The sequence below is a fragment of the Barbatula barbatula genome (assembly GCF_947034865.1).
Source record: "Barbatula barbatula genome assembly, chromosome: 3".
In the NCBI taxonomy this organism is placed as follows: domain Eukaryota; kingdom Metazoa; phylum Chordata; class Actinopteri; order Cypriniformes; family Nemacheilidae; genus Barbatula; species Barbatula barbatula.
In genome coordinates this window covers 3476781-3581200 of record NC_136764.1, presented here as the reverse complement: position 1 = coordinate 3581200, position 104420 = coordinate 3476781, and the positions used below count along the sequence as shown (strand labels likewise).

At 40.8% G+C, this 104420-nt stretch overlaps 2 protein-coding genes across 3 annotated transcripts; both read left to right on the top strand.

Moving 5' to 3' along the window:
- Positions 1 to 36254: 36254 nt before the first annotated feature.
- LOC306891687 (NLR family CARD domain-containing protein 3-like) lies at positions 36255 to 63277 on the top strand. Of its 2 annotated transcripts, XM_079452155.1 has the most exons (14): positions 36255 to 36340; positions 36615 to 36682; positions 37004 to 37114; positions 37293 to 37344; positions 38143 to 38347; positions 38438 to 40208; positions 40525 to 40698; positions 41098 to 41271; positions 41680 to 41853; positions 42265 to 42438; positions 60426 to 60599; positions 61019 to 61192; positions 62072 to 62245; positions 62370 to 63277. In XM_079452155.1, exons 2-14 carry the CDS (start codon positions 36657 to 36659, stop codon positions 62380 to 62382), a joined length of 3396 nt encoding a protein of 1131 aa, XP_079308281.1. In that variant the 5' UTR covers positions 36255 to 36340; positions 36615 to 36656; the 3' UTR covers positions 62383 to 63277. The 2 variants fall into 2 exon arrangements, with proteins under 2 accessions (XP_079308281.1, XP_079308282.1); XM_079452156.1 differs by lacking the exons at positions 37293 to 37344; positions 61019 to 61192 and having other exon boundaries at positions 36281 to 36340; positions 38107 to 38347; positions 62370 to 63271.
- A 9538-nt stretch (positions 63278 to 72815) lies between these two features.
- On the top strand, positions 72816 to 104049 carry LOC306891701 (NLR family CARD domain-containing protein 3-like). Its single transcript, XM_079452175.1, has 13 exons — positions 72816 to 72911; positions 73185 to 73252; positions 73599 to 73709; positions 73888 to 73939; positions 74286 to 74490; positions 74866 to 76633; positions 76949 to 77122; positions 77546 to 77719; positions 90836 to 91009; positions 91419 to 91592; positions 100118 to 100291; positions 100663 to 100836; positions 103037 to 104049. The coding sequence occupies exons 2-13, from the start codon at positions 73227 to 73229 to the stop codon at positions 103047 to 103049; spliced, it is 3219 nt and encodes a 1072-aa protein (XP_079308301.1). The 5' UTR covers positions 72816 to 72911; positions 73185 to 73226; the 3' UTR covers positions 103050 to 104049.
- Positions 104050 to 104420: the final 371 nt, after the last annotated feature.

The window sequence follows — 104420 nt, the reverse complement described above, 5'->3', positions numbered from 1 at the left end:
ACGTCGGAACCGGATGGAGCAAATTTTACTAAAATGGTTATAACTCGTGAACCGTTTGAGCTATCTGCACGGGGCTTGGACCATATGTTTATACTCTCAGTTCGAGGTCACAGTATAAAAAAGTCGGCGTTTGGCATCTAGGTGGCGCTATAATATACATTTTCTCGAAAAGGGCAATAACTACCCAACAGTTTGCCCGATCGACTAATTTCTTGGTATGGTGTGTCTTTGTGTCATGTACCATGATTCTAGAAAAGGACATTGGCGTATCTAAAAAAACATGGCCGCCATCGGCCAATGAAGTTTGAGCACTCCTTAGACCGACTTAACGGAGGCCGATCAAAACGACACTCGCTGGGCTTGTTCGACTCATGGTCAAGAAGGTCTGTAAGAAATATGAACTCATTCGGCCACTGGGGGCGAAATAACGTTTTTGGAGTCCTTTAACAATTGTGTATCACGTGACATTTGACATATACTCAAACTATTTACATTATTTGATAGGACTCCTCATTCTGAACAACTTTGCCTCTGGAACCAGTTCTGTCGATCAAACGGTTCGTGAGTTATCGCCGATGATGTCAAAAACCTACTTTCGCGAACTAGTCCTAGGTTTTTCGATTAATCGGAACCAAACCGATTCAGATGACTTCTGTGGAGTGTGAATGTCAATAATTATCGAAAGAAAGTTGAAATTTCCTTTCAAGGTTGCTTAGGGGCATCAGAATAAAAAAATGGGCGGGGCCTATGACATTTAAATGGCCATAACTCAATAACTATTAGAGATATGATCATGGGGCTTGAAACATATGTGAAAACCATCACTCAGAGGTCACATACGTAAGGGCGCGGCGTTTGGACACTAGGTGGCGCTATAACAGTAAAAATGGCTAAATTGACGTGTTTTTGGTTGCAAAAACAATTGTGTATCACGTGACCTTTGACATATAATCAAACTATTTACATCATATGATAGCTCTCCTCATTCTGAACAACTTTGCCTCTGGAACCGCTTCTGTCAAACAAGCGGTTTGTGAGTTATCGCCGATGATGTCAAAAACCTACTTTCGCGAACTAGTCCTAGGTTTTTCGATTAATCGGAACCAAACCGATTCAGATGACTTCTGTGGAGTGTGAATGTCAATAACTATCGAAAGAATGTTGAAATTTCCTTTCAAGGTCGATAAGGGACGCACGCCAAAAGTTCTAATCATGCGGAGCCTTTTACAATAAAATGGCCATAACTCAAGAACTAGCTCTGAGGTCACCTACTAAAGGCAGCGCCTTTTGGCCGCTAGTTCTCTTCATTCTGAACAATCTTGACGCTTTAGACTGCTCGAACCCGGGAATCGCTGCTTGCAGCTATATTTCTTCTTCTTCTTCTTCTTATTATTATTTTTCCGCGCTAAAACGCATCGCCCAGCCCAAACCGTAAGTCGTAGAAACTCGACACTTTGTCAATTGGTTGTATCTGTGCAGGTTACTCAGATACAGTGACCCAGCCAAATCGGCCCATAGGTGGCGCTATAGCGATGGCCAATGCGTTTGGGCTCAATGCTCGTAAACCGGATGTCGCACTACAAAGTGTTTGGTGTCATTGGAATCCTTGGCTCCAAACTTAAAAAATGGCTATCTCCGATTTCATTTCCGGTATGCAAATTTTTCCGCTAATTTGCATTTTATGAAAAAAAAAAAAAATGAACTAGTCCCTGGATATTTGCCCGATCGGAACCAAACCAACGCTGATGAATTCTGTGGAGTGTGAATATGAATAATCATAAAAGGAAGTTGAAATTTCGATTCAGGGTCGCTAGGGGGCATCAAAACGTCTGAACCGGAAGTAGCCTATTTTACTCAAATGACCATAACTCGTGAACCGTTTGAGCTATCTTCACGGGGCTTAGACCCTATGTGTAGACCCTTAGTCCGGGGTCATAATAAAAAAGACTCGGTGTTTGGCCACTAGGTGGCGCTATAATAGCAAAGAACTCGAAAAAGGCTATAACTACGCAACCGTTTGCCCGATCGACTTATTATTTGGTATGGCGTGTCTTTGTGTCATGCACCGTGACTGTATAAAAGGACTTTGGCGTTTCTCAAAAAACATGGCCGCCATCGGCCAATGAATTTTGAGCACTCATTAGACAGGGTTAACGGAGGCCGATCAAAACGACACTCGCTGGGCTTGTTCGACTCGTGGTCCTGAAGGTCTGTAAGAAATATGAACTCATTCGGCCACCGGGGGGCGAAAAAACGTTTTTGCAGTGCATAAACAATTGTGTATCACGTGACATTTGACATATACTCAAACTATTTACATCATATGATAGCTCTTCTCATTCTGAACAACTTTGCCTATTGAAATGCTTCTGTCGATCAAACGGTTCATGAGTTATCGCTGATGATGTCAAAAACCTACTTTCGCGAACTAGTCCCTGGTTTTTCAACCGATCGGAACCAAACCAATGCAGATGACTTTTGTGGAGTGTGAATGTAAATAATCATTGAAAAAAAGTTGAAATTTGTATTCATACACGGTAGGGGGGGCCAAAAACTGAACTGGGCGGAGCCTATCACATTAAAATGGCCATAAATCCAGAACGGATTAACACATCATCATGGGGCTTGGAACATATGTGTAGACCATCACTCTGAGGTCACCTACAAAAGAAGGTGCCGTTTGGACACTAGGTGGCGATAAAACAGTAAAAATGGCAAAATTGACGCGTATTTCATTACTTAAACAATTGTGTATCACGTGACATTTGACATACACACAAACTATTGATATCATATGATAGCTCTTCTCATTCTGAACAAATTTGCCTCTTGATCTATTGATGTCAATCAAACGGTTCAGGAGTTATTGCTGATGATCTTAAAATCATACTTTTGCAAACTAGTTCTTTGATTTTCAAGCAATTTCAAAATTTCCACCATAGTACAATTCTCTGGACTCTCTAGGTCAACAATGATTAAAAACATGTTGAGTTTTTTTTGTTGTGTGACCATTACAGGGTCCTTTTTTATATTAACGTGAATAATGTACGTTAAAGGTTGCTACTCCTTAATAAATAATCCAACTGACTTGCAATTAAGTAGTATTATACATATTATGACTCAAAACAAGCATGCTCATCAGAAGATGCATGCCTTCATAAAAGTCCAAGAGGTGAAATATTCATTCAAATGGGCTTTTCATACATGTCTTTGTAAGCATGCGTAGTCTGCATAGACCGTTACTGATCACCTAAGTCAAAATTCTGGGTCTAAAGGCCTATCATTCATTGAGGATGTGTGTTAGGGCAATTTCTGAAATGGATTTGACTAATTTATCCTGATAACGTGACTCTCGCTACTGAATTGTCAGAATGACTTGATATGAGAAAATGTAATCTATGTCCTATATGTGCATGTGTGTGAGCATGCCTGGGTCTGTATGAGCCAATGCTGACCCTTTGACTCATTTTTCTGGGTGTGGGGTTGTATTGTCGATTGTGGACATGTTAGTTTGCCCTCCCTGAGACTGGTCGACGTTTACTTACCTAAACTTCTCGAAACCCGATAATTGCTGCTTGCAGCTATATTTAGGGTTTCGAGCACGAAGTGCTGAAAACCTATTGTTTTTGTAAGGATTTTTATTCTTCTTCTTATTATTATTTTTCCACGATAAAACGCGTTGGCCAGCCCAAACCGTAAGTCGTAGAAACTCGAGACTTTGTCAACTGGTTGTATATGTGCAGGTTACTCAGATACAGTGACCCAGCCAAATCGGCCAATAGGGGGCGCTATAGCGATGGCCAATGCGTTTGGGCTCATTGCTCGTAAACCGGATGTCGCACAACAAAGTTTTTGGTGTCATTGGAATCCTTGGCTCCAAACTTAAAAAATGGCTATCTCCGATTTCATTTCCGGTATGCAAATTTTTCCGCTAATTTGCATTTTATAAAAAAAAAAAAAAATGAACTAGTCCCTGGATTTTTGCCCGATCGGAACCAAACCAATGCTGATGAATTCTATGGAGTGTGAATATGAATAATCATAAAAAGAAGTTGAAATTTCGATTCAGGGTCGCTAGGGGGCATCAAAACGTCTGAACCGGAAGTAGCCTGTTTCACTCAAATTACCATAACTCGTGAACCGTTTCAACTATCTTCACGGGGCTTAGACCGTATGTGTAGACCCTTAGTCCGGGGTCACAATAAAAAAGACTCGGTGTTTGGCCACTAGGTGGCGCTATAATAGCAAATATCTCAAAATCGGCAATAACTACCCAACCGTTGGCCCGATTGACTTATTATTTGGTATGGTGTGTCTTTGTGTCATGCACCATGACTGTATAAAAGGACTTTGGGGTTTCTCAAAAAACATGGCCGCCATCGGCCAATGAAATTTGAGCACTCATTACACAGGGTTAACGGAGGCCGATCAAAACGACACTCGCTGGGCTTGTTCGACTCGTGGCCCTGAAGGTCTGTAAGAAATATGAACTCATTCGGCCACTAGGGGGCGAAGTAACGCTTTTGGAGTGCATAAACAATTCTGTATCACGTGACATTTGACATATACTCAAACTATTTACATCATATGATAGCTCTTCTCATTCTGAACAACTTTGCCTCTGGAAATGCTTCTGTCGATCAAACGGTTCGTGAGTTATTGCTGATGATGTCAAAAACCTACTTTCGCGAACTAGTCCTTGGTTTTTCAACCGATCGGAACCAAACCAAAGCAGATGACTTCTGTGGAGTGTGAATGTAAATAATCATTGAAAAAATTTGGAAATTTGTATTCATACACGGTAGGGGGAGCCAAAAACTGAACTGGGCGGAGCCTATCGCATTAAAATGGCCATAAATCCAGAACGGATTAAAACATCATCATGGGGCTTGGAACATATGTGTAGACCATCACTCCGAGGTCACCTACAAAAGAAGGTGGCGTTTGGACACTAGGTGGCGCTAGACCAGTAGAAATTGCTAAATTGACGCGTATTTCATTACTTAAACAATTGTGTATCACGTGACATTTGACAAACACACAAACTATTGATATCATATGATAGCTCTTCTCATTCTGAACAAATTTGCCTCTTGATCCATTGATGTCAATCAAACGGTTCAGGAGTTATTGCTGATGATGTTAAAAACGTACTTTTGCAAACTAGTTCTTTGATTTCCAAGCAATTTCAAAATTTCCACCATAGTACAATTTCTCTGGACTCTCTAGGTCAATAATGATTAAAAACATGTTGAGTTTTTTTTGTTGTGTGACCATTACAGGGTCCTTTATTATATTAACGTGAAAAATGTACGTTAAAGGTTGCTACTCCTTAATAAATAATCCAACTGACTTGCAATTAAGTAGTATTATACATATTATGACTCAAAACAAGCATGCTCATCAGAAGAGGCATGCCTTCATAAAAGTCCAAAAGGTGAAATATTCATTCAAATGGACTTTTCATACATGTCTTTGTAAGCATGTGTAGTCTGCATAGACCGTTACTGATCACCTAAGTCAAAATTCTGGATCTAAAGGCCTATCATTCATTGAGGATGTGTGTTAGGGCCATTTCTGAAATGGATTTGACTAATTTATCCTGATAACGTGAGTCTCGCTACTGAATTGTCCGAATGACTTGATATGAGAAAATGTAATCTATGTCCATGTGTGTTTGAGCATGCCTGGGTGTGTATGAGCCAATGCTGACCGTCTGACACATTATTCTGGGTGTGGGGTTATATTGTCGATTGTTGACATGTTAGTTTGCCATCCCTGAGGCTGGTCGACATTTACTTGCCTAAACTTCTCGAAACCCGATAATTGCTGCTTGCAGCTATATTTCTTCTTATTATTATTCTTCCGCCATAAAACGCGTCGCCCAGCCCAAACCGTAAGTCGTAGAAACTCGAGACTTTGTCGGATGGTAGTAGTCTTGCTCGCTACTCAGATACTTGGAGCCAGCCATGTCGGTCCATAGGTGGCGCTATAGCGATGGCCAATGCGTTTGGGCTCAATGCTCGTAAACCGGATGTCGCACAACAAAGTTTTTGGTGTCATTGGAATCCTTGGCTCCAAACTTAAAAAATGGCTATCTCCGATTTCATTTCCGGTATGCAAATTTTTCCGCTAATTTGCATTTTATAAAAAAAAAAAAAAATGAACTAGTCCCTGGATTTTTGCCCGATCTGAACCAAACCAACGCTGATGAATTCTGTGGAGTGTGAATGTAAATATTCATTGAAAAAAAGTTGAAATTTCGATTCATGGTCGCTAGGGGGCATCAAAACGTCCGAACCGGAAGTAGAAAATGTAACTAAAATGGCCATAACTCGTGAAATGTTTGAGCTATCTTCACGAGGCTTGGACCCTATGTGTAGACTCTCAGTCCAGGGTCACAGTAAGAAGGAGTTGGCGTTTGGCCACTAGGTGGCGCTATAATATACATGAACTCTAAAAGGGCTATAACTACCCAACAGTTTGCCCGATCGACTTATTATTTGGTATGGTGTGTCTTTGTATCATGCACCATCACTGTATAAAAGGACTTTGGGGTTTCTCAAAAAACATGGCCGCCATCGGCCAATGAAGTTTGAGCACTCATTAGACAGGGTTAACAGAGGCCGATCGAAACGACACTCGCTGGGCTTGTTCGACTCATGGTCCTGAAGGTCTGTAAGAAATATGAACTCATTCGGCCACTGGGGGCGAAATAACGTTTTTGGTTGCATAAACAATTGTGTATCACGTGACATTTGACATATACTCAAACTATTTACATCATATGATAGCTCTCCTCATTCTGAACAACTTTGCCTCTGGACACGCTTCTGTCGATCAAACGGATCATGAGTTATCGCTGATGATGTTAAAAAACTACTTTCGCGAACTAGTCCTTGGTTTTTCAACCGATAGGAACCAAACCAATGCAGATGACTTCTGTGGAGTGTGAATGTAAATATTCATTGAAAAAAAGTTGAAATTTCGATTCATACACGGTAGGGGGGGGCCAAAAACTGAACTGGGCGGAGCCTATCACATTAAAATGGCCATAAATATAGAACGGATTAACACATCATCATGGGGCTTGGAACATATGTGTAGACCATCACTCTAACGTCACTTACAAAAGAAAGTGGTGTTTGGACACTAGGTGGCGCTAAACCAGTTAAAATGGCAAAATTTAGACGCATTTCAATTCTTAAACAGTTGTGTATCACGTTACATTTGACTTATACCCAAAATATTTACATCAAATCATAGTTCTCTTCATTCTGAACAACTTTGCCTCTTGAAGCATTGCTGTCAATAAAACCGTCCATTAGATATCGATGATAACGTTAAATACCTACTATTGCTAACTACTTCGCGGTTTTACGCCCTATTGGAACCAAACAAACGCAGAGTGCTTCTGTGGCGTGTGAACATCAAAAGTACTTGAAAAAAAGTTGAAATTTAAATTCATAAACGGTAAGGGGGCCCAAAAACTGAACTGGGCGAAGCCTATAACACTTAAACAAACGTTGTTAGAGAAGGGTTTGAGATAGCTTCACGGGGCTTTAAACATATGTGTAGACCATCGCTCTGAGCTCACGGTAAAAATAACACGGTGATTGGACACTAGGTGGCGCTTTAACGGGAACAATGGCAATAAATACTGTAATTATGCAACTGTTATACATCTACAGGTTCTGATACGCTTTGAAAATAAACCTCTCGGCCCAGGAACTTCAGACTTCTTGAGTTTGAAAGCACCTTCGCTTCAATTTAAATGCCAACAACAATGAAAATCGGATACTCATTAACGAATTGTCCAAATGATTTGACAGTCAGGAAAATAACATTATTGTAGTATATGTGCATGTTTCTGTAAGCATGCATAGTTTCTATGAGTTCATACCTGTCATTTTTCTGTGTCTGTGTGTGTTGGACTTTGAACCTTCATGCGTTTGTTGTGGTGTGACCCCCTAAACTGTTCATGAATGCACGACTGCTTTTGACTGCCTTAAAACTCGAAACCCGATAAATGCTGCTTGCAGCTTTAATTAGGGTTCGAGCCCGTAGGGCTAGAAACCTATTGTATTTGTGGGTTTTATTATTCTTCTTCGTTATTATTCTTCCCTAAAACTACATGGGCAGCCTAAACCGTAAGGCCGACAGAGCTGAGACTTGGTCAGATGGTAGTAGTCCTTGTCGCTACTCAGATACATGGACCCAGCCAAATCGGCCCATAGGTGGCGCTACAGCGATGAAAAGCGCGTTTGCACTCTTTACTCCTAAACCGTTTGTCGCACACCCAAGTGTTTTATATCATTGTAATCATTGGCTCAAAACTTAAAAAACGTATATCTCCGATTTCATTTCCGGTATGCAAATTTTTTCGCTAATTTGCATTTTATGCAAAAAAATTAAAATGAACTAGTCCCTGGATTTTTGCCCGATCGGAACCAAACCAACGCTGATGAATTCTGTGGAGTGTGAATGTGAATAATTATCAAAAAAAGTTGAAATTTCGATTCAGGGTCGCTAGGGGGCGCCAAAACGCATGAACCGGAAGTGCCATGGTTGACTAAAATGGCCATAACTTGTGAACCGTTTGAGCAATCTTCATGGGGCTTGTACCCTATGTGTAGACTCTCAGTCCGGGGTCACAGTAAAAAGGAGTTGGCGCTTGGCCACTAGGTGGCGCTATAATTTACATGAACTCGAAAAGGGCTATAACTACCCAACCGTTTGCCCGATCAACTTATTATTTGGTATGGTGTGTCTTTGTGTCATGCACGGTGATTGTCTAAAAGGACAGTGGTGTATCTAAAGAAACATGGCGGTCATCGGCCAATGAAGTTTGAGCACTCATTAGACCGGGTTAACGGAGGCCGATCGAAACGACACTCGCTGGGCTTATTCGACTCATGGTCCTGAAGGTCTGTAAGAAATATGAACTCATTCGGCCACCGGGGGGCGAAATAACGCTTTTGGAGTGCATAAACAATTGTATATCACGTGACATTTGACATATACTCAAACTATTGTTATCATATGATAGCTCTCCACATTCTGAACAACTTTGCCTCTGAACACGCTTCTGTCGATTGAACGGTTTGCGAATTATCGCTGACGATGTCAAAAACCTACTTTCGCGAACTAGTCCTAGGTTTTTCGACCGATCGGATCCAAACCAATGCAGATAACATCTCTGGAGTGTGAATGTAAATAATTATCAAAAAAAAGTTGAAATTTTATTTCACGGTTGCTTAGGGGCGTAAACATTTTAAATAGGCGGAGCCTATGACATTAAAATGCCCATAACTCGAGCACTATTAGAGATATCATCATGGGGCTTGGAACATATGTGTAGACCATCACTCCGAGATGACTTACAAAATACCGCGGCGTTTGGACACTAGGTGGCGCTATAACAGTAAAAATGGCAAAATGTACGTGTCTTTGGTTGCATAAACAATTGTGTATCACGTGACATTTGACATATACCCAAACTATTTACATCATATGATAGCTCTCCTCATTCTGAACAACTTTGCCTCTGGACACGCTTCTGTCAATCAAACGGTTCGTGAGTTATGGCTGATGATGTTAAAAAGCTACTTTTGCGAACTGGTCCTTGGTTTTTCACTTGATCGGATCCAAACCAATGCAGATGACTTCTGTGGAGTGTGAATGTAAATAATTATCAAAAAAAAGTTGAAATTTCTTTTCACGGTTGCTTTGGGGCGTAAACATTTTAAATAGGCGGAGCCTATTACATTAAAATGCCCATAACTCGAGCACTATTAGAGATATCATCATGGGGCTTGGAACATATGTGAAGACCATCACTCCTAGGTGAATTACAAAATACCACGGTGTCAGAACACTAGGTGGCGCTATAAAGTATAAATGGCAGAATGTACACATCTTAGGTTGCCTTAACAATTGTGTATCACGTGACATTTGACATTTACACAAACTATCGATGTCATATGAAAGCTCTCATAATTCCAAACAAATTTGGCTCTTGAACCATTGATGTCGATCAAACAGTTTGTGAGTTATCTGTGATGTTAAGAACCTACTTTTGCGAACTTGTCCTAGGTTTTTCAAGCGATTTCAAAATTTCCACCACAGTACAATTCTCAGGACTCTCTAGATAAATAACTATCAAAAATATGTTCAACTTTTTTATTTGCGTGACCATTACAGGGTCCTTTATTATATTCAAATGAACGGTGTACCTGAAAGCTCGCTTCTCCTTAATAAATAATCCAATTGACTTGCTATGAAGTACAATCATACATCTTATTACACTAAACAAGCATGTAAAATATGATGGTTATCGGACAAGAGATATGTTTCCTCTCTCACAGGAACAAGGTGTTAGACATATAAAGCACTACACATTAAACGTTGCTCCATATTTACACGTCTATAAATATAGAATATGTCTGGCTGGTTGTAAGATGCTGTTTTGCTAAACATAACACACACCTTTATTATGTACACCAGTTTAATATCATGTAAACCCAAATATATACTCAGCAGTCACATGGCAGCAACTCAATGCATTTAGACAGGGTCATTTCTTCAATGTATGTGACCAAATGAGCCTGAAAAGATGATTCCCCTCAAGTGTACTATATCTGCATATGTGTGTAATCAGGCGTAGTGTCTGTGAACCGTTGCTGACCGTATCTATAATTTTTCAGGCGTTGGGAGTATCGTCCACTTGGGTGTTTTAGTATGAGAGTCCTCGGCCTACTTGATGAAGGCAAAGATGCTTTAGACGCCTTAAAGTGCTCGAACCCGCTAAATGCTGCTTGCAGCTTTAATTCTTCTTCTTATTATTATTTTTCCGCGCTAAAACGCATCGCCCAGCCCAAACCGTAAGTCGTAAAAACTCGAGACTTTGTCAATTGGTTGTATATGTGCAGGTTACTCAGATACAGTGACCCAGCCAAATCGGCCCATAGGGGGCGCTATAGCGATGGCCAATGCGTTTGGGCTCATTGCTCGTAAACCGGATGTCGCACAACAAAGTTTTTGGTGTCATTGGAATCCTTGGCTCCAAACTTAAAAAATGGCTATCTCCGATTTCATTTCCGGTATGCAAATTTTTTCGCTAATTTGCATTTTATGAAAAAAAAAAAAAATGAACTAGTCCCTGGATTTTTGCCCGATCGGAAGCAAACCAAGACTGATGAATTCTGTGGAGTGTGAATATGAATAATCATAAAAAGAAGTTGAAATTTCGATTCAGGGTCGCTAGGGGGCATCAAAACGTCCGAACCGGAAGTAGCCAGTTTCACTCAAATGGCCATAACTCGTGAACCGTTTGAGATATCTTCACGGGCCTTGGACCCTATGTGTAGACTCTCAGTCCAGGGTCACAGTAAAAAGGAGTTGGCGTTTGGCCACTAGGTGGCGCTATAATAGCAAAGAACTCGAAAAGGGCTATAACTACGCAACCGTTTGCCCGATCGACTTATTATTTGGTATGGTGTGTCTTTGTGTCATGCACCGTGACTGTATAAAAGGACTTTGACGTTTCTCAAAAAAACATGGCCGCCATCGCCCAATGAATTTTGAGCCCTCATTAGACAGGGTTAACAGAGGCCGATCGAAACGACACTCGCTGGGCTTGTTCGACTCATGGTCCTGAAGGTCTGTAAGAAATATGAACTCATTCGGCCACCGGGGGGCGAAGTAACGGTTTTAGAGTGCATAAACAATTGTGTATCACGTGACATTTGACACATACTCAAACTATTTACATCATATGATATCTCTTCTCATTCTGAACAACTTTGCCTCTGGACGCGCCTCTGTCGATCAAACGGTTCGTGAGTTATCGCTGACGATGTCAAAAATCTACTTTCGCGAACTAGTCCTTGGTTTTTCAACCGATCGGAACCAAACCAATGCAGATGACTTCTGTGGAGTGTGAATGTAAATAATCATTGAAAAAAATGTTGAAATTTATATTCATACACGGTAGTGGGGGGCAAAAACTGAACTGGGCGGAGCCTATCACATTAAAATGGCCATAAATCCAGAACGGATTAACACATCATCATGGGGCTTGGAACATATGTGTAGACCATCACTCCGAGGTCACCTACAAAAGAAGGTGCCGTTTTGACACTAGGTGGCGCTAAAACAGTAAAAATGGCAAAATTGACGCTTATTTCATTTCTTATTCAATTGTGCATCACGTGACATTTGACATTTACACAAACTAATGATATCATATGATAGTTCTCTACAGTCTGAACAACTTTGCCTCTTGATCCATTGATGTCAATCAAACGGTTCACGAGTTATCGGTGACGATGTTCAAAACTTACTTTTGCAGACTAGTTCTTAGATTTTCAAGCAACTTCGAAATTTCCACCACAGTACAATTCTCTGGACTCTCTAGGTCAATAATGATCAAAAACATGTTGAGTTTTTTTTGTTGTGTGACCATTACAGGGTCCTTTATTATATTAACATGAAGAATGTACGTTTAAGGTCGCTACTCCTTAATAAATAATCCAACTGACTTGCAATTAAGTAGTATAATACATATGAAGAACCCTGAAGGAATGTTTGACACCGCACACTTCTGAGCTTCGCGTGATTCCCGTCTCATCTACCCGAGGATTGCTGCTTAATCCTGTCATTTTTCTGTGCGTGCAGGACTTTGATCTGTCGTGGTTGTGTTGGGGAGTGACCCCTGAGCTTGTTCAATGATGTCACAGTGCCTTGGATGGCTCAGATGACGAGAAACCCGTTATTACTGCTTGCAGTTATATTTAGGGTTTCGAGCCCGAAGGGCTGAAAACCTATTGTTTTTGTAAGGATTTTTATTCTTTAGGGTTTCGAGCCCGAAGGGCTGAAAACCTATTGTATTTGTAAGGATTTTTAGGGTTTCGAGCCCGAAGGGCTGAAAACCTATTGTATTTGTAAGGATTTTTAGGGTTCGAGCCCGTAGGGCTAGAAACCTATTGTATTTGTGGGTTTTATTCTTCTTCTTCTTATTTTTCTTCTTTGTTATTATTCTTCCCTAAAACTACATGGGCAGCCTAAACCGTAAGGCCGACAGAGCTGAGACTTGGTCAGATGGTAGTAGTCCTTGTCGCTACTCAGATACATGGACCCAGCCAAATCGGCCCATAGGTGGCGCTACAGCGATGAAAAGCGCGTTTGCACTCTTTACTCCTAAACCGTTTGTCGCACACCCAAGTGTTTTATATCATTGTAATCATTGGCTCAAAACTTAAAAAACGTATATCTCCGATTTCATTTCCGGTATGCAAATTTTTTCGCTAATTTGCATTTTATGCAAAAAAATTAAAATGAACTAGTCCCTGGATTTTTGCCCGATCGGAACCAAACCAACGCTGATGAATTCTGTGGAGTGTGAATGTGAATAATTATCAAAAAAAAGTTGAAATTTCGATTCACCATTGCTAGGGGGCGCCAAAACGTCTGAACCGGAAGTCCCATGGTTGACTAAAATGGCCATAACTTGTCAACCGTTTGAGCAATCTTCATGGGGCTTGTACCCTATGTGTAGACTCTCAGTCCGGGGTCACAGTAAAAAGGAGTTGGCGCTTGGCCACTAGGTGGCGCTATAATTTACATGAACTCGAAAAGGGCTATAACTACCCAACCGTTTGCCCGATCGACTTATTATTTGGTATGGTGTGTCTTTGTGTCATGTACCATGACTGTATAAAAGGACAGTGGCGTATCTAATGAAACATGGCGGTCATCGGCCAATGAAGTTTGAGCACTCATTAGACAGGGTTAACGGAGGCCGATCGAAACGACACTCGCTGGGCTTGTTCGACTCATGGTCCAGAAGGTCTGTAAGAAATATGAACTCATTCGGCCACCGGGGGGCGAAGTAACGGTTTTAGAGTGCATAAACAATTGTATATCACCTCACATTTCACTTATACTCAAACTATTGTTATCTTATGATAGCTCTTCACATTCTGAACAACTTTGCCTCTAGACACGCTTCTGTCGATTGAACGGTTTGTGAGTTATCGCTGACGATGTCAAAAACCTACTTTCGCGAACTAGTCCTAGGTTTTTCGACCGATTGGATCCAAACCAATGCAGATAACATCTCTGGAGTGTGAATGTAAATAATTATCAAAAAAAAGTTGAAATTTTCTTTCACGGTTGCTTAGGGGCGAAAACATTTTAAATAGGCGGAGCCTATTACATTAAAATGCCCATAACTCGAGCACTATTAGAGATATCATCATGGGGCTTGGAACATATGTGTAGACCATCACTCCGAGATGAATTACAAAATACCGCGGCGTTTGGACACTAGGTGGCGCTATAACAGTAAAAATGGCAAAATTGACGTGTCTTTGGTTGCATAAACAATTGTGTATCACGTGACATTTGACATATACCCAAACTATTTACATCATATGATAGCACTCCTCATTCTGAACAACTTTGCCTCTGGACACGCTTCTGTCAATCAAACGGTTCGTGAGTTATGGCTGATGATGTTAAAAACCTACTTTTGCGAACTGGTCCTTGGTTTTTTACTTGATCGGATCCAAACCAATGCAGATGACTTCTGTGGAGTGTGAATGTAAATAATTATCAAAAAAAAGTTGAAATTTTTTTTCACGGTTGCTTTGGGGCGTAAACATTTTAAATAGGCGGAGCCTATTACATTAAAATGCCCATAACTCGAGCACTATTACAGATATCATCATGGGGCTTGGAACATATGTGAAGACCATCACTCCTAGGTGAATTACAAAATACCGCGGTGTCAGAACACTAGGTGGCGCTATAAAGTATAAATGGCAGAATGTACACATCTTTGGTTGCCTTAACAATTGTGTATCACGTGACATTTGACATTTACACAAACTATCGATGTCATATGAAAGCTCTCATAATTCCAAACAAATTTGGCTCTTGAACCATTGATGTCGATCAAACAGTTTGTGAGTTATCTGTGATGATGTTAAGAACCTACTTTTGCGAACTTGTCCTAGGTTTTTCAAGCGATTTCAAAATTTCCACCACAGTACAATTCTCTGGACTGTCTAGATCAATAACTATCAAAACATCTTCAACTTTTTCATTTGCATGACCACTACAGGGTCCTTTATTATATTCAAGTGGACGGTGTACCTGAAAGCTCGCTTCTCCTTAACAAATAATCCAATTGACTTGCCATTAAGTACAATCATACATCTTATTAGACTAAACAAGCATGCAAAATATGATGGTTACCGGACAAGAGATACGTTTCCTGTCTCACAGGAACAAGGTGTTAGACATATAAAGCACTACACATTAAACGTTGCTCCATATTCACACGTCTATAAATATAGAACATGTCTGGCTGGTTGTAAGATGCTGTTTTGCTTAGCATAACACACACCTTTATTATGTACACCAGTTTAATTGCATGTAAACCTAAATTTCTACTCAGCAGTCACATGGCAGCAACTCAATGCAATTAGGCATTTAGACGGGGTCATTTCTTAAATGGATGTGACCAAATTAACCTGAAAAAATGATTCCCCTCAAGTGTACTCTATGTGCATATGTGTGTAATCAGGCGTAGTGTCTGTGAACCGTTGCTGACCGTATCTATAATTTTTCAGGCGTTGGGAGTATCTTCCACTTGGGTGTTTTAGGATGAGAGTCCTCGGCCTACTTGATGAAGGCAAAGATGCTTTGGATTCCTTAAAAGTGCTCGAACCCGCTAAATGCTGCTTGCAGCTTTAATTATTAGGGTTTCGAGCCCGAAGGGCTGAAAACCTATTGTATTTGTAAGGATTTTTATTCTTCTTCTTCTTCTTCTTATTATTATTTTTCCGCGCTAAAACGCATCGCCCAGCCCAAACCGTAAGTCGTAGAAACTCGACACTTTGTCAATTGGTTGTATCTGTGCAGGTTACTCAGATACAGTGACCCAGCCAAATCGGCCCATAGGTGGCGCTATAGCGATGGCCAATGCGTTTGGGCTCAATGCTCGTAAACCGGATGTCGCACAACAAAGTGTTTGGTGTCATTGGAATCCTTGGCTCCAAACTTAAAAAATGGCTATCTCCGATTTCATTTCCGGTATGCAAATTTTTCCGCTAATTTGCATTTTATGAAAAAAAAAAAAAATGAACTAGTCCCTGGATATTTGCCCGATCGGAACCAAACCAACGCTGATGAATTCTGTGGAGTGTGAATATGAATAATCATAAAAGGAAGTTGAAATTTCGATTCAGGGTCGCTAGGGGGCATCAAAACGTCTGAACCGGAAGTAGCCTATTTTACTCAAATGACCATAACTCGTGAACCGTTTGAGCTATCTTCACGGGGCTTAGACCCTATGTGTAGACCCTTAGTCCGGGGTCATAATAAAAAAGACTCGGTGTTTGGCCACTAGGTGGCGCTATAATAGCAAAGAACTCGAAAAGGGCTATAACTATGCAACCGTTTGCCCGATCGACTTATTATTTGGTATGGCGTGTCTTTGTGTCATGCACCGTGACTGTATAAAAGGACTTTGGCGTTTCTCAAAAAACATGGCCGCCATCGGCCAATGAATTTTGAGCACTCATTAGACAGGGTTAACGGAGGCCGATCAAAACGACACTCGCTGGGCTTGTTCGACTCGTGGTCCTGAAGGTCTGTAAGAAATATGAACTCATTCGGCCACCGGGGGGCGAAAAAACGTTTTTGCAGTGCATAAACAATTGTGTATCACGTGACATTTGACATATACTCAAACTATTTACATCATATGATAGCTCTTCTCATTCTGAACAACTTTGCCTATTGAAATGCTTCTGTCGATCAAACGGTTCATGAGTTATCGCTGATGATGTCAAAAACCTACTTTCGCGAACTAGTCCCTGGTTTTTCAACCGATCGGAACCAAACCAATGCAGATGACTTTTGTGGAGTGTGAATGTAAATAATCATTGAAAAAAAGTTGTAATTTGTATTCATACACGGTAGGGGGGGCCAAAAGCTGAACTGGGCGGAGCCTATCACATTAAAATGGCCATAAATCCAGAACGGATTAACACATCATCATGGGGCTTGGAACATATGTGTAGACCATCACTCTGAGGTCACCTACAAAAGAAGGTGCCGTTTGGACACTAGGTGGCGCTAAAACAGTAAAAATGGCAAAATTGACGCGTATTTCATTACTTAAACAATTGTGTATCACGTGACATTTGACATACACACAAACTATTGATATCATATGATAGCTCTTCTCATTCTGAACAAATTTGCCTCTTGATCTATTGATGTCAATCAAACGGTTCAGGAGTTATTGCTGATGATCTTAAAATCGTACTTTTGCAAACTAGTTCTTTGATTTTCAAGCAATTTCAAAATTTCCACCATAGTACAATTCTCTGGACTCTCTAGGTCAACAATGATTAAAAACATATTGAGTTTTTTTTGTTGTGTGACCATTACAGGGTCCTTTATTATATTAACGTGAAAAATGTACGTTAAAGGTTGCTACTCCTTAATAAATAATCCAACTGACTTGCAATTAAGTAGTATTATACATATTATGACTCAAAACAAGCATGCTCATCAGAAGATGCATGCCTTCATAAAAGTCCAAGAGGTGAAATATTCATTCAAATGGGCTTTTCATACATGTCTTTGTAAGCATGCGTAGTCTGCATAGACCGTTACTGATCACCCAAGTCAAAATTCTGGGTCTAAAGGCCTATCATTCATTGAGGATGTGTGTTAGGGCAATTTCTGAAATGGATTTGACTAATTTATCCTGATAACGTGAGTCTCGCTACTGAATTGTCAGAATGACTTGATATGAGAAAATGTAATCTATGTCCTATATGTGCATGTGTGTGAGCATGCCTGGGTCTGTATGAGCCAATGCTGACCCTTTGACTCATTTTTCTGGGTGTGGGGTTGTATTGTCGATTGTGGACATGTTAGTTTGCCCTCCCTGAGACTGGTCGACGTTTACTTACCTAAACTTCTCGAAACCCGATAATTGCTGCTTGCAGCTATATTTCTTCTTCTTATTATTATTTTTCCGCGCTAAAACGCATCGCCCAGCCCAAACCGTAAGTCGTAAAAACTCGAGACTTTGTCAATTGGTTGTATATGTGCAGGTTACTCAGATACAGTGACCCAGCCAAATCGGCCCATAGGGGGCGCTATAGCGATGGCCAATGCGTTTGGGCTCATTGCTCGTAAACCGGATGTCGCACAACAAAGTTTTTGGTGTCATTGGAATCCTTGGCTCCAAACTTAAAAAATGGCTATCTCCGATTTCATTTCCGGTATGCAAATTTTTTCGCTAATTTGCATTTTATGAAAAAAAAAAAAAATGAACTAGTCCCTGGATTTTTGCCCGATCGGAAGCAAACCAAGACTGATGAATTCTGTGGAGTGTGAATATGAATAATCATAAAAAGAAGTTGAAATTTCGATTCAGGGTCGCTAGGGGGCATCAAAACGTCCGAACCGGAAGTAGCCAGTTTCACTCAAATGGCCATAACTCGTGAACCGTTTGAGATATCTTCACGGGCCTTGGACCCTATGTGTAGACTCTCAGTCCAGGGTCACAGTAAAAAGGAGTTGGCGTTTGGCCACTAGGTGGCGCTATAATAGCAAAGAACTCGAAAAGGGCTATAACTACGCAACCGTTTGCCCGATCGACTTATTATTTGGTATGGTGTGTCTTTGTGTCATGCACCGTGACTGTATAAAAGGACTTTGACGTTTCTCAAAAAAACATGGCCGCCATCGCCCAATGAATTTTGAGCCCTCATTAGACAGGGTTAACAGAGGCCGATCGAAACGACACTCGCTGGGCTTGTTCGACTCATGGTCCTGAAGGTCTGTAAGAAATATGAACTCATTCGGCCACCGGGGGGCGAAGTAACGGTTTTAGAGTGCATAAACAATTGTGTATCACGTGACATTTGACACATACTCAAACTATTTACATCATATGATATCTCTTCTCATTCTGAACAACTTTGCCTCTGGACGCGCCTCTGTCGATCAAACGGTTCGTGAGTTATCGCTGACGATGTCAAAAATCTACTTTCGCGAACTAGTCCTTGGTTTTTCAACCGATCGGAACCAAACCAATGCAGATGACTTCTGTGGAGTGTGAATGTAAATAATCATTGAAAAAAATGTTGAAATTTATATTCATACACGGTAGTGGGGGGCAAAAACTGAACTGGGCGGAGCCTATCACATTAAAATGGCCATAAATCCAGAACGGATTAACACATCATCATGGGGCTTGGAACATATGTGTAGACCATCACTCCGAGGTCACCTACAAAAGAAGGTGCCGTTTTGACACTAGGTGGCGCTAAAACAGTAAAAATGGCAAAATTGACGCGTATTTCATTACTTAAACTATTGTGTATCACGTGACATTTGACATACAAACAAACTATTGATATCATATGATAGTCCTCTACATTCTGAACAACTTTGCATCTTGATCCATTGATGTCAATCAAACGGTTCACGAGTTATCGGTGACGATGTTAAAAACTTACTTTTGCTAACTAGTTCTTAGATTTTCAAGCAATTTCAAAATGTCCACCACAGTACAATTCTCTGGACTCTCTGGGTCAATAATGACCAAAAACATGTTGAGTTTTTTTTATTGTGTGACCATTACAGGGTCCTTTATGATATTAACGTGAAGAATGTACGGTTAAGGTCGCTACTACTTAATAAATAATCCAACTGACTTGCAATTAAGTAGTATAATACATATGAAGAACCCTGAAGGAATGTTTGAGACCGCACACTTATGAGCTTCGCGTGATTCCCGTCTCATCTACCCGAGGATTGCTGCTTAATCCTGTAGTTTTCTGTGTGTCTAGGACTTTGATCTGTTTTGGGTGTGTTGGGGCATGCCCCCTGAGCCTGTTCAATGATGTCACAGTGGCTTGGATGGCTCAGATGACGAGAAACCCGTTATTACTGCTTGCAGTTATATTAATATCATTGTTTTTAATGGCTTCTTTTGCTGCCTCGTCTGCCATTTCATTTCCTTTGATACCAACATGTGCAGGTACCCATAAAACATCACTGTACGTCCCATCATTTGAATTCTGTATAATTTTTGCTGTAGGGAGAGAGAGCTGAGAGACCAGCGGTGAGGAATAGGGTCAAGTGCACATGACAAACACCCGTGTGAAGGATCAGCCGCCTCATCTGTGTGTGTTTGTACCGGTGTTGTAAAGAGAATAAAACTGTGTGTGTGACATCTATCTGAAGTAATAATCCTCCAGACGCCAGAATTCCTTTTAGTGAGTTTACTGCTTTACATGAGGTGTGGTTCTGAAATACAATTTACAATAAGTGACAGATGCATACATTTTTCTACATAGGCATAGCCAACAGTAATGACAAAAGAAGATGAACTGCTATATACAGCGATCTAGTCTCATTAATGCCCAGTGAAGTGTGCTGCATATTTATATCTGTCCAAAAGGTGGCGCCATCAGCGCATTTATCTCGGCCATACAAACACGGGCTTCATTCTTAACGTTCTGAAATGACAGACTACATTATTTTCCCGATGTTGTTTGATATGTTTGTCTGATACTAAATGTAAATGTAAATATGTTTATACCAGCTCTGTAATTCAGCACTATAAGTCACGTCACGTTTATTGTTTTTAAACAATATAGCATATTGCTTTTAAGCCACAATAAAACTGTCAAATAGTCTTTCATAACTTTCTATAAGTCTACTGTATAATTGAGACAGAAGACAGAAAGACATAGGCCTCGGAAACAAGGTCCTATAGTGGGTTCCGCACTTCAATCCACACCCGACGTTCTTGGTTTGCTTCTTATTTATTCAATCGAGGAAATTGTTTGATTAAATATTGATTAAAATTAAGATACAATTTAAACAAAACGAAATTCACTTTAAAGAAAGTCTTTCTAAACAAACCTATGAAGTGGTCATAATCATGTCATATTGCGCCTCTTATAATGCTGTTCAGTGTTCACTTTTCATAACTACAATACACTGTTAACGATTTGCTTGTATTTTTACAGTACGTTACTGGCAGCACGGTTGCCAGTAAGTTACTGTATTTTGATTTACAGTGCTGTACTGTAATAGATTACTACAGTACAAAAAATATTGCTGTATAGATACAACACAGTACTTTACTGTATTTTTACTATATTTTTACTGCAATTTACTGTAATACCTATATTGACAAATTACTATTTAATTCGTATTGGCAATAATTACAAATATTATTATATATTTTAGCTAGTTTGGATATAAATCTGTAGTTATTAATATTATAAAACTGCTATACTTGACATTATGAATCAAAAGGCAATCCAGGCAAATTTTTTATTGAATCATTTCATTGAAACAAAAAGTATTAAAACATTTAAAACAGTATTGAAGAATGATGTATTACATTAACAACATATAATGACTATGTACAGTAGTCAACATTTAAAGTGGATCAAAAAGGCGAGAACAATACCTATTCTTGTAACTTTTTTGACCCACTTCAAATGTTGACTACACTGTTAGATGTCGCTGTAGATTAGCAGCACATTACTGTAAAAATCCACAGTACAATACTGCATCTGTATATTACAGTAAAATACTGCAGCTCATAATGCATTCTGGGTAATTTTCATTGAGCGGGAAACTTTTACAGTAAATTTTGGTCTCGCTGTAACCTCGCTGTAGCTTTGCTGTAACGTGTAACGAAAGTGCGCCACAACGTCATCACGTCAAATCACACAGAGCCCATCCTGGCTGCAGCTGGAGGAGGATAATCGATTTCTGGCAGTTTGGTAAGTTTTTAGTTTGGTTTATTTTATGTGTTTCATACAAAAAAAATTTTTTGTTTTTGTATTTTGCACAACAGTTTGTCACAGTGTTGTTTTAAACGTGGAATGAGAGAGATATGGTCGCCAACAAACGTTGCTTCTACCTCAGAAATTAAACTAAGTCAGCCCACTGCTTAAACCCGTTTTACACATCTCACTTAATGAATATAGGATTATTTCAACCATTTATGAGGGTTTTGGTGAGTTTATTTTCTGTCGAATAGTTGAAGTTCGTTTATAATGGCAAGCTAGGTAAACCGACTTGTATTTGGTAATAGATAAACTCGCGTTTGTGTTCAAATAAAATAATCTTTGACCAATTCAACTAAGATTCCTCCTAAATAAATCTCATACGAAATAACAAAGTCACTGTAAAGTAGCCCACACAGCTACCAAACTTCACACAAAATGAAACGTCATATTTAACTGCGATGAGTGCGATCCATACAGATTTCATTACTAACAGATTTATAAATGTGTTTGCGGCGCTTATTTCTGTATTTACGGTATATCCGCAGAAGCAGATATGATGTTCTTTAGAGTGTTTTACATTCAGTTGGCCAAAAAGTTTTGTATGACAATATATTTGTAGCGATATTGCTTCCAACACCTCAAATCAATGCACGTACTTTGCTAAAGAGCGCTGCTGACTCCGCCTTTACGTAATGACGCTGTACGGAAAGAGGAGCGCGTTCAGCTTTAAATGCATTTCCAAAAACACATTGACTTTCGCTACACCAACGGTATAGAAAATGCAATCCCAAATATTTGAACTCTTAATGTTAATGTATACAGGGGAAAACATTTAAATGATCATTTTGCTACATTTTTGATTGACTATCTTAAGCGTATATAATAAACAGAATGGTTTCTAAATTTCAGCAAGTAACATATCATTATATATTTCTTCTTACAGCTCTAACGTCACAGTTTGGTCCACTTTTGCACCCTGGGCTTATGAGTTTCTGTAAGTATTCACCATGTATTTATAATACAACTTTTATTCAAATTTGTTTCTAGTTTTACTTCTGACTTTTTAGTAACACTTACAATAAGGTTCTATTTGTTAACATAGGATGTTAATACATTTTAACATTTGGCAATACATTTTTAAATCAATCAATTTATCTCTGTTCACATTAGTTAATTCATAATGAATTCTCAAATATTATTAATGTTGAAAAATATATTGTTCATTGTTAGTTCATATTATCTAAAACATTAATAAATGTTATGGAATAAAACCTTATAGTAAAGTGTTACTGAATTTTCTTTCACCATTTACTTCACAATTTGTACTTATTTCAATGGCTAACAGATTTTGTTATTTTTGGCTTTTTGTGTTACAGTCTCACCATTGATATTTTGGCTGGATTTGGTCATTTTTAAACCAAGCAAGTCATCCCAGGATGTCCAGTTACAACTGCAAGTCATGTAGTTTCTCGACAAAAATACCCACACCCACACAACACTCTCACACACCCGCACACAACCCTCTCACACAGCACCACACAACACTCTCACACACACACACAACCCTCTCACACAGCACCACACAACACTCTCACACACCCGCACACAACACTCTCACACACACAACACTCTCACACAGCACCACACAACACTCTCACACACACAGACAACCCTCTCACACAGCCCCACACAACACTCTCACACAGCCACACACAACACTCTCACACACCCAAACACCAACACTCTCACACACCCAAACACCAACACTCTTACACACCCAAACACCAACACTCTTACACACGACACTCAGTTTGAATGGAGCATTTTAACTACAGACCAGTGTTTTCTTTGCCAGTGTTAGATGACACCTGTCACTTTGTTGCTATTGTTTGTTTTGATATGTAATGTATGAATATTTTTGCTCACTTAAATGTTGTAATATATATAGTAGTCAACATTTGAAGTGGGTCAAAAAAGTTACAAGAATAGGTATTGTTCTCGCCTTTTTGATCCACTTTAAATGTTGACTACTGTACATAGTCATTATATGTTGTTAATGTAATACATCATTCTTCAATACTGTTTTAAATGTTTTAATACTTTTTGTTTCAATGAAATGATTCAATAAAAAATTTGCCTGGATTGCCTTTTGATTCATAATGTCAAGTATAGCAGTTTTATAATATTAATAACTACAGATTTATATCCAAACTAGCTAAAATATATAATAATATTTGTAATTATTGCCAATACGAATTAAATAGTAATTTGTCAATATATGTATTACAGTAAATTGCAGTAAAAATATAGTAAAAATACAGTAAAGTACTGTGTTGTATCTATACAGCAATATTTTTTGTACTGTAGTTATCTATTACAGTACAGCACTGTAAATCAAAATACAGTAACTTACTGGCAACCGTGCTGCCAGTAACGTACTGTAAAAATACAAGCAAATCGTTAACAGTGTACTATATATATTACAACATTTAAGTGAGCAAAAATATTCATACATTACATATCAAAACAAACAATAGCAACAAAGTGACAGGTGTCATCTAACACTGGCAAAGAAAACACTGGTCTGTAGTTAAAATGTTCCATTCAAACTGAGTGTCGTGTGTTAGAGTGTTGTGTGTGGCTGTGTGAGAGTGTTGTGTGTGAGAGTGTTGTGTGTGGCTGTGTGAGAGTGTTGGTTTTTGGGTGAGTGACAGTGTTGTGTGTGGCTGTGTGAGAGTGTTGTGTGAGGCTGTGTGAGAGGGTTGTGTGTGTGTGAGAGAGTGTTGTGTGCGGGTGTGTGAGAGTGTTGTGTGGTGCTGTGTGAGAGTGTTGTGTGCGGGTGTGTGAGAGTGTTGTGTGGTGCTGTGTGAGAGTGTTGTGTGGGTGTGGGTATTTTTGTCGAGAAACTACATGACTTGCAGTTGTAACTGGACATCCTGGGATGACTTGCTTGGTTTAAAAATGACCAAATCCAGCCAAAATATCAATGGTGAGACTGTAACACAAAAAGCCAAAAATAACAAAATCTGTTAGCCATTGAAATAAGTACAAATTGTGAAGTAAATGGTGAATGAAAATTCAGTAACACTTTACTATAAGGTTTTATTCCATAACATTTATCAATGGTTTAGATAATATGAACTAACAATGAACAATATATTTTTCAACATTAATAATATTTGAGAATTCATTATGAATTAACTAATGTGAACAGAGATAAATTGATTGATTTAAAAATGTATTGCCAAATGTTAAAATGTATTAACATCCTATGTTAACAAATAGAACCTTATTGTAAGTGTTACTAAAAAGTCAGAAGTAAAACCAGAAACAAATTTGAATAAAAGTTGTATTATAAATACATGGTCAATACTTACAGAAACTCATAAGCCCAGGGTGCAAAAGTGGACCAAACTGTGACGTTAGAGCTGTAAGAAGAAATATATAATGATATGTTACTTGCTGAAATTTAGAAACCATTCTGTTTATTATATACGCTTAAGATAGTCAATCAAAAATGTAGCAAAATGATCATTTAAATGTTTTCCCCTCTATACATTAACATTAAGAGTTCAAATATTTGGGATTGCATTTTCTATACCGTTGGTGTAGCGAAAGTCAATGTGTTTTTGGAAATGCATTTAAAGCTGATCGCGCTCCTCTTTCCGTACAGCGTCATTACGTAAAGGCGGAGTCAGCAGCGCTCCTTAACAAAGTACGTGCATTGATTTGAGGTGTTGGAAGCAATATCGCTACAAATATATTGTCATACAAAACTTTTTGGCCAACTGAATGTAAAACACTCTAAAGAACAACATATCTGCTTCTGCGGATATACCGTAAATACAGAAATAAGCGCCGCAAACACATTTATAAATCTGTTAGTAATGAAATCTGTATGGATCGCACTCATCACAGTTAAATATGACGTTTCACTTTGTGTGAAGCAGTTTGGTAGCTGTGTGGGCTACTTTACAGTGACTTTGTTATTTCGTATGAGATTTATTTAGGAGGAATCTTAGTTGAATTGGTCAAAGATTATTTTATTTGAACACAAATGCGAGTTTATCTATTACCAAATACAAGTCGGTTTACCTAGCTTGCCATTATAAACGAACTTCATCTATTCGACAAAAAATAAACTCACCAAAACCCTCATAAATGGTTGAAATAATCCTATATTCATTAAGTGAGATGTGTAAAACGGGTTTAAGCAGTGGGCTGACTTAGTTTAATTTCTGAGGTAGAAGCAGGTAGTTTGTTGGCGACCATATCTCTCTCATTCCACGTTTAAAACAACACTGTGACAAACTGTTGTGCAAAATACAAAAACAAAATAATTTATTTGTACGAAACACATAAAATAAACCAAGCTAAAAACTTACCAAACTGCCAGAAATCGATTATCCTCCTCCAGCTGCAGCCAGTAGATGTGCTCTGTGTGATTTGACGTGATGACATTGTGGCGCACTTTCGCTACACGTTACAGCAAAGCTACAGCGAGGTTACAGCGAGACCAAAATTTACTGTAAAAGTTTCCCGCTCAATGAAAATTACCCAGAATGCATTATGAGCTGCAGTATTTTACTGTAATATACAGATGCAGTATTGTACTGTGGATTTTTACAGTAATGTGCTGCTAATCTACAGCGACATCTAACAGTGTAGATTAAATAAATAAATAAACAATATTATAATATTGAACAAACATTTGAACCTAAATACGTTTTCTTTAATGGCTACAGCACCCAGTGCAATACAAAAGGTGTTGTTCAGGGAACACGCAATAGGGGTGGGGTTAGGATTAGGTGTGGGGAGGGGAGGGGTTAGAACCAGCCAATCGGACAGCCGAGTTATTGTAGGGGGTGCATAAACTGGCAGGGGAGCATTTCTTGGCACAACAGGTGTTGGTTATCGTTGTCTCTTAACGCGCTACAAAGACTCCTAACATATAATTTAACTAAAGGTTTACCATTAGAGGCGTGTTCCCCGAACAATACCTTAGGAAGCTGTGTAAGATACAGTAAACCTTCTTATGTGTGACGCTATCAGATGATGCGCGGTGATGATGCTGAATCTGTTGATATCAATAGGCTTGTTTGAGATGAACAAAATCTGCGCAGAACCGATCACCGGTGATCACCGTGAGCTGCATGCCGGTTAGAAAAGTGTCCGAGTTACGTCCGCCTTGCTCTGACCTCATGCTGACGTGTGCCCAAAAACTCTCGCGACAGCGAGGCGGCTGTGTCGGATTGAGCAGTCGAGCGCAGTTGCTCTCCACCGACTGCGCTACTCAAAAGCATGATGGGAAACGACTGACTGACGACACAGCTTCGTGCTCATTGGCTGAGAATGTCAGCTGATATTTTTTTCCCCTTAATTCTAAGAAGTCCATTACCTATAGCCTAATACGATTTACTTTTTCTATAGTACTTAGTAATTAGGACATGTTTTATTTTTATTTTCTTGGTATGAAGTGAAGTCCTGTTTGTTTTAATGTTCTCTTTATTGAGAGATGTGTATTCTCTTTATACATTGACATTTTTGTACAACATTATTCCATTAAATAAATTAGTCAATCCATCAATACATGCAAACATCTAATGTGACTGTTTTACAATTAGGCCTCATGTTTGTGTTTTTATCCGATATCTTTATTTGGATATGTCTGATTCCATGAGTGCAATAAACAAAACCCACACATGCTCATTTCTTAATTTAGAATGTGTTGTTGTTTCATATTATTTTTTAAGAATAATTTGCAGCACACACTTTTCCTAATCATTAAACATGAATTGAAACTTACATTAAGGTGACAAACAATTGTGTAATATATTTATATGGAATATTTGTCATGTAAAAAAGGGATAGTTCACCCAAATAACTTCAATAATAATAAAAACAATTTTCTTTGGTGCTGAATTATCTGCAGTCAGGACTGTTTATTTTTTACTCGACATTAATTTCATTAGATGCAAGTTGCAATACCACTCTAGATCAGATAGATTTATATCCCTACCATTTACTGAATAAGCCATTTTAAGTAATGAGCACTGTTCACCTTCGGTGATTCTCCTCATCATAACCATCTTCGTGTAAAAACAGTGGTATTTCAACTGCATCAACTTCGTCTGCGATAAAGAACGCGAACGCGATCTCTTCCATTGTTGACGTTTGCAGTCTACAACACAGCGAGATTCAGGAAGTGTCCGGCTTGCCTGCACTTTTTTTCACTCCTCCCCTCACTGTAGCCGCCTACTCTCGCCTATATTTCAGGCGAGGCAAGGCTTGTTTGAGATGCGCCTTGCCTCGCCTGAAATATAGGCGAGAGTAGGCGGCTACAGTGAGGGGAGGAGTGAAAAAAAGTGCAGGCAAGCCGGACACTTCCTGAATCTCGCTGTGTTGTAGACTGCAAACGTCAACAATGGAAGAGATCGCGTTCGCGTTCTTTATCGCAGACGAAGTTGATGCAGTTGAAATACCACTGTTTTTACACGAAGATGGTTATGATGAGGAGAATCACCGAAGGTGAACAGTGCTCATTACTTAAAATGGCTTATTCAGTAAATGGTAGGGATATAAATCTATCTGATCTAGAGTGGTATTGCAACTTGCATCTAATGAAATTAATGTCGAGTAAAAAATAAACAGTCCTGACTGCAGATAATTCAGCACCAAAGAAATTTTTTTTTATTATTATTAAAGTTATTTGGGTGAACTATCCCTTTTTTACATGACAAATATTCCATATAAATATATTACACAATTGTTTGTCACCTTAATGTAAGTTTCAATTCATGTTTAATGATTAGGAAAAGTGTGTGCTGCAAATTATTCTTAAAAAATAATATGAAACAACAACACATTCTAAATTAAGAAATGAGCATGTGTGGGTTTTGTTTATTGCACTCATGGAATCAGACATATCCAAATAAAGATATCGGATAAAAACACAAACATGAGGCCTAATTGTAAAACAGTCACATTAGATGTATGCATGTATTGATGGATTGACTAATTTATTTAATGGAATAATGTTGTACAAAAATGTCAATGTATAAAGAGAATACACATCTCTCAATAAAGAGAAAATAAAAAACAAACAGGACTTCACTTCAAACCAAGAAAATAAAATAAAACATGTCCTAATTACTAAGTACTATAGAAAAAGTAAATCGTATTAGGCTATAGGTAATGGACTTCTTAGAATTAAGGGGAAAAAAATATCAGCTGACATTCTCAGCCAATGAGCACGAAGCTGTGTCGTCAGTCAGTCGTTTCCCATCATGCTTTTGAGTAGCGCAGTCGGTGGAGAGCAACTGCGCTCGACTGCTCAATCCGACACAGCTGCCTCGCCGTCGCGAGAGTTTTTTGGCACACGTCAGCATGAGGTCAGAGCAAGGCGGACGTAACTCGGACACTTTTCTAACCGGCATGCATCTCACGGTGATCACCGGTGATCGGTTCTGCGCAGATTTTGTTCATCTCAAACAAGCCTATTCTCTCATGCACGAGCTGCTTCACTGCGTTATGTGAGAAAGCGGTGTTCTTTATAAAAGAATCACTTCACAAACACTTGAAATTGCATGAATGAGGATGATGGAACAGATAAGGATTTTTCTTTTTTGTCCAATTGTTTTTAGTCTTAGGAAAATTCCATATTCATAAGTAGAAATGGGCACAGTCCAAACCAAATTAACACCTTTTAGCAGAGTGTGGTGAGGAAGGCGGGACGAGAGCCGTGACGCGGGGCCGGTGGCGTGAGTGATAAGTGCAAGCAGCTGTGCGCGCACCGGTCCCGCATCTTATCACGGAGGAGATTGGGAGCTTAAAAGGATGTTCGGCAGGACTGTTGACGAGAGAGGACCGGGCCCGGAAATGTGTTTAGTTTATGTATGTTTTATGGCCGACAGTCTACCGTGAGGTGGCTGTCGGCAACTTCCGTGTTTATTGTTTGTTTAATTAAAGTTTTATTATTGTTGAATGTTCGCCGGTTCCCGCCTCCTTCCTTCCCTTCTACGAACTTTGCTACACAGAGCTAAAACAATATCACACCACTGTAAGAGGTCTTAACAATAGAAAGGCTATTAAGACCGATCTTGTACTCTCTAAATATGTTTAATTTGCACCCTTTTATGTAATTTGGTCTCGTTTTATTCTTTTTATTTTATTTTATTTTGTGGTTTTTGTTTGTCTTGTATGCCTGTTTTAGTAGTCTATTTTATGTATCAACCCTGGCATGAACTGATGTTGTTGTATTATATTGTTAATACTGATTAAAAAAAAAAGAAGAGGACAAGGAAGGAGATCGGACATGGCGAAAAGAGTTCAGCATGTCCTCGTTTTAATGAAGGACATGTGCGTCATTCTTGGAGACTTCGCTACTTAGTACAGGCCCAAAGTGACAGATATAACTTTCATCCACTCGATTTTTTTTGTTTGTTTAAAGTGTTGTTTTATTTGTTTAGTAGGCTATAATTTCAACCCATTCTGCCGTTGGCTTGCGTCATCTGTGTCACAAGAAGCACTTCCAAACCACTAGTAACAGTGGTTGGGGGGACGAGATTCATCGCAAGCTGCCTTGTTGTGCATTTGGAATGGACTTTTCTTTTAGCGGCTCGTGCTGTAAGTGATCACTTTTCATTGCTTCGTCTTTCCTTGGATGGAACGTAAGTGAATTCGTCTCGACAAACGCTCTTGATGTACTGAGTTTACTTGAATATATTCCCTTGAAAGTGCACCAACGATTGGGCCCCAACGGCTAGCCAAAAGAGTGTGTTTTTTTCATAAGAGACTGTGATCGAACTCATCTATTGTGTTGTTACTGAGTGCATTCTGAAAATTGAGTAATTGTGAGTTTTCAATAATCATCCGGTGTACGTTCTTTTCACTTGAAAGAAGAAGGGAGAGTGTATATATATATTTTTTTGAGGGTGATAAATATTGAATGCTTAGAGATTGTTTAGGCTATTGCATACTTGATTGTTAAAGGAGTGGACAGTTGTTATTTTTGTTAATTTTATTTTTTCCAAAAGGGTTTTATATTAGTGTCAAATTAATAAATCTTTATAAAAAAATCCCTTATATGGAATTTGTTGTATTGATCTGATTTAAAAAAAAATAATTGATAAAAGAGAAAAAAAAAACCTCCGGTCAACTCAACATTCAATTTCCGGGAATCCAGGGTTTTCTTGTTTGGGAAACATTTAAATTAACCACTAGGGTTGAGAAAAGGGTTACATATAAATATTATAATTAATTATAATATATACACTATATTATGTATATTTGACACAGAAGACTGTTGTAATGGTGCTGAAAAGAAAACATAAACTGAATAAAATAATTGTTAAAATGTGAACTAATTTTGTTACTTTTGTTTGCTGAAAAATGACCCAAAGTGTAATTTTATCGAAATGCTAGTTAATAAAACGAATACATTGTGAATAAGTATTAAACGAGTCAAACAAACAGTAAAACTAAAAACTCGTGATTGTTTGTTTTATTTAAGGAATCACCAAAAGAGTTTATGGCTCACAGGCAATATGTTTCTGATCCGGTCTGACAGTATTACATTGAAAAGAAGAAATAATATATATCATCATCAGCTGCACATGAGTCTTAAAAAGAAACACATAAGTCATTATTGTACAAAAGTTGATTTCTTGATTTCTAATACTGAGACTTTATAATGTATTGAATCAGATCATTTCATCTGAGAAATCTTACATGTACAAAAACACACACATACTAAACCAATTAATATTTGATTCAGTGAAAGTCTGACAATCTTTTTTCATTGTTTATTATTAAATATCATGTTGAACTTTGTTATAATAACAATGTATTTCATTTATTTACCATCATCTGATTCACTTTCAAAGCGGCTTGGTCTCTTGTAAATCTGAGAGTCTCCGTCAGTTCAGACATTTGACAACTCAGCACGCTTCAGGTATTTCATTATCATTTACTTATAAACTAAACATTTTAATATGTACATATAATGTTAATACACATATATATTGGGAAAGAGGCACATTTTTTGTTATTTTAGGTTTTACATGTATTCAGGTTAGAGAGATATCATTAATAATGGCTTAAAGTGCCACTCTTGGCTTTATTTAGTATTCATATCCACATTGGCTGAAAGTTTTAGGGATTACAGTTCTTTAAAACTCTATATAGCTCTCCCTGTTTCAAGTGACCAAAACTAATGGGAATTTTTTAATATTTGTTACATCATTTCCTGTTAAATGTCCCAAAATTGAAGCTTTAGTCATTTGTAGCCTTTTTGCTCTTGACAAAGTGAAGAATAAGTGTTGATGAAAAATTTATGCTAAAAATAGTTTTAAGTCATTTGTTTCTATTTTTTACTATGGTGTGTGTGTAGCGGGTAACACATGACGTTATGGCCACACCACATCCACACAATTGAGAAAAGGCCAATAGGATGAGATTGTGAGGCGGAGATCAAGATAAACTAAAATAAAGTCACTTTAAGATACTGAAAGTCTTAACTGTAGCCAACTAGCGACTTTCACACCAGGATATACTAGTACTCAGAGAAAATCTAAACCCCAGGTTCGGTCTTTCCAGAGAGGACTGAGATAGTTCTGCCAATAAGAACAAATTAGTATTTTATTAAAATATAATTCCTATGACAGTCATTAAAAAGTACCTTCAAATACAGTAACCAACACGGACCGAGAAAAGGTACTTAAAATAAAGAAAAGAAAAACAAACATGTAAACACTACGGGCAGCCTTGGATCATAAAAGACACTAACAAGGAAAGAGAATTCTGCCCCACCTCAAACACTACAAACACACACACTGGTGTTGCTCCCTAAACAAAAGAGAATGAGAAACTCACTCAAGTGTTAAACACTGCACCCCTAAAGAGAGGTGTGTAAAGTACCCTTTCTACTATTGAACACAGGAGACCCGAACACTTACAATAATTACAATTAACCACAAACAAAGAAAACTGTATAAATCAACAGTTACTGGTTCTTCAGTGAACTTCCGTCTACAAATACAAATGATGTAAAACAAGTTCACGATCAGTCTGACACGACTGTACAGGTTCAGCTGCACTTGAAGGGTGTAATGACTGCAGGACACAAACTTTACATTATTCACTAATATAAGAAAATCACATTCCACATCTCACTCAAACCTGATTAACCAATGAACAGAATAAATGCCCCGAACTACACGACTCCGCTGGAACAGGCAACCAGGACTCAAAGAGTAAATCAAACCCCGCCATTTGAAAACTGTCTTTTATTTAGAGCTCCATCATAGTGATTCACCAGCCGGTGACCTGACGCCGCTAAATCTACTGGGCAGATAATGCCAGTTCTCCACCAGGGCGAGTTATAGAGAGATTTCTATCCACTACAAGAAGCAAGAACTCTACTGGAGGAAGAGAACAACCAGCAAGTGGGTGAATGACTGACACGGTTTGATTTAACATAGAAGTTTATATTGAAAAAAACAAGTTGTTCTCTTCACTTAAATTCAATAAAAGTGATTTCAGGTATAAACAATAAACCAGCTGTTATTGATCTGGATGACTGTCACCAACTCATTTGTTTCCCTTTTTATTTTAGGGTACAGGAATCACTGCATACACTCTTCAGAGAGATTATGGATAAGAAATAAAAGAAACTGAACAACCCTGTGATCGTCTCCCTTTGAATTTAACCAAATAAGTTACAGAGAAAATCTAAAGTTTCACACCTTGGCTGCACAACATGACAGTAATCAGGTGTTAAAACATACAATGAGACTCAAATTCTTCTCAAATGTCACTGGAATGCTGGAAAACTTAGTTACTTGGTATGACATTTAATATTAAAGAAACACATTGAGATGCTTTTTTTCTTTTTTGACTTTGACAAATGGACACAAAATAATAAAAAACAAGAAATGGACATGAAATGGGTTTTAGAAGTTGTAATAGTTGTAACAGAAGAGGAGGTGGAAGGAGCAGAAGTGGAGCAGCTTTGATTCTGAGGCCTTCAGTCTGTAAGCTCCAGATCCAGAGCCTCCCAGAATCTTTCTGTGTCATCTGCCTTCGGTTCTGGTGTTCAGTCAGCTGCTGGTGCAGTATGAAGGCATTGACCACTGTGATATCCACAAAAGGGTCAAATAGAGATCTATAGCACTTCCTGGATCCATCGCAGGTCCAGAAGCCTTTTTGAAGGAGATCCTGGAACAGTGATGGTCTGGTGTAAAAATGATCCACATTCAGCCTAAAGCCTGTTCCTAGAACCCTGATGTCAATCCCCCTCATCACTGATTCATAGCGGACTGTCTTGCCTTTTCATTACTGGATATAATGTTGTGAGGAGGCTTTTCAAGACCAGAACACGCTAAACACTTTTATACGCACAATCTTGTCATTTATGAATTTCATAAAGTACTGATCATATATGCATTCTAGTGTCCTAGACCTTTCTGACAATATATAGTTTGTTATGATAAGTTCATAATTTAAACTAAATATTGATATAAGATTTGTCACAATCAGAAAATAATTCACATGCATAATATTGAGCCTCGTGTTAAAACACCGACAACCTTTAGTTTCATGTGTGTGTTCAGATTGTCATGTGTATGTGCGCCACCTTGTGGCCATTTTCAGTATTGAAGTTTGCGCAGTGTTGAGATTTAGATCGCGAAACAAACTTTGCTTTGAGAAATATAAACCTGTAAGTTTATTTACTATCTGTAAGCGTTCATAGGTGAAGTGTGCAAGGGCAGGATTGTAAAGGGAAATGTCCCTCACATAAACTTTCTGTAACTGGTAAAAGTGTTTCTTGTTTGAAGCTCGACATCAATATGGATATTTCTCTTAAACAAACAATGACAGATGACAGAAAAGACCTTTATAGAGCATGAAACATCACAAACACACGTCACTCACAGATCCAGACACACACATAAATGATATTAAATATTTGTTTTCCTTTATATGTGTAACACGAGAGAATATTAGTTGTAAGAACCACACGAGACAATGTTAGTGAAGTTTTGCTTCATTCATTTATTAAACTAGTTCTCATGGACACTGATTTGTAGGCCCGCAAATAGTTTACAATATATTTGTCTTCTACTGTTTATGAAAACATATTTCTTGTTGAGTTTACCGGTATGATGCGTTGGAGTCCTTGAAGGAGGCTGCTGGAGAAAGTTGCGGGGTGACAAAGATCTGAGTCCGGATAGGAGCAAGGAACTTATGCGATCTTGGTTCCGCCGGGACGAGCCATCTACCGATGAGCCGGGGGGAGAATTCAACAACAGTTTCTCAAGCGATTGGTTTTTAAGCCGATAAATCCAGTATAAATTATTGCTTGAGTTTATCGATAATTGTGGATATTCTTATTTTACAAAACCCATGTTAAAGTTGTAAATGTTGTAAATTGTGTAATTATCCCCTGTTGTGTTAAATGGTCTCGTCTAATACCTTATAAGGAAAGGGGCAGATGGTCTGGTTGAATCTGTTTCTCTTATAAGTCCTGTTAAGTCATTTCTGTTAGTTTGATGTTGTTTCTCTAGTTTTATGTCTTGTCGTCTGGAGGAAGAAATAAATGATCAAGCGTCTATGAGTTGAGCTTGTGGATCACTTACCTTGACGTTGGTTCTCTCACATGCACATAAGAGTCCACACTGGAGAAAAGATGTTCACCTGCACTCAGTGTGGAAAACAGTCTCATACAAAGACCGACTGGCAAAGCTCATAAGAACTCACATTGAAGAGCGTCTGTACTCATGTGTTCAGTGTGGAAAGAGTTTCAGACACAATAGTGCGCTTACTGTCCACAAGAGAATTCACTGGAGAGCCCAAACACATCTTCAGTGGAGGAAGATTACCCAGTTAGCCTCAGACGTCTCACCCACGGGCCGTTCATTCAAAGCCATCATGGTTCCCAAACCTTCAATATGTGCTCACATTCTGGAGAAACACCATTTATCTGTTATGAGTGATAAAACATGTATTTTCAATAAACAGAGAAAACCATGTAAAGCCTTTTTGTGGAATATGTTTTTTATTGAATGACGATGGTAAGAATTGCTAGTAAATCCATAATGAAGAGAAGTGAAGTGTTTGAGTGTGGTGTGAGTATTAGAGCCAGTTAAGCAGCATCACATAATCCATACTGGAGAAAGAGCGTCACTGGAGAATAAACTTCATAAGTATTCATATAGTGAAGAGTTTCACTCAGCAGGTTCCTGGAGAGACGTCACACTACTGCCTACATGAGGAAGAACCTTTAGCACAGGGGTCACTAACTAGTGGACTTCGGTCTGAATGCGCTCTCAGTACTTTGATGTCATCTGCCTGTGGAACAAGTCTGTCATGTTTGGTGGCTCCTCCTCCTTCACAGGTAACTGCAGGTGAAAGTGAAACTATTACAGCAGGAGCCATTTTACAGCAAAGCCTCGTTCAAGAAAATAAATCATAAACAAGCTAAAAACACAGTAAGTATAAACAGCCTCATGTTTATTCAGTAGATTTAATATCGTCTTGATCTGAACATCACATTAAGTTTATTGGTTGAAGAACTGTCTTGAATATTGTGTTGTTTTTGGAATCAGGAAGTGTGTTTATAAACTCAAAACATTAAAAGTTACGTTTTGAAAACTTAGTTTCTCTGTTAAGAGCAAATGTGAAGCTCAATGTTGTGGACGGACTGATGGGAAAGAAGTGTGTATTTCTGAGATGACACATAACACATCAGTATTTTCTTTACAGGTTTGAGATTAACTCTTTATATTCTGACACTGTGTGTTCATCATGAATCTCTCCAAAGAGACCAAAAGGTGAGAAATGAAAGATTTTAATAAACTTAAATGTGTTGTTGTCTATAGTTAGATGTGTTTTGATCTGACAGATGTAAGAGTTTGTGTTTAATAACTTACTTTAGTTTAAATAGTTTCAGTTTAGTTTCATTTATTATTTGTGTTTTATGATATTTAAAATGTAGAGACATTTACTAATGATATTGTTATGAATTGTATTGATATATGTTTTATCATTTATTTAAAGTATTATTATTGGGTGAAATATCTCATTAACACAAGTGCTTTATTGAATAATGAATAAAACTGAACATGAAGTAAAGTGTTGTAATGTTGTTTTAGTTTGACTGGTGGAGAATCTCCTAAACCCAGCTGTGTGTCCATGAAGAGTGAAGCATCAATGGGTCGTCCACTTTACTTCAGTTCAGGAGACTGTGATGATCCAGATGTGAGGTGAGAACAGTCTGATGGTTTAGACGAGTAAATCACTTCATCAGTCTTTATTCTCTGATCTGAGTCTGTGCTGTTGATGTTACTGCAGATATTCACTGGACACTTTACTGACAGATACACACATTAATCCATGTGTTCACTGTATGAAACACATATTTACTTTATTGTTACATTACAGAAACACAACAAATGTCTCATTCAAAGGGAAGCACATGGAGTCTGTTTTCCAGGTGAGTGTGTGTGTTTGTGTGTGTGCCTGTGTGTGTGTCTGTGTGTGTTTGTGTGTGTGTCTGTGTGTGTGTGTGTGTGTGTGTGTGTGTGTGTGTGTGTGTGTGTGTGTGTGTGTGTGTGTGTGTGTGTGTCTGTGTGTATAAGTTGAGAAATAGATGTGAAGCAACTACTGTGTAACAATCGTTTACATGTAAATATTTATTAGGGATTTTTTTACAGTATTTTGCTTTGATTAACAATAATTTATTTTACATTAATTTGATTTATTTTCAATATCATGTTTCATTCACAGTTTATTCAGAAATGTAGATGCTCTTCTTCAAATGAAGCTTTAAAATGATTTTACCACAAAATATGTTTCTAAGCCCAAAATCACATCTGTATGTTTAAGGGGCGTTTCATGAGATTCTTTTACTGTCAGTCGTACTGCTGTTTTACACAGATTACTGTTATTATTACTGATGATTCTGAAACATGTTTAGATGTTTAGTTTCAAACTGATTCATTGTAGTAAGAAGTCACGATCATATTGATTTGAAATAGATCTCAGTGTGTTATCAATGCTGATGTGTATTTGATGCTTTATGAATCATTTGAAGGCAAAATATGAATTAAAGAAAATATGATTTTGTTTGTGTAGTTTTGATGTGTGTTTATAGTGTTTAAATGTGTTATAGGTTTCATGAAATGAGGTTCAAGCTATTTAGAAAAAAACTGTGTTCACTAAAATGAGCATTAAAACCTTTTTCTGCCTTCAATAGAAAACAAAATCATGTGTGTTTGAACAATGTTTTCAGGAGCTTGAGCACAAACTCATCTATCTGATGAAGAAAGAGCTGAAGATCTTCAAGAGTCTACTGAGTCCAGATTACCCATCATGCTCTGAGAGAGAAGAGGAGGATGATGAAGATCAGATCAGAGTCAGAGAGATGTTTCTGAAGATCACACTGAACGTCCTGAGGAAGATGAAGCAGACAGACCTCGCTAACAAACTACAGACCAGTAAGAGATTCATGAATTTATTCCTGTGGATTATTTTTTTTATTAGTAATTTCATGCATTTAATTTATTTTGTTTTCCTTTACACAACAGAATTTGCCCCTTCATACATGAAGAAACACAAATCCAGACTAAAAGAGAAATTCCAGAGAATGAATGAAGGAATCTCAAGTCAAGGAAGCTCAACACTTGTGAATGAGATCTACACAGAGCTGTACATCACAGAGGGAGGGAGTGAAGACATCAATAATGAACATGAGGTGAGACAGATTGAGACGGCATCCAGAAGATCAGAGACACAAGAAACACAAATCAAATGTAATGACATCTTTAAAGTCTCACCTGAACTAAACAAACCCATCAGAAGTGTGCTGACTAAAGGAGTCGCTGGAATTGGAAAAACAGTCTCTGTGCAGAAGTTCATTCTGGATTGGGCTGAAGAAAAAACAAATCAAGATCTTCACTTCATATTTCCACTTCCTTTCAGAGAACTGAATCTTATCAAACAGACAAATATCAGTCTGATGGATCTTCTTCATCAGTTCTTCACAGATACAACAGAACTGAGATCGACAGACTTTGATGATTATAAAGTTGTGTTTATCTTTGATGGTCTGGATGAGTGTCGTCTTCCTCTAGATTTCTCAAAGAATCCGAGTTTGTTTGATGTCAGAGATGAATCAGCGTCAGTGGATGTGCTGCTGACAAACCTCATCAAGGGGAATCTGCTTCCTTCTGCTCTGATCTGGATCACCTCTCGACCAGCAGCAGCCAATCAGATTCCTCCTGACTGTGTTGATCTGATCACAGATGTACGAGGATTCAATGACCCTCAGAAGGACGAGTATTTCAGGAAGAGAATCAATGATGAGAGTCTGGCCAACAGAATCATCACACACATGAAATCATCCAGAAGTCTGTACATCATGTGTCACATCCCAGTCTTCTGCTGGATTTCAGCCACTGTTCTCCAGAGAATGTTGAGTGAAGCAGAGAGTCCAGCACAGATCCCCAAGACTCTCACTCACATGTTCACACACTTCCTGATGTTTCAGATCAAACTGAAGAGTCAGAAGTATGATGGGAAATGTGAGGTAGATCTTCAGCAGGCTAGAAAGAGTCTTGAGTCTCTGGGAAAACTGGCTTTTCAACAGCTGGAGAAAGGGAACCTGATCTTCTATGAGGAGGATCTGAGAGAGTGTGACATTGATGTCAGAGAAGCGTCAGTGGACTCAGGAGTTTGTACTCAGATCTTCAGAGAGGAGTTTGGACTGAACCTGGGGAAGGTGTTCAGCTTTGTGCATCTGAGCGTTCAGGAGTTTCTCGCTGCTTTGTTCAAGTTTCTGTCATTTCTTCAGCAAACATCAGAAAACTTCAGCAGATTGAGATCAAACATGAGTGATTTACTGAAGAGTGAAGTGGACAAGGCCTTACAGAGTGAGAACGGACACCTGGATCTTTACCTCAGATTTCTTCTGGGTCTCTCACTGGAGTCCAGTCAGACAATCTTACGAGATCTGATGACACAGACAGGAAGAAGCTCTGACAGTAAACAGGAAATAGTCGAGTACATTAAGATGAAGATCAGAGAGAATCTCTCTCCAGAGAAATCCATCAATCTGTTTCACTGTCTGAATGAACTCAATGATCATTCTCTAGTGCAGGAAGTACAAACATATGTGAACAGAGGAGATGAGTTTAGTCTTACTGGAGTCCGTCTCTCTCCTGCTCAGTGGTCGGCTCTGGTGTTTGTGTTACTGAACTCAGAAGAGAAGCTGGATGAGTTTAATCTGAGTAAATATGATCCATCAGATGAATGTGTTCTGAGGCTTCTGCCAGTGATCAAAGCATCCAGAACAGCTGAGTGAGTCATTTACCTGCAGTTTCACCTGAACATCTAACAGTCCACATTACTGTAGTTAATGTCCTACAGAGACACAATAAAACATGATGGAATTGTTCACTGCATCTATAGAGTGAGAGCTGCTCTCTTGTGGCTTTTTACTGATTTTCATTTATTTGTTTTTTATTTATAATCGTCTGTCAGGGTTCAGTTCTTGCAGTGATTCTCTATCAGGTGCAGATGTTGCTTCAGCTCTTGTGCAGATGATTCTCATTGTTCAAACATTATCTCTTCATGTGTTTATATCTTCATTGTTATCTTCTTATTTCTCTTTCAGTCTGAGTCTCTGTAATCTGACAGAGAAAAGTTGTTCATCACTGGCGTCAGTTCTCAGATCAAACTCCTCAAGTCTGACAGAACTGAACCTGAGTCTCAATAAACTGAAGGATTCAGGAGTGAAGCTGCTCTCTGATGGACTGAAGAATACAAACTGTAAACTGAAGACATTAAAGTAAGAAAATCCTTAAAGCAATAAAGTTAAACATGTGTATGTATTATGTAAATGAAGGTCTTCATAAGTTTATCAGAATCATCTTTATATGTAAGAGACTCAACAGTGACTGTCTGTCAATGACTCTCTGTTGATTCAGATTCATACAGAATTATCACCAAACTAAGATCATTTTAATAACTAACTTCAATATATTAAACTATTCATGATATTATTGTGATTTACAATCATTTAATTAATTACTTGTATCTTGTAAAAAGGGACATAATATGATACTTTATTAAATATATTATTCAATTATTATTCATCAAAGTATAATTAACTATATTAAATAATTGTACTATTAATTATTGTCTAAATGTTATTGTCATTATTTCATTTATTTTCTTCTCTCTTCAGTCTGTGTAACTGCAGTATTGGATCTGAAGGTTGTGTTGCTCTGACTTCAGCTCTGAGATCAAACCCCTCACATCTGACACAACTGGATCTGAACAGAAATAATCCAGAAGATTCAGGAGTGAAGCTGCTCTCTGATCTACTGAAGGATCCACACTGTCAACTACAGAAACTACTGTGAGTTACTGATCAAATTATCATTTTGTTGAATTCAAGTGACTGTCGAGTATTTTTGCTGTTTCACTCTTGTTCTTGTGTAAATTTGATGTATTCACTTTACTTGTATTATGTTTTCTCTTGGATAAACTCATTCTTCTTCTATTAATCTTATGTGTAAGTCTCTCTGGATAAAAACATTTCCCCAATTAATAAATGTAATTGTATTATACAGAAAGTTTCTCTACATTTACATGAAGTTAACATGACATACTGTTCTTGTGTTTCTGGACTCACATCATGTTTTACTGAAGTTCACTGTCACTCATAAAAGTTTTCAAGCTTTCATTGAAATGAGATCAACTTGTTTTGATTTTAAGTTTATTACTAAAGCTTTAGCACACTTTTGTTTTGTTATTTCTCTTTCAGTCTGAGTGACTGTAATCTGACAGAGAAAAGTTGTTCATCACTGGCGTCAGTTCTCACATCAAACTCCTCAAGTCTGACAGAACTGAACCTGAGACTCAATAAACTGAAGGATTCAGGAGTGAAGCTGCTCTCTGATGGACTGAAGAATACAAACTGTAAACTGAAGACATTAAAGTAAGAAAATCCTTAAAGCAATAAAGTTAAACATGTGTATGTATTATGTAAATGAAGGTCTTCATAAGTTTATCAGAATCATCTTTATATGTAAGAGACTCAACAGTGACTGTCAGTCAATGACTCTCTGTTGATTCAGATTCATACAGAATTATCACCAAACTGAGATCATTTTAAAAACTAACTTCAATATATTAAACTATTCATGATATTAATATAAACTGACAGTGATTTACAATCATTTAATTTATTACTTGTATCTTGTAAAAAGGGACATCATTTGATACATTGATGAATAATAATTGAATAATATATTTAATAAAGTATAATTAACTATATTAAATAATTGTACTATTAATTGTTGTCTAAATGTTATTGTCATTATTTCATTTATTTTTCTTCTCTCTTCAGTCTGTGTGACTGCAGTATTGGATCTGAAGGTTGTGTTGCTCTGACTTCAGCTCTGAGATCAAACCCCTCACATCTGACACAACTGGATCTGAGCAGAAATAATCCAGAAGATTCAGGAGTGAAGCTGCTCTCTGATCTACTGAAGGATCCACACTGTCAACTACAGAAACTACTGTGAGTTACTGATCAAATTATCATTTAGTTATAAACTCACTTTTTTAATAATCACAAGTGACTGTCGAGTATTTTTGCTGTTTATGTTTTGCTGTTTCACTCTTGTTCTTGTGTAAATTTGATGTAGTTGACAGTGGCGGCGTATCAACAAAATCTCGGTTATGGCAAAAATTTCCTCCGGCCAAACAACAGCGATATTCCAAAGTAACGTCACCATAAATGATACCACATCATATCTAAACAAATCATTCACAATAATCCAAATTACTGAATGAATGCATGAACATGCACAGAGACTTACAGATAACAAACACAAACCCTCATATCCATTAAAATGTGTTTTTAAAGCTCTAACTCTGCAGCAAAAGTGCGACTCCAACAAATATCTACTAAAGCATCTGTCATTTATACTGTGTGTGACAATCACTTCAAACACACAGACAGATGTTTCATAACAACCACAAACGACCACGTTCATCAGGTACGAGTCTAAAATAAACACCAAACATTAAAAGAAATGAACAGCAAACATTATTAAATATAAAACATGTCTCACCTTGTCACAGTGAACTTTATTGTTATTAAGCAGCGGCGAGGTTGAAGCTAAATCTGTGACATCCAGATAATCCAAAAAGATTCACCTGAACATCTAACATACAAGAAATACACAGCAGTGTAAAATATGAAGATGATCTTTAATGGGCATCATTATACACACTTTGTTTCACTGTTTTGTCTGAATGCTGTAGGGCAGGGGTCTTACATTCAAGTTCCTAGAGCTCCGGTCTTTATATTTTCTTCCAACTGTGGCGGGTGACACGAGGGCAATAAGGGGGTTCAAAGTTTTACCATGGATAAGATTGTACCATTCACACTCCGACTACGCCACGATGGGAATTTCACCCAAAGACTTAGAATAAACCCCAACGAAAGGCACACACAGGTTCGTATCACTCAGTGTCAGAGACATGGGTCATCGTACAAAAATATATTTTATTGACAATATTTAAAATGACAGTATAAGAAGGATATGAGGGACCTTGCTCAGGTTTGGAACCCTACTAGTGTTAGAACCAGGTCCAGGCAGGGACGAGGGCACAGAGGCAGAGAGTCGTGGTGTACCACCCACAGATGCAGGACCACTGCACGTCACTGTGCACACACACACACGCACGCATACAATCAAACACTCAGGTGTTAATACCAAGCACTACACACGGTGAGAAAGATACCATCACCCCGATAAGAATCCTCTGCCCCTAGTGCTCAGGCCCTGCTAACACACAAAAAGGGATACATCAAATACAGAAAACCTTTTGGTAGATGGGAGGATCATTCAGGCTTAAAGAAGAGATCTAAATAGCCAATATAGTATTCTAACTAATAAATTGAAATAGACCGTTGTTTGAGACTAAACCCAAATGTCAATGGCGACAAAATATATAAAGAAATCAATAAAAGAAACAACGCAAACTTCAGACAAAATTATTAATCAAACAAACCAGTCCAGCATTTTGAAACAAAATAGTGTTAAAGAAATAAACTTTTCAAAAAAAAGATAATTAGATTTCCAAAACAAAATAGCGAAGAGATCATTCAACTTTAGAAACAAAATTAAATACAAATGAAAAAGAAAACTCAAAATAAATTGGAATGGGAGAAAGCAAAGATTTCAGTTTTGATTTTAACAATCCTTGTAGCCAAGAGCAGTCCAGCGAAACAAAATGCTAGAAATCAGTTGACAGTTAACCGTTGGAACAGGACCGGAACAGAAACAGGACAGCACTGCGGCCGTAAATGAACACGGAGCACCCCGACTTGAAAACAGTTATTGCCCTTTACGGACCTATAAACAACATGAGATTGTTACTCTACTAGATAACTTCTTAACTGAATACCTACATATAAAACTAATACATACCGATCAAGGAAAATGAACGTAACTTTCTCTGGAGGGGAACTCAGGTTTTCACAACTGAGAGAGGGTATGGATTGGTTCTCACGATTGAGAAAGGGTATGGATTAGGACACCTTAAATACAAACTGGCACTTCAAAACATGCCTTTCATACAACGGAGCACGATTAGCAAGAGATTAGCAACCTCTCCCTACCTTCAGTATCCACATCCAGTACATGCAAACAATAGCGATCGTAATGGGCTTGCACAGCGGTAGACCAAAGCACGCTCTCCAAAGCAAAGCGGTGTCTCTAAAAGGTATATTAAAAGAACGCACTTCACATAAAGTGCACTACATGAGCTAAAAACAACTAGCAGCGCTTTCTTACCGGCTCGGGTGCTCGCATCCGGTTTCCAGGAAGCAGTGACGAAAGCGCGTTAACGACGCAGCGATTCCAACGTGACGCCTGACAAGCGGTAAATGCTTTGCTATTTTATAGCCCAAACGCGCAGGTGATAGGCTAGAATGGCCATCAATTACGAAGATGAAACACAGAAACGCCCTTCCTGCCACATCTACCCCACCATTCTGAATCGGCGCCCCGACGATGGACTGAGGTCAATTACAAAGATACCACTATTTTATTAACTCCAAGGCCTAAACAAAGCTGAAATGCTGTTGGCTACCATCCCAGAATCATCGGTCACCTCATTCCTTACGTCTCCCACAGCCCGAGGCAGACGATGCAAATTCGAATGCTGACCTGCTCCCGCTCGACTCGAGCGCCGAGGGGAGACAACCCTTTCATTATGGGAACTAGGGTCGGTCTCACTTTCGCTCACCATAGGTTCTACAACCCGTTCCTCCAACTCCAAAGTCGCACCACCAGGACGTAGGTCTACCGGCCATAGTTCTTCCTGCACGTCAAGCTGCGCTGGGCGCCTCACAATCCAAGGTCCTATACCCTGAACAATCTGAGGGATCTCTGGTGCCAATACCATCAAATCGTCATCGTCTATCCCTTCGTACTCTTGCGGGTCATCTTGAGCTTCTACAACCCCAGTAGGCTGGTTGACAGGTGTAATGTCCCTCCGGACACAAGCCTTCAGCAGAGAACGATGCACTCGTCGTACCTTGCCCAAATCTGCAACCGGCGCAATAGCATACACGGCACCTCCCTCCTCCGGGGACCGAATCACCTTATAAGTCACTGAACTCCACAAGTCCTGGATCTTGTGGCGACCCCGCACTGCATGATCTCGTAAGTAGACTAACTGACCCTCTGAAAAGGGTAGGTCCCGGACATGTTGGTCATGCCGCCTCTTACGACGGTCGGCCGCAGCTTTCAGCCGCTCGCGTGCCCCCTCAAAGGCAACTTGTAACCGCCTACGATGTTCTATGACCCAGCTGTGTACGTTTCCGGCAACCGGTTCCGGCACTCTACCAAGCAAAAAGTCTACCGGCAACTGAGGTTCTTGACCGAACATTAAATAGTGTGGAGACTCTCCTGTCACTTGATGGGGGGTGGTGTTATAACAAAATATAACTTGTGACAAACAAGACACCCAGTCCCTCTTTCTAGGGCCCGGCAATGTTCGCAGCAAGTTATACAAGGTGCGGTTAAACCGCTCACACTGCCCATTACCGGCAGGGTGATATGGAGTGGTACGAGATTTCTTAATCTGATATAGCTCGCAAAGCTGTCGAATAAGGGAGGACTCAAAATTCCGGCCCTGGTCTGAATGAATTCTGCCAGGAACACCAAATTTATAAAACCACTCTTCAACCAAGACTTGGGCTACGGTCTCAGCTCTTTGGTCTCGTGTAGGCACCGCCATAGAAAATTTACTAAACACATCAGTCATCACTAATACGTTTTCCTGTCCAGAATGTGAGGGTTCAAGCACAGTAAAGTCAATCGCAAGGACTTCATTAGGCTTTGAAGCTAATAAATGGCCCATAAAAGCCCGTGCTACTGGCCGACTATCCTTGGCGAGCTGACAACGTTCACATTCTTGACACCAAAGGGTAATATCGGTCAACATATTTGGCCAATAGCACCGCTGCCGAATCAACTCACTGGTGCGTTCTACCCCTTGATGGCCATGTTGTTGGTGGAGCTGCATCAGAACCTCTTCCCTCAAAACATCAGGCAACACTAATTGGTAACACTCTTCACCTCCATCAGGACGAAATATCTTCCGATATAACACTCCTTCCCTTGCCTCTAATCGATTCCATTGCTGGAGGAGAGTCAGACATGGTTTGGTCAACTGATGCCGCTCCTCAGGTCCTGGACGCTGGCCCTGCTCCCAGAACTTTATTACCGGTCCGATAACGGAATCAGTCTCCTGCATAGATCGCAGGTCGGGGGCAGAATAGCCTGGCAACGCACTCACTACCCTCACATCTGCCTGTGCAGCACATCCTATACCAATGGCCTGCTGTAGCAACTCAGGGACAACAACACCTGCAGCCAAACCCTCGAGCTGACCTCGAACAACTGGGTTCTGGCGAGAGAGAGCGTCTGCGTTACCATTGCTCCTTCCTGACCTATATCGTATCTCAAAGTCGAAAGCAGCCAACTCTGCGGCCCAGCGTTGCTCCGTGGCTCCAAGCTTCGCTGTGGCTAAATGGCTTAAGGGATTATTATCCGTGAACACTATGCACTTGTGCCCTAGAAGATATTCCCTGAATTTTTCCACCATGGCCCACTTGAGTGCTACAAACTCTAGTTTCATCGAGCTGTAATTGGTCATATTGCGCTCAGTGGGCCTTAGGCTACGACTGGCATATGCGATGGGTTGGGTTTTCCCTTCAAATTCTTGGGACAAAACTGCCCCCAGTCCCCCATGACTAGCGTCTACTTCTAGAATGAAGGGTTTGGAAAAATCTGCGTAAGCCAGTACTGGGGCAGATGTTAACCTTATTTTAAGTGCCTCAAATGCTGTCTGACAGTCCTCGGTCCAGACAGGACCCAAACTCTGCCCTCGTCGCTTACCTGATTTACCTCCCAACACTTCAGCAACTAGCTTATGCAGAGGGGCTGCCAACTTTGCAAACCCCTCCACAAAGCGCCTATAGTAGCTTGCAAAGCCAAGGAAGGTTCGTAACTCTGAGACAGTCTCAGGGCAACGCCACCTTGCAACAGCCTCGATTTTACCTGGATCGGTTGCCACCCCTTGCGCGGATATGACATGGCCCAAGTACTTGACTTCTGGCCTGAAGAAAACACACTTCTCTAGCTTTGCCTTGAGTCCTTCTCTCTCCAACCGACTCAAGACCATCTCTAATCTTTCTAGATGCTGGGCTACAGAGGAGGAAAACACAACAACATCGTCAAGATATAAGAGCAGGGACTGACACCGCTGATCACCAAATAGTCTCTCCATTAACCTCTGGAACGTACTTGGGGCATTGCAAAGTCCAAAAGGCATGCGGTTCCATTCAAATAATCCAAACGGCGTACAAAACGCCGTCTTGGATTTATCCTGCTCGGAAACAGGAACCTGTAAATACCCACTGGCCAGATCCAGTGTAGAGAACCAGCGAGCCCCCCCCCAGTGAATCTAAAGATTCCTCAATTCGAGGAAGGGGAAATGCATCCTTCCTAGTCCTGGCATTCAGATGACGGTAGTCTACGCACATACGCAGACTACCGTCCTTCTTTTTGACTAGCACAATTGGCGATGCATAAGGACTACAACTTTCACGAACTATTCCAGCCTCCAACAACTGATGGATATGAGTTTTTACAACCTCATATTCAGAAGGGGGTATCCGTCGGTATCGTTGACGCACTGGGACATCATCCAATAAGGGAATGTCATGGGAAATGAGGCGAGTACAACCTAGATCGGTCTCATGACCTGAAAATACCACCTTATATTTCTGCACCAGAGCTCTAACCTGAGCCTGTTCGGATTTTGACAAGACCGATAAATCAAGAGACTCCATCTGTTGGGACAAGGAGGGACTCACCTGCACACTATGGGACTGGACAGTGGCAATTACTGGCTTTACCTCAACAACTCCTGTTGGCAAACTGACTACATACACCTCCCTAAGGTTACCCACCACCGTTGTAGGGCGAAGCATCACATCCACTGTGCCGACATTCACTACCGGCACGTAGACAGTCCCCTGAATTACTCTTACCAGAGCAGGTGATGCTAAAAGCCCGGCTGGAAGACCTGACTCAGGGGGCTCAAATAAAACCGTACTGCCAAAATAGTGGGCTGAACAGGTTGCTGCCACTAGCTTAATTGTGCCACCTGGTATGCGGCACACCCCGCGTCCACGCACCCGTACACACCCTACTTGATCTAAGCGCTCTCTAGCACTTACTTGCTGACAATATTGCAGTGCACTCGACACGCTTGGTAATTGTGTAACTACAGGTAGGTCAAAGAGGGAGGTGCCATGCTGCCCGAAAAGCTCCTTGTAACACCGGCCAAGGATGTTCATCCCCAGTACCCCAGGGACATCCACACTCATGCCTCCAGGAGGATCTTTAACAACCAGGACACCACAACCAACAACAAGCCTACCACAAATCTCCACGTCTAGCTCCAAATATCCTATGTACGGGATAGTAAGCCCATTGGCTGCTCGAAGTTGTAGCCACTGACAATTTAGAAGACGATCCTGACCCCATGGTTCAAAATTGTGTTGAAAGCAACTTTCAGTGATTGTTGTTACCATGGAACCAGTATCCACTAAGCAGGACACTAAGACACCCCCCATAAGAGCAACCACATGCGGACAAGAGGAGATTAAAAGGGGACCTGAACTACATACCCTTTCCCTACTTGAGTCAATTACTTCCCCACCCAGGCGATGACTCTGCAACCTGGTGGGAACTAGTTTTCCGATGGCCGGGAGGGACGTTGCCATCTATTCTCAGCTGTAGCGGGACCTGCCACCGGCTGGGAGGGATTTGGGAAATTTCGTTGCCCGTCGCACTCACGAGCAAAGTGGCCTGGTCTTTGACACCGCCTACATATAACTGGGCCAGAGCGAGGGGAACGACTACGCGCATGTGATGGTTGGAGACGGGCAAAGGTTTGGGTAAGGTGATTCAACTGCTGCTGTTGCTGTCGTAGTATTTCCCTCAACTCACCAAACTCGGACTGCTGCGCCGACCCAGCGGTTTCAACTGGTGCCCCACCACGTACCCCATATTGCATACCATACGCTAGTGGGACCGACTGACTACGCCCCCTTGACCCTCCAGGAATCCCCTCCTGTACCCACCTAATTGCTTCACCTCGAACCTCCAATAAGGTAGTAGTAGGCTGGCGACGAACCAACTGTTTCAGCTCTCGCCTAAGGGTACTTTCAGCAACGTGCTCGACAAATTGGTCGCGCAACAAGTTTTCAGCGTTTAGAATAGCATGCGGAGCCCGGTTCTTAACCCTTTCCAACAGCCCCATAAGCGCAAGAGAAAACTCTAACAGAGTCTCACCGTCCTGCTGCTTCCTGGAAAAGAAGGCCTCTTGTAATGCTACATAAGACTGGGAACACCCATAAATATCACGCAAAGCGTTAATAATCCTATCAGGGTCCCCGCGTTCTAGATCAGGGCGATACCTGATCTCTTCCCTTGCCTCTCCCTCCAAGTGATCAAAAAGGAAGAAAGCTTGATCAGCAGTTGACATATGGCGCACCCTCATACATGCCTGTGCCTCCTCAACCCATTCATCAATAGCCAAACCCGATTTGCCATTGAATTTTGGGCAGCGTCGATCTCGTGGAACAAAAACAAATCGTTCAGGCGCACCAGCACCAAGTGGTTGAGGCGCAACAGGCTGAACAGTAGAAGTACCAGCCAAGGCTGCATTAGGACCAGGCAAACCAACTGGTGCCTGCGCCTGCTGCAACCTTACGTTGTCAGCTTTCAACTGGGCAACCAAATCTCTCAATTCTTGTAACTCATCTTCCATCTTTGATATTAATAGATTTTTCTTATTAAAGGAGAGACTTACCACTATAAGGACGAAGCCACCAAATGGAACAACTGCGGCACAATGCACTGCTGTCCTGTTTCAAAAAAAAATAACCCACAACACAAAACACAAACTTAAAAAAAACAACACCAATGTCTCTGACTCAATACTGGTGAAAATCCTGCCGACTACGCCACTATGTGGCGGGTGACACGAGGGCAATAAGGGGGTTCAAAGTTTTACCATGGATAAGATTGTACCATTCACACTCCGACTACGCCACTATGGGAATTTCACCCAAAGACTTAGAATAAACCCCAACGAAAGGCACACACAGGTTCGTATCACTCAGTGTCAGAGACATGGGTCATCGTACAAAAATATATTTTATTGACAATATTTAAAATGACAGTATAAGAAGGATATGAGGGACCTTGCTCAGGTTTGGAACCCTACTAGTGTTAGAACCAGGTCCAGGCAGGGACGAGGGCACAGAGGCAGAGAGTCGTGGTGTACCACCCACAGATGCAGGACCACTGCACGTCACTGTGCACACACACACACGCACGCATACAATCAAACACTCAGGTGTTAATACCAAGCACTACACACGGTGAGAAAGATACCATCACCCCGATAAGAATCCTCTGCCCCTAGTGCTCAGGCCCTGCTAACACACAAAAAGGGATACATCAAATACAGAAAACCTTTTGGTAGATGGGAGGATCATTCAGGCTTAAAGAAGAGATCTAAATAGCCAATATAGTATTCTAACTAATAAATTGAAATAGACCGTTGTTTGAGACTAAACCCAAATGTCAATGGCGACAAAATATATAAAGAAATCAATAAAAGAAACAACGCAAACTTCAGACAAAATTATTAATCAAACAAACCAGTCCAGCATTTTGAAACAAAATAGTGTTAAAGAAATAAACTTTTCAAAAAAAAGATAATTAGATTTCCAAAACAAAATAGCGAAGAGATCATTCAACTTTAGAAACAAAATTAAATACAAATGAAAAAGAAAACTCAAAATAAATTGGAATGGGAGAAAGCAAAGATTTCAGTTTTGATTTTAACAATCCTTGTAGCCAAGAGCAGTCCAGCGAAACAAAATGCTAGAAATCAGTTGACAGTTAACCGTTGGAACAGGACCGGAACAGAAACAGGACAGCACTGCGGCCGTAAATGAACACGGAGCACCCCGACTTGAAAACAGTTATTGCCCTTTACGGACCTATAAACAACATGAGATTGTTACTCTACTAGATAACTTCTTAACTGAATACCTACATATAAAACTAATACATACCGATCAAGGAAAATGAACGTAACTTTCTCTGGAGGGGAACTCAGGTTTTCACAACTGAGAGAGGGTATGGATTGGTTCTCACGATTGAGAAAGGGTATGGATTAGGACACCTTAAATACAAACTGGCACTTCAAAACATGCCTTTCATACAACGGAGCACGATTAGCAAGAGATTAGCAACCTCTCCCTACCTTCAGTATCCACATCCAGTACATGCAAACAATAGCGATCGTAATGGGCTTGCACAGCGGTAGACCAAAGCACGCTCTCCAAAGCAAAGCGGTGTCTCTAAAAGGTATATTAAAAGAACGCACTTCACATAAAGTGCACTACATGAGCTAAAAACAACTAGCAGCGCTTTCTTACCGGCTCGGGTGCTCGCATCCGGTTTCCAGGAAGCAGTGACGAAAGCGCGTTAACGACGCAGCGATTCCAACGTGACGCCTGACAAGCGGTAAATGCTTTGCTATTTTATAGCCCAAACGCGCAGGTGATAGGCTAGAATGGCCATCAATTACGAAGATGAAACACAGAAACGCCCTTCCTGCCACATCTACCCCACCATTCTGAATCGGCGCCCCGACGATGGACTGAGGTCAATTACAAAGATACCACTATTTTATTAACTCCAAGGCCTAAACAAAGCTGAAATGCTGTTGGCTACCATCCCAGAATCATCGGTCACCTCATTCCTTACGTCTCCCACAGCCCGAGGCAGACGATGCAAATTCGAATGCTGACCTGCTCCCGCTCGACTCGAGCGCCGAGGGGAGACAACCCTTTCATTATGGGAACTAGGGTCGGTCTCACTTTCGCTCACCATAGGTTCTACAACCCGTTCCTCCAACTCCAAAGTCGCACCACCAGGACGTAGGTCTACCGGCCATAGTTCTTCCTGCACGTCAAGCTGCGCTGGGCGCCTCACAATCCAAGGTCCTATACCCTGAACAATCTGAGGGATCTCTGGTGCCAATACCATCAAATCGTCATCGTCTATCCCTTCGTACTCTTGCGGGTCATCTTGAGCTTCTACAACCCCAGTAGGCTGGTTGACAGGTGTAATGTCCCTCCGGACACAAGCCTTCAGCAGAGAACGATGCACTCGTCGTACCTTGCCCAAATCTGCAACCGGCGCAATAGCATACACGGCACCTCCCTCCTCCGGGGACCGAATCACCTTATAAGTCACTGAACTCCACAAGTCCTGGATCTTGTGGCGACCCCGCACTGCATGATCTCGTAAGTAGACTAACTGACCCTCTGAAAAGGGTAGGTCCCGGACATGTTGGTCATGCCGCCTCTTACGACGGTCGGCCGCAGCTTTCAGCCGCTCGCGTGCCCCCTCAAAGGCAACTTGTAACCGCCTACGATGTTCTATGACCCAGCTGTGTACGTTTCCGGCAACCGGTTCCGGCACTCTACCAAGCAAAAAGTCTACCGGCAACTGAGGTTCTTGACCGAACATTAAATAGTGTGGAGACTCTCCTGTCACTTGATGGGGGGTGGTGTTATAACAAAATATAACTTGTGACAAACAAGACACCCAGTCCCTCTTTCTAGGGCCCGGCAATGTTCGCAGCAAGTTATACAAGGTGCGGTTAAACCGCTCACACTGCCCATTACCGGCAGGGTGATATGGAGTGGTACGAGATTTCTTAATCTGATATAGCTCGCAAAGCTGTCGAATAAGGGAGGACTCAAAATTCCGGCCCTGGTCTGAATGAATTCTGCCAGGAACACCAAATTTATAAAACCACTCTTCAACCAAGACTTGGGCTACGGTCTCAGCTCTTTGGTCTCGTGTAGGCACCGCCATAGAAAATTTACTAAACACATCAGTCATCACTAATACGTTTTCCTGTCCAGAATGTGAGGGTTCAAGCACAGTAAAGTCAATCGCAAGGACTTCATTAGGCTTTGAAGCTAATAAATGGCCCATAAAAGCCCGTGCTACTGGCCGACTATCCTTGGCGAGCTGACAACGTTCACATTCTTGACACCAAAGGGTAATATCGGTCAACATATTTGGCCAATAGCACCGCTGCCGAATCAACTCACTGGTGCGTTCTACCCCTTGATGGCCATGTTGTTGGTGGAGCTGCATCAGAACCTCTTCCCTCAAAACATCAGGCAACACTAATTGGTAACACTCTTCACCTCCATCAGGACGAAATATCTTCCGATATAACACTCCTTCCCTTGCCTCTAATCGATTCCATTGCTGGAGGAGAGTCAGACATGGTTTGGTCAACTGATGCCGCTCCTCAGGTCCTGGACGCTGGCCCTGCTCCCAGAACTTTATTACCGGTCCGATAACGGAATCAGTCTCCTGCATAGATCGCAGGTCGGGGGCAGAATAGCCTGGCAACGCACTCACTACCCTCACATCTGCCTGTGCAGCACATCCTATACCAATGGCCTGCTGTAGCAACTCAGGGACAACAACACCTGCAGCCAAACCCTCGAGCTGACCTCGAACAACTGGGTTCTGGCGAGAGAGAGCGTCTGCGTTACCATTGCTCCTTCCTGACCTATATCGTATCTCAAAGTCGAAAGCAGCCAACTCTGCGGCCCAGCGTTGCTCCGTGGCTCCAAGCTTCGCTGTGGCTAAATGGCTTAAGGGATTATTATCCGTGAACACTATGCACTTGTGCCCTAGAAGATATTCCCTGAATTTTTCCACCATGGCCCACTTGAGTGCTACAAACTCTAGTTTCATCGAGCTGTAATTGGTCATATTGCGCTCAGTGGGCCTTAGGCTACGACTGGCATATGCGATGGGTTGGGTTTTCCCTTCAAATTCTTGGGACAAAACTGCCCCCAGTCCCCCATGACTAGCGTCTACTTCTAGAATGAAGGGTTTGGAAAAATCTGCGTAAGCCAGTACTGGGGCAGATGTTAACCTTATTTTAAGTGCCTCAAATGCTGTCTGACAGTCCTCGGTCCAGACAGGACCCAAACTCTGCCCTCGTCGCTTACCTGATTTACCTCCCAACACTTCAGCAACTAGCTTATGCAGAGGGGCTGCCAACTTTGCAAACCCCTCCACAAAGCGCCTATAGTAGCTTGCAAAGCCAAGGAAGGTTCGTAACTCTGAGACAGTCTCAGGGCAACGCCACCTTGCAACAGCCTCGATTTTACCTGGATCGGTTGCCACCCCTTGCGCGGATATGACATGGCCCAAGTACTTGACTTCTGGCCTGAAGAAAACACACTTCTCTAGCTTTGCCTTGAGTCCTTCTCTCTCCAACCGACTCAAGACCATCTCTAATCTTTCTAGATGCTGGGCTACAGAGGAGGAAAACACAACAACATCGTCAAGATATAAGAGCAGGGACTGACACCGCTGATCACCAAATAGTCTCTCCATTAACCTCTGGAACGTACTTGGGGCATTGCAAAGTCCAAAAGGCATGCGGTTCCATTCAAATAATCCAAACGGCGTACAAAACGCCGTCTTGGATTTATCCTGCTCGGAAACAGGAACCTGTAAATACCCACTGGCCAGATCCAGTGTAGAGAACCAGCGAGCCCCCCCCCAGTGAATCTAAAGATTCCTCAATTCGAGGAAGGGGAAATGCATCCTTCCTAGTCCTGGCATTCAGATGACGGTAGTCTACGCACATACGCAGACTACCGTCCTTCTTTTTGACTAGCACAATTGGCGATGCATAAGGACTACAACTTTCACGAACTATTCCAGCCTCCAACAACTGATGGATATGAGTTTTTACAACCTCATATTCAGAAGGGGGTATCCGTCGGTATCGTTGACGCACTGGGACATCATCCAATAAGGGAATGTCATGGGAAATGAGGCGAGTACAACCTAGATCGGTCTCATGACCTGAAAATACCACCTTATATTTCTGCACCAGAGCTCTAACCTGAGCCTGTTCGGATTTTGACAAGACCGATAAATCAAGAGACTCCATCTGTTGGGACAAGGAGGGACTCACCTGCACACTATGGGACTGGACAGTGGCAATTACTGGCTTTACCTCAACAACTCCTGTTGGCAAACTGACTACATACACCTCCCTAAGGTTACCCACCACCGTTGTAGGGCGAAGCATCACATCCACTGTGCCGACATTCACTACCGGCACGTAGACAGTCCCCTGAATTACTCTTACCAGAGCAGGTGATGCTAAAAGCCCGGCTGGAAGACCTGACTCAGGGGGCTCAAATAAAACCGTACTGCCAAAATAGTGGGCTGAACAGGTTGCTGCCACTAGCTTAATTGTGCCACCTGGTATGCGGCACACCCCGCGTCCACGCACCCGTACACACCCTACTTGATCTAAGCGCTCTCTAGCACTTACTTGCTGACAATATTGCAGTGCACTCGACACGCTTGGTAATTGTGTAACTACAGGTAGGTCAAAGAGGGAGGTGCCATGCTGCCCGAAAAGCTCCTTGTAACACCGGCCAAGGATGTTCATCCCCAGTACCCCAGGGACATCCACACTCATGCCTCCAGGAGGATCTTTAACAACCAGGACACCACAACCAACAACAAGCCTACCACAAATCTCCACGTCTAGCTCCAAATATCCTATGTACAGGATAGTAAGCCCATTGGCTGCTCGAAGTTGTAGCCACTGACAATTTAGAAGACGATCCTGACCCCATGGTTCAAAATTGTGTTGAAAGCAACTTTCAGTGATTGTTGTTACCATGGAACCAGTATCCACTAAGCAGGACACTAAGACACCCCCCATAAGAGCAACTACATGCGGACAAGAGGAGATTAAAAGGGGACCTGAACTACATACCCTTTCCCTACTTGAGTCAATTACTTCCCCACCCAGGCGATGACTCTGCAACCTGGTGGGAACTAGTTTTCCGATGGCCGGGAGGGACGTTGCCATCTATTCTCAGCTGTAGCGGGACCTGCCACCGGCTGGGAGGGATTTGGGAAATTTCGTTGCCCGTCGCACTCACGAGCAAAGTGGCCTGGTCTTTGACACCGCCTACATATAACTGGGCCAGAGCGAGGGGAACGACTACGCGCATGTGATGGTTGGAGACGGGCAAAGGTTTGGGTAAGGTGATTCAACTGCTGCTGTTGCTGTCGTAGTATTTCCCTCAACTCACCAAACTCGGACTGCTGCGCCGACCCAGCGGTTTCAACTGGTGCCCCACCACGTACCCCATATTGCATACCATACGCTAGTGGGACCGACTGACTACGCCCCCTTGACCCTCCAGGAATCCCCTCCTGTACCCACCTAATTGCTTCACCTCGAACCTCCAATAAGGTAGTAGTAGGCTGGCGACGAACCAACTGTTTCAGCTCTCGCCTAAGGGTACTTTCAGCAACGTGCTCGACAAATTGGTCGCGCAACAAGTTTTCAGCGTTTAGAATAGCATGCGGAGCCCGGTTCTTAACCCTTTCCAACAGCCCCATAAGCGCAAGAGAAAACTCTAACAGAGTCTCACCGTCCTGCTGCTTCCTGGAAAAGAAGGCCTCTTGTAATGCTACATAAGACTGGGAACACCCATAAATATCACGCAAAGCGTTAATAATCCTATCAGGGTCCCCGCGTTCTAGATCAGGGCGATACCTGATCTCTTCCCTTGCCTCTCCCTCCAAGTGATCAAAAAGGAAGAAAGCTTGATCAGCAGTTGACATATGGCGCACCCTCATACATGCCTGTGCCTCCTCAACCCATTCATCAATAGCCAAACCCGATTTGCCATTGAATTTTGGGCAGCGTCGATCTCGTGGAACAAAAACAAATCGTTCAGGCGCACCAGCACCAAGTGGTTGAGGCGCAACAGGCTGAACAGTAGAAGTACCAGCCAAGGCTGCATTAGGACCAGGCAAACCAACTGGTGCCTGCGCCTGCTGCAACCTTACGTTGTCAGCTTTCAACTGGGCAACCAAATCTCTCAATTCTTGTAACTCATCTTCCATCTTTGATATTAATAGATTTTTCTTATTAAAGGAGAGACTTACCACTATAAGGACGAAGCCACCAAATGGAACAACTGCGGCACAATGCACTGCTGTCCTGTTTCAAAAAAAAATAACCCACAACACAAAACACAAACTTAAAAAAAACAACACCAATGTCTCTGACTCAATACTGGTGAAAATCCTGCCGACTACGCCACTATGTGGCGGGTGACACGAGGGCAATAAGGGGGTTCAAAGTTTTACCATGGATAAGATTGTACCATTCACACTCCGACTACGCCACTATGGGAATTTCACCCAAAGACTTAGAATAAACCCCAACGAAAGGCACACACAGGTTCGTATCACTCAGTGTCAGAGACATGGGTCATCGTACAAAAATATATTTTATTGACAATATTTAAAATGACAGTATAAGAAGGATATGAGGGACCTTGCTCAGGTTTGGAACCCTACTAGTGTTAGAACCAGGTCCAGGCAGGGACGAGGGCACAGAGGCAGAGAGTCGTGGTGTACCACCCACAGATGCAGGACCACTGCACGTCACTGTGCACACACACACACGCACGCATACAATCAAACACTCAGGTGTTAATACCAAGCACTACACACGGTGAGAAAGATACCATCACCCCGATAAGAATCCTCTGCCCCTAGTGCTCAGGCCCTGCTAACACACAAAAAGGGATACATCAAATACAGAAAACCTTTTGGTAGATGGGAGGATCATTCAGGCTTAAAGAAGAGATCTAAATAGCCAATATAGTATTCTAACTAATAAATTGAAATAGACCGTTGTTTGAGACTAAACCCAAATGTCAATGGCGACAAAATATATAAAGAAATCAATAAAAGAAACAACGCAAACTTCAGACAAAATTATTAATCAAACAAACCAGTCCAGCATTTTGAAACAAAATAGTGTTAAAGAAATAAACTTTTCAAAAAAAAGATAATTAGATTTCCAAAACAAAATAGCGAAGAGATCATTCAACTTTAGAAACAAAATTAAATACAAATGAAAAAGAAAACTCAAAATAAATTGGAATGGGAGAAAGCAAAGATTTCAGTTTTGATTTTAACAATCCTTGTAGCCAAGAGCAGTCCAGCGAAACAAAATGCTAGAAATCAGTTGACAGTTAACCGTTGGAACAGGACCGGAACAGAAACAGGACAGCACTGCGGCCGTAAATGAACACGGAGCACCCCGACTTGAAAACAGTTATTGCCCTTTACGGACCTATAAACAACATGAGATTGTTACTCTACTAGATAACTTCTTAACTGAATACCTACATATAAAACTAATACATACCGATCAAGGAAAATGAACGTAACTTTCTCTGGAGGGGAACTCAGGTTTTCACAACTGAGAGAGGGTATGGATTGGTTCTCACGATTGAGAAAGGGTATGGATTAGGACACCTTAAATACAAACTGGCACTTCAAAACATGCCTTTCATACAACGGAGCACGATTAGCAAGAGATTAGCAACCTCTCCCTACCTTCAGTATCCACATCCAGTACATGCAAACAATAGCGATCGTAATGGGCTTGCACAGCGGTAGACCAAAGCACGCTCTCCAAAGCAAAGCGGTGTCTCTAAAAGGTATATTAAAAGAACGCACTTCACATAAAGTGCACTACATGAGCTAAAAACAACTAGCAGCGCTTTCTTACCGGCTCGGGTGCTCGCATCCGGTTTCCAGGAAGCAGTGACGAAAGCGCGTTAACGACGCAGCGATTCCAACGTGACGCCTGACAAGCGGTAAATGCTTTGCTATTTTATAGCCCAAACGCGCAGGTGATAGGCTAGAATGGCCATCAATTACGAAGATGAAACACAGAAACGCCCTTCCTGCCACACAACAATAATCCAGACAATGTTTTCTGAAAATTAATAAATTTTTAATAAATTAAGCCCCCTTGTGTGTATATATATATGATCTTTCATCAGGCCATGTATTTCATATTTTGATATCCACAGTATGTATCTCTGTATTGTAGGTTCTGTGGCGAGGGGAATGTCCTCTTAATAGAAGTCTGATAATTGATATCTGTCAATATAAAACTACTGACAACATTCAAACAACAAATGTAATGTAACTATTAAAATGCTCTCATCATAAACAGAAAACGAATTTACTTACTAAATAAGCCTTTTCATGCCCTTCATACCAGAACTACTTCTGTCTTTAAATCATTTCACTATTAGATCCTTATTCATTACAAAAGCAAAAATTATTTCACTGTTTTCTACATAAAATCATGAAATTAATGCCTGATATTAATATTTGTTGCTTGTTATAATAAGTTAGATATTGAGACTTAAGTTTGGGTTTTCACAGGGTCACAAATGTTTACATGCTGATCAATAATGCTAATGCTCAATATAGATAAAAAGGTTGTGGTTCATAAAATATCACAAATCTGGTGGAAAGGTTGGAGACTTTTATCAAACAGTAAACAGACTGACAGATACAAATCCTTTAAAGTTGCTGTATTTAGTTTATTGTTGTGAGTCTATTGACCTGCACTACTGTTGTTAACATGAACACGTGTCTGCTGCTCTTCATGCGGCGTGTCTTTGGTGGAGAGAAGCAGCGCACGCGGATCAGAAAGGGTTGACCTCTGACCCCGCTGTCTGCACTTGGGTTCTCTGTCCTTGTTCCCTCAACACGTTCCTGACACCTTGATGCTTCATACGATATCCTGAAACATAGAAATGAGATCAGAAGTGATCATTAAAGATCCATCTGTTAATGCTTTGACTGTTATTCATCTCTGTGGCAAGTGCAGCGTTATTCACATCAGAAAGATCCATCATGCAGTCAGAAAACAGTGATAAGTGTCTTACTAACATTGTGACTCACTGTTATCTTGTTATTTCTCTTTCAGTCTGAGTCGCTGTAATCTGACAGAGAAAAGTTGTTCATCACTGGCGTCAGTTCTCAGATCAAACTCCTCAAGTCTGACAGAACTGAACCTGAGACTCAATAAACTGAAGGATTCAGGAGTGAAGCTGCTCTCTGATGGACTGAAGAATACAAACTGTAAACTGAAGACACTAAAGTAAGAAAATCCTTAATGCAATAATGTGTGTGTTTGTAAAATCAGTAAAGGTCTTAATAATTTTGTTATAAACTCACAATTTTTAATAATCACAAGTGACTTTCAAGTATTTTTGCAGATTTTCTCTTGTTCTTCTGTAAATTTGATGTAGTTACACTATTTGTATAATGTTTTCTCTTGGATAAACTCGATCTGCTTGTATTAATCTAAGTTATAAATCCCTTTGGATTCAAGTTTGAATTAATAAATAGAAATGTAATATGGAAAGTTGCTCTCCATTTTTATGAAGTGAAACATTACACTGTTTTCTGTCACTCATGCTAGAAGTTAAGCTTTCATTGAAATGAGATCAAATTATTTTGATGATAAGTGTCTTACTAACATTGTGACTCACTGTTATCTTGTTATTTCTCTCTCAGTCTGAGTCGCTGTAATCTGACAGAGGAAAGTTGTTCATCACTGGCGTCAGTTCTCAGATCAAACTCCTCAAGTCTGACAGAACTGAACCTGAGTCTCAATAAACTGAAGGATTCAGGAGTGAAGCTGCTCTCTGATGGACTGAAGAATACAAACTGTAAACTGAAGACATTACAGTAAGAAAATCCTTAAAGCAATAAAGTCAAATGTATGTTTTTATCATATAAATTCAATGGAGGTCTTTATAAAAGTTCCTGTGAATCGTCTTCATATAATGTTGTTGATCAATGTGTAAGAGACACAACAGTAGTTGCGTTGCCATTACCCTTCAAATTGCACATGAGGTGTTTTTTAGGCAATACGATAAAGGAACATTTAGCTAAACTGCAATGGGAACACTTGTCACGTGGCGTAAGAAAGTCACATGATCATTCACAGTCATTACAGTGGTAAGTCCATAGAGAGCATTAAAACAAACCTGTTTCTTCTTATCAACGGCCTGATACAGAACATCTGAGTAACAACTTCAAAGACCATTTTCTCAGATTCCAGAGTTCAAGTAGTTTTATCTCCGACAAATATTGTCGAATCCTACAAACTATTCAGCGATAAAAAAAGTTTTATGATAAAGAATAAAAACAAATGATTGTGCAGTATGGAGCTTTATTAGGAAAAGTGAGTTAATATAAAAATATCGCAAAATACAGACATTTCTCATCCCTCTCTTTCATAACAGTAGATGACATCATGCACCTCTAAAGTTGGTTCCCAACCCACCAAAACACCTAAAGAAGTTTAAATGACTTATTACAGGAAGAAAACAACACACTTCAGTTGCATAATATCACTTACATTTATAATATTGCAAAAATCTGTAATGGAAACCGGCTACTTAACGCTACTAACTCTGATACTTTCTGTGAGAAATAACTGAGACATTTTAACAGAAAACATATAAATCTTTAAACAAATAACCTAAATATTATACTGAACTATTCTTGGTATTATTCTAAAAATGACATTAATTTATCTCATTTATTTTCTTCTCTCTTCAGTCTGGCGTTGTGCAGTATTGGATCTGAAGGTTGTGTTGCTCTGACTTCAGCTCTGAGATCAAACCCCTCACATCTGACACAACTGGATCTGAACTTTAATAATCCAGAAGATTCAGGAGTGAAGCTGCTCTCTGATCTACTGAAGGATCCACACTGTCAACTACAGAAACTACTGTGAGTTGTTGTTGTGTAAATTTGTTTTTGCAGCAATACTTGTGGATAAAATAATTGTGAAATGTCTTAAGATAATGAATGTGAGGAGTGTATTTTAATATCTGATCTCTCTGATGTTTTACAGTATTGAGTGTTGAAGGTATCAATCGTCTTCACACCGTGATGTTGCTTCAGGGCCAATAAGCAGATCACAGCAGGCATCAAAGTTTGTTTTGTTCTTGGACCGGCAAATCTGTGCTGGAAAAAAATGTCTGTTCGCTGTACTTTTAATATTTAATATCGCTTTCTGTCGCCAGGAACTTTACCCAAACCACATAAGCTTGTTTCAAATATAATACGTTTATACATTTTATAAAGCTGTATAACAAAGCGTGTATTTTACTAAAGTTAACCATGGTAAACAAGGTTCTCCTTGTTCAACTATAGTATTGTTTTGTTTTTGGTTGCTTTTCTAACCAAAGTTATATTTAGTATTGTTGTCATGATTCTGCCTGCTCTTGTCTTGATTTTCTGGTCTAGGAACAGAATCATGACAGACTCACATGTTTTATGTGGAGAGAAACATATTTTTGTCAATCAGGACATAATCTTCTCTCCAGTCTCGTAATTTGGCCCCGCCCCTCTCGTTTCTAGTATAGCTTTCCTCCTGTGTCTCATTACCCACACCTGCCCATCATTATCTCCTTTGTTAGTCTCCCTATTTAATGCCCTCATGTCTATTGTCTTGTGCTCGTTCGTTGTACATGTTTCCTGCCCTGTATGGAGTGTTACAGGGGTCATGTAGGTTTATGTCCAAGTTCCTTGTTTGGTTATTTTTTTGTTAGGGTTAGGGTTAGGGTTAGGGTTAGGGTTAGGGTTAGGGTTAGGGTTAGGGTTAGGGTTAGGGTTAGGGTTAGGGTTAGGTTAGGGTTAGGTTAGGGTTAGGGTTAGGGTTAGGGTTTGTTTTCAGTTTTTGTATCAAGTTTGGTTAGAGTTTTCCCCATCGTGGGTGTTTGTTTTGTGATTAAAATTAAAGCTTCTGTTAACCCCTTCATCCTCACTGCCTGCACTTGGGTTCTTCATTCACGTTCATGACATTGTACATGTTAGAGGAGACACTAATGCAACAAGAATCCAACTGAATGAATGAACATGCACAGAGACTTACAGATCACAAACCCAAACATCTTACAGTTTTTGCGATGGCTAAACGTCAGTGAGCACAACTGCAGCTATATGTGCAAAACTCTTAACTAGTCTGCTGCGCTACCAACAGTCACCTGCGCTAAACTGTTCACATCACCTGCAGAACTCATTCAAAGCAACACAACTCTTAACACACGGCTCAAAACAGGCGCAGTGCAACCAAACACAATGCACAACCCTCACTGAGATAACACACACTGTCACTCACAACACACTGAGAGTAAAACCACTAGCATCGAACACCAATACAGAAAATACAAACTTCATCTTTACAGTTTCAACAATTTCAGTGACTTCATACAAAGTCATATTTCTCCTCTTCCTCCTGTTGGGGCCTTTGGGTCCTGTTGTAAAAATATATTTTACAGTCCAATTTACTGTAATATATGTGTAAATATTCTATACTGTAATAGAAAATACATTTCCGTAATGTTTTCATTTACTGTAACTCTCACCTGTTTGTATGATGGAAAATTCACATTACAGATGTCACTGTGGATCTTTGCAGATTGTGTTGCACCCTCAACCCTTCCTCTCTCAATGAGAGACCATGATCCACGACAGGGTCTATAAGTGAAGCCCTTATTTCATCTGAAATACAGTTTTTCTCAATCGATTTGGTTCATTTCTCCAAACTCAGGTAACAGCTCTCAAAACAGTTAACACAGCAAACTAAACACGCTCTTATGCTGGCGAAACCGTTCAGTTATCACTGCACAATGAAACACAGCATTTTATTCTAATAATGCATTTATTAAAATTCAATATTAACATCAAAAACTAAAAGTGTGTTCTCTGTTGATTTTATAACAAATTAAGCTAAAGATACACAAAGAAATAAATGAAAATACATGTTTTTCATCAAGTTCTTTACAGTTTTTTACAGACGCTTGGACACATTTCTCAATACTTGGGTCACTTTTGCGAAACTCTTCACACAGTTCTCCTAACCAACTTTCAACTTGGCAAAGCAGTTCATTTCACATTCAAAATGCTCTACAACTACCAAAACACTTTATTCAGGTCTCAAATCAATTCATTCTTCCAGAACAGTAGCAAAGGTCGACAGCCGACAAACACACTTTGTCACCCAGAAAACAATGACCTAAAAAACACTAACAACATGCAGCATTATACTATATTTTCTTGTGTAAAACAAGGACACATCTCTGTTTATAATTCACTGCAATATATGTTACTGAAATGAATCAATCATGATGGAGAATTCCTCAATATTTTATGTCGTTTATTTATTTTTATTTTGGAGTAATTCCAAAATACAAGAATTTGTATACTCACCATCCACTGATACTGATACAATAGTACAGTAATGCTAATCTAATCGGTCTTCACCATTTGGCCACAGGTTCTCATCCACATCACATCTTCTGTCATCTAGCACAATACACCTAGGAAAGAATCTTCTGGCATGCCTGATCCATCCCTGGCCATCTTCTTCCTCTTTCAGCCACTTCTCTATTTCTGGCTGGGTCCATGTTTATGTGGTGATGCGATCGCATGATCTACCCATGTTTGAGGAAATGGTACGGTCCAGGGGCATAAAGGTAGATAGGACTGGCATACTGCCACACAGGTGTGTCCTATAGGGCTTCGGGAAGTACCGTTATTTCCGGTGGGTAAGATCTACCAGTGGCAGTTCAAGTGTAATTGTCGAACAGGGTAAATGGAGATGCATTTACATTTCAGTGTGGTTGAGGAGTACTGCGGGCATTTGTGAATGGCTGTGTATTTTCGTGAGCCATAAATCCGCGTCAAGTGTGTGGTGGTGCATTACGGGTCATTAGCTGCATGTGTGTTACTCAATTTTCACGTATGAGGTTGTGGGAATGTATTTTCCCTCTAAATTCATTCGCTTGTTATATTTCTGCAGTGACTTGGGGTGTTGGAGGTGTTGCAGCAGGCTGATGCCGGCGCTATTTGAGGCTGTGATTCTCCCTTATGGAGTAGCGCTATCGCACCTGCATGTATAATGACTGCCTGAACTGGAGTGTTTCCGAAATAGACAAGTGTCACTACCGCTCGCACTGATTCACCCAACTTACCGTTCTTTGCCATCTTACGGTGTAGCGGATACATGAAGTTGATTGTTCCGGACCGAAATGGACAGTTCGTAGAGACGTGTTTATTCACGTGATTTCCCTTTCGCTCTTTCTCTTGTTGGCGTGCCTGGGTCTTTGTCCCGGATTGGTGCAGAGGACTATTCCCATTTAGCTGGCATACATCTAGTGCATAATAGCCATTTTGTGTCTGTCGACGTGCTTCGGTGATGCGTTTTGCGTGTCTATAGGCACGACATCGAACTCTCTCTCTCGGAGGACTAGGAGAGGGGTGATTACCGGACTAGAGGATGATACGCGAGTAATTCGTATCAAAGTTATTTGGGGTTAATTCGTTTTGCTTAGTGATTGTTTAATTTGTTTTGTTTTTAAATTGATTTTGTTTCAATTCGTTCTGTTTAGTGATTTTGTTATGTGTTTTGGTTTGTATGGAGTTTATTAATTTTCTTTTCGTTCCAGATGTAGTGGGTTCAGCGGATGACATCACGGCAAAGTGCGTCCTCCGCAGGTTCCGCTTGAGACCGGATGTAAGTGCAGACTTAGGAGCGCACACATCGCTGTCTAGCGCGACACTCGCGAGAAGCTCTTCACTGAGTTTGCCATTTTTCTTTTTGTTTAAGTTCGTTTTTTGTTATGTGTGTTTGATACTCGCTTGCTCGTTTACTGCCGGTCTGTAAGGACGATGATCGTGCCGTAGCAAATTCCGCAGACCAGCTGCGGCGACTCCGTGATCTGGCAGGTGACTAAAATCTCGTATCAATTCTTTGTAATTCTCCTCAATCCACGAGGTTTCCCATAACGGGTGAAGCACATTGTTCTGCAGTTTCTGCTAGAATTGTAAAGGTAGCTCTTGGATAGGAACTGTAAAGGTAATTGTTTGTTTTATTATAAATATATATTTATGATTGGAATGAATGTATTGTTACAGTGTTAGGTTTTAATTGTGTACTGTGTTTTAACAGTGTCATCTGAGTTTTTGTTGACCACTGTTTTTCCCATTACTTGAATGTTGTGAAATTTCGTTTTCTAGTATTTGAACTTTGTTAATTGTGTCTTGAAGTATTTGTTTGGGTCATTGGTTATACTTTGTTTTCCTTTTGTTTGTTTTGTTCGTTGGCTGTAGCCGCCATTTCTATGTTAATGGTCCCCTTGGCCACTAAAGGGTGGTGTATTGCAGTGAAGACACAAAGTGGATGTATTGGTGCTGTTGATATTACATGTGTGCTGTGATTTGATTTCTTGGCTTGTACTAATCATGACTAAGGGGTTGTTTTAGCTCTGCCTCAGAACCTTGTCCGTTCGACGCGATGTGCTGGCTACAGCCTATCTGTTAAGTGTCTTGATCTTGTGTTACATGTTTGGCTAAATAAACTAATTGAAGCCGTGTACCAACACACACACTGAAGTGTTCATTCCTTTGCAACTTGAGCGGGCTTATTGCCTTGATGGGTAATTAGGGTGAATGTGGACCTTATCACATTAAGATACTGAAAGTCTTAACTGTAGTCAACTAGGGACTTTCACCCGGATATACTAGTACTCAGAGAAAATCTAAACCCCAGGTTCGGTCTTTCCAGAGAGGACTGAGACAGTTCTGCCAAATAGAACAAATGTTTATTTTATTAAAGTATAATTCCTATGACAGTCATTAAAAAGTACCTTCAAATTCAGTTACAACACAGACCAAGAAAAGGTACTTAAAATAAAGAAAAGAAAAACAAACATGTAAACACTACGGGCAGCCTTGGATCATAAAAGGCACTAACAAGGAAAGAGAATTCTGCCCCACCTCAAACACTACAAACACACACACTGGTGTTGCTCCCTAAACAAAAGAGAATGAGAAACTCACTCAGTGTTAAACACTGCACCCCTAAAGAGAGGTGTGTAAAGTACCCTTTCTACTATTGAACACAGGAGACCCGAACACTTACAATAATTACAATTAACCACAAACAAAGAAAACTGTATAAATCAACAGTTACTGGTTCTTCAGTGAACTTCCGTCTACAAATACAAATGATGTAAAACAAGTTCACGATCAGTCTGACACGACTGTACAGGTTCAGCAGCACTTGAAGGGTGTAATGACTGCAGGACACAAACTTTACATTATTCACTAATATAAGAAAATCACATTCCACATCTCACTCATTCACAAACCTGATTAACCAATGAACAGAATAAATGCCCTGAACTGCACGACTCCGCTGGAACAGGCAAACAGGACTCAAAGAGTAAATCAAACCCCGCCATTTGGAAACTGTCTTTTATATAGAGCTCCATCATAGTGATTCACCAGCCGGTGACCTGACGCCGCTAAATCTACTGGGCAGATAATGCCAGTTCTCCACCAGGGGAGTTATAGAGAGATTTCTATCCACTACAAGAAGCAAGAACTCTACTGGAGGAAGAGAACAACCAGCAAGTGAGTGAATGACTGACACGGTTTGATTTAACATAGAAGTTTATATTGACAAAACAAGTTGTTCTCTTCACTTAAATCCAATAAAAGGAATATCAGGTATAAACAATAAACCAACTGTTATTGATCAGGATGACTGTCACTAACTCATCTGTTTCCCTTTTATTTTAGGGTACAGGAATCACTGCATACACTCTTCAGAGAGATTATGGATAAGCAATAAAAGAAACTGAACAACACTGTGATCGTCTCCCTTTGAATTTAACCAAATAAGTTTGACCAAAGAAAATCTACAGTTTCACACCTCGGCTGCACAACATGACAGTAATCAGGTGTTAAAACATACAATGAGACTCAAATTCTTCTCAAATGTCACTGGAATGCTGGAAAACAGAAACATTGGTTTCTTCAAACTTAGTTACTTGGTATGACATTTAACATTGAAGAAACACATTAAGATGCTTTTTTCACTTTCTTTTGACTTTGACAAATGGACACAAAATAATAAAAAACAAGAAATGGACATGAAATGGGTTTTAGAAGTTGTAATAGTTGTAACAGAAGAGGAGGTGGAAGGAGCAGAAGTGGAGCAGCTTTGATTCTGAGGCCTTCAGTCTGTAAGCTCCAGATCCAGAGCCTCCCAGAATCTTTCTGTGTCATCTGCCTTCGGTTCTGGTGTTCAGCCAGCTGCTGGTGCAGTATGAAGGCATTGACCACTGTGATATCCACAAAAGGGTCAAAAAGAGATCGATAGCACTTTCTGGATCCATCGCAGGTCCAGAAGCCTTTTTGAAGGAGATCCTGGAACAGTGATGGTCTGGTGTAAAAATGATCCACATTCAGCCTAAAGCCTGTTCCTAGAACCCTGATGTCAATCTCTCATCACCGATTCATAGCGGACTGTCTTGCCTTTTCATTACTGGATATAATGTTGTGAGGAGGCTTTTCAAGACCAGGGGTCTCATTTATAACCGTTGCGTTCGCACAAAAAAGGCACTGAAACAGGCGTACGCCACTTCACACGCATAAATTGTGATTTATAAAAACAAACTTGACGGGAATATTTGCGTACCTGCACGCAAACTGTGACCCATGTGTACGAACATTTTGGAGACGGAGCAGTATTGGCGACAACCGATGGTGAACTGAGGGATTGACGGTAGATAGGTAGATTAATGAAATTAAACACATTGAACTTGAAAAGTTGCGCATATAGACCTATCCATATAACCATAAACATACAAATCACTTTCAACCCTCATTATGCGTCCTAATCATAAAACATGCATGTCCACAATACCAATTTATATAAATAAATGGGAATAATTTATCAAATAAAAGTGCATCAATTTCATTTATTTTACTTTCATTTGCTAATGATCTAAGGGTGGGCGTATGGGGTTACCACTCATTGTCTGATTGGTGTGACAGGTGTAAAGGCTTGAATGTGATCGCTGTAAACATAAATACTACGGTGAAACCCCATCTACGACATGATGGATGCGCTGGCATTGCTGGAGGACTATGCCAATGGCAGACTTAGGAGGGAAAGAGTGTTTAGAGACCGTGAAGATTTCCTAGCCCACGATGATGACTGGCTAATAAGCCGATTTAGATTCCCTAGACCCATGCTTTTGGATCTGTGTGCTGAATTGGGGCCGACATTACAAAGGCAAACTACACGAAACCGCGCCATCCCGGTACCATCCCAAGTCCTGTCAGTTTTAGGATTTTTGGCAACCGGGAGTTACCAGCGGGAGTTAGCCGACAGGCAAGTTAACAATATGATACAATTTTTTTCCTGCGCAAAGCTTGATGTGGAAACTTATAATTCTGTTAATTTGACATAGGTCTGGGATTTCACAGCCGTCACTGAGCTCCTTAATGCCTGCTGTTTTGAAAGGGATTATTAAAATGACAAATCGATACATAAAGTTTCCTTACACTATTGGGGAACAGGCCAATATCAAAAGGCAATTTGCAGCAATGTCCGGATTCCCAAATGTAATCGGCGCAGTTGACTGCACTCATATTGCTATAAGGGCTCCACATGAGAACGAGTACATTTATGTGAATCGAAAACATGTGCATTCCATAAATGTGCAAGTTGTTTGTGAGGCCAACATGATTTTTACAAACGTTGTGGCGCGATGGCCTGGTTCAACACATGACTCGTTTATTGTACTGCACAGCAGTGTAGGGAATAGACTTGAAGCAGGTGCTGTGCGCGATGGGTGGCTTCTTGATAAGTGAAAATTAAATAATGGTCTGTTTTCTAACAGTTAAAGCCTAATGTAAAATTAATCTGTTATACTGGTAGGTGACAGTAGTTACCCCCTAAAACGTTGGCTCCTCACCCCATTTCCAAACCCTCAGAGTGCCGAGCAAATGCGTTACAATGATGCCCATGCTCGTGCGCGCTCTGTAGTTGAGAGAGCCATTGGCCTCCTCAAGTGTAGATGGCGTTGCCTTGATGTTTCGGGTGGTAGACTTTTATATCAACCAAAAAAAGTCTGCCAGATCATCATGGCATGCGCCATTCTACACAACATGGCACAGAGGAATGGTGTTGCTCTCCCCCCGACCTCCCTTACCTCCAGCATGAGGAGCCTGACCCACACCCCCTCCCCAACATGAACGGCATCATCAGGGAGCAAGGATCCACGAGGAAATAATGCAGCATTTTTGAAGGAACAACACAAAGGTTCATTTTTTAACAAGATCTTTTAATGTAGACGCAATGTCGCCCAAAACAACCCTTATTTGTTGTAGCTCATCTGCTATAACCTTAATTGCGTCAATAGTGTCCCTCTGTGTCTGGAGTACAGCCTCCGTTAACACCCGGCCACTTCCAACCGTGCCATGGGGTCTGGACGCGCTGCTGCTGGGGACCTCCGAGTCCGGACACTCCATAGTTGCTGCAGACTCAGCGCTGGGAGTCTCCTCGCCACCGTGTGCTCCCATATCCTCTGGAAAAACAATACCACAATTACTTATTGTGCTATATTTTATTTTATTGTGCTAATGCAATAAAATTATTTACCCGTTTCCACCATGTCCGTGTCTCCCTCCGTGTCAGGCATAATACCGCACACACTGGTTTCTCCAATTATAGAAGCCACTCATGAGGCAATTTGCATTGTCTATATATGGTTGAATGTGGGCGGAGAAAGGGCGGTAAATGATTTTTTTTGCACGCAAATTATCAGGTAGGCTGTGATTTATAAAGTGAAAATTGCGTGCAGGTGTGCTTACGCACGGTTTTATATATCTGATTTCTTTTTTTCGTACGACATTTTTGGCTTTTGTGCGTACGTACACTTTTAGTAAGGTTCCTACGCAGAGTTTTATAAATGACGCCCCAGAACACTTTAAACACTTTTATACACACACAATCTTGTCATTTATGAATTTCATAAAGTACTGATCATATATGCATTCTAGTGTCATGGACCTTTCTGACAATATATAGTTTATGATATATTAATAATTTAAACCAAATATTGAAGTAAATGTACCGCCAGACATTGAGCAGCACATAACGTTTATTATTCACACTCTTGTCATTTAAGAATCAATTACTCTTCTTACATAAATGATTTGATAAAACAGTGATGAAATATTTATTTTAGAGTCTTAGACCTTTCCAACAATATAAGATTTGTCACAATCAGAAAATAATTCACATGCATAATATTGAGCCTCGTGTTAAAGACAACCGGTATGATGGTTGGAGTCCTTGAAGGAGGCTGCTGGAGAAAGTTCCGGGGTGACAAAGATCTGAGTCCGGACAGGAGCAAGGAACTTATGCGATCTTGGTTCCGCCGGGACGAGCCATCTACCGATGAGCCGGGGGGAGAATTCAACAACAGTTTCTCAAGCGATTGGTTTTTAAGACGATAAATCCAGTATCAGTTATTGCTTGAGTTTATCGATTATTGTGGATATGATTATATTACAAAACCCATGTTAAAGTTGTTAATCTTGAGAATTGTGTAATTATCCCCTGTTGTGTTAAATGGTCTCGTCTAATATCTTTATAAGGAAAGGGGCAGATGGTCTGGTTGAATCTGTTTCTCTTATAAGTCCTGTCAAGTCATTTCTGTTAGTTTGATGTTGTTTCTCTTTGTTTTATGTCTTGTCGTCTGGAGGAAGAAATAAATGATCAAGCGTCTATGAGTTGAGCTTGTGGATCACTTACCTTGACGTTGGTTCTCTCACATGCACATAAGAGTCCACACTGGAGAAAAGATGTTCACCTGCACTCAGTGTGGAAAACAGTCTCATACAAAGACCGACTGGCAAAGCTCATAAGAACTCACATTGAAGAGCGTCTGTACTCATGTGTTCAGTGTGGAAAGAGTTTCAGACACAATAGTGCGCTTACTGTCCACAAGAGAATTCACTGGAGAGCCCAAACACATCTTCAGTGGAGGAAGATCACCCAGTTAGCCTCAGACGTCTCACCCACGGGCCGTTCATTCAAAGCCATCATGGTTCCCAGACCTTCAATATGTGCTCACATTCTGGAGAAACACCATTTATCTGTTATGAGTGATAAAACATATTAAATAAACAGAGAAAAACATGTAAAGACTTTTTGTGGAATATGTTTTTATTGAATGACGTGAGAATTTCAGGAAATCCATAATGAAGAGAAGTGAAGTGTGTGAGTGTGGTGTGAGTATAAGAGCCAGTTAAGCTGCATCACATAATCCATACTGGAGAAAGAGCGTCACTGGAGAATAAACTTCATAAGTATTCATATTGTGAAGAGTTTCACTCAGCAGGTTCCTGGAGAGACGTCACACTACTGCCTACATGAGGAAGAACCTTTAGCGCAGGGGTCACTAACTAGTGGACTTCGGTCTGAATGAACTTTGATATCATCTGACTGTGGAACAAGCCTGTCGTGCCTGAGCCATTTTACAGCAAAGCCTCGTTCAAGAAAATAAATCATAAACAAGCTAAAAACACAGTAAGTATAAACAGCCTCATGTTTATTCAGTAGATTTAATATCGTCTTGATCTGAACATCACATTAAGTTTATTGGTTGAAGAACTGTCTTGAATATTGTGTTGTTTTTGGAATCAGGAAGTGTGTTTATAAACTCAAAACATAAAAGTGACGTTTTGAAAACTTAGTTAAACTGTTAAGAGCAAATGTGAAGCTCAATGTTGTGGACGGACTGATGGGAAAGAAGTGTGTATTTCTGAGATGACACATAACACATCAGTATTTTATTTACAGGTTTGAGATTAACTCTTTATATTCTGACACTGTGTGTTCATCATGAATCTCTCCAAAGAGACCAAAAGGTGAGAAATGAAAGATTTTAATAAACTTAAATGTGTTGTTTATAGTTAGATGTGTTTTGATCTGACAGATGTAAGAGTTTGTATTTAATAACTTACTTTAGTTTAAATAGTTTCAGTTTAGTTTCATTTATTATTTGTGGTTTTATAATCATTAAAATGTAGAGACATTTTGTACTTGGACATTTTATACAGATTTACTAATTATATTGTTATGAATAATATTAAAATATGTTTTTATAATTTAAATAAAGTATTATTATTGGGTGAAATATCTCATTAATACAAGTGCTTTATTGAAAAATGCATAAAACTGAACATGAAGTAAAGTGTTGTAATGTTGTTTTAGTTTGACTGGTGGAGAATCTCCTAAACCCAGCTGTGTGTCCATGAAGAGTGAAGAATCAATGGATAAACCAGTTAACTTCAGTTTAGGAGACTGTGATGATCCAGATGTGAGGTGAGAACAGTCTGATGGTTTAGACGAGTAAATCACTTCATCAGTCTTTATTCTCTGATCTGAGTCTGTGCTGTTGATGTTACTGCAGATATTCACTGAACACTTTACTGACAGATACACACATTAATCCATGTGTTCACTGTATGAAACACATATTTCATTTATTGTTACATTACAGAAACACAACAAATGTCTCAATCAAAGGGAAGCACATGGAGTCTGTTTTCCAGGTGAGTGTGTGTGTGTGTGTTTGTGTGTGTGTGTGTCTGTGTGTGTGTTTGTGTGTGTGTGTGTGTGTGTGTGTGTGTGTGTGTGTGTGTGTCTGTGTGTGTGTGTGTGTGTGTGTGTGTGTGTCTGTGTGTGTGTCTGTGTGTGCGAATTCAATATGAATTAAAGAAAATATGATTTTGTTTGTGTAGTTTTGATGTGTGTTTATAGTGTTTAAATGTGTTATAGGTTTCATGAAATGAGATTCAAGCAATTTAGAGAAAAACTGTGTTCACTAAAATGAGCATTAAAACCTTTTTCTGACCTCATAAGAAAACAAAATCCTGTGTGTTTGAACAATGTTTTCAGAAGCTTGAGCACAAACTCATCTCTCTGATGAAGAAAGAGCTGAAGATCATCAAGAGTCTAGTGAGTCCAGATTACCCATCATGCTCTGAGAGAGAAGAGGAGGATGATGAAGATCAGATCAGAGTCAGAGAGATGTTTCTGAAGATCACACTGAACGTCCTGAGGAAGATGAAGCAGACAGACCTCGCTGACAAACTACAGACCAGTAAGAGCTCTCAGTCATGTGACTATGACATCACTTTACCTTCAGACGAACAGACACAGTGTCTGTATTTACTGATGATTATAAGTGAAAATACATTTACAGTTAATAAATCAACAGAATAGAACCATGAAGCTTTTTGTGTTCATCTAATGTCATGATCAGCAAAATCTTAAAACACTCTTAAGGTCAAATATAAGAACAAATTAGGCAAAATTATTCATTTGGTTTAATAAGCACGGAGAGCTTTACTATATTAAAATGACATTAAATAAGAAAAATACATATTTGCTTGTTTTTATGCTGTAAATTATGTAGAATTAAGGATTTTCATAATCGTTTACATGTATTTTTATTGATATTCCCTTTGTTTATCAGAATTGGCCCCTTTATACATGAAGAAACACAAATCCAGACTAAAAGCGAAATTCCAGAGAATGAATGAAGGAATCTCAAGTCAAGGAAGCTCAACACTTGTGAATGAGATCTACACAGAGCTGTACATCACAGAGGGAGGGAGTGAAGACATCAATAATGAACATGAGGTGAGACAGATTGAGACGGCATCCAGAAGATCAGAGACACAAGAAACACAAATCAAATGTAATGACATCTTTAAAGTCTCACCTGAACTAAACAAACCCATCAGAAGTGTGCTGACTAAAGGAGTCGCTGGAATTGGAAAAACAGTCTCTGTGCAGAAGTTCATTCTGGATTGGGCTGAAGAAAAAACAAATCAAGATCTTCACTTCATATTTCCACTTCCTTTCAGAGAACTGAATCTGATCAAACAGACAAATATCAGTCTGATGGATCTTCTTCATCAGTTCTTCACAGATACAACAGAACTGAGATCGACAGACTTTGATGATTATAAAGTTGTGTTTATCTTTGATGGTCTGGATGAGTGTCGTCTTCCTCTAGATTTCTCAAAGAATCAGAGTTTGTTTGATGTCAGAGAATCAGCGTCAGTGGATGTGCTGCTGACAAACCTCATCGAGGGGAATCTGCTTCCTTCTGCTCTGATCTGGATCACCTCTCGACCAGCAGCAGCCAATCAGATTCCTCCTGAGTGTGTTGATCTGATCACAGATGTACGAGGATTCAATGACCCTCAGAAGGACGAGTATTTCAGGAAGAGAATCAATGATGAGAGTCTGGCCAACAGAATCATCACACACATGAAATCATCCAGAAGTCTGTACATCATGTGTCACATCCCAGTCTTCTGCTGGATTTCAGCCACTGTTCTCCAGAGAATGTTGAGTGAAGCAGAGAGTCCAGCACAGATCCCCAAGACTCTCACTCACATGTTCACACACTTCCTGATGTTTCAGATCAAACTGAAGAGTCAGAAGTATGATGGGAAATGTGAGGTAGATCTTCAGCAGGCTAGAAAGAGTCTTGAGTCTCTGGGAAAACTGGCTTTTCAACAGCTGGAGAAAGGGAACCTGATCTTCTATGAGGAGGATCTGAGAGAGTGTGACATTGATGTCAGAGAAGCGTCAGTGTACTCAGGAGTTTGTACTCAGATCTTCAGAGAGGAGTTTGGACTGAACCTGGGGAAGGTGTTCAGCTTTGTGCATCTGAGCGTTCAGGAGTTTCTCGCTGCTTTGTTCAAGTTTCTGTCATTTCTTCAGCAAACATCAGAAAACTTCAGCGGATTGAGATCAAACATGAGTGATTTACTGAAGAGTGAAGTGGACAAGGCCTTACAGAGTGAGAACGGACACCTGGATCTTTACCTCAGATTTCTTCTGGGTCTCTCACTGGAGTCCAGTCAGACAATCTTACGAGATCTGATGACACAGACAGGAAGAAGCTCTGACAGTAAACAGGAAATAGTCGAGTACATTAAGATGAAGATCAGAGAGAATCTCTCTCCAGAGAAATCCATCAATCTGTTTCACTGTCTGAATGAACTCAATGATCATTCTCTAGTGCAGGAAGTACAAACATATGTGAACAGAAGAGATTGGTTTAGTCTTACTGGAGTCCGTCTCTCTCCTGCTCAGTGGTCGGCTCTGGTGTTTGTGTTACTGAACTCAGAAGAGAAGCTGGATGAGTTTAATCTGAGGAAATATGGTCGATCAGACGAATGTCTTCTGAGGCTTCTGCCAGTGATCAAAGCATCCAGAACAGCTGAGTGAGTCTTTACCTGCAGTTTCACCTGAACATCTAACAGTCCACATTACTGTAGTTAATGTCCTACAGAGACACAATAAAACATGATGGAATTGTTCACTGCATCTATAGAGTGAGAGCTGCTCTCTTGTGGCTTTTTTCTGATGTTCATTCATTTGTTTTTTATTTATAATTGTCTGTCAGGGTTCAGTTCTTGCAGTGATTCTCTATCAGGTGCAGATGTTGCTTCAGCTCTTGTGCAGATGATTCTCATTGTTCAAACATTATCTCTTGATGTGTTTATATCTTCACTGTTATCTTGTTATTTTTCTTTAAGTCTGAGTCGCTGTAAACTGACAGAGAAAAGTTGTTCATCATTGGCGTCAGTTCTCAGATCAAACTCCTCAAGTCTGACAGAACTGAACCTGAGTCACAATAATCTGAAGGATTCAGGAGTGAAGCTGCTCTCTGATGGACTGAAGAATACAAACTGTAAACTAAAGACATTACAGTAAGAAAATCCTTAAAGCAATAAAGTAAAACATGTGTATGTATTATGTAAATGAAGGTCTTCATAAGTTTATCAGAATCATCTTTATATGTAAGAGACTCAGCAGTGACTGTCAGTCAATGACTCTCTGTTGATTCAGATTCATACAGAATTATCACCAAACTGAGATCATTTTAATAACTAACTTGAACATATTAAACTATTCATGATATTATTGTATAATGATAGTGATTTACAATCATTTCATTTATTACTTGTATCTTTTAAAAAGGGACATAATTTGATACATTGATGAATTATTATTGAATAATATATGAATAATAAAAATATATTTAAGTATAATTAACTATAGTAAGTAATTGTGCTATTAATTATTGTCTAAATGTTATCGTCATTATTTCATTTATTTTCTTCTCTCTTCAGTCTGTCTGACTGCAGTATTGGATCTGAAGGTTTTGTTGCTCTGACTTCAGCTCTGAGATCAAACCCCTCACATCTGACACAACTGGATCTGAGAGGTAATAATCCAGAAGATTCAGGAGTGAAGCTGCTCTCTGATCTACTGAAGGATCCACACTGTCAACTACAGACACTACTGTGAGTTACTGATCAAATTATCATTTAGTTATAAACTCACTTTTAAAAAAAAATTAACAAACACAAAACCTCATATCCATTAAAATGTGTTTTTTAAAGCTCTAACTCTGCAGCAAAAGAGCTCCAACAAATATCGACTAAATGTTGGACTTTTAATTCAGTCCTGCATGTTCAAAGATTTGAGGAATCGAAGAGATAATTTTTACAACAATACGTGAAGTTTATCATCAGATGTAAAAGGTTCTACAGCGCCGGTTTGGTCTCTCGACAACGAGGGGAACAACCCAGAAAGTATATTTTCACAATTATTTATACAGGAATGTGAGCCGTCCGTGTCTCCGTGTCTCCCCCCTTGATCTCGGGTTGCATCTTCCCTTAGTAACCAATCAGGTCCTGTTAAACTCCTGCTGGCAACTTCCATTCCCTGAAAAACACCATTCTTACAACTGGGGCACTTTTCTGAAGCCAGCCTTTGTCTGCAATTTTCCTTGACTTTAACAAAACATCTTTTAAATAGTTATATAGCATACACATTGTTATATAATTAAAATACATCTATTAAACTTAAAACACTTCATAATTTTGACACACACACAAAAATGTACTGGTTAAAAGACAAAGAAACACTCATTGATTTTATCCATTGATCTTAATTCCCACAATTCCCTCTCTTGACCTCGAAAGAGGTAACACATCATCTTCTTGTTCTTCTAACTCACTGGACAATAAAGGCATAAGGTACTGGGCCGGGCCTACTTTTTCCTCTATGGCTGTCACAATGAGCCTGTTACATAATGATCTAATACACGGAATACAACAACATCCGCAGGTGATTGTGATAGCCAAAAATACTCCTATGGACCCTACAATGGACATCACTAATGCTTTCCATTTCCCCAACGCCTTATCTAACCATCCCCTAATTGGATTGTCCACTCCCTTTTAAACCTTCTAATGCCCTAGGTACTGATCCGTCTGGTGCCGTATTATTAGGGATGTAAGTACAACAAAGATCACCAAACATAACACATACTCATCCCTTCTCTGCCAACAGCATGTCCAGAGCCATACGGTTCTGGATGGCCATCAGTGAGGTTGGCGCTATTTGCTCTGCTAAACCATCAACGGCATCCCTTGTCATATTTGCTAATCTCATCACATTATAATGCACATAATTAATCCTATCTACATTCTTGTTTGGGGTGACTGGAAAAAAAGCAGCTATTATTGGTATATTCTCAAAACCTGCTGCCACTTGGTTTGCTAGTTTGTATTCATCTGGTACTCCTCTTGGTATTCCTATCGCTTCGATATACGTGGGACTATTCAAGGACAAATCTACACTTGAACCTATTGCTCTCTTTTTAATAACGTGTCTCCTACGTCTTCTAGTCAATGTTGCTGAATTCATGGTTTCCGTTCTGACTGCTCTGTCTCCTATCAGGGTGATCGGGGCTCCCAGTCTTACCAAAGCACACACTCCCTTTGCCTTCTCAGGTATCCTAGTAAACAATCTTCGGTCTCCACAATAATAATACAAACCTGCCCTAGCCCACGTGCCTATTTTTGTCCAATTATCTGCTATTATCTGATCACACCACTCCTTGTTTATCTCCCCCAGGTTGATGGTTGGTGATTGATGTTTAATATCATAACAAGTATAATTTGCTTTCTTTGGTGTAAATGGAGCTGCCTTTGAAAAGTTGGTTATTGGTGGGAATATTGCTGCTAGTGTACTACAATTTTTTGGACTGGCCATTCTTGTCAGTGCTAACATACACTCATACCCCCATTTATCATTTTGGTACAACGGTGCTGGTTCAGTATATAAATGGGGTCTTGCATTAGCACATCCTACACAATCATCTAACCTCTGTTCTCTGGCTGTGGTAATTATCCATTCCAGCCACAAATTATTTTCCCCATATCCTGTGGCTCTTTCTATCATATCTTCTGGTTTTAACATGGTGTAATCTATTTCTACTACTCCATTCTTTTGTTCTACCGATAATGGCTCAGCTACTGTCTCATTTCTTTCCTCCTCAGGTGAATTGTTCACAACAAATTTTATTACTGCTTTTCTATCTGTTCCATTATAAGGAAAAATTCCCCTGTATAATTGGTTGATCCAGTTCTGGTGGATATTGAAAGGGTGAGTGAATTTTGGCTTGCACTATAATCTCTTTGTATTTTGAAATCAAATTTGGTCGAGGTACGGGTCCAAAGGTTAGGTTCTTCCGGGGTCCAACCACCGGTATATGCTATTACCTTATTCCATGCCGGACACCATTCACCCCTATGGGTTTGCCTAGACTGGTACGCCTTACAAACACTGTCCATATTCCAGTCCATGCATACATATACCTCGTACCCCCTCCATGAGCTATTTTTCCCCCCACAATTTATGACAGTGCATAGGTCGAATGTAAATGATGTGGTCTTGCCCCAAACATAGTTGATTACGAGTTGTTCACATGGTAACCTCTTATCGACTATGGCTTTTTTGTGTCTCGGTTTCGATGTGTTATTGTTGCTTTCCTGACCCTCAGTTAGGCTAAAAATTATTCCTACTGTGACTCCTGAAATTATTAATAGGATCCCCAACAGCTAACAGTTTTCCCACAGCTTCATCTCGTTTACCTCTCTAGTACTTTAAAGGGAACAATAAACACACTCTTAAAAAATTAAAATGGTTAAACACACAGTATACTTAATGAAAATATGCGATTAAGAAAAGATATATGGTTAAAATCACACAGAATGTACTTAATTGTAAGGAATAAATGGTTATACGTTAATGAATATGAAAATATGAAAATCACAATAGCAATAATGAATATGAAAAATATGAAAAATCACAACAGCAATAATATATATTGATTATAAAGAATAAATGGTAATACGTATTTCCACATCCGTGAATATTTCACTCAAAATCCGTTGTACTTTCTCAAAGTCCAGTTTATCCAGACCACACCCCAGGCGGGGTGTTGAAATACCCTTTACGTTATTTTCCACACACCAATCTCTCATACATCTTATGCTTTTGGTGAAATTGTCCTAGGTTGGCCTCTCGTTGTAACATTCTTTAGTTATTAAGTGGAAAATGATTCTACTGTACTTCTCTTTGGTCAATGCACATTCACCTGGTTGTCTGTTCTGTGCAATCACCTTTTCAGTACCGTACCTTTGTTTGAACTGCTTGGCTATACCTGCACTGTATGCACAGTCAGCACTTACACAGTGAGCCAATGGTTCTGTCTTTGGACTTGTGAATACGTCACCCGTTTAATAAATTATTTGTAGCTGTTGGAGTGTTGGGTGCTGTTCTTGTTCTGAAGATGGTTCGGTACCTGCTGTCTCAAAAGCTTCAGCACCTTCCCTCTCTTGGACCTGACTCCTCAGGTCCACCCGTGTTTCAGCAAGATTCCTACAAGGGGGTTCACAAGCCACAGAAGAGGTTAAGTGAAACCAGGTGCCTCCTTTTCCCTGGAGTTGAACACAATGTGAGGTACGTGCTGTCACTCGGTGGGGTTGTGACCAGCGTGGTTCATTCCATTTCCTTCGAAATGTTCTAATCCTGACCCAGTCCACTGTGACTGGGGTGAGCCGTTCAGCTGGATCAGGGTTGTCCTGATGTCCATGATGTCAGCAGTTAGTTTGTCAAAATATACAGTGTGAGACAATGGGCGTACAGGTTCCTCCGTCAGCGCTGTCGTGGGTGCTGGAAACTGGCGACCTGTAAGCAATTCAAAAGGAGTGAAACCGGTGATTCTATTAACAGATGAACGGATAAACATTAGTTCGATAGGGAGAGCGGCTAGCCAATTATGTTTTGTCTGTGCACAGATTTTAGCCAATTTCAGTTTTAATGTGAGGTTCATCCGTACGACTTTACCCTGGCTCTCAGGATGATAGACGGCACCGTACGCATGTGTAAGACCCAAAGATTGTTCCACTATTTTTAGGTGCTCGTTCTTGAAATGAGTCGCATTGTCAGATCTGATACGGCGGGGGAACCCATAATGAGGTATATATTGGTTAATTAAACACTTAACCACGGCCGTACTGTCCTCTCGGCCGACATGATAAGCTTCCGGCCATCCGGTGAAATAGTCAACAATCACCAAAACATAGCACTTGCCATTTACTCTCATAATCATGTCGGTGAAATCAATGACAATCTCCTCCCCTTGGCCACAGGTCAGAGGGAATGAACCCTTTTAGGCTTAATGGTGGGTTTCACATTATGTTCTTGACATATGTTACAGGTTGTCACATGCCCTGTGACCATGGCCTTCAAAAAAGGGTGCCACCAGTGTTCAAGGGCCCTCATCATTTGTTTATCACTGACATGTCTCACCCCATGAGCTTGTGTAAGGATTGATGGGGACAATGTGACTGGAAGCGCAGGGCGTCCGTCGGGTGCTTGCCACAGCCTATCCGAGGCACACACCGCCCCGTGTTGAACCCATACTGATTTTTCTTCTGGGCTGCATTTTTGTTGTTCCATCTGCAAATATTCTCGTGTAATAAGTCAGTGCTGGTTCTTTCAGATCGACATAACATTTGTGAGGTGATGTAACCAGCAGCTGCCTTCGCTGCCAGATCTGCAGCATTGTTACCTTCAGTTAAAGGACCTTCCGTCTTAGAGTGGCCAGTACATTTAATTACTGCCACCTCCCTAGGGATCATCAGAGCCTCTAAAAGGTTTCTGGCTTCATGCGCATGTGTAATGGTCGACCAGAGGATGTGATAAAGCCACATCGTCGCCATAAGGGCATTTCAACATGTACAGCTGTAACAACATAAGCGGAGTCAGAATATATGTTCAAACTGTCATGATTCTGCTGCATCATGTCATGTTTCTCTTAGTGTAGTGGCAGGATCATGACAGAACCTCATGTTTAATGTGGAGAGAGGCAATATTTGTTCTTATGGCCTTCCATAATCTCTCTCCGGTCTCGTCTTTGTTCCCATCCTCTCGTTACCTGATTATTGATTAATGCCCTACACCTGTCCCTAACTTGATTTGGTCCCTTATTTAATGCCCTCTTGTCTTCTGTCTTGTGCTGGTTCATTGTGGTTTGTGTGGTGAGTTCACATGTCTTGTTAGTTTAGTTTAGTGTAGTTTTGATGTTCATCTTTAAAGTTTATTTTAGTCTTGTTTAAGTGTATTTAGTATTAGTCCTGTCATGTTTTTGTATCCCTGTTTTGTTCTGTTACCCCCACGTGGGTCTTTGTTTTATTATTTATTAAATATATGTTAACCCCTTACCCGCTGTCTGCACCTGGGTCCTCTGTCCTTGTCTCACCACTCGAGAACCATGACAGAATGAACCAGCCATAATCGGACCCAGCAGACAGAGGGATCGTTGTGGCAGCAGTTGAGACCGCCGGTCTTCCCTCCAGGGTCGAAGCCGCCGGAATCCTGTTGGCCGCAAAAGATCCCCAGCCGGGTATTCAAGGTCGGTGCAGCCGGGCATTTCCGCCCGGTGGAGCTGGGCATTCCTGCCCGGCGGAGCCAGGCATTCCCGCCTGGTGGAGGCGGGCATTCCCGCCCGGCGGAGCCGGGGATTTCCGCCTGGTGCATGCGGCCATTCCAGCCCGGTGCATGGCTGTTCGTGTCTGCCGGCTCTCCTGTTCATGTCTGCTGGCCAACGTGTTCGTGTCTGCCGGCTATCCCAGTCCGCGTGTCTGCCGGCTATCCCAGTCCGTGTGTCTGTAGGCTATCGTGTCTGCCTGTCTTTGGACTTTTGTTTGGACTTCCCCCTTGTTTGGACTTGTGTGCCCCTTCCCTTGGACTCTTGTGCCTCCCCATTTTGGTTTTGTATTATGTTGCCTAGTTTTTGTCACAGTCTGTCTTGTCTTGTTTGTGCCTTGAGGAGCATCAGGTTGCTGCTCCTTAAGGAGAGGCTTCTGTCATGATTCTGCTGCATCATGTCATGTTTCTCTTAGTGTAGTGGCAGGATCATGACAGAACCTCATGTTTAATGTGGAGAGAGGCAATATTTGTTCTTATGGCCTTCCATAATCTCTCTCCGGTCTCGTCTTTGTTCCCATCCTTTAAGTGCTATGAATGTGCGCTCTGCCTCTTGTGTCCATTCTATTTCTGCCCTGAGATTTTTCATTCCATGTTCTCTGATTAGATCTCTTAATGGGGTTGTCAGTGTAACATACATCGGGATATAGTGTCTACTATAGCCTGTGAGACCGAAAAATGACAACATTTCTTTTACCGTAGTTGACCTTGGATGACTCAAAATACCTTTCCTTTGTGATGCAGTAAGCGTGGACCCCTGTGGGGTGATCATGCGACCCAAAAATGTAACACAAGGTCTGCATAGTTGCAGCTTTTCCTTACTCACTTTGAACCCACACTTATGTAACTTTTGTAACACAAGCTGGCTCCCCTCCAGACATGCCTGTTCTGTGGTGGCTGCAAGGAGTAGGTCATCAACATACATGATCAGCACACAGTCTTCCGGCAGACTACAATCCTGTAACTGTTGCTTCAGTGAATGATTGAAAATCCCAGTGGACAAAACAAACCCCTGGGGTAGCCTGTTGTAAGAATATTGATAACCCCTATATGTAAATGCCACGCAAGCCTTACATTCCTCTGCAATGGGTATACAGAAAAATGCATTAGCTAGATCAATACACGTGAACCATTTATGGTTTGGAGATAAGATTGGAAGACCAGTATATGGGTTAGGTACTGTTAACGATGGTGTAGCCACAACAGCATGGATTGCTCTCAAATCATGTACCAACCTGTACTTGCTTGTGCCTGGTTTGGGCACTGGAAAAATAGGTGTGTTCCACCTCGACTTATATGGTGTAATAACACCTCTCTCTAGGAGACCTTGTACTGTTGCGGCCACACCCTCGTCCGCCTCAGGTTTGTTGGTAGTGCGGGTAAATTTCTAATGATGTCTGCTGCGCCTTCACTATCTGATTGCTCTCTGCCATGGAATCTAGAAATTTGTTCGTGAAGTAACACCCCAGTGTCTTCTGTGTGTTCTTTTACCCAATAGGCTTTTTGTGTCTTTGAATATGAGATTCCCTGGTTTTCAGTGGGTTCCCAGTCATGGGCTGCCAACAATCTTTTGGTCATTTTGCCTAATTCCCTAGCCTCATGGTTTGGATGTAACGCTAAAGAAATGTGTGGTGCTGCCGTGTCTGACATTTCATACCAATTCATTTGTTATTCTGTCAATAGGATTGGTACTACGACTCCTTCCTTTCCTACCATAATACCAGATCCCCTCAATACCCATTTCCTACCCTCTATTTCCTGAAACATATCTTGATAGGGCGTGGTGTCATCCCTATCGTAATATAGTGTGCAATGAGGGGGTCAATGGGTGGCAAAAAGGTGTCTAAACTGGTAATCCACTGACGATGCTTGTTATACCTGGATACAACACTATTTGGGGCTACGCTATGGTCTAATATTACCCAATATATATCTGCGTCTTCCACCTCCCCACAGGATGTTAGCATCCAATGGCTGTCTGTGGTGTGACCTGAAAGGGAACAATTTGTCTTTGTACCATCTGGAAATGTGACTAACTCCTTCTGCTGAACACAATATACTTGCTTCCAACTTAGTCAATAAGTCTCTCCCTAAAAGGGGAATGGGAGCGTTACAGGAGAACAGGAATGAGTGCGTCAAGCACTGATTTGCAACTGGCACTCGTAATGATTTTGGCATTGGCCATCTCTATATTCCACCAGAGAACCCTGTCACCACCACCATTTTGTTACTTAAGTCTGTACTTTGAATCACGCCCTCAGTAACAGTGGAGTAGGTGGCTCCAGTGTCCACCAGAGCCTTCAGTGGTCTATCTTTAACCACGATTTCCATAAGAGGCTCGGCCCTACCCCTCATGGTGGTTCTCTGTGTGCCCCTTCAACATTCCTCCGCCCCATCCTCCGGGCCCCATGTTTGGTGCATGGGCGCCTGTAGGTTGGAGAATGGCGGGAGATGTTGCCCCGGGTTGTTTGGGGTCTGTGGTCCCCTGCCTCGACCACCGAAACCACCTCCTCGGGGACCCCATCCCCCCGCAGGTGGACCGTTGTGCTGACCTTAACCTTGTGCCGGTTGTGGACAATCTCTTGCCCAGTGTCCATGTTCACCGCACACAAAACACTGGTCCCTGCTCCGCGACCTCCCCCCGGGCTGTCCCTGCTTACCTGCGTTACCCCTCCAATTTCCTCTTTGCCTATTGCCGTGTCCCCAAGACGGGTTGGGCTGCGGGTATGGTTGTGATGCGTTAGGCTGTCCCTCAAGGAGATGCCCCAAAAGGGGGTCCTGTATATGGTTGGCTTTGTTGTGGCATTTGTTTAATCTTTTTTTCCCCCCCTTCAGTTTTTGCCTTTTCTAACTGCAGTTTTAACAATTGTGTCTTCACCTTCTCAAGTTCCTCTGTCTCCTTTACAGCCTTCTCTACCGCTCTGTCAGTGTGATGTACTAAATGCCTTTCCCATACCTTGTTGCTTGCTATTGGGATGTCTGGGTTATTTTCCATCATTTGCTTGATACCATTTGGGGCACCTGTCATAACTGCTGTTCTAAATATATCTCGTGTAATGGGATTGTTCAAACTATTTTCTTCAACCATCTGTTCCCACTCAGCAGCGCAACGAAAATAATAAGCCGCTCCAGTCTCACCTGGCTTAATGCGGAGCCTGATGTTTTGATACACGGTGGGTGGCAAAGGATACAATCGTCCGAGTGCTCTGCTTATATCTGTGCTCACTCCAGCGAATGGCGTTCTGTTTGGCGTCATAGTTGTTTGGGCTTTGAGTTCAAAACTGTGCATTTGTGAGGTTGTCAATATCTGGCCTAACAGGCATCTTATATCACCCACGGCCAAAATGTTACCATGACTGAGTGTTGTTAATTTACTCAGCCACCTGTAGCCCCCTGAGGTGATCGGTGGGAGCTTACTAGCGATTGATGTCATGTCGCTGTGTGACCAGGGCTGATATTGTGTCCCTCCCCCACTCCTCACCATTAATGGGGCCTGTACTCCCGGATACAGCTGATTCATTGGACCTGTTCTCTCACCATTAACGGGTGTTGTGTCCCTTTCTCGCGTTCTACTTCTGGTTCTGCTTGCTATAGATTCCTCAGGTCGTTTAATGACCATTTTACCTGTGATAAATAGCCGGTGCACACTATCTCCTTCTAAACAAGACCTCTCTTCATCCACACTATCTTCCTCTCCATTTCCTTCTTCTTCCTCTTCCCTGTCTTGCTCACCTGCTTGCTCGCCTTGTCCACCAATGTGTGCTATAGAGACATCTATTGTGTTTATCGCGGCTTTTAATTCATTCTGTACTATCCTATTCAGGTCTCTTACTTCCTCCCTCATTAACTATACCACAGGGATGTGCAACATCTATTTCTCCCCTGTTCAGAGACATCAGCACTTGTTGGTTTGGGTGAGCTGGGCTGGGTGAGGCGTATGGAGGGGGCTGGCTCAGGGTTGGGTACAGAGGGCTGGTCTTTTCAGGGGGCGGGGCGGATGGTCTACCCTGACTGCTTCCTTTTTCAACTTCCTTTTTCATTTTAGCCTCAGAGCTGCTCACTGCTCTCTCCTTGTCATTCACTTTTGCTAAATTAATTGCTGCTATTCGACTCCACATTCTTAGCTTTTTCTGCAATTCTTCTTCTTCCCCCTTATATTTCCTTGCACTATACCACTTAATTTTGTCCTTCTCGTTCCTACGTCTATTCAACCTGCAATGTGCTTTCCTTTCCATGTTCCTAATTTTTGGTGCTAAAAGCACCCTTAATTTATCTGTATCTCCCCACGCGCAGTCTTCACACAATGCTATCCAAAATTTATCAATCTCCTTCTGTCTCTGCTTCTTATCTTTCGGCTCGGTCTTTGCCATTAACATGCCTGTAATGTTTTGCCACTGCACCAAAACCAGAGGACACCCGCACTCATCACATTCCTTCTGAGATTCCGCCATTATTAACACTTATAAAAAAAATACACTCTGTTTTCCAAACGTCCCTTATGAAAACACATATGTAATTATTATACAATCATGGCCTTTTCCTATTATACACAATAAACAAGTAAAATTAATTTATGGCTTCACACAGCCACAGGACTTTAGCCCACAGATTTTATGGTTCCCAGACCAAAGGATTTTTTTTTTAACCCAAAGCCTTTATAGTCCCAGACCAGAGGGGTTCCAAACCAAAGGCATTTATGTTTCCTTTTAAATCTGATTTCTTTCACTTCAGTATCTTAATTATAGCTTAACTCGATCGAGATGTTCATCAAATTCAACACAGAAATTTAGTATGTCCAATAGCAGAATTCGAATTAACAGGTTTAAGCTTACCTTTTTTTATTACCTGAATCCGTCTCGAGGTTTCCCTCGACCCATAGGGTCCGCGAAAATGGAATGCCGAAATTCTCTTCTCCTCAAATCACGTCGGGAATCACCAATTGTTGGACTTTTAATTCAGTCCTGCATGTTAAAAAATTTTAGGAATCGAAGAGATAATTTTTACAACAATACGTGAAGTTTATCATCAGATGTAAAAGGTTCGACAGCACCGGTTTGGTCTCTCGACAACGAGGGGAACAACCCAGAAAGTATATTTTCACAATTATTTATACAGGAATGTGAGCCGTCCGTGTCTCCGTGTCTCCCCCCTTGATCTCGGGTTGCATCTTCCCTTAGTAACCAATCAGGTCCTGTTAAACTCCTGCTGGCAACTTCCATTCCCTGAAAAACACCATTCTTACAACTGGGGCACTTTTCTGAAGCCAGCCTTTGTCTGCAATTTTCCTTGACTTTAACAAAACATCTTTTAAATAGTTATATAGCATACACATTGTTATATAATTAAAATACATCTATTAAACTTAAAACACTTCATAATTTTGACACACACACAAAAATGTACTGGTTAAAAGACAAAGAAACACTCATTGATTTTATCCATTGATCTTAATTCCCACATAAAGCATCTGTCATTTATACTGTGTGTGTCAATCGCTTCAAACCCACAGACAGATGTTTCATAACAACCACAGACGACCACGTTCATCGGGTTTGAGTCTAAAATATAAACCAAACATTAAAAGAAATGAACAGCAAACATTATTAAATATAAAACATGTCTCACCTTGTCACAGTGCAGTTTAATGTTTTTGTTATTAAGTAGCGGCGAGGTTGAAGCTAAATCTGTGACATCCAGATAATCCAAAAAGATGCGCAGATATTTAGTGCAATGAACTGCGACTGCGCAACACTGGCACATGGAGTACAGTTTTAATTATTCACAGTTAACGTGACAAATATTATTCATCTTGCAATATTTATACATCTGACTTGAGCAGATGAGATTGTTATGTGACTGATAAAATATAAAACTACTGACAACATTCAAACAACAAATGTAATGTAACTATTAAAATGCTCTCATCATAAACAGAAAACTAATTTACTTACTAAATGTAACAGTCACCAGCTGGAGTGCCCTTAAGAACCACCAGAGGGCACTCCACATCAAACTTATCATTCACTCACAAACTACATTTCCCAGAACTCACTACCCGGACTCATCAGCACTGATTACACACACACCTGCATATCATTCACATACACATATATATACCCATTCCACACACCCATTCCACACACCCATTCTGGGCGAAGTCTTGTTCTGTTACGCACTGCTCCGAGACTTGAATATGAAATCCAATAGCAGCTTTATTAAAGGGCAATCCAACGGCGTAATCCAAATAACAGGCAAGGGTCATACACAGACAGGCAGTCCAAACTAAGAAACAAACAAAACAAAGAAACAAACAAAACAAAGAAACAAACAAAACAAAGAAACAAACAAAACAAAGAAACAAACAAAACAAAGAAACAAACAAAACAAAGAAACAAACAAAACAAAGAAACAAACAAAACAGGCAGGGACCAGAGGCAAAAGCGTAAACGGGGAACAAGGCAAGAAATCCAGATGACAATAAACCAGGGAAACGCTCAGAAATGCAGTGTGAACAAAACAAGACTTCGCCCAGAATGGGTGTGTGGAATGGGTATATATATGTGTATGTGAATGATATGCAGGTGTGTGTGCAATCAGTGCTGATGAGTCTGGTTAGTGAGTTATGGGAAATGTAGTTTGTGAGTGAATGATAAGTTTGATGTGGAGTGCCCTCTGGTGGTTCTTAAGGGTACTCCAGCTGGTGACTGTTACACTAAATAAGCCTTTTCATGCCCTTCATACCAGAACTACTTCTGTCTTTAAATCATTTCACTATTAGATCCTTGTTGATTACTAAATGTGACGCTGCTTGTGAAAAAAAAGCAAAAGCAAAAGTCTTTTTACTGTCTTCAACATAAAATCATCCTACAGAATATTCTGTGAAAATATGACAACACTATCTTCAATATTGACTGACTAATGTCATTTTAAAGATTGAAATCTCAGTGAAATTAATATTTGATGCTTGTTATAATAAGTTAGATTTTGAGACTTTAGTTTGGGTTTTCACAGGGTCACAAATGTTTACATGCTGATCAATAATGCTAATGCTCAATATAGATAAAAAGGTTGTGGTTCATAAAATATCACAAATCTGGTGGAAAGTTTGGAGACTTTTATCAAACAGTAAACCGACTGACAGATACAAATCCTTTAAAGTTGCTGTATTTAGTTTATTGTTGTGAGTCTATTGACCTGCTCTGCGTGTCTGCACTACTGTTGTTAACATGAACACGTGTCTGCTGCTCTTCATGCGGCGTGTCTTTGGTGGAGAGAAGCAGCGCACGTGGATCAGAAAGGGTTGACCTCTGACCCCGCTGTCTGCACTTGGGTTCTCTGTCCTTGTTCCCTCAACACGTTCCTGACACCTTGATGCTTCATACGATATCCTGAAAGATAGAAATGAGATCAGAAGTGATCATTAAAGATCCATCTGTTAATGCTTTGACTGTTATTCATCTCTGTGGCAAATGCAGCGTTATTCACATCAGAAAGATCCATCATGCAGTCAGAAAACAGTCATAAGTGTCTTAATAACATTGTGACTCACTGTTATCTTGTTATTTCTCTTTCAGTCTGAGTGGCTGTAATCTGACAGAGAAAAGTTGTTCATCACTGGCGTCAGTTCTCAGATCAAACTCCTCAAGTCTGACAGAACTGAACCTGAGTGACAATAATCTGAAGGATTCAGGAGTGAAGCTGCTCTCTGATGGACTGAAGAATACAAACTGTAAACTAAAGACATTAAAGTAAGAAAATCCTTAAAGCAATAAAGTTAAACATGTGTATGTATTATGTAAATGAAGGTCTTCATAAGTTTATCAGAATCATCTTTATATGTAAGAGACTCAACAGTGACTGTCAGTCAATGACTCTCTGTTGATTCAGATTCATACAGAATTATCACTAAACTGAGATCATTTTAATAACTAACTTCAATATATTAAACTATTCATGATATTATTGTGATTTACAATCATATAATTTATTACTTGTATCTTGAAAAAAGGGACATATGATACATTTATGAATAATAATTAAATAATATATGAAATAATTAAAATATATTAAAGTATAATTAACAATATTTAATAATTTTTCTCCAATTATTGTCTAAATGTTATTGTCATTATTTCATTTATTTTCTTCTCTCTTCAGTCTGTCTGACTGCAGTATTGGATCTGAAGGTTGTGTTGCTCTGACTTTAGCTCTGAGATCAAACCCCTCACATCTGACACAACTGGATCTGAACTATAATAATCCAGAAGATTCAGGAGCAAAGCTGCTCTCTGATCTACTGAAGGATCCACAATGTCAACTACAGACACTACTGTGAGTTACTGATCAAATGATCATTTAGTTTTAAACGATTTTGTTTAATTCAAGTGACTGTCGAGTATTTTTGCTGTTTCACTCTTGTTCTTGTGTAAATTTGATGTAGTTGACAATGGCGACTTTTCAACAAAACCTCGGTTATGTCAATTTTGTCCGGCCAAACAACAGCGATATTCCAAAGTAACGTCACCATAAATGATACCACATCATATCTAAACAAATCCTTCACAAGAATCCAAAACACTGAATGAATGCATGAACATGCACAGAGACTTACAGATAACAAACACAAACCCTCATATCCATTAAAATGTGTTTTTTAAAGCTTTAACTCTGCAGCAAAAGTGCGACTCCAACAAATATCTACTAAAGCATCTGTCATTTATACTGTGTGTGACAATCGCTTCAAACCCACAGACAGATGTTTCATAACAACCACAAACGACCACGTTCATCAGGTCCGAGTCTAAAATATACACCAAACATTAAATGAAATGAACAGCAAACATTATTAAATATAAAACATGTCTCACCTTGTCACAGTGCAGTTTATTGTTATTGTTATTAAGCAGCGGCGAGGTTGAAGCTAAATCTGTGACATCCAGATAATCCAAAAAGATGCGCAGATATTTAGTCCAAAGAACTGCGACTGCGCAACACTGGCACATGGAGAACAGTTTTAATTATTCACAGTTAACGTGACAAATATTATTCATCTTTCAATATTTATACATCTGGCTTGTGCAGATGAGGTTGTTATGTGACTGTTAAAATAAAAAATAATTGCTAATTTATTGCCATTTGTCGACATTAAAGACCTCACTACTACCCCTTACACAGTTATGTATCTCTGTATTGTAGGTTCTGTGGCGAGGGGAATGTCCTCTTAATAGAAGTCTGATAATTGATATCTGTCAATATAAAACTACTGACAACATTCAAACAACAAATGTAATGTAACTATTAAAATGCTCTCATCATAAACAGAAAACTAATTTACTTACTAAATAAGCCTTTTCATGCCCTTCATACCAGAACTACTTCTGTCTTTAAATCATTTCACTATTAGATCCTTGTTCATTAATAAATGTGACGCTGCTTGTGAAAAGAAAGCAAAAGTCTTTTTACTGTTTTCTACATAAAATCATCCTACAGAATATTCTGTGAAAATATGACAACAATATCTTCAATATTGACTGAATAATGTCATTTTAAAGATTGAAATCTCAGTGAAATTAATATTTGATGCTTGTTATTCTAGCAACGAAAGAGCATGGTCCCTTTAAGCTATTCTCTGTGTTCATCTTGTCTCTATTTCTATTGGCTGTGTAATGTGTCAGTCAGAGACGATGTGCGAGTTACGGAAATAGAGGAGTTTCTAGTTTAGTCTACAGGTTGTTTTAATGCTCATCGCACGGTCGGAAAAGCTGCCGCCCTGTGCCGGAGCGAGACAACCGAACAGTGTGAGGTTTGGCAATTAAACGGGATATATCGTATACTGTACTGTTGTGAGTGTACTGGTGTAACCAACCTGTTGAAGAAGTAAAGTGAATGTTCGGAAAGCGATTCCTTTGTCGTGGCTCGTTACTACCACGCATCCACACAGGCTAACGTTTAACGAGGCTAACTAACTACACACGAGAACACGACAACTGGTGTCAGAAGTGGAGATTTCATCTGGAAATTACAACTGCAATTGCCAACGAGGAAAGGGCCATCGGACGCCGGCGAGACAACAGCGGATGAACAGTAAGCTAATTGTTAACAATCTTTGAGTACGAGAGGGCAAGCGGGCTACGTCATTGCGCCGATGAGAACCGTGTGGACTCAACTGTAAGTGAATTGACGGAGATGAGAGACTCAATTACTCCTCAAGTACATTTGTAAAGTTGATCGAAATTTTCTTTTAATTATAATTAAGAGATGTCTCAAGAGGAATTGTGTCAGGGAGCCATGGCAGCAGCTTCTGATGTCAGCCAACCCCCAGACTGGTTGAAAGTAATGCTCGAACATCAAAATAAGAATAATGAGCAACTGCAAATGATGATGGCTCCAATATTGACTCATATTACCAGTTGTACTCAAGCCCCCCAAACGTCAATGTTCACTGCGCCAAAGAGTGACACACGTGAGAACTCCCAGGCAGTGGTCAGAGAAAGGAGGCTGCCTTATACAGATTCACCTTTCCTTCAAGATAATACTGAAAGGGCACGCAATGTCACGGGTGGGCCGTTTGCTGCCGAGCTGGAGGTAATACAGCAGAGAGCACGTACTTCGGGTCCCTCCAGGGCTACCCTCTCCATGGAAGCTGGCGCAAGACAACGTAACACTGAGCGTGGTTTCCAGCCAGTGCCACAGACTTCTGGTGTCGATCAACGGTCTAGTACTCCTCACTACCAAGGCCAGCCGGTTGCTACGGAAGGTCCCAAGGCAAAGCTCGCTGTTTTTGATGGTAGCGGAGACTGGGAAGCATTTCTGGTACCATTTGAGAGACAGGCCAGAAAGCATAGTTGGAGTGGGGACTACAGAGTGGACTGTTTGTACGAAAGCCTAAGGGGGCCAGCTATTAAGTATGTCTGTTCGCTTCCTGAACATATCCGTGAGGACTACACCCTTCTTAAAGAGCAGTTGACGCACCGCTTTGGTTTGCGCGACCCCCCAACCACAATCAGAAGGAAACTAGGAGAGCTCCGTCAGGTCAAGGAGCCGACAGCCGAGTTTGCAGAGGAGGTGCAACGCTTAGTCACTTTGGCCTACCCTGGCGTGGAGCTCGATCTGCAGGAGCAACTTGCTACAGACTTCTTCCTCAAGGGTCTTCATAATCAGAAAGTTGCTTATGAGGTAATGAACAAAGATCCCCATTCATTAGTGGAGGCTCAAAGATTGGTGGAGGCCCATGAGCACAATTATCGAGCTACTGTGGGCCGCGATATTGATGTGAAGGGCAGAGCTAGACGTATTTCCTGGGCGGATGATGAGGAACAGTCCATTGATTCCCCGACAGCTTCACGCAGAGTTCAAAGTTCGAGCTACGCTACTGCAGACCAGGTGGCTGTTCTCTCACAGAAGACGGCGTCCCTAACAGAGCAAATGGAGAAGATGAGTAAGAGCTATGTGTCTGCTGATCAGTTTAACATCCTAATGCAAAAGATGGAGCGGCTACAATTGAAGCTGGATAACCTTGCAGCCAGGGAGCTGAGAAAGCCAGAGGAAGTAAATCAGGACAGGAGGCGAGGGCGGTCTCCGACACAAGATGGCAGGCTACGAGCAGGAACTAATTCGCCAAGCCCCAACCGCACTGGAGTAGGTTTGTGCTATAACTGTGGGGAAGAAGGGCATTTCCGCAGGGAGTGCGTCAGGCCATTAACCCCACCACGAAAGTCGAGGCAAAGTAGCAGTGATCAGAACCACAGTATCACTTCAAAAGGGCCAGAACGCTGGAGGAGCCAGTCCCCCACACCACAAGTGGGCTGTGCAAAAAGCAGAGGCCCAAGTTTGCTTATGGATGTGACCATAAACTGCATTCCAACACAAGCCGTTGTGGACACAGGAGCTGAAGCAACAGTTATCTCTGAGACGTTGTATCAACAGTTTCCTCTCAATATGCAGACAGCTACCACTCTGACACGTCTCCATAATGCGGAATCAGGAAAAGACATGACTGCGAAAGGTGGACTGAAAGTTACATTTCAAATTGGCACCTGGTGCAAAGAGTGGGAAGTACTGGTTGCCCCGATTCGTGACCCTGTCCTATTGGGGCTGGATTTTTTGCAAGCCGCAAACGTAACCATCCATACAAGTGGTAGAGTGTTCATTGAAGAAGAACTTATCCCCACTAGGATCGTTGGCGGTGATGGAGCAGATTATCACATCGCTCGAGTGGTCTTGGAGACGGAGACAATGTTACCGCCAGAAAGTGAATGTCTAGTCTGGGGTGAAGTGGACAATCCAAAGCCTGGTGTCTGCGCAGTTCTGGAGCCCTACCTGATCACGGAAACGGTGGCCTCCGGCAGTGTTGTCATCACCATGGAGCGCAGAGTGATTGTGAGGCTCTGCAATCTTTCCAGAAATAAAACAACCTTACCAAAGGGGGCCTGTCTCGGTCTCTTGGTAGAGACATATCCAGAGGAGGACCTAATGGAAAAGGATTGTACCAACACCCAAGAACGAAGAGATGACACACATCACTCAGAGCTGAGACGACTGACAACAGCCACAGATCTACCCGAGCACCTGCAAGCCCTTTATGCCGCTGCAAGTGAAACATTAAGTGATGCTCAGCAACAACGACTTATTGAACTCTTGCTATCATACAAATTTCTCTTCGCTGTTTCCGATGTAGACCTCGGCCTTTTAACAGCTGTCACACACAAGGTTAACACTGGGGCTGCTAGGCCCATACGCCAGCCAGTCAGACGGACTCCCCTTGGATTTCAAGAGGAGGAGGAGAGGCACCTTAATGCTATGCTGGAAGCAGGAGTCGTCACACCCTCTGCCTCGGAGTGGGCGTCACCCGTGGTGTTAGTTCGCAAAAAGGACGGAGGTGTTCGCTGGTGTATCGACTATCGGCGCCTCAACAGCTTGACAGCCAAAGATGCTTATCCTCTCCCCAAAATTGAGGAATGCCTGGATGTCCTTGGGGGAGCTTGTGTCTTCTCTACATTAGACCTACAGTCTGGCTACTGGCAAATCGCGGTGAATGAGATGGACCGAGCAAAGACCGCTTTCATAACTCGCTACGGCCTCTACGAGTATACCCGCATGCCCTTCGGACTATGCAATGCCCCCAGCACTTTCCAGAGGGCGATGGAGCTTGTTCTTCGAGGACTCCAGTGGGAAACACTCTTAATCTACTTGGATGACATCATCATCTTGAGAAAAGGGGTTGATGAAAGCCTTGATCGACTTGAAACTGTATTCCAACGCCTTTTCAGCTATGGACTGAAGCTAAAGCCATCCAAATGTCACCTGCTTAGAGAGGAAGTCCTTTTCCTGGGCCATGTGGTTAGCGGCGAGGGTATACGGCCCAATCCATCTCTGATTAGTGATTTGAAAGCTTGGAACCCCCCCACAAGTGTACATGAACTGAAAGCTTTTCTTGGACTGTGTAACTACTACAGGAAGTTTGTGCCGGCATTCTCAGAGCTGGCCAGTCCTCTTAATGAACTCCTAAGGAAGGAAGCAACATTCTCGTGGACTGAGGAGCACCAGAATGCTTTCACACAGCTCAAGGTAAAGTTAACTTCTGCACCTGTGCTTGGATATCCTCTAGTGAAAGGAAAGTACATTTTGGACACTGATGCATCAAATCACAGTATCGGAGCAGTGTTGTCACAACTTCAGTGGGGAGAGGAGAGAGTCATCACTTATGCAAGCGCTCACCTTACACCAGCTCAGAGGAGATACTGCGTAACGAGACGAGAATTGCTAGCTGTTGTCTTCTACACCCGCCAATTTCGACACTACCTGCTTGGCAAGAATTTCCTTCTACGCACTGATCACAACAGCCTTACCTGGTTGTTCCGGTTCAAACATCCCGAGGGACAGCTTGCCCGCTGGTTGGAAGAGCTGTGTCAGTATGACTTCGACATCAAACACAGAGCTGGAAAACTTCACTCAAATGCTGATGCGATGTCAAGACATGCTGGCGAGCCCCAAAATATGTGCAACTGCTATCAAGCAGGGAACAGTGTTGCAAATCTGCCATGTGGAGGCTGTAAACAATGCCAAAAGTTGCATGACCATTGGGAGAGGTTTGAAGAGGACGTTGATGATGTGGTGCCACTCGCAGTAAGGAGCATTGAGTATGTCACAGGGGAAGAAGTTGTTGAAAACCCTGGCAGGGGTGAGGAAGAGAGGGCAGCTGCAGAGTTGTTGGGAGCACCACGGGTGAACTGGCTGGAAGTTTTCCCAAAAGAAAAGCTAGCACAAGAGCAGAGAGCTGATCCTGATTTAGGCATCCTGCACGAGTGGAAACAGGCAGGAACTCTTCCAACAAAGGATGACGTTGCATTGAGAAGTCCAGCAGTAAGGAAATTCTGGCTGTGTTGGCCACAAGTTGAACTTCATCAGGGAGTCCTCTATTATCGTTGGGAAAGGCCTGGAGGACTCCGTCCCTCTCTATTGCTGCTAGTACCAGCCTCGATGCAAAAAGAAGTGTTACTAGCCTGTCATAATCCACCTCAGTCTGGTCATTTTGGAGAAGGAAAGACCTTAGAGCGACTCCGTCAAAGTTTCCACTGGTATGGCATGGGTGGAGATGTACATGTGCACATACAGAGGTGCGGGCACTGCAATGCTTGCAAGGTTGCTGGACCGACTAAGAGGGCCAAACTTCAAAATTACCAAGCAGGGGCACCAATGGATCGGATCCACATCGATATACTGGGCCCATTCCCAGTGTCCAGTTCAGGAAACAAGTACGTCTTGATCATTATTGACCAGTTCACTCGATGGGTGGAAGCTTTTCCTGTCCCGGACCAAGGGGCTGAAACAACGGCTAAGACACTCGTGTACGAGTTCATTTCCAGGTTTGGGGCACCACTGGAGTTACACACAGACCAGGGTCGAAATTTTGAAAGTTCACTGTTCAGAAATGTTTGTAGTCTCCTGCAGATCACGAAAACGCGGACAACCCCCTACCATCCTGCCTCCAACGGACAAGCAGAGAGGTTCAACCGAACGCTCCTTCAGATGATTCGGTGTTACGTGAACCAGGAACAGAAAAACTGGGATGAGCATCTTCCACTCCTTACAGCCGCGTACCGCAGCTCCCAGCATGCAGTCACTGGATTCACGCCGAATAGACTCATGCTTGGAAGGGAGGTTTACCAACCCCAGGATCTATGGTCCGGTGTTGCAGAGCAAAGGTCGGACAGTGTGGAAGTGCCAGATTTTCTGTATAACCTGGAAAAAGGGCTGAGATACACACATGACGTTGCCAGGGAACACCTCCATGCAGCCCAACAACGACAAAAGAAGATCTATGATCTCAGGGCTCAGGAGAGGAAGTACATTGTTGGAGATTTGGTGTATATGCGGGACAGTACTAAAAAAAAAGGACAGAGCCCAAAACTCCAGCCACCATGGAAAGGCCCTTTCGTGATATCTGCCTGCTGTGGCCCAGTACTGTATGAGGTTCAGGGGTTACGGCAAAAGAGAGTCATGCATCATGATCGTCTCAAGCCCTATGACTGTGATGTGATTCCAGCGAGGGTCAGACGCCAGAGGAGTGAGATTCTGCGAAAGAGTAAGGGTACACCTGACAACCCTGTTCTGCTAGAACCCCTGCAGGAGCCGGAACCATCTGCACCCCGGGGGGGCAGTGAAACGGAATCCATTTCTTCTGACCCTGAACCCCAGGAGAACCAGGGTATGCAGAAGAAGCGGCAGCCAGCAGCTCGGCGACGTAGGAGGAACAGGAGTGGACGTGGACTAATGTCGGACATAGGAGAAAAAGAGACAATTAAGAGAACGATTAAAGGAAGAGAAATACGGAAGCCCATGAGATACGACAGTTAAAGTTTTATTATTGTCTTATATTGTTCATTACAGTTTTTATAGTTCAGAAATTGCTGGGTTATTACTGTTTTCATTTTACTGAAGGGACTCAGTATTGTTAAAAGGGGGGATAGTGTAGCAACGAAAGAGCATGGTCCCTTTAAGCTATTCTCTGTGTTCATCTTGTCTCTATTTCTATTGGCTGTGTAATGTGTCAGTCAGAGACGATGTGCGAGTTACGGAAATAGAGGAGTTTCTAGTTTAGTCTACAGGTTGTTTTAATGCTCATCGCACGGTCGGAAAAGCTGCCGCCCTGTGCCGGAGCGAGACAACCGAACAGTGTGAGGTTTGGCAATTAAACGGGATATATCGTATACTGTACTGTTGTGAGTGTACTGGTGTAACCAACCTGTTGAAGAAGTAAAGTGAATGTTCGAAAAGCGATTCCTTTGTCGTGGCTCGTTACTACCACGCATCCACACAGGCTAACGTTTAACGAGGCTAACTAACTACACACGAGAACACGACATTATAATAAGTTAGATTTTGAGACTTTAGTTTGGGTTTTCACAGGGTCACAAATGTTTACATGCTGATCAATAATGCTAATGCTCAATATAGATAAAAAGGTTGTGGTTCATAAAATATCACAAATCTGGTGGAAAGGTTGGAGACTTTTAGCAAACAGTAAACAGACTGACAGATACAAATCCTTTAAAGTTGCTGTATTTAGTTTATTGTTGTGAGTCTATTGACCTGCTCCGCTGTCTGCACTTGGGTTCTCTGTCCTTGTTCCCTCAACACGTTCCTGACACCTTGATGCTTCATACGATATCCTGAAACATAGAAATGAGATCAGAAGTGATCATTAAAGATCCATCTGTTAATGCTTTGCCTGTTATTCATCTCTGTGGCAAGTGCAGCGTTATTCACATCAGAAAGATCCATCATGCAGTCAGAAAACAGTCATAAGTGTCTTACTAACATTGTGACTCACTGTTATCTTGTTATTTCTATTTCAGTCTGAGTGTCTGTAATCTGACAGAGAAAAGTTGTTCATCACTGGCGTCAGTTCTCAGATCAAACTCCTCAAGTCTGACAGAACTGAACCTGAGTCTCAATAAACTGAAGGATTCAGGAGTGAAGCTGCTCTCTGATGGACTGAAGAATACAAACTGTAAACTGAAGACATTAAAGTAAGAAAATCCTTAAAGCAATAAAGTTAAACATGTGTATGTATTATGTAAATGAAGGTCTTCATAAGTTTATCAGAATCATCTTTATATGTAAGAGACTCAACAGTGACTGTCAGTCAATGACTCTCTGTTGATTCAGATTCATACAGAATTATCACCAAACTGAGATAATTTTAATAACTAACTTCAATATATTAAACTATTCATGATATTAATACAAACTGACAGTGATTTACAATCATATAATTTATTACTTGTATCTTGTAAAATGGGACATAATTTGATACATTGATGAATAATAAATAATATATCTTACTGATATTGTCTAAATGTTATTGTCATTATTTCATTTATGTTTCTTCTCTCTTCAGTCTGTCTGACTGCAGTATTGGATCTGAAGGTTGTGTTGCTCTGACTTCAGCTCTGAGATCAAACCCCTCACATCTGACACAACTGGATCTGAGAGGTAATAATCCAGAAGATTCAGGAGTGAAGCTGCTCTCTGATCTACTGAAGGATCCACACTGTCAACTACAGACAATACTGTGAGTTATTTATTATTTTTAAACTATTATATTTCTATAAACTATTACCACACTGTAGGGTTTGGCTCAAACTAGTCGACATGAATGCTCTGGCACTTCATTTAAAGCTTGATGTCGACTAGTCGCGGGTCATGTGGGCTAATAAATATATTGACGTTGTTCTAAAGTCGTAGGCCGTCACAAACAAACTCGACACATGTTTCTGTTGTTTCATCTATTAGTGCTCATGACACTTTCAGTGGACTTGTTGTAAATGCAAGTGAAGTTTGGTCTGTACACTCGCTTCAGATCTGAAGTAACGTAAAGCTGCTGTAGAGATCCACCCAGTAGCGGCGCCAGGATTTCGATTGTAGGTGGGCCTCCAGAAAACTGGATGGGCCAGTTAAAATAAGCCCAAAAAACGGGTTCCCCTTTATCTCCTTTCAGCGCTTTGGACAGAGGACAGCGACTCAGTAGCCGACCTGTGTGGCTCTTGTTGGTGACTGTCAGTACACGATCCGTTCCACCTGCACGATCCGTTCACGCATGCGCGCACAACGACGTTGTAGAAACCGCTCATGCGCAAATGATGATTTTGTTTTGCGACGATTTACGACACTGCACGATCTGTTCCACGCTTGCGCAGCTTTGTTTTACTTTATTTATATTTTTTACTGTTAAATAAAATACAATACTCAATTTACTTCGCTTCGTTCCACCTGGTCTCATTTCACTATGCGTTCTGTCAAGTCAGTTTGAAATACTGTAATGTTTCCCCTGACTTTATAATTTACATGAAGAAAGAACTACAGTCTAGTTAGACATGCGTGTTATGTTCCTTATTGGCTTCTGTAAACGACATTGAAGGGATTATTTTACTAATTTAGATTAAATGGATAGATATATTAGCCTATATATAGGCCCATACTAATAAACTACTACATAAAGTCAACTAGTATTATCAGATTTTAATTTAAAAAACGACACAAACTGTCTTTGACAATACTACTGACCTTAGATCGAAACACGGTAAGGTTAATAGACATGATACAGCAATGAATCGCAAAATTGAGTTTGGATGAAACTGAAGATTTGCAGTCGATAAAAATACTTTATTCCACATGAAACCAAAATCATCTATGTTCATGTAACAACTCTATTATTTTGGATTGGCAACCACATAAACACATCGTAATCATGGTAACGTAAGCGACATTTCAAAACGTAAACAAAGAATATGCCGCCAGTTGTGCCGCCTGCCGTCAAACGTTTCATCGCCTGCGTCACGGTACAAATAGTGTAGGAAAACCATGACGTTTTCTAATACGTAATTACGCGCATGCGTGAACGGATCGTGCAGGTGGAACGGATCTATGCAGCCTGTGGGCGGGCTTAAGAGTCCACACGTGGGGTAGAAGGTTCTCTTAGCCGCTGAAAGCTTTCCTCGGCCTGGGTGAAAATGGGCGGGCCCAGACCTAAAATGGGTGGGCCCAGGCCCACCCGGGCCCAATGGTAGCGCCGCGGCTGGATCCACCTGCTGCTCTTTTACTACCAGCGACCTCACGCTTTAAAATAGTTTTATTTGAGTTGCTGTTTCTCTCGTGCAATAGATGAAAAACAGATCATTTGGTTTTAGATGCTATATATTAAGAAACTAAGAAAATAAAGTCCACCCAACCTTACTTTCTTCTGCAAAACACAGAACACTGTTGGTAGCCATAAACTTCTACTGTATGGATACAAAACCAATGACAAGACAATGAGGACAAATGTTTTATCAAAATATATTTTTTGAGAAGAAAGTCATACAGGTTTGGAATGACACAAGGTGTAAATGATTAAACACGAGAGTTTGTAACTCAGCCGTTGTGGGTCACCATTGACTCCCATGGTAGTCTTTTCATTTCCTTTAATAAAGATTATTTTGTAGACTGGATACTTAGACACATTTTAGGACTAGTCTTATTCAGTGTATACAAAAATACATATTTGTTTCGAGACATTTTTAAGTAGATTTATTTACAGTGGACAAGTGACAGAAATGTTTTGTACTCACACTTGTGTTAATGTTGGTGTGGCTGCACTTCTTGTATTGTTTTCTCTCTCTCAGATTCATTTAATATGATTTGTAAGTATAAAGTCATTGTGACATGATGTTGATAATGACTGAGATGAGTGAATATTAATATCATATCTGTGGTTTCTCCTCAATGTTTTACAGTATTGATCCTTGACTGTATCAATCACATGAAGAGTGAAAGGATTCCCTTCATTCAGTAAAGATCATCTGAGCCTTTTTCTCTCTGAAGACTGTGACATCACCAGTGACGGCTGTGAAGCGCTAAAAAGTGTCTTATTTATCATTATTTCCATTTGTATAACATTCTGATCTCATATTCTGTATCATCCTGTATCTCTGAGCTCCTAAAGTCTGACGTGTGTCTGGTGACAATACATTATAACATGGTCAATGGACACCTACATTTACTGGTTTAAAGAATGAACTTAAAATAAAATACTTATAATAAAATAATAGTTTTAGGCATCAGACAAATTGATGCTTAAATGATCGTTGACATAAAAAAATATAATGACTTTTTCCACATGTGAGGGAGTGTAAGTGATGATGAATATTGATGTGTTTCACACCTGGAGAGATAAACACCAAACACCTATAATGGACATCAAGGTGAAATATTCTGAAGCAACTAGAACAAAGAATGTGATCAAACTTCATATGTTTTATTGGTCATTTCTTTATCAAATGGTTCAGACTATGATCAACATGAGCTCACAGTTACACATCATATGTCTGTCATGTGTTCTGTCTTTAACATGAACTGATTTAATAATCTCAGAGATTCAGTGATGCAGAAACTTTCCTGAAAGAAAACTGTAAATTTGTATTTACTGTAAAACAGTAAATAACTGTTAACATATAATGTGCAAGTATTGATTAATAATATAAATATGAATACTAACAAAGCCCACGAATAACAAAAAACACTTTATTGGTGGTGTGGAATGATCTATAGCCGAGCACACTATACAGATCTGAGTGTTTCTGTGATGTATTCACTGAGTTTAAGTCTTTATATTGTGAAGAGATTTCAGAAATATATTACAGACAGTGACGGCTGAGAGCGCACCTTTTATATTTTCTTTATTTTATAAATGCACTTTTGTTGTCAATGTTATTGTACACAAATAAAAGTATAAACCCTTAACAATGTCAAATTATGTCTTACACACATATGTTTGATCATTAATGACGAGTTTATTCTGATACTGGGGGGGGTCTCCAAGATGGCGCCGTGACACGTGGTTTTGTAAACTGAGAAACAAATCAGGTAATTCTCAAAAATTCAATTCAATTTCATCTATATAGCATGTAGCGGGTACGACCGAAGGAGTTAACCAAGAGAAGGGGCGTGGCTGGAGGGATAAAGGCAGCTGGTAGGAAGGAGTTGTGAGTGTGTCTGTTGCTGGCCGGCAAGAATAGAGGGTGACACACTGACTCTCAGGTGGATGTTGTTGCGTGGTAGACGGGTCCTGTGCAACACTCGAGGGGAACATCGAAAAGGTAACCCGTCTGATTATGGTGG

Bases quoted from the DNA above. Each gene is read 5' to 3' on its own strand.
- LOC306891687 (XM_079452155.1), top strand. From the start codon at position 36,657: ATGAATCTCTCCAAAGAGACCAAAAG. The intron at 36,683-37,003 runs GTGAGAAATGAA...ATGTTGTTTTAG, and splicing joins CTCTCCAAAGAGACCAAAAG to TTTGACTGGTGGAGAATCTC. The intron at 40,209-40,524 runs GTGAGTCATTTA...TTTCTCTTTCAG, and splicing joins AAAGCATCCAGAACAGCTGA to TCTGAGTCTCTGTAATCTGA.
- LOC306891701 (XM_079452175.1), top strand. From the start codon at position 73,227: ATGAATCTCTCCAAAGAGACCAAAAG. The intron at 74,491-74,865 runs GTAAGAGCTCTC...TTTGTTTATCAG, and splicing joins CGCTGACAAACTACAGACCA to AATTGGCCCCTTTATACATG. The intron at 100,292-100,662 runs GTAAGAAAATCC...TTCTCTCTTCAG, and splicing joins TGTAAACTGAAGACATTAAA to TCTGTCTGACTGCAGTATTG.